This window comes from Coloeus monedula (assembly GCF_965178545.1).
Source record: "Coloeus monedula genome assembly, chromosome: 22".
NCBI classification, from domain to species: Eukaryota; Metazoa; Chordata; class Aves; order Passeriformes; family Corvidae; genus Coloeus; species Coloeus monedula.
The window spans coordinates 6,944,151-7,083,902 of NC_138802.1; the positions used below are offsets into that span (position 1 = coordinate 6,944,151).

Sequence of the window (139,752 nt, forward strand, 5' to 3'; positions counted from 1 at the left end):
AACAGATTCAACTGCTGCAGGAGCTGGTGAAGTCTCTAGCAGGCAAATCACTGGGTTTCTACCCCTCCAGCTGGGTCAGCAGATCCTGAGCTCCCGGGAGCAGAACGTGGTCACTTTGTTCAACATTAATGACTGAGGAGAGGGCATTTTAGAGGGAGATTTTAAGCTGTTCTTACAAACACCCTTGCAATGAGCCCTGAGGAGGGGACATCACACCCGGAGCGCCCAGCAGGGACAGCGGGACCCCTGAGGGGGGACATCACACCCACTCTCAGCGTTCCCGTCCCGGACCCCGGGGATGCCCGTGGTGGCCACACGAGCCCGCCGTGAGTCACGGAGCCGAAGCTTTGGAGCTCCTGCCTTTCCCAGCTCCCCGCGCTGCTCCTGAGGGAGAAGCGCTCGGGTGGAGCCCCCGCAGTTCCAGCGCTGCTGCAGCCGCTGGGTTACAGAAAACTGCTGAGAGCAGCAAAACCCGGCTGCAGGGAAGAGAAATGGGAATGAGCCGGCGCTCCGGAGATGCGCCTTTGGTGCCTGATGTCATCCTTCGGGAATCAGCTTGTTGCCATCAAACGTTAGGAATAATTAAAGGGTGCTGCCGGCTTCGCAGCGCAGCCCTGCTTGCTCGTTAAATGAGATTAAAAACAGCGGCCTGGGAGAAGCTGCAGGGATTAAACCCCCGGCAAGGGCCCAGGGGTGTCCCAAACACGGATTCTGGGGTGGGGTGGCCACCTCCAGCATGGGACACCAGAGACAACACCCCAGACACACCAGGGCTGAACACGGGATTCACTCGGGGCTGTCCCCGCCACCCAGGGCTGTCATTTGTGCCCGAGCCCCGGAGGATTTCAGTCTCCACAGGAACATCCCGAGCCCTTTCCCATCTCAGTCTCCCATCTGGGGCTGAGGACAGCACTGGCTCTCCCCGGGGCATGTGCTGAGGGTGACTGAGGTCCTACTGGCACAACACTTGGGAAAGAACAAGCGGGATTATGATTAATGACAGTAATTATTGGGTTATCATCGTTAGGGCAGAGATCTCTCCATCTGAGGCACTCGAGCCCGACAGCCCAGGGTGTCCCTGGCTGCCCTGCCCTGCCCTCCACCTCCTTCCCCAGATTAAAACATCTCCTTTATCCCTTCTCCAACCCCTGCCCTGTCCCCACGGCAGGGAAAGATGGGAAAGATGGGAAAGATGGGAAAGGTGTCAGACCCAACATCCCTGGCAAGACTAAACATGGTGTTCATGACATTCCTGGGTTTTTTAAAGCTCAGCCTCTCTCCACAGTCAAAGCTGAACTTAAACCACAAAACACCTGAATTTTTCCGATTTCTGCTCCACATTTGCCCTTTTTCATATCACACCTTCCCCACTGGAGAAAGGCTGTAGGGCAGGTGTTATCCTGCCTCTCCAGTGGCAAAAAACCCCCAAAACATTCCCCCCGTGGGGCAGGCTGGGGCTCATGGCAGCAGCCCCAGGAGCAGAGCTGGGCTCTCTGATCGTTCCCGCTTCTCCTGCGGCTCCAGGGACATTTGTGGATCACCGAGGACCTGGAGGTTGCACCAGGTTTGGTTGGGTTCTCCCACAGCTCCGGCCGTGATTCACCCACAGAGGGTTTGTGTTTCCCAAGGGAAGGGACCTGGCTGAGTCAGGCTGAGGAGTGCCAGGGTGGGGACTTCTTTCCAGAAGAAAAACCTTGATTTTTAGAGCGGGAAATCCATTGTGGGGTGCCTGATGCTCCCGGGGGGAAGGGAAGGGGCAGGAGAGCTCTGCAGCATCCAGGTGTGCGGATCAGGGAGCCGGGAACGCGTCTGATCCCTCCTGGTTCTGTGGCAACAGCAGGATGAGGCAGAAAATCCCTGTGGGACAGGAGAGAGGCTGTAATTCCCACTCCAAACCTGGGACCTGCAGGACCAGCACCGAGCACGGGGAGATCCCGCTCAGCAAAGGCTTAATAAGCACCAGGAAAATTAAATCTTTCCAGAGGCACATCCAGACCTCCTCACACACCCTAAAACCTCCCCATCCCAGCAGGATGGTGCCTTCTGAGCGTCTGAAGACCCCAAACCTGCCTGGGGTTAGAACACAGCACGAGGGCTTCCCCTCCACACGTCCTTTGTGCCGTTTTATTGGTAATTTTACCCAAAAGCATCTTCCCTCACTGACACCTTCCCCTTTGGGAGGGGAGTGGGATCCCTGCTGATCTCCAGGGCTGGGATAAAGGGGCTGGAGCTGGTTCCTGCCCCAGCTGTCAATGTGAACGGATGGGATCAATCCTGCAGAAAAGTCTGCAAACAGGGGTTTAATCATTAAATTTTTTCCCTCTTGGGAACAAGGGAGTAACCATTCCCAGAGGTTCACATGGCTGCCCCAGCAGCTTGGTGTGCCGGGGGGGCATCCCTGAAGTGATTTTGTCCTTAATCCACCTGACACCCTCTCCCAGCCCTCCTGGCGAGCTCACAGCGTGTTTTTCCCGGTATCCTTGATCCCTCACACGTGAGCTGTGAATCATCCCCACCTGGAACGGGAACGTGGCCGTGCAGCCAACGAGTCAAGGCCAGTCCCCGTTTTGTTATCGGGTCGGGCAGGGAACAGAAACGTGACCCAAGGGTGGCTCCTAAAAAAGCCACCCGGACCACGGGAGGTCTCTGGGATGTTTTGGGAGCCTCCTTGGGCTGCAGGGTGGCCTCTCCCCAGAGCAGCTCCAAACCCACCTGGTGACACTCGGGAGTTCATTTGGGAGCCTGGACTTGGTGGTTTTGAGCTCGTTTCTGTCACTCTCCTGCCTGGAGAACGTTTGATCCTCGAGCTCCATGGGGCATGAACTGATCAGGAGTAAGCCCTGAGCTGGAACTGGGCTGTCCCAAAGGCCAGCAGGGAATCCCGTGGGATATGGGCTTGGCTGTGTGCACCCAGGGGCTGGAGGCTCCTGCCCACGGCGTGGCCGGAGGGTCATTCCCTGGTGTGACATTCCCGCAGGAAAATGTGGGATTCCATCCGGGCCTGGGGGGCTGCAGCCCCAAGGTGCCCCCACCACGTCCCCGGAGGCTCCACCATGGTCTTGCTGAAGGATCCACGCGTCCTGAAAGGTGCCGCAGACGCGTGTCCAGGGAGAAAAATCACTTTTCCTCCACTGGAAAAGTCCAGGGAATCTTTTGCGGCCCTGGAACATCGCAGCTCGCTGCGTTTATGCTCAGCAGCTCCAGCCCGCTGCTGGTTTGAAAACACTTCCAGGCAGGGGCAGAGAGAGCCAAAACACGGGAGAGCCCGGCTGGGGCTGGTCGGAAGTCGGGAACGGGCAGAGAGGAGCGGGGAAGGTTCCCGTCCCGGCGGGAAGGGGATGGCACTTCCAGAGGGCACTGCCCGCCTTGGGACAGGGATGGCACTTCCAGAGGGCACTGCCCGCCCTGGGACAGGGGATGGCACTTCCAGAGGGCACTGCCCGCCCTGGGACAGGGGATGGCACTTCCAGAGGGCACTGCCCGCCTTGGGACAGGGGATGGCACTTCCAGAGGGCACTGCCCAGCCTGGGACAGGGGATGGCACTTCCAGAGGGCACTGCCCGCCCTGGGACAGGGGATGGCACTTCCAGAGGGCACTGCCCGCCTTGGGACAGGGATGGCACGGGGAGGAGGCAGCAGGACAAGGAGCCATCCGGAGAACCGGGGAAGGTCGGGTTTCCGTGTCGCCTGCAGCAGGGGGAGCCCGGCAGGTCCCTGCTCTCCCGGGGGTGTCATTCCCACATCCATTAAACCCTGGAGCCCGACCCAGCACCGGGATGTCAGAAACTCGGGGAGCTCCTGCCCACAGTCAGGTTCACAGCTCACTCAGGCTCTCCTGCATCACAAAGGACTTTCCCCCCCAAATAATGTCTTTGGCAAATAAATTTTTTTTTTTTTTTTTTTTTTGGAGAGGGGTTGACTCTCTGTTGTTCAGCTCATGGTTCAGTTCATCACTTTGAGTGATTTCATCCATTTTGAGGCATTTTCCCTCAGTCTTCTCATTCCTAATTTAAGTAACAAACTCCCCAAAGTCTCTGCTGACTTCCCAGCCCCAGTGCAGGGGATTTTGCAGCCTGGAGCTCTCTGTGCACCACTGAAAACATTGGAGCCTCTCTGTGTGGCCTGGAGCAGCTGAAACTCTCCAAAACACTTTCCTTTTGTTCTTGCCCCTCTCTGTGTCTTTTGGGGTTGTTATTGTCACCTTCAGTCCCTCCCAGGCCAATCTGCTCTCCATGAAGCACCGTCAGGATGTTCCCACCTTTTCAGCTCTGCCTTGTCCATAAATCCCAGCCCTGCTGTGCTCTGGGCAGGGAGGCACCGCAGGCACCACCTTTATTTTCCAAAAGACATCTCTGGGCCTCTGCAAAGCCACCCTCTGTCCCTGCTGGGTGCTCCGGGTGCGATGTCCCCTCCTCAGGGCAGGTCCTGCTGTCCCTGCTGGAGCAGACGAGGGGAGGTGGGAGATGCCGGCGCAGGGACCGGGGTGCTCGGGGCAAGCCCAGCCCCACATTCCCGATCCACGGCTCCCACCAGAACGATTTCCTTCCTGTGTCCTGTAAAAAACCTGCCAGGCTAAAAACCCACGGTGCAAGCGAGGAAAAGAATCAGCTAATGGCTTCTGGAAGAGAGATTTAGACAGGGAGCTGAAAATAAAGCCCAGTTCAACTTAACCCTCCTCAGGGCTCGGAGCTTGGGGTGCTGCTCAACCCAGCAAACTTTGGGGCAGCGACGAGAAAGAAATAATTTATTTTGTTAATTTAAAAGTCATCCTGCATTTCAATTAATCAGGCCAGGGTCCGCCTGCTGCCTTCAAACCGAAAAGCGTGACCATTTGGGGATCGAAACGGAGCACGTGGACCTGCCCGGATCCCCGGCGCAGCATCCTGAGATCATCCCGGGGAAGCTGCCGGAGCAATCGCCGCCCCTGGGCCACACCTGGGCAGCCTGTCCGGGCCCATCGCTGCATATTTGCCGCTCTACTCAATGCGGATGCAAATGTTTGGTTCCTAAGGAAGCAGAGAGCTCCGCCGCCGTCTCCACGGAAATACCGGCGTGTCCCGACCGCGGATGCTCCGCTCAGCATCTTTATCTCCTCCTGAGCTCAGCCGCCTCTCGGGGCTGCACCTGGGGCAGAAGGTTTTGTTTGCAAAATATTTACACCTCTCCACGGAGGAGATCAGCCCCGGCCGGGCTGGGAGGGATATCCGGTGGGGATATGAATCCAACCCTTCCCTTGCATCCCGAAATCTCTGCTGCTGGGCTCGTGCAGCTCTTTGGCTGTGCTGGAGCATCCTCTCTCTTTGCGGCTGGATCTGTTTCGTGCTGCTGACCCCCATAAACCCCCAAATGCGGGCAAACGAGGCTTTTGTGACCGCGGGAATAAACCTGCGGCGGGAGAAGGTGCTGTGCTTCAGCAGCGGCTCCTCTCTCCCCTGAGCTGATAGAACAGGGAGGGGACAAACGGGGGGACCAAGTGGGAGACCGAGCAGCGTTCTGGGAGGAGAAACCTCCTTTAAAGGCAGTGAAGGTGCAGGGAGGAGCAGCTGCTGCTCTGTCGCTGCCGGTGTCACTCATCCCTCCCACGAGCACTTTCTGTTCCCGCAGCGTGCCCGGGTGACGATTCCCGGCACGATCCAAAGGCTTCCCCTAAGCGGCAGGGAACCAGCCCGGTGACTGACCCGGCCCTTTCTCCGGGCTGGGCACAGCTCCGGTGCCTCCGCGGGTGTTTCGGTGCGGCTGAGTCACCGTGGAGTCACCGGGGCCGTCCCCAAGTCCTGCCCATCCTCCGGGCGGGCAGGGCTGCTCCTGCCCCCATTTCCCAAGAAAAAATCCCGCTGGCGGTGCAGAAAAGGCGCTGCTGGGGGGGGAAAGGCTTTGCTGGCCAAAAATGCATCCGGGATGAGGCTGATGCCACCCCCCTGATGATGCTCATGCACCATCACAGGGGGCTGGGGTAAAAACCAACCATTTTGGACGTGGAACTGCCGGAGATTCTGCTGCTTTCAGCAGCCGGGTTTGCCCAACCACCCTCACCCAGGAAACTGTGGGAGGGTGAGAGCCCCAAGGGAGCGACACCAACCCCGTGGTGATGCCCTTCAGCCCAGGGAGCAGCGCCTACGGCACTGGACGGGAGCCCTGGGGCTCGGTTTGGGTCGGTTTGCCTGGAAAATGGTCACCGCACCAAGGAAACAAGAATTTTCTGTCAGTACCAGACTAACAGAGCCTCCAGGGATACAACCGGCCCCAGGAAAATTAATATTAAAAATCTGAGCAGATCTAGAGAGCAGCCCTGGGAACCGAGGTTTGGGAACGCAGGATGCTGCCCAAGCGAAGGGAAAATTCCCCAGATTCCCCAGTCCCTGCTCCAGCCCGAGTTTGGGGGAAGCAACTGGGAGCAAAGCCACCCCCAAAGCGTTGTTATTATCGTCGGCATCAGCGGCGTCGCCGCGCTCAGAAATAGCCCCATTTCCCAGCCCTTTTCCTCCCAGTCCAAATCGGAAAGGGCTCATCCGCGCTCCATTATTTATATCTGCAACTGGCAGGCGGCGGGGAGCTTTCCTGGGCAGGAATCGCAGGAATTCCCTGCAGGAATGTCCCCGGCCTGGCACGGGGCTGGTGGCAGCGGTCAGGCCGGGGCTGCAGGGCCCTCCCGGAGCGGGGATTCCCATCTCTCCCAGCCCAAGATTAATTAATTACTGCGATTAATGCAGGGCGATTCCCTTCCAGGGGCCGGGATGGAGCCGCAGCGGGATCCTGGAGGTGACCGCGGCCATCCCAGGGAGGGGATGGGGCTCATTAGGGAAAGGACTCATTTGAGTTAACGACCTTGGGACGAGGCGCCGGTGGACCCGGGGCGCTGCAAGATCACGGGGCAGGTACCAAACCCGTCATTGTCCGGTTTATCACCCCCTCGGGTGCTTTCCTTCTTCCCTACGGGAGAAAATAAAACCCAGCTGGATTTCCCCACCTGCTGACCACGGGGTTCTGAAATCACCCGGCTCCTTCCAGCACCACCAGCGAGGGTGCCCAAAACCGGGGAAATCCGTAAAATCCACAAAATCCCAGCACGGTTTGGGTTGGAAGGGACCTTAAAGCTCATCCCATTCCATCCCCTGCCACGGGCAGGGACACCTCCCACTGTCCCAGGTGGTTCCAAGCTTTGGAATTACCCAGATCTGGGCCAAACCCGCTCCTGGCTGGCTGCTGCCCCCAGGAATGTCCTCAGTAGGGGCAGTTTTAGTGAATTCCTGCATTTCCCGAGTATTTCTGTGGATCTGCGCGGTGGCACAAGCCACGAACACATTTCCTAGGCAGCTGCAAGGGGTTTTTCATTGGAACCCGGCTCTGTTTGCTGACACCCAGCAGCAGCCACAGCCCTGCCCTGCCCCGCAGCCGGGCACCGAAGGGGGTTCTGCAGCCTCAGCCCCGAACACAACTGAGCTGAAGAGGTTTTGTGCTCGGGGAGAGACAATCTCTCAGGTGTTTCTTTGAGTCACCCTTTTAATGAAGCACCTCCACCCAGCACATTTATGGTTTTTTTTCCAGGAGGTGCTGGGAAAACACAGGTTTGTAACCCATTAACAGAGCCCTTTGAAGAGCCCTGGCTTTGGTGCTGAGCGTGGCTGGAGGTGCTGGTGGAGTTTCAGCGAGTGGGGACAAAAAAATATAAATATAAATAAATATAAATATAGCCTGGCAAGCCCTATGGTTTTATTTCAGAAAGGATGTTTGAGTAAACAGGGCTCCTGCAGCTTCACACCAGCCCAGCTGAGGGTTTTCCCTGTGTTTCCCTTGCATCATTCCCTGCCCAGCAGAGCAATGTGGCAATCACATCATTCAATTAAACAATATCCTTTGATTGCCCAGAGGTCCGGGAGCAGCAGTTGGGAAACGCTCATTTAATAACTTAATTATTATAATATCAACATTGTTTAGCACTTAGGCAGGGCCCTGCTTTGGGATAACAAAATCCAAGGTTTATAATTTAGTGTGATCTGACCTAATCGTGCAATCATGGGATCATGCAGTGTTGAAGGATTGGAATGGCCCTTAAAGATCATCCAGTCCCAACCCTGCCATGGACAGGGACAATTCCCACTATCCCAGGTTGCTCAAGGCCTTATCCAACCTGGCTTTGAATGCTGCCAGAGATGTGGCATCCACAGCTTCTCTGCGCACCCTGTGCCAGGGCCTCCCCACCCTCACAGGGAACAATTCCTGCCCAACATCCGACCAAAATTTCCCCTCCTTCACTTTGCACCCAATTCCCCTTGTCCCGTCACTCCAGCTGCTGATGCAGAGCCTTTCCTGCAGCCCCTTCATCCCCTGGAAGGCGCTACGGTGTCCCCACAGCCCCTTCTCCTCTCCAGGCTGAACATTCCCAACTCTCCCAGCCAGGCACCACAGGGGTTAGCAGGGGATTAATAATTCCGTGGCGTCCCCGAGAGCCGGCAGCGGGCATGTAAGGCCTGTATCTCATTTCCTGTACGGTTGCCCGTTAATGCGGGGGCTCCCTGCGGGCTCTGGAGCGCCTTTGGGCGCCGGGGCCCCCCAAAAATCACCGCCCCCCCCGCATCCCGAACCCCGCGTTGGGGACACGTGGAGGGACCGGCGGCTCCTGCGGCACCGCGGGGCGGGGCCATGCAAATGAGCCGCGTTGCCGTGGAAACGAGGGGGCGTGGCTATGGAAACGAGAGCCCGGGTATGGAAATAGGGGGCGGGGCTATGGAAATAGCGGGCAGTGGGCGGAGCCTCGGCCCCGGCGCGGGGAGGATGAGGCGGGGCCGGGCCCGCCCCGCGCTCCCGCCCAGAGCCCTCAGAGCGCGGCGCGGCGGCGGCGGCCGCAGAGACAGCGCCAGCCCCGGCACGGCCGCTCCGCACCGCCGGTACCGCCGGCCCTCCATCACCGCCGGCCCTCCATCACCGCCCCCTCCGCCATGAACTCGCTGCTGTTCGGGGAGATGGCCCGCGCCTTCTCCCCCGCCGCCGCTGCCGCCGCCTCCTCCTGCCCGCTGGGCCCCGGCGGCGGCGGCCCCGCGGCGGCCGGGGGGGGCCCGCCGGTGACGGCGGCGCTGCGGAACGACCTGGGCTCCAACATCCATCTGCTCAAGGGGCTGAACGTGCGGTTCCGCTGCTTCCTGGCCAAGGTGCACGAGCTGGAGCGGCGGAACCGGCTGCTGGAGAAGCAGCTGGCGGCCCAGCAGAGCGAGCGCGACCGCCGGCTGCGCTACAAGACCTTCTCCCGGGACCAGGCGGTGCAGACGGACGGCGGGACCCCGCCGCTGGTGCCGCCGCCGGGCCCCGGGCACGGGGCGCTGCCGTCGCCGCCGCACTACGGGCGCCTGCCCGGCACCATCTGGAGCTACACCCAGGTGCGGCGCACCGGCGGCGGCGGCCTGGAGACCGTGCAGGGCCCCGGCGTGTCCTGGGTGCACCCGGACGGCGTCGGGGTGCAGATCGACACCATCACCCCCGAGATCCGCGCCCTCTACAACGTGCTGGCCAAAGTCAAGCGGGAGCGCGACGAGTACAAGAGGAAGTGAGTGATGGGGGATGCGGGCGGTCCGCGCTGCACTGCGGGGAAACGGGGCCAGCCCTCCCCGGGAGCGCTCGGGGACAGCGCTGGGGACGCGGGCACCGGGCTCCCCCTCCCCGGCCGTCTCTGCGGGCGGGGGATGCGCCCCGGGGATGGTGGGGGGCTTTTCCTCGGGGTGGGTGTTGAACCTCATCTCGGTACCCAGAAAATTGTGGGATCCGTTCCTGGGGGGATGGAGAGCCTGGATCTTGTAAGGAGCATTGTCAGCTTAACTTAAAAAAAAAAAAAAAAAAAAAATATATATATATATATGCCATTTATATATATATATATATATATTTTTTTTTTTTTTTAGAAGGGAAATAATCAGTTATTAATATTGCATTGCATAGTTACTCCTAAATTTAGCTCGCCTTCATTTTTTTGGTCTGATTACTCCAGTAGTCGGTTCTGTGTGCCAGCTGCCCGAAATTAGCTCAGTGCTGCAATATTTGGGTTGCAAATACTGCAGGGCAGGGTTTGTACTCCGAGATGTTCCTCGGAATTAGCCAAAACAAAAGCTTTTGTAAGCCCTGCTGGTCTGGAGGTCTCGCCTGGCCTGTGGCAAGCCCTGGGGTTGGAATGGTGATGGATAGCGTTCCCTTGGATTGCTGTGGCAGAGATGGAGGCCAGAGAGGGAAAAAAATGTAGTTGGGCTTCTGCAGGGAGATTCCTGCATTGTCTGAGGAGCTGCTGTCCTTCGGGGCTGGCGTGGGCTCTCCCGGCTGGACTTCGGGATTATTTAGCCTTAAAATGCATTTCCTGCTCGCCCAGCCGGGGTTTTTCCCTGCAGAACGCACTGAATCCCTTCTCATTTTCTGCGTTTCCCGGCTCTGTGGCCTGTGGAGCGTGGCTGGGTCCCTTCTGCCCAGGTTTACACACCGCAGTGAGCTCTTTGCACACCTCAGGTCAGCAGCAGCTTTTCTAACAACCTCCCCTGCTGAAATCACCCGGCTCAGAGGCATTTTTGGGGCAGGTTTGGCTGCTCCAGTAGGAATTTGTGGCCTGTTCCTTGGCCAAGGCTCCGTCTGCTTCCAGTGCATCTCCTTGGAGCTCGTGTGCCTCGGTTGCTCTGTCCCTCATAGCTGGAGCCACTGGTGTGGGTGGAAAAAAGGAGCTGGTCTCTGTTTTCCAGCCTGGAGTAGTGGCTGCCATGGTGGCACGGGGTGGTTTTTGTTTCTGTGGCTGGTCCCAAGGAATGGCAGGAGCAGGGAGCAGAGGAAGTGGTGCTGGATGGTGCCTTGGGTGAAGGGGGATCCGTGTGGGGTGTGGGTTGTGTCACCAAAACTTGGGGCTGCTTCTGCTTTTCCATGGATATGTGATTTATTTCCGCTTCTGGGGGAAGAGGAGACTTGTGGGCCCTCAGGTTCAGCCTTTCTGCTGATACAAAGTTGATTTTTCTGCTTTTACTCCCTTGTGTAAAGCACGTTTTCCCTCTAAGTCTGTGTTCTTGCACACTCAGAGATTGCATAAACCAGATAAATTCAGTGGAGCAAAGGGGAACCTCAGATCTTATTCTTGCCCTTGAAAGAGATTTTCCTTCTGGATAAAACAATGTGATTAACGCATATCAACACGTCCCACGTTGGTGATGTTGCATCTGCAGTGTGGGTTTTATGGATGCTCATTACTGTGGAGCTGGAATTGGTCACTGATCCGTGACCTTCAGTCCCACATGGACAGCACACACTCGTTTTTGGGGAATTGGCTTTTTCCTCTGGGGCCTTGAGCTGCCTTGGGCAAGCTCAGGGAGCAAGGCCGTGCTGTTTGAAGTCGCTCCTGGCAGTCCGATGAAGCAGCTGGGTTTAGCTCTGGGTGGTGCAGTGTTTGTCAGCCTTCCTGCAGGGCTTGGGACGGTGTTTGTTTGTGCAGGGCTGGGGGTCCCTGTCCTGGCACCTCTCCGTGTCTGCACTAAATGCACTCTTTGGGGTTCTCTTACCTTGCCGTGATCCCTTTGAGGCTCCAGGTTTATTTAGGGAGCTGAGCTCCAGGTGGAGCAGGAGCCTTGTGCCCGTCTCCTGATGGGCTGTTGGGGCTTGTGGGAAGTTGGGCACGAGCTCAAGCTCCCAGCCCAGGTGTGTGACCAGGAGAAGAACCTTTGATTGCTCAGTGGGAGAGCCAGCAGAACCTTTGGGGAGCAGCCGGGCCCTGTAACCTCACCGAGGAGCCACCAGCCCATAGCCAAGCATCCTCAAGCAGATAACGATAATTCCATTTATTTCCTGGGGCAAGGGAGGCTGTTCCCCCTTTCCTGGGTGACCACTTGGTTAAGGAGGTTGTGGCTACCAAATGTTTCTGGTTTGGTTTGGCTACGAGGGAAAGCCAGGCAGGTGGTGACGTGGGGCACGGGAATGCTGCTCAGGGAAGTGCTGGGTGTCCAGCACTCACCTCGGATGTCTCTGTTGTTGTTGTGGAAGGCAAACTCCCCGATGTCACACCTGGGAACTGGAAAATGCAGGGGTAGAACTCGGAGGGGAAATAATCCCTTTGGTTTCCTTTCTTTTAAAGGAAAAGTAGCCTTGCTGCTGTAAAATAACAGTGGGACAGCATCCGGGATGCTCTTTCCAAAGAAATTCTGCCTGTGCAATTTCTGGGATTAGCAATGGCTCCATCTGGGGAAATATGTTTAATTTCTTTGTTCCATTCCCTAAAATAATTTTCCTAGGACGTTGTAACACAACAAACTGGAGCTCTGGAGTCAGTTGAGCACACAGATCATTTTTTACCCAGGTTTTTGTTTCTGTCTGAAGTAAAATGTTCCCTCTGAGGAGCCCAGCAGATATTTCAGACCAGAACTGCTTTTTCTTTTTCCCCCCAGGTGATGATATTTTACCCAAATAATGTATAAATTTGAATATTTTCTACTTATTGTGCTGTCTTAATCTCATATTTTTTTAGCAGTGGTCATGATTTTATACGAGATTATGACTTCAGTGAGGGAGTTAACAACTGGAGGAGTTTTAGAGGGAAAATGAAGTTAAATTAATTTTCTTCATTTTTTTTTTTCCAGCTATGCTTGCATTTAGAAGAGCTTTTGACCACAGATCTGACTCCAAATCAGATCATTTATTGTTTATCTGTCAGATCTTTAGTAATTTTTATCTACTGTTGCCCTTTTAGCCAGAAAAGGCAGAACTGTCTTTCTGCAAAATTGCACTTTTGCAGTCAAAGCAGCTCAATAAAAAAAATACTTTAAGGGACAGTTAATTGAAAACGGAGCAAAGTCACGATTTTTAATTTAAAACACGCAGGTGAAGTGATTTTTTTTTTTTTTTCCTGGACAGAATAAAAACAATAATCAGCCGTAGTGCTTCGTCTGCTTTAGGTGAGAGTGAGCAGCTGCGGGTTCCTCCAGGAGCAGGGCTGGAATCTGGGATTCTGCATCCCTGGGGGGATGGATGCACAGGTTTGGCTCCTCCCTGGCACGGATTTGGGGTTGATCCCTCCAGGTTATTCAGGAGAAAAATCTGCTTTTGGAGGAGCAGCTGGGGGGTGAGCCCAGCCCTGGCCCTGTTGTTTGGGGATCTTTGTCCCGTTTCTGGGAAGCTCCGGAGCCTCAACCCCTCCAGTGGCACCGCTGGGGAGGGTCCAGCTGGGAGGGAACTGGAGAGAACCAAGGGGATTGTCCCCCCACAATTAGTTCAAGCCTGTTAATCGCTAACCAGGGCTGCGTGGCACGTGGAAGGCGTGGGGGCGATGCCCGGCTCCCCGGGCCGAGGTGTCACCTTCCCGAGATCCCTGGAGAGCCGCCCCATCCCTGGGCTCCGCGACAGTGGCAGCGCTGCTGCGTGTGGCCAGCCCAGGCTGCTGACTCGGTGAAATCCTCCTGCAGTCACTCCCTGCCCTCCGTCCCTGCCTCTCCTCGAGCTGTGAGAGCGCAGCTCCAGCCCCAGCACTTGGGTAGATTTGTATATTTATGGTTCCACGATTACTCTTAATTGCTGCAGATATTGAGTCTGCCAGATGTTGGTTGTCTTTTCCAGCACTGGCTTAACTGGTACTAAGAGTTGAACTGGAAATAATTGTTTTACCTCAGGATGGTATTTCACTGGGAAGATTAATAAAGTCCACTTGGAAAAGAGATTATCTTAAATTTGCTGCAGCTGGGAAGGACAAAGATTATCATTGTCAAAGGCAGCGCGCGTCAAAACTCACTGGAGCTTGTTTTTTTTAGAGAAGGGAACTTAATAAAAATGTGCTTAGGATAAGCCCTGGAGGAATGTCTGAGAACTTTTAAAGCTAAAATATCAGCAGTAACAAGATGCAAATGTTCTGCATAGACCCAATCAAAAACAAATAATTTTTTCATCCCCCTGGAGGAATGTAACCAGCGTGGCAGACCTGTCCCTGCCTCGATTGGTCACAGGGCTGGCAGGAACAATCTCTGTGGAAAGCCACCTCTTTAACTCTGCTATTCCTGCTTTTCTTTTTCTCTTTTAGAGGGATAATTATTTTTCAATGTGGCTTTTCACAGAAATTCCGGATTTTCCACCGCTTCCAGAGCAGCCTGGTCTGGGGGATTTTTGGCTGCCCCTTACAAGATGTGAAGTTTGATATGAAATGCTGGCTCTGGTGAAACCTGAGACTCAGGCTTGAAAAGCCCCTTTTTCCCTGGGCTGGGAGAACGTCAGTTTTTTGCAGTGGAGAAGGGATAAAATTGCCTGATGTGAAAAAATCTTGGCTGTGTGGCACAAATACCCAGTTGTAATTGCTGGGTGGAAAGTGGCACTGCTCGGAGCTGTGCAAGTGAAGCACCGTAAGAGTAAAGTTCCCCTAAATAATTCCATTTTTCCCTCTAGACTGCTGCTGCAGACACACACAGTTAGGATACACACGGGCTAGCTGGAGCACTCTCACAGATCACAGGTTTATTTTCCCCCCCCCCATGATACAGCTGGAAACTGGGACTTCTGGGTTGTAGGGATGTAGGAGAAGGTTTGGAAGGAGGAGAGGGTGTTTCCCTTTGATCCTGCTTTCTAGCAGTGCTCCACGGTGGGGTTGGGGCTGTGCTTGAAGTATTTAATAGGCAGAGAAATCTCTGTGTGTGCCCTAGATGGTTTGTAATGGGAGGGCTGAGTGTGTTATGACTGACTTGAAGAAGTTGTCATTCTGAACTTTAAATTAGAATTGAAACAATGCATTTGTAAGTGGGGAGAAAAATGCCCTCCTCACGCTGTGGTTGGAGTTTCAGAGAAACTGGGGCCACGTTCCTCAAGGAGGAGCTTCCCCTGCTGCGAGAGAACCACAGGCCTTTGGGTGGGTGTGTGTTTTGAATTTACCTTTTGATTTCTCCTGTGACTCACTCTGGGGGGCTCCGGGCTTTCTGAAGGCAATAAACCCCCAGATTTTCAGAGCACAGAGTAGGTTTGGGAGCAAACCCCTCAAACAGCTCAGATCTTAAACCCAAATAATCACCCCAGCCCTTGCTGTGTGGGGCTGAGGTGGAAGCAAACTCAAGAACAAGTGATTTCCAGCTCTTCTCGTGGATAACCAGGGGCTCTGGAGCAGAGGTGCCTCTGGAGTGCTGGACATGGAACTAAAGAAAGCTCTGCACCCACCTCCAGCTCAGCAGCTGCTTTTTTTTGTGGCTCAGGGCTTGTGGTGCTGCTGTGCCAGGTCTCGGGCTGGTTTCCTGCATCTGCTTTTCTCTGACCAAGTTTACTTTTTTTCTGTGCTAGAAATACTCACAGGATGTTGGTTTTTTTGCTCCTCAAGGGGCCCTTTTCCAACTCAGGATATTCTGATTCTAAATCTCCATCTTGGTGTTTAAAACCAGCTTTTAAAGGAAGAGATTTCTTCCAGGTTTTTTTAAGTTAAAAACCTTAAAAAGTGTCTGTGTATGCATTGGTCGGTGGGACTGAAACTCCTGCGTAGCCTTGTGACCTCTTCCTATAAAAAATTACCTTGTTCCAAGAGCCCTGAAGGGATTAGTGAGAAGTGATAATAAAAGGCAGTAAATGATAAGAAATGGAACAAGACTGATACGGCTTGGGAAACAAGGCACAGGGAAATCATGGAATCACAGGGTGGTTCGGGTGGGAAGGGCCCTTAAAGGTCCAATTCCACCCCCCTGCCATGGGCAGGGACACTTCCACTGTCCCAGGGTGCTCCAAGCCCCGTCCAGCCTGGCCTTGGGCACTGCCAGGGATCCAGGGGCAGCCACAGCTGAGTGTTTCCTCAGGTTTCTAACCTTGAACCTCCCATTCTTGCATCTGAAGGGAAGGAATTTGCCTCCACGATAAATTTGGAAGAAGGGGCAAAAATAAGATGATTGTAGTATGGCAACAGCCTGGGCACACCCAGAGCCTCCTGAATTTCAAATATATCCTTAAAATGCCTTGGGTTGGCCTCTTCTCCCAGGGAACAGAGACAGGACGAGAGGAAACGGCCTCGTGTTGCACCAGAGAAGCTTTAGATTGGATAGAGGGAAAATTTCTTTGTGGAAAGGCTCACAGAGCCCCGGCACAGACTGCCCAGGGCAGTGGTGGAGTCACCATCCTTGGGAATGTTGAAAAACTGTGTGGATGTGGTACCTGGGGATGTGTTTTGGATGCCTGTTGATGCTGGAGGAGTCGTGTGGGAGGGCGAGATCTGGTTTTGATGCCAGAGAAATAAAGAACTCGTCTGGTGTTTCCTAATCCCCGGTGTCGCCTCGCCCAGAAACAGTTCTTATCAGATTATTACCAGATCATCCTGCTTCAAATTAAACCTGCAACAAGCTCAGCTGATTTACCAGAGGTGCTTTCACCTCAGGCGATGACTTCAGGAAATTTGGGAAAGATTCCCTGACTTTTTCTGGTGCTGTGGCAGGAAGTGGCAGCTGGGGGACGCACACATTTTTACCACCACTGGGTTACCGAGATGCTTTGTTTCAAAAACCTTTTAAAAATTAAATTCTCAGCCGTGCATTAAAAGGCCTGGAGCGTGTGGGAGCCTCTCCCGTGTCGTTCTCTGCGAGTGCCGCTGGTCCATGTGCAGGAATGACATCAGCTGTGGCTCTGGGTCTCCTTCAGGAAGGGAGGGCTGGCAGAGAATGGAGCTCTGTGCCCGCTAACGAAGTGTCCTGCTCGTTAGGGACCCAGGCCAGCGGCCAGCACCGCGTCACCGGCTGAAATCACAGGCGGAGAGTCCCTGCAGCCCTTTGTTCCTGCGTCCATCCGCTCCTCTCCATGTGACTCTCTGGCTCCACTGTGTTTTGCTGGGCTCCCTGTGTCCCACTTCCCCAAAACCTTGGTAATTTGGATCCCTTTCCAAGTGGAGTTTGGGATTGCACCGAGTCACGTCGGCTCTTTGTGCCCATGCTGCTCCTTCTCGCTGGGGACGGGTTCGGGTGTCCCTTTTTTGGCTTTTTCTGCCTGGAAAGCAGCACCATTCCTTGCTTTGGAGATGGAATTTCCCTGTGTGTGATCAGAGCCTTGCACTGCTGCTGGGTTTAGTCTTCAATCTGATGCTCATTTCAGGGGGTTTGTTCTGAATTTGCGCTGAAATCCAGTCAAAACCAAGGCTTGGTGTTACAGCCTGCACCTCAGTTCCATGTAACTCCCCAAATCTCTTGGTTCTGTGGATAAACCATTTAAAATTTCCCAAACCTAAGGGTTTGGGAGCAGGTAAACTTCACCCAAAGCTCTGTATTTTATGGTTGTGGGCACTCAGGGGTGCCTGGGTTTATTTGCTGGGAAAGGTTTGGGGGCCCTGTGTGTGTGCACAGACACCAGCACTTGGAAAAGGGCTGGAAAACGCGACAGCTCCGAGATCCTGGAATAAAGAGAGGAGGAATTAACTGTCTCCTCTTCATGTGGGCAAGGGAAGTTGTTAATTTGCAGTGGCTCATCCAGCCAGGGAATGATGAAGGAAGTGATGATTTACAGCAGGACTGGATCCCCCTTTCCCTTAAATGCAGTGATTCATGCTGGAATCTGAGATCAAAGGGATCCTGCCTCAGGATTGATTCCAAATTGGTCATTCTGCTGGAAAATGTCTCTCTGCCTGTGGATTCTCACAGGTAGAATTTGTCTCTGAGGGGAGGAAATACAACTCTGCCATTTTTATTTTTTATTTTTTTTAATGAAGCTCCCTCTGATACAGAGAACAGAATTTAAATTGAACAGGCCCATGTCAGTTCAGTCACAGAATTTGACCCTGACGAGTCAAATCTGGTTAAAGAAAAAGCCAGGCACTGGTGTGAATTTACAGAATTCCATGAATTGGCAGGGGGTGCATTAATATTGAATCTCAATGGGGACATTTCAATATCAATATTTAATACTTCAAACAGCTGTTGTCATTAAAACTGCTATAAGAAAATCCCCCTCTCGCAGGCAGAAAAGAAATCTTTATTTCCCTCTCTAAATTCTTCCATAAGGCATTGGCCATATGCTGAAGCATTGGGCAGTCTGGAATCTTTTCCCAACTCTTCTATTAAATTTCCCCCCAAACGACTATGCCAGAATCACCTCAACTTTGGTTCTTTCTGCAATTTTTAAAACACTTTCTTTTTTTTTTTTATTTTTTCCCCTCTCTTTTTTATCATTTTGTCTCAAGAAAAGGAGAAACGGGGAGCGCAGAGCAGTTAAAAATTCCTTGAAGCCCTGGAAAATGTGTTCCCACTAATCTGTATTCTCCACCCGGCACAGAGCTGCTGGCTGTCAGTGGGAGAGCAGCTTTCCTTGTTCCAGGGACAAAGTGACCCTGGGAATGTTGTCCCACGTGCAGAGAGGCTGCACGGGGCTGGGTCCCCTCGGGAAGGGCTCCTGTGGGGAGCCTGCCCCGGAGCACAGATGGATCTGCAAATAAACCCCTTCTCCTTCCTTCTCCTCTCCCTTTGAGGCAGGGGATTCTTCTCTCTGTTGGTCTGCGATGCGGGCGGGCTCTTCCCTGCTCAGTTTTGGTGGCTGGGAGGAATTCTATATTTTTTCACCTATTATTTAAGGTAGGAGAGGGTGGGAGCCTCATGTGGGGCTGTGGGTGTGGAGGCACCGAGCTGCTCTGGATTTGTTTCAGCCCTAAAAGAGGTGTCCCCCTGTTTCCAAATGCGGAGCCTTTTCCCAGCCTTCAGTGGAGCATTAATTACTGTTTGATCTTTCTCCTATAAAATTCCCAATGAGATACAGCTCCGGGCCCGTGGGCAGGGATTTATTCCCTGTGGTGAGCTGTGGGTTAGGGGGGGTTTGGGTCCATGACTCAGCTCCATTCTCCTGAAATTGTGGGGCACTGGAAGGCGGGGGAATGAGGTCAGTGCCTCAGTCACTCCGGCCCTTTGCCCTGGCCTTCTGCAGTGGGGAAAGGCTGGGAGAATTGGGATTGTTCATCCTGGAGAATGAAGCTCTGGAGTGACCTGGTTGTGGCCTTCCCATGCCTGAAGGAGCTGCAGGAAAGATGGAGAGGGATTATTTACAGGGATCAGGACAAGGGGGAACGGCTTTAAACTAAAAGAGGGACAGTTTAGATGCGATTTTGAGAAGGAATTCTCGACCATGAGGGTGGGGAGGCCCTGGCACAGGGTGCCCAGAGAAGCTGTGGCTGCCCCTGGATCCCTGGAAGTGTCCAAGGCCAGGCTGGAACAGCCTGGGACAGTGGGAGGTGTCCCTGCCCATGGCAAAGGGATTTGAACTGGATCAACTTTAAGGTCCCTCCCAACCCAAACCATTCTGGGATTCCATGAAAACCAAGTCTGTGCTGGAGCTCTCCTGCTGTCCATCCCTTCCCCTCCACAAATACCCCAGGGCTGCCCCTGCCCTGGCTGTTTGTGTCCCCCGCTACTAAAAATTCAAGTACTAAACCCAATTCTTGGAAGTTTATACAACTGAGGCAGAAAAGCAACTGTTTCATTTGTGTGAATAGAAGACTCTGCCTTTATATAAATATTTAAAAATGCCTCCCCTTGAATTTGATGTCCCAGCTGCCACCTTTATTAATTTACTTCCCTCTCAATGGCAGAGTGCTGTGGTTTAATGGTAATTAACCACAATTAACTGGGAACCCTAAACTTTATCAATCTGCCCATTGTACCAGAGGTGATAAAAGCAGCCCGAACAGGGGGCACGTTCTTCTGTTCCTTGTGTGTTCAAGTGTCCCTGGAGCCCCTGAAGAACAGTTTATTTCTTGCCCTCCGTTAACATCTGTGTTTGTTACAGTTGTGACACTGCACGTTAAATATGTTTACCTTTGTGAAGGTAATAGAGCTCCTCAAATGCAGATAAGGGAATGGATCTGCAGGAGCCCTCCAGGGGTGCTGTGTGTTCCTCAGGTGCCTTCGGAGCCCTTGAAGAGCAGTTTATTTCTTACCCTTTGTTAACATTTTTGTTACAGTCTTGGCACTGCACATTAAATATATTTACCCTTTCAAAGGCAATCAGACTCTTCAAATGCAGATAAGGGAATGGATCCATAGGAGCACTCCTGGGGGTGCTGTGTGTTCCTCAGGTGCCATCGGAGCCCTTGAAGAGCAGTTTATTTCTTGCCCTTGTGTTCTTACAACCCTGACACTGCACATGAAAGCTACACTTCGATATATTTACATTTTCAAAGGTAATAAAACTCTGGAAATGTAGATAATGGATCTATAGGAGCACTGTGGGAGTTCTGTGCATTCCCACCAGTGGCCTCGGAGCCCTTGAAGAAAAGTTGATTTCTTTTGAGGTCCCAATCTCAACACTGCACATAAAAGCTGCACTTAAATATATTTACTTTTACAAAAGTCATAAAGCTCTTAAAACAGAGATAATGGATGTGTAGGACACTGCTGGGAGGCTTTGCTGTGCCCTAGGTGTGTATTCCACCTGTTTTCCTGACTCCTGGGAGCAGATAAGCTTTATCTCACTTCTTTGATCTTTAGTAGGTTCAGTAAACGTGTTTAGTGTTGGGACAGAGATTAGGGTGACCCGAGCTCTCAGTTTTGAGTTTGGGTGACTTTGGCTCTCGGTTTTGAGCCTGGTTCTGAAAGGATGTGTGGTGGGAGAGGAAGATAAACCCAAAGACAAGGTGAGGAGGGCATGGGCACTCCATTATTTTTGCTGCTTCAGGCTGGAGAGCTGCACAAGGGAATGAAAATCGTGCGGTAATGAATTCCAGCGGGCTCCTTTCCACAGGAGGGTAATCCTGAGCTATTATCACTTGGTCTTATCAGGGCCTTTTCCAATGACTGAGGTGATAACAGCAGTTACGTCGTGGCTGGGCAGGGAGGGCTATTTATAGACAGCATTTACTCATGGAATCAGAAAGTAAATAAAGGCCTTTTATGAGAGAGGATGTTCAGCAGCAGTGTTTTGAGCCTTGTGCAGGTTCCATTCTAAGAGCTGAGCTCAGCCAGTGCACACTGAATTGCATAGTTCAGTGCTGCTTTACAGGATGGAGCAGTTTGTCCCAAAAACGGGTGATTTGCCCGAATGCTGGAGTGAGAGGAGATGGGAATATCCTGGTGGGGTTCATGTGTTGGTATTTGGCAGCAGGTGATGGAAGTGGTGCTGTCCCGGGTGGGTTTGTGCCATCCCAGGGATTTATTTCCTTTTTTTTTTCAGCCTGGCATGTCCCTGAGAGCAATCCTTCAGGAAGGCTGTCAGCCTAACTGGGATGGATTTCCAGCTCTGGGAATCAGGGAGACAGCCCTGGGTTGCTGCCAGGGTCACACTGAGCCCTGTCCTGGCTCACCCTCCCCACCAGAGACCTCGCTGGGACCCTTGGTGGGGCTCCCCTTGAAGCCCAGGGTGCAGTTCCAGTGCCAGGAGACCCACGGCACCACTCCAAACATCCACATTTCCCTCTCCACAAGATTGCCCTGAAGTCACAAGGCAGTTGTGAAACAAAATAATCCTCACCCTACATGGGAAAACTTTCCTGCAGTCACAGGCCTGGTGGACAGTTCCTGGGAGCTGTGAGGAAGGAATCTTCCCCGGAGTCATGTGCAGCCGCTGAGATAATGCCCTGTTTTCACTTGGCAGCCTCCAGGAGGACATTCAGGAGAGCTTTCATGAGGTGTTTATAGGGAAGAGAAAGGAAAAACATGCCACAGAAGTTTGCCTGGACTTTCCGACAGCTTAGATCTTATTATGGCCTCAAATCCCTCCTGGAACTCCTTGTCTGAGCTGCCAGAACTTTGGCAGAGTCTCTGCCTGGTGCTGAGAGGCCTCGGTAGCAGTAGGAGGTGAGAAATGACAAAGGAAACATCCTGAGCACCATAAAAACACAAATGTATTTTTAAAAGGGTGATGGTGTGTATTAGGGCATGCTCTTATGTCACCTTCTCAGAGCGGCTGCCAGGCCAGAGCTATGGGGAATTATTCTGCTTTGTTACAGCATGTTCTTGATTGGGATTCCAAATCTGGTTTATTTGTGGGCTTTGTTTTTCTTACTCTTTTCCCTCCTGCCTGAGATCCCTCCTCCATATTAATGTTCTTATCAGCTCTGGAAGTGTCTCCTGCGTTCGGGGGATAAAAAAAAAAAACCAACCAGAATAAAGAACTGAGAATTCAGAAGGAAAGGTTGAGAGAAAGGGAAAATACAGGTATATGTGGAAAAATATGGGTTCTTCTCATGCTACTTAAAGACCTGAGGGAGAGTCTTGAAAATCAACTCAAGTCTCGTGTGCTGGATTTTATTTTGAATCTCTTGGGGTGCTTGGCCTCAGAAGTGAGTCCTGCCAAAGCCTGCTGGGTGCTGGCAGTGCCCTTCAGGACCTGTGGGGTTTATCAGTGGGTGCTTTAGGTTACCCTAAGATCCATGTGCTGGAGGGGAGGCGAAGGAATTAGAGTTTGAGATGGGGAGAGGAGAAACAGGGTGGGACCCCTGCTTTGGAAACCTCGGGAGGCCGGTCATGTTTTTAGTGGGGAGGGTGGGAGTGCCAGGTCATGTTTGGTGGGTGGCAGCTTGCAAAGAGCTTTTATTTATTACAAATATTTGCTTAACACTACCTGGGGTGCAGGTTACAGGGCACGGAGGATTTTTCCTAAAGTCCTCATGTGGGTCAATCCTGCATCTTAGCAACTTCTTAAAACTTTATTGAAGGCTGGGATAATAAGATTTTTTGGTAATATTTTTATTTAATTTTTTTAAGTATTTTTTTTTTTTTTTCTATTAAACTTGGGCCAGGCATGCCGGTGCCTATCTCCCGCTGGTTTATTACATTTGATGAACTGAGGAGCATGAGGCAATTTCCAAGTTTCCCTAAACAATGGCTGGATTTTGCGGTGATTATCCCGTGACTCAGCCATAATCACCCCTTCCCATGGCGCAGCTTCGCTGCTGCACTCCAGTTTTGTGGGGAACTCCCTTGTAAACAACCCAACTCCAATTTGCAGGAGCTGCTCCTGGCTCTGGCCTGTCCTGTATTCCTGTCGGTAATGATGTGGCTGCGGGGCTGAGCTGTCCAAAGGAATCACATGGCTTTACTGGGACACGGGATAATGACACGCTGTGTCCCCGCCGCAGCCTCCCCTTTGTCTGCTCGGGGTCTCTGAAGCTTCTTTTGACCTTCCCACTGCAATCCTACAAGTTTCTCACATTAGCACTCGCACCAGAAGAATTGGAGATGATGAATAGTCCGGGCCAGGGGTGAAATGGGATTTAAAAGCACTGGATGGGCTCCTTCTTCCTGCCCTGCTATTGCAGGGTCAGCAAAAAAAACTCCTTCAAGATGTCCAACCTCTGCTTCTCATTTGTTCGGGGCTGCCTGGGCCTGGCTGCCAGACCCTCATAATGAAATTTAACCCCCCTGCATCCCATAGGTGGGGAGATAAACATAGAGCACTTTCTCAGGAGCAGAGGATAACTGGGTTTGGGACTTTTGCAGGAAGTTTAGAAAAAATACTGACTTAAATCAGTGCTTTCTTCGGGCTCAACATCTCTGTTCTCTGCCCTTTGCTGAAGTTTTATCTTCAGGATCTTTTGGATTCCAGGATCTTTTGCAGCCTCAATGATTCTAAAGCATCTGCTGCTGTGTTCTGGTAGTGTTTTCTTCAAAGAGAGTGGGCAGCAGTGAGTTTATTCAGCTGAATTTCGCAGCAGTTTTTTATATTCGCCTGTGCCACAGTGTTGGGACAAAACACCTGAATGCACAACGCGCTAAATCCCATAAAACTGCAGCTTGTCAACAGGCGGGGCTGTAAAAGAAATGTAAATAAATGTCTGTGCGTGAGGGGCTGTCGTTAATGCAGGAGGTTTGTAGTGCTTCTGTTTGCTGGAGATTCCCTTCCCCGGGAATTCAGGATTTGATAATTAACTCGTAGCCAGCAGCACTCCCAGCAATGTAATCCTGTGCTTTTCAGATTACCTGTTTCCAAAGGAGTCGCAGTAATTACTTTATCTGCGGCTGTGACAACAGTTGTACAGGAGTGTGATGTTCCGTGGGGCTGTTCCCTGAGCTCTGCCCGCAGTTGTCTTCTCAGGCCTGGAGAACATTCCCTGGATCCCTCAGTGGCAGAGGAGATAAGGATTTGGTAATGTGCGGAGAGGAGCGTGGAGCTGCTTGTTTGGGAGAAAACAGTTTGATCAGAGTGGAGCTAAAAACGAGAGTGCGGTACAGAGACTGCTGGAGCTCTGGAAAAACGGGATTTCTCCCCAGTTTTAGCTGAGTTCTGTGGAACTTCCCCTCTCCCTACCATGGCAGGGGTTGGAATAAATCGGTCTTTAAAGCCCCATCCAACCCAAACCATTCTCCTTTCCCTCTTTGTTCTTCAGTTGTGCCAGTCCCCGAGTTCCCAGCAGCACCCTGAGACCCCTCAGAGGTAAAATAAGAACAGCAGCACGGGAAAAAGCCTTGGAAATGTGATGCCATCCTCCCAAATTGAAACCGGGATGTGCCCGTCTTAAAATCTCTTTTCATTGCTAATAAAAGTAGATAAACAAATGGAAAAAATAAGCAGATACACAATGCAAACTGGGGGAGATGGCTTGGATTTGATGGATAGAGGAGCAGGAGAACTGGGAATCTGAGCCTTTTCCCGGGAAGGAAGGTGGCGTAGCCTCCTAGGCCACAGCCATATTTACAGGGATGACTTAGTTCTGCCCAGCTGAGCTCGAGAGAAGCCCGGCCTGCAGCGTCCTGGTTCTGATCCTGCCCCAGGTGCCACGGGCTGTGCCAGAGGGGTGTGTCTGGCGTAAATCTCCTCAGATCAAACCACATTCCCTGTGCCATGTGGGCACGTCCCTGGGATCGGAGCTGCCTTGTCGAGCAGTGTGTGCCATCCCCTCCAAGAGTGAAATGTCCCCGCGGGTGTCCCTGGGAGGCTCCGTGTCCCTGCAGGCGGCTGAATTGGGACTGGCTCTAGGGACTGAGGCCCTGTGGGCACAGGGAGGGCAGTGGCCTGTCCCAGTGGCACACAGCAGCTTGCTAGAACTTGGTGTTTTGGCTAATTCCGTTCTTTGGCAGCTCATGTGTCCCTGGTGTTGTGTCTCTGGTGGCTCCAAGTCTGTCTCAAAGAAACGAGGGGCAGTCTCAGAAATCGGAAGTTCGAAGTTCATCATCATATTTCCCTTTTTTATTACTTCCTAGAGCTATCTGGCTTTGGAGAGGTTCCTCTTCTCTGTGCTGCACATTTTCCCCCTCCCCACTGACGTTTTCACCCCGTGTTATCATTGATGTTTTTCTGATTGCAGACTTGTTTGTGCTTGTTCTCTTGGCTGCTTTTCCATGATTTCCAGAGTAAATCTCTCCCCCACTCAGCGAAGGCCCAGGCCAGCCCTGCAGACCTTTGCCCAGGCTGCTGTTTCCCACAAGGCTCTTTTGTTGGTTGCAGTTCTGGGTTGCTGCAGTCCCGGGCAGCTGGCTGGGAATGGGAGGCAGGCAGTGCTGAACAAATCCCTCTCCCCTTCCCTGGGGGCTGCTCTGCCTCCCCAAAATCTGCATTTCAGCTGTCAGAAACTGCAGCAGATCCCCACTGCAGAATTATTTGTTCATGCTTAAGAGCTGTGCATTTGTTCAGGGCTTGTAAACACTGTCAGCAAGGTTTTGACAGGAGTGAAAAATGAATTTAAGTTGCTTGTGTGGAGGGAAATGAAACCAGCTTTGGCTCTGCCTGCAGCCTGCCAGGGGTAAAACAGAGGGAAGAAATCATTCCCTGTGAGGCCCTGGCATAGGTTCCCAGAGAAGCTGTGGATTCCTGATCCCTGGAAGTGTCCAAGGCCAGGTTGGATGGGGCTTGGAACACCCTGGGATAGTGGGAGGTGTCCCTGCCCATGGCAAAGGGATTGGAACGGGATCAACTTTAAGGTCCCTCCCATCCCAAACCATCCTGGGATTCTGTGAAATCCAGTTCTGTGAAATCCAGCTTGGTCTGTTATTTCTTGTGGTTTCAGTGCTGGGGCAGGTTGGGTACAAATTTGCAGAGGAAGATACAGAAAGCAGAGTTTAGTTCACATTCTGTTATCAAAACACAAATTACGTCCCAAGCCTTTCTCCACACCTGGTGGTACCTTATCAGCCAGAGCAGTTTATGACTAACCCCAAATCCTTCTCTGCAGGAAACGCTGTGTTCCTGCGACGGCACAACGGTGGGAGGTGTGATAAAATGTACTTTTAATTACACTCCAGTTTCTTGAGTGTGGATACTTCATTTATAAAGACTGCACAGGCAGAGGCCTTTTGTGGTTTTGCTCCTTGGGATGTAACAGCTCTGCTGCTCTGAGGCAGCTCTGATTTCCTGAGATCAGGAGCAGCACACGGGCCAGGTTGCAATGGACAGATGCTGTGAGCTTCCATGAAACTCTGGGAAGGAATTAACTAAGGAATTAATTTCCATGACCAGGTTCTCCTCAGGAGTGTGTACTCTTGGCCATCGTGGGTGGGAGATGTGGCTTTGGACACCTCTCATGGTTTAACCTGGTAAACAGTGTTTAAAATAATTTATCACTGTGGGATAGGCATATCAGTGATAGGCAGGTTGGGCTTCTGTCGCCTTCAGCCTGATCTTTTTCTCCAGAAGAATAAGAAATGGGATTAGGGAAGGGAAGAGTGGGCCGCAGAAAGAAGAAGCTGTACAAAAGTTTTCTGTCCAGGCTTTTCCTACTTGCAGAAGTTCTGGATTCTCCTGTGGAATGGCTTAGGACAGTGATTAGATTTTTCCTTCACTTTGTTGGGTGTGAGGCTGAAAAAACCTCAAGTTCACCATCAGCAGGTCTGTGCAAGGCCGGGAGATGTTGTAGGCGCTTCCTCTGTTGTATCAGCCTCACCTGCCGTGCCGGGCCTGTTTTGAAGGAGTTTCTCATGTCCTTGTGAAGGGATTTCTGTGCAAGGGGCTGGGCAGGGACAACAAGAGGGATCCTGAGCTTATCCAAGATTCAAAAGGCAGCTTCAGCAGTGCCCTTTGTGGTAGCAGGAATAAGTCACACAGGAGCGGTGACTCGGAGCTCTGCAGCTTCCAGGGTGGCTGAAGCTGCACGGTTCCCTGTGGATTCTCCTGCTCTATTGGGAGCCCCATAATTTTCCTTCTGAAGGAATGCAGGCTCGGCTGCTGCTTTTACTTGATGTTGTTGACCTGTGGTGTCATTAAACCTGGGTTTTGTTTGAACAGCCCGTGTGGGCAGCGAGGAGACACAAAGGAACCTGCAGATGATTTTTTATTGTGGTTCCAGTAACAGGCTGGAGCATCTTCCTCGCTGGGTGTAATCTGGGGGTGTAATTAGGCAATGTTTTCCTGTAGAGTAACTCCTTTTAGCAATTTTCTTCACAAGGAATTGCTGTTCAAAGGTCTGCTTGCTGCTTTAAGTAGAGCCCAGGCCTAGAGTAAGACTTCAATATGAAACCTCTCCTTTATGGTGAAACACCCATCCCGAGCGGTGCAAAGGGGGCAGGTTCTGCTCTGCAGAGGTTTGATGTCTCACAGTAGAGGCTCAGGGATAAACTCCCCCGTGCCTCTGATGTTTGGGAATTTTGATGCTGGAGTGATCCTGGCAAAGAGCTTCTGTGGAGAGGGTGTTGCAACAGGCAGGAACACAACTTCACTCAAGTGCTGCATCCTCTGTTCCAGCCAGGCTTTAATGGAATCAGCCCTTCCCATTAAATTAATATGCTTTCCACAGGGCCCATCAACTAACATTTAATTTGCTTCAATGAGGCTGGGCATGTTGGATCAACATGATCAACACTTGGGATAATCAGGAAGAATCCCTGTATTTTACAGCATCTTAAAAATGCTCATTTAGACAGAGGTAGCAATTGTGAAGAATCTATTTGGTTGATGCAGCTTTATGTCTAATTTAGTGCAAAACCAAGATTGGAAGGAAAATGATCTCTTAGGCAAGGATTCCAAAATCAGAGAGAATGGTGAATTGTTTGTTTGTTTGGGGGGGTTTTTTTTGTTTGTCTCTTTTGTTTTGTTTAACAAAACCTGGGAGGTTGTGGTTGCCCCGTGCCTGGCAGTGTCCAAGGCCAGGCTGGATGGGGCTTGGAGCAGCCTGGGACAGTGGGAGGTGTCCCTGCCCATGGCAGGGGGTGGAATGGGATGAGCTTTAAGATCTTTCCAATCCAAACCACTGTGGGATTCCATGAAAGTAAAGAAGGCTTCATAGAGTTCTTTTTTTAAAATTAAATCCAGCTTGCCTGGTTCAGATCTTTTGAGCCAATGGAGCTGTTTGAGGTTACAATCCCAAACTCCCTTCCAGCCTCAGGAATGGTTTGGGGTGGGGGCAGATGGGGCTTTTCCCACAGCTGACAAAATGGTTAAATGGACCCTGGTGCTGCAGCAGAAGTTGGGCGTCATGAGAGCTTCCCTGAATCTGTTCAGAAGATCTGGAACACGATCCTTTCCCATCCCAAACAGCAACAACCCTGCCCAAACAGCAACAACCCTGCCCAGAGTCTGCCGTGGCCGAGGGCAGGGTTAAAGCGCCGATCCTTTTGTGTGGGCAGCCAGGTTGGTACATCTGAGGGGCCCTCGAGAGCAGTGCAGGGAAATCAGCGTGCAGAGCTGCACCCTGTGCTGCAGCTGGGTGCCGTGTGCCTGTTCAGGGGGCATTACTGGGCACGTCCTGCAGCCCCGGGCAAGGGCTGAGTGACTCCCCAGCGCGTGAGCGCCGCGAGTGGCGCGCCCAGCGCAGCGAGGGGCCACCAGCAGTGCCAGTGTGGGCACGGCCCTGTGCTCAGGGCTCCTGTGAGTGCCATGGTGCCAGCGTGGGCACATCTCGTGCTCAGGGCTCCTGTGAGTGCCATGGTGCCAGTGTGGGCACAGCCCTGTGCTGAGGGCTCCTGTGAGTGCCATGGTGCCAGCGTGGGCACATCTCATGCTCAGGGCTCCTGTGAATGCCATGGTGCCAGTGTGGGCACAGCCCTGTGCTCAGGGCTCCTGTGAGTGCCATGGTGCCAGTGTGGGCACGGCCCCGTGCTCAGGGCTCCTGTGAATGCCATGGTGCCAGTGTGGGCACGGCCCTGTGCTCAGGGCTCCTGTGAGTGCCATGGTGCCAGCGTGGGCACATCTCGTGCTCAGGGCTCCTGTGAGTGCCATGGTGCCAGTGTGGGCACAGCCCTGTGCTGAGGGCTCCTGTGAGTGCCATGGTGCCAGCGTGGGCACATCTCATGCTCAGGGCTCCTGTGAGTGCCATGGTGCCAGCGTGGGCACGGCCCTGTGCTGAGGGCTCCTGTGAGTGCCATGGTGCCAGCGTGGGCACGGCCCTGTGCTGAGGGCTCCTGTGAGTGCCATGGTGCCAGCGTGGGCACGGCCCTGTGCTGAGGGCTCCTGTGAGTGCCACGGTGCCAGTGTGGGCACATCTCGTGCTCAGGGCTCCTGTGAGTGCCATGGTGCCAGTGTGGGCACGGCCCTGTGCTCAGGGCTCCTGTGAGTGCCATGGTGCCAGTGTGAGCACATCTCCTGCTCAGGGCTCCTGTGAGTGACACGGTGCCAGTGTGGGCACAGCCCTGTGCTGAGGGCTCCTGTGAGTGCCACGGTGCCAGCGTGGGCACGGCCCTGTGCTGAGGGCTCCTGTGAGTGCCATGGTGCCAGCGTGGGCACATCTCGTGCTCAGGGCTCCTGTGAGTGCCACGGTGCCAGCGTGGGCACGGCCCTGTGCTGAGGGCTCCTGTGAATGCCATGGTGCCAGTGTGGGCACGGCCCCGTGCTCAGGGCTCCTGTGAGTGCCATGGTGCCAGTGTGGGCACGGCCCCGTGCTCAGGGCTCCTGTGAGTGCCATGGTGCCAGTGTGGGCACATCTCGTGCTCAGGGCTCCTGTGAGTGCCATGGTGCCAGTGTGGGCACATCTCGTGCTCAGGGCTCCTGTGAGTGCCATGGTGCCAGTGTGAGCACATCCTCGTGCTCAGGGCTCCTGTGAGTGCCATGGTGCCAGTGTGGGCACGGCCCCGTGCTCAGGGCTCCTGTGAATGCCATGGTGCCAGCATGGGCACATCTCATGCTCAGGGCTCCTGTGAGTGCCATGGTGCCAGTGTGGACACGGCCCTGTGCTCAGGGCTCCTGTGAATGCCATGGTGCCAGCATGGGCACATCTCATGCTCAGGGCTCCTGTGAGTGCCATGGTGCCAGTGTGGGCACATCTCGTGCTCAGGGCTCCTGTGAGTGCCATGGTGCCAGTGTGGGCACATCTCGTGCTCAGGGCTCCTGTGAGTGCCATGGTGCCAGCGTGGACACATCTCATGCTCAGGGCTCCTGTGAGTGCCATGGTGCCAGCGTGGGCACATCTCGTGCTCAGGGCTCCTGTGAGTGCCATGGTGCCAGCGTGGGCACATCTCGTGCTCAGGGCTCCTGTGAGTGCCATGGTGCCAGCGTGGGCACATCTCGTGCTCAGGGCTCCTGTGAGTGCCATGGTGCCAGTGCGGGCACATCTCATGCTCAGGGCTCCTGTGAGTGCCATGGTGCCAGTGTGGGCACGGCCCTGTGCTGAGGGCTCCTGTGAGTGCCACGGTGCCAGTGTGAGCACAGCCCTGTGCTCAGGGCTCCTGTGAGTGCCATGGTGCCAGTGTGAGCACATCCTCGTGCTCAGGGCTCCTGTGAGTGCCATGGTGCCAGCATGGGCACATCTCGTGCTCAGGACTCCTACCCAGCTCCGCGGGGAGCACAAAGCCGGCCCTGGGACAGGGGCTCGGCCTCGGGGTGCCCTGATGTGTTGGTACCCGGCCTCGGGGCTGGGCTGCAGCCCGTGGCAGCTGTGGTGTGCCAGGGAATGTGTTCCTATCCCCCAGGAGAGCAGGGCTGGGAGCAGCTGGTGCCAGCCCTGGCACGGTGGGCAGGGAACTCTGGCTCTGCTCCCTGGGTGCTGCAGGTTCAGGGTGTTTGTGTGTTCGGGAATTGCCAGCTCACGTCTCCACGAGTGTTTTATGGTTACTGCCCAAACCAACGCTTCCGTTTCCCTTTGTGGACTTCACCCTTCCCATCCTGCTGCTGCTCTGCTCCCTGGAAACTGATGGGAAGACGCTGCAATAAATGAGTGAAAGCCTCAGCTGGCACCTCAGAGTGGCAGGGGAGGTGCTCAGAGCACGGGCGAAGCTTCTCTTGTTCTGTTTGGAAGTTTTCTTCCCTCCACAACCCTCCATTAGAGGGTCTTCCTAAAGAATTTTGCTTTTGGAATAAGTATTTTGTCATTAAGTGTGACCTGATGAATGTTTCATTGCTTGAGGGAGGGATATTTTTAATGAAAGAATAATCCAGTTGATACCATCAGGCACCATTAATGATCAGCTGCTCTGTTTGTGCCTTCCTGCCTTGAGCAAAAACATTCTTAACCCAGCATGTTTGTACCTGGTGTCTTCTGTGAGCTCGTTGTTCACTGGTTAAATCAAACCAGACATCTAAAACCCCCCTAAAAGGCAGTTATTGAACAGCTTTGGGCAAGGCAAACTTGTCTAAAGCTGACTTTCTGTTCCAAAGGGGGTTTTGTGAATCTGCTGCCCTTCCTGGTCCGTATTCCCGAGCTGGACTTGAAACTGGGACAGGAGAAAGGAAAGAGGATCCGGCTCCTTGACACTGGTTTTAAGGCAGTGGCAAAGAGGTTTGGGGCTTGTGTCAGCACAGAGCTTGGTGTAATTCCATGAACACTAAGGCTGGAAAACCTAGAGAAGCTTTTAAGGGCTGTTATCCTGAGGTGTCTCCATCTCTTTCTTGGGAGCTGGTGGCTGCTCTTCCAATTTCCGAGGGAACTCGAGTTCTCGGTGTGACTCAGCTTTACAAGAACACCGCTTTAAGCGATGCTAATCCTGACTGCTCCACTGTTTTGTTTGCCCAGTATCCTTCCCAGAGAGCCGGGCGTCCTTTGTTCTCTCAGACGTGAGGCAGGGCTGAAGGAATGACGGAATGCCCCTGGAATGTGATGTGTCACATCTGGTAAAAAAAGGGCTTCCAAAAAGTCAGACTTGCCCTTTATTTGCGGGTGGATGGAACTGACGCGTCCTTGGAAGGTGGGAAAGAAGGGGAAAGAAAAAAAAAAAAAGCCTGGCTCGTGTTGAAATTCATGTTGCTGACCTTTTTTTAGAAGGAATAACTGAAAATGTAATAAAAAGCCCCAAAGTCTGGGAGCTTTGGACAGCAACGCTTCTGAGTCAGAAGGAGGATTTTTGGATGCAGCTGGAAATCATTGCAATAGCTGCATGCGAGCCAAGAAATAAAGTGTGTTTGGGAGCAGCTGGAGAGTTCATGTCCTGCTGCAAGCATGGGAAGGCTGCTGGTTTTCCAGCCATTTCCCATTTGGGTATTGCAGAACTGTAGAATCGTGGAACACCTTGGGCTGGAAGGGACCCACAGGGATCAGGGAGCGCAGCTCCCGCTCCCCTCCCGTGGCTTTCCCGCTGTGGAGTTCCCTGGCTGGGCAGAGCTGCTTCTTCAGGAGGTGCTTCCCTCTCCCTCAGGATGAAGGGAGCACCCGGAGCTGCTGGGCCCTTCCATGGATGTTTTGGGCTGCACCCCACGGCTTTGAGTGCCAAGGAGCAGAGGGGCATCCACAGCCTGCTGGGATTGCCACTTGTGGGAGACTCTTCTGACTTTAGATGGTAACTGAGGAGAAAAATATTGATTAATATGAATGACTGGGAGAATAATTGAGTGTGTTGAATAATAAAGGCAGCAGAGCCATAATTAGCATCCTCTCAGTGCCCTGCCTCCTGGATTTTGGGAATGTGCAGCAGCACGGCTGCCAAGGTCCCTTTAAAGTCGGGTGTGTTGCAGCAAACACGGGATGATCACAGGAATGAGCAATCTTCCCATTGTCTCAACTCCCTGGAAGTTGAAATGGAGAATTAATCCTCTGCTCCATTGTCATCCCCTACCTTCCTGCCGGGCTCCTTCCTCTCCTCACTGCAAATATCCTCCCGGGGTTTAAGTGCGAGGGGAGAGTAAGACTGGCATTTTGAGCTGTTAAATGAGGTTAATCAGCTTGGTGGTGGGTGGGAGAAACGTGCTCTGGGGTTAATGATTTTATGTCAATGGTTAGCAGGACCTTTCTTGCCAGACCTGTGAAAATTCCCTTCAGTCAGGCAGGAACTTTTTGGTTAAAGATCACCTGATGGTTTTATTGCTGCTGTAATTAAGAGAAACACAGGGATTGCGGGAGGGTGTGTGGAAGGTGGCATCTTCTCCCCTGCTCCTGAAGACCCTGGTTTGGGTTTGCCAGGAGGGAATTAGGACTGGAAATTGCCGCTCTGCAAAAGGCACAAAGCAAAGCAGTGGAGCTCCTGGAATCTCTGCAGGACGAGGAAGGCTGGGCTGAGCAGACCTGGGGATGTGGAATTTGGGGTGGCTGACCTGCCAGGGAGGAACGCTGATCCTTTTCCCTGGCTTTTGGCAGAGTCAGGAAAAACACGCAGGTGACGTTTGCCAGAAATACATCCGTCCCTCTGCAGAAGGCACGGAGCACGGGGAGGATGCAATAATTCAGCAGGAGGGCTGGATGCAGCCAGGATCCCTCCTTCCAAGAGTTAAAACCTTGAGAAAGCAGCAGATCAATTTTTGCAGTGTCTGCTCGACTCCCATCCACAACTGGCGGCAGGAGCAGGAGGGATGATTGTCCTGTAACAGGAGAAGCAGCTCACAGATTGCCAATATAATTGCCTGCTTTAATTAATTTCACCTTCTTGCCTCTGATATTAGAATGTGAAAGGCAAACTTGCTATTTTTATAGCAGTGCACATGTAATTAGTCCAAAACCCACCCAGGGCATGGAAATCCAAGCTGAAACGTTTGGTGACAAATGCGAATTCCAGCCTAAATATTTCCCCCTGCTTGGCAGTGAATGGATGCTGGTAAAAAGATGCCCAGCAAGTCCTCCTGCACAAATCCAACTCTCACATGCTGCTGTGCTGGATATTCCCACCCCACAGCAGCAGGGAAGAGAGGATGGAGCGGGAATGTCCTCGGAGCTGCAGCCTGCCCAGCTGCCTCTGGCTCCTGGGAAGAGCCAAGTGCAGCAGCACCGTGTCCCTCCCTGCCCAGACATTCCCTGTGGCTGCCGTGCCAGCTGGGATTAACCCTGCCCTCTGAAGGCAGAGCTGTGTCCAGGGGCACCGTGCTGGTGAGTGCAGCAAATCGGCCTCCATGGGGGCATCCTGCACTCCAGCCACCACCAGCGTGCTGTGTGTGTTGGAAAACGGGATGAATCCATGAATTTTGGTGGATTTAACTGCTGCGTTTTGTTTGATTCCGTGGATTTCTGGCCTCACAGCTGCAGCTGAACTCTAAGAAGTGTTGAAGTAGCAACAGAAATGGTTGTGATGGCACTCAGGGAGGCTGTTCACAGGATTCTTTTTGATCTGTTGTATCCAAAGTTTCTTTTCCAGGAGTGTAATTCCTGTTGTCCCAATAGACCAGGCAAGTCTGGGCTGGCATTGGTGCCTGTTCAAAGAGGGGCACACACTTGGCGTTCCCTCTCCCCCCAAACTCAAACCACATCCATGTGTATCATCATTTTTCCAGAATCTTTCCAGTTAATAGTGTCAGATTCTGGGTTTGCTGAAAAGGGTTTCAGTGCTTAAAAAACTGGATTTTTTTTTTTTTTTAACACTTAATCCAATAATTGTAGAATCCCAGAATTATTTGGGTTGGGAGCAACCATAAAATCATCTCATTCCAGCCCCGTGCCATGGGCAGGGACACCTTCCCCAGACCAGGCTGCTCTGAGCCCCACTAATGACCTCGAGCATGGTGTGAGGTTTAATTAAACAATTCATAGCTCTGTCTCCTTCGCTGCCACCCTCAGCACTGAGTGTGTGTGCCCAGCACTCAGGGACTTGTCCCAGCGCTCCCCTGGCAATTGGAGTGCTGGGAAGTGACTGGGGCATGGAGCTTATTGAGGAATTGGATACAGAGGGCACAGAAACATGGATTGCTTGGAGTGAACTGGGAAATGGTGAGATTTTTGATTGACGTGACTTCCCTACACCCGATTCTTTTCAAACTGGGAACTTCCCACCGTATTTGCAGCCAAATATCAAATGAACTGAAAGAGGGGAAATTTAGGTTAGAAATGAGGGAGGAATTCTTCCCTGTGAGGGTGCCCAGAGGAGCTGAGGCTGCCCCTGGATCCCTGGAAGTGTCCGAGGCCAGGCTGGAACAACCTGGGATAGTGGAAGGTGTCGCTGGCCATGGCAGGGGCTGGAGTGGGATCAGCTTTGAATTCCCTCGCGGCCCAAACCTCTGGGATCCCATGGTTCTGTCGAGTGTGAGAGCAGGAGGAATGCTGATCCCGCTAAAAGTGGAGACAGCTTTTCTTCCCTTTCAGACTCGCTGTTCCTGCTTTGAGGGAGACCATCTGCTCTGCATTTCCAATAGCTGTCATCCTCCCACAGCTATCAGAACACTTGTGATTTTGAGGGGCAAAACCCGCTTTTCTCTATAATTACCACTTTGCACATCTTGCCTTGCAGATGGGAAGAGGAGCTGACGAGGAGGATGAGCCTGGAATCTATGGTGGAAACCTTGCGAGAGGTGAGGTTTGAGGAGTTTGGAGTGAAAGGTGCCGGGGTTTTCTGCACCTTTTGTCATGCTGGTCATCATTTTATTTGTCTTTTAATTAAAAATCTGACTTCTGGCTAGAGCAGCTGTGCTGCTGTAGAGGACAGCGTTAATGTTGGGAAGCTGGGATGAAATCTGTGACAAAGTTTGTGACAAAGTGGGAGGAGGGAGTGGAAGTTACAATGGAGGATAACAAATTTCACTAAAGAATTCAGTTCCATTCTAAAGCCCTTTCTCCCCAGTGCCTTCTCAGCCTGCTCAGGCTGAGTGAGGAGCTTTGCTGAGCTCTCCCCTCTCACCTCTGGTGTGTTTTCCCTTGCAGGAGGCACAGGAAGCAGAAGCTCTCCAGGAGGAGTTGAACGAGAAGATTGAGAGGCTGAAAGCAGAGCTTGTGGTCTTTAAGGGTCTGATGAGTGATGTAAGTACAGAGGGCCCTCTGTGGGTGTTGTGTCCTGCAAATGGCTTCACCCATGGCCAGGTGAATAGTGAGTGCTGCTGTGTAATTAATTAGTGAGTGCTGCTGTGTAATTAGCCATGGCTGCTGGGATCTAATGCATCAGACAGATCCCCCTTCCCCGCTTCCTGTCTGGTCTGTGTGGAGATGCATTAACTGCTGCTTAGCCCATAACCAGGACTCTGCCCTCCCCTCCCCTTCCCCACAGCTGGCGGGGCCAGCACTCGGATCTGGGAAAGAGGGGATGGAGAACTCCCAGACTGGGCTGCAGGTTCACCACTGTGCAGCACCAGGAGCTGCTGGCACGGGGGCTCTGCCTCGAGTTATGCGGGAAAATCACATTCCTAAAGGAACACGTTGTATGGAATCATGGAATGGTTCGGGTTGGAAGGAGCTTAAAGATCATCCAGTGCCACCCCCTGCTCCAGGCAGGGACACCTCCCACTGTGCCAGGCTGCTCCAAGCCCCAATGTCCAGCCTGGCCCTGGACACTGCCACGGATCCAGGGGCAGCTTCTCTGGGCACCCTGTGCCAGGGCCTGTCCACCCTCACGGGTGTTTCCCATCTCCCTTAATGAAGCTCTGAAAAGATGAATCCAGTAGTCCTGGTTCAGGTATTGGCTTTGCTTCCAGGGCTGGTTCAACCTCGTGGCTTAAAAAGAAAAGAAAGAAGAAAAGAGTTTTTCTCAGGAATTTGCTCATGTCTCCTTAGATACTGAGTTCTCTTCAAAGCCAGAGGATCTTCTAGGATAAAATGCTTTTGTTTAAACAGTGAGAGCATGCAGATATCTGGGAAGATAAGCCAGGTGGACATTGAGGTGCCTTTCTCAGTAAGCCTGAGGTAGTGCTGAAGCCACTTGTGTAAGGAACAAACCCTGTTATGCTGATTTATTGTGTAATTTTTGCACGCCACAGCCTTCTCCTGACTTCACACAAACCTGCAGAACCCGCTCCCAGCTGTCAAATCCATTCTTTCGGGGCCACTAGATCTGCTCATGGGAAATTTGGCAATTAGCTGGGTGTCCTTCTGGTGGTTAATCGAGGATGGCCATGCCTGGCTAGAGGCAGCCTGGAAGGGAGAGGCTGCTGGGGCCATGGCTGTGACTTCATTTCACTGAGGAACTCAGTGCTCCGTGTGTACAAAAAGGGAGGTGGTGGTGAAAGCAAACATCCTCCTGGGCTCAGGGAAAGTGCTCTGGGCTCTGCACACTTCAAGGGATAAGGGAGCCCAAGGAAAGCACCGGCAGTGCTTGTTTTGAACCTCACTGGGTAAATATTTAGAAGAGAGAACTGCAAAACGTGGGCACGTGGCTCTTTCCTTCCTGCAGATAAGGATCACCAGTTCAATGGATAGGATTGTGTCGAGTGTGTCAGTGTTGAGAGATTTGTTTTCCTCAGTGTGTCTGGAAAACAGAAATCTCCAAAGGTGGTTCACGGGGGCTGGAGAAGACTCTGTGTAATAATTTAAAACAAAAACAAAGGTGGGAAAAAGCAAAGCAAACCAACAAAATGCCAAAGCTTTCCTCTTAGAAAGGGGATTTGGTGTTTAAGAATGGTCTGCAAAGGGTTTTTCCACTTTGGTGTCCCAAGTGGAAGCGTTGCTTAGGAGTGGGACTGTCCAACAGAGCAAGTCTCGCCTAGGATGGAGAATGTGCTTTGGGGATTTTTTAGTGTTTCTTCCTTCATAAGGAGCCAGATGTTCTGTCTGAGTGGGAGTATCTCTCAGAAATTAGAACCACTACCAGGCAGTATTTTTCCTGCAGAATTTTTCCTGCAGAATTTTTGCTGGGCTGGAAGCCAGGTTAGTGCCAGCAAGGAGTGTTCTCTGTGCCAAGGTTTTAATGGATCTCTTTAGATCCAGTCAGGGTTTGGTGGTTCCATGCTCTGTGTGCAGTTGCTGCGTGGCCTGGGTTCTGGTTTAGCAGCAGCTTCTCCGTGCAGGCACAGCTTTTGTGTCTGAAAGAGGGGAAGTCTTGCATCCTCACCAGGTTTTAGGTGTCATTCTGCTCTGCACACGCTGCACAGGGGGGGGTTTCTCCATTTTTCAAGTGTTATTTATGGAATCCCAGAATGGTTTGGGATGGAAGGGACCTTCAGGACAATCCAGTGCCACCCCCTGCCATGGGCAGGGACACCTTCCACTGTCCCAGGTGGCTCCAAGCCCCATCCAGCCTGGCCTGGGACACTTCCAGGGATCCAGGGGCAGCCACAGCTTCTCTGGGCATCCCATTGTCCCACCCTGTTCCTGACCCATCAAGGTTCCCCCTTGCCACACTGAGCAGTTGTTTTGGGGTGGGTGCAGGTTTTTTTTCGGTGGCAAATCCCTGAGAGTTGAAACTTTGGTTTAGAATCAGGGGTGAGCGCTCCCTGTGAGCTGTGGAGTCCTGAGAGTGCCCGTGCTCTGCCTGCCCGCAGAGCAGGGTGTGATGCTGTTAAACACTGGTGTGGCCTGGGGTTCCAGAGATACTGTGGGGTATCTCTTCTTGCCTGAACTGTCTAATAATAGAAGATAATCCCTGCTGTCCTTCCTGCAGCCCATGACAGACCTGGACACAAAGATCCAAGAAAAGGCCATGAAGGTGGACATGGACATCTGCCGCCGAATCGATATCACGGCCAAGCTGTGCGATGTCGCGCAGCAGCGCAACTCGGAAGACGTTTCCAAGATTTTCCAGGTGATTAGGCCCTGAATTTTCCATAGGGTAGGGCAGGAGGGAGCAGCGCTGAGCAGCGTGGTCCAGGTCGTTTGCCTTTTCTTGAACTCTCTCTCTGGCCGTATTTGCCTCTGTCTGTCAGTGTAGCTCTGCTGCAGGAGCTGCTGCAGCACCAGGAGCACAGAGTGCAGAGGGTTTAAAAAAAAACCACAAGGCCCAGGATGATCTTTAAGCTGTGCTGTGAGTCTGATGTTAGTCTGCACTGAATGCAGGGAGAAAAGCAATGTTACAGGGCCTAGGTTTGTATAATTCCTCCCTCCCATTTGTTCCCTTCACAAGTGAGAGGTTTTAAGCTCGTGGAACTGTCATCTGAATGTTCTTATTTCTGGCTCGAGCTCCATGGCCAGAAATAACATTTCTGTGATGGTGAGCTCTGGCTGCTCTGTGAGACACAAGCTCCAGTTGCTTTCCTTGGTGCTAGAAGGAAAGTCCTTTAATTTGCTCCGAAAGCTCTGCCTGCAGCAGAGCTGTCACTCCCAGTGCAGCTGGTCTGGTCACAACTGCAGTTTCAGCCCTGATTAACCCACCTTCCTTCTGCTTCCATCTGAACGTGTCTTGTTCAGGCTCTCAGTGAATCTGATGCTTTTCTGTGTGCAGTGATAGCACACAGTGTGCTAAATGCTGTCCAAAAGCGCTGGAAAGGATCCTTGTGGGCTCTGCTGGTGAAGTTGCCTAAATGTTTGATGGTTTTTTTCCCCTTATGTTCCCCAAAAGACTCAAACCTCCTCAGAGGAGAATTATTTCTCTGGCAAGTTGAGCCACTGCGTGGTGCCAGTGCTTCCTTCTTGTCTCTGAGAAGAATTGCTGAGTCTTTCTGCTCAGAGGTGACTGTAGAGCACACTTCTGGTCAGGCCTGCAGGGGTTAAAATGACCAGGAGAGTGAAACCTTGGAGAACGATGCCAACAAGGGATGGTTTGTGTGCCAAGCAGAGGGAAGACTGCTGTAGGCTGGGAGTGGACCGTGTGTTTGTGGCTCTGGCACCAGCTGGGAGCATCTCTGGGATCCTCTGGCATCTGGGAGCATCCTGGGTGTTCCCATCCCTCTGGGATCCTCTGGGATCTGGGAGTATCCTGTGTGTTCCCAGCCCTCTGGGATCCTCTGGGATCTGGGAGTATCCTGTGTGTTCCCAGCCCTCTGGGATCCTCTGGCATCTGGGAGCATCCTGGGTGTTCCCAGCCCTCTGGGATCCTCTGGGATCTGGGAGTATCCTGTGTGTTCCCAGCCCTCTGGGATCCTCTGGGATCTGGGAGTATCCTGTGTGTTCCCAGCCCTCTGGGATCCTCTGGGATCCTCTGGGATCCTCTGGGATCTGGGAGTATCCTGTGTGTTCCCAGCCCTCTGGGGTCCTCTGGGATCCTCTGGGATCTGGGACCATCCTGGCTGTTCCCAGCCCTCTGGGATCCTCTGGGATCTGGGACCATCCTGGGTGTTTCCAGCCCTCTGGGATCCTCTGGAATCTGGGACCATCCTGGCTGTTCCCAGCCCTGTGTGCCCCTTGCAGGGGTGTCCCTTGAGTTCCCTGAAGTTCGTTTCTTGGGGCTGTCCGGGCTTTTCCACGGCTCAGCCAACCCTTCTGTGTCCGCCTGAGGATCCTCAATCCGCTGCCGCTGCTGGGGTGGGGATGGCCCTGGAATAAAGGCTCTCTGGAAAGGTTTCCTGTCTGTTCCTTGCTGGGGGTTCCGTGCTGGAGGCCACACCTGTGGTGGTGGCAGGAGAGGGAGAGTTCTGTCACTGCTCTCTGCCCGGGCACCGCTGCCCGCTTCCGCTTTTCCCTGGCTCATTCCAGCCTCTGCATGGCCTCTGGCAGGTCCCAGGCCGGGCTCAGTGAGCAGACAAACGTCCCCAGAGCGCTGGCAGCCTGCAGCTTGCTTTGCTCTTCCCAGCTGCTTCCCTGTGCTCCGTGTCCACCACTCCTTACAGGGGCGATGCCCGCCACGAGTCCGGGCAGGGAATCCGTGCATTTCCCGGGAGCTGCTCAGACCTAACGCTGTCCTCTCCTTCCACCCCGAGTTGCCACTCCCCCTCAGTTGAGCCCTGTAGTCACTGCTGCTCTCTCCACCCAAGGTGGCTTCCAAGAAGAAGGAGCGGAAGCTCACGTCTGACGAGGAGCTGTCGGAGCAGGACGCGGACAACGGGAGGTTCTCGGACGACGAGGTCAGCTGCTCCCTCAACATCACGGATGAGATGAAGAGGATGTTCAACCAGCTGTGAGTATCCCGGGAAAACTGCTCCTGTTCCAGGCAGCCTTAGCCTGGAAGCCCTGAGCTGGCAGCGTGGCTCAGGCCAGGAGGCTTTGGGGAAGTTCAAATAAAGTGAACGGATTCCTGCTCCTCTCTCAGGTGGGAGGAACTACAGAGGATAGAAAAAATACAGACTGGTTTTGCTACTGTGTTGTTGTGAAAGAGGAAAAATGCAACAGAAAAGGGTCAAAACCAGGAATCTGTTCTGCATGTTTGCCTGAGTACTTGATTCCTAGAGTTTGCTTGGCTGGATAGAATTTGAACTGAAAGCCCAGTTTGGAGTGGATACAAACCTCTCAGGTGTTTCGGGGTGGTTTTCAGTTGGGCTGTAGGCAAGTGGGAGTGGTGGATCTGTCGGGAAGATCAGGGGACAACAGTTTCTAGATGTCAGGAATGTTGGTGTTGTCAGCTGTGCTGCAAAGCCCAGTCTCACCAATGATGAGAATTGGAGTTTATCTTGCCTAAAGCTTTACCCCCAAACCAAATCTTTTTGCCTAAAGCTTTACCCCAAACCAAACTCCTCCCACGAAGGAAGTTTGTAGCAGCTGAGGAAGCACGTGGTGCTGCACTGAGCAGGTCAGGGGGGTGGCTGGAGATGTGCCCTGTGTCCCCTTGTCCCATCAGGGACAGGATGGGGGTAGCCACAGCCAGGTGAGGCTTTCGGGGTCTCTGCTGTTCTCTTTTGGCAGAGAGAAGCCCCGGGAAGCACCGTGGGTCTGACTGCTGGCCCAGGGGGGGTGTGGGGTGTCTCCTGGCAGCTCCCAGAGCTTTCCCACGCGGGGCAGGACAGGATCTGTGTGGAGGAGCACACAAGGGATGGTCTAAGAACCACCAACTTCTCTTCTGTTGTCGGCAGTGCCCAGAGCTCCGGGTCCAGGGGGAGTGTTCCCTCCTCTCTGCCTGAATTCCCTGTGTGGGAGGGGTGTTTTTTGCAAAAAGCTGTGGATGATTCTCCTTGTTAGGGTTCCTTTCAGATGTCTTTAGGCCCATAGTAATAATCAGTGGGATAAACACAGATTTTTGGCTTCCCCACGGCCTAAATTCGCTGTGAGGGCAGGCAGTGTGTGGATTGTTTTAAAAAGCAAGAAGTTAAGATGTACCTACTAGGTTGGTCCTGTGTTTGGGTTTTAATTTCATTTCCAAACCTGCCCTGTGAGACCCAGCTGTTACTGGTGCTGCTAATGAGGGTAATTCTTATCTCCTGGTCCTATTACACGTGGCACAAAGTGCTACAGGAACCTTGTTCTGTCAAGCTGGGGTGATGTGGGGAAGGGGTGGTGGCTCATCAGGGACGGGCTTGGGGTCTCTGTGAAGTAGAAATTAATAGTTTAGAAATAGATTGAGGAGCTGATATCGTTAACAGAAACAAAACAACTTGCATTTTAGCCGTAATGAACTCAGTTTTTAAGGATTAAGTAGTAAAAAATTCAAACTGCCGTGGATTTTGAGCAGTGTGTGAGGTCAGCTCAGGAGCCTTTGTGCTCTCTGGCCAGGGCAGATCTTGCAAAAAGAAAACAATTTGAAGAAGTGGAATTGCAAAAGGCACAATCATGAATGCCCAAGTTTTGTAAATGACATTTTTTACAGCGCTGCTGATCCAGACAAACCTCCTGTCCCTTGCCAAGCTCTGCAGCCTCCTGGGACAGCATCAGGCTGCTTCCTGAGATGTTATCAGCTCAGAGGAAGTGAGCTAAAGCCATAAAAATGCATCAGCCTGGAATGCAGGCTGCTTAGGGAGCAATTCCAGCTCTTTGTCAGGGCTCCTGAACCAGGATGAGAAGCAGCTACTGCTCTGTGCTCTGCCCCCCTGAAACTTCCCTTTATTGCACAAGTTTGAGCAGATCATGGTGGGAAAGGCCCCTCCTGCCTGTTTGCTCTGCCCTCGGTGGCTGCAGGAGTGTTTGCCTCCTCCACACATCGCTTTGGGGCTCAGCCTTGCTGTCCTTGCTCCTTTCAGAGCCCCTGTTCCAAGGGCTGCAGGGCACCCGCTGGCTGAACCCCGCCGTGAAATCAGCGCGGGTTCCGTGCCTTGTAACATCCCCGTGCTGCCTTTGGGCTCCTTTGCCCACGGAGCAAAGGAACAGCTCCAAACATTTTTGTGGTTTTGCAAACAGGGGAAGCTTCTGTGCAGCTCCATCTGGAGGGCAGAGCCAGGCCTGGTGCTTGGAGCAGGAGCTCCAACAAGGATCTTTTATTCTGCTGTGGGGTGGCAGAGAGCCCGGGAAAGAGGGACTTGGACAGTGGCACAGGCTGCTTGTAAAAGCTGTGAGGATTTCCAGCCGCTGCATTGTCCCCTCATTCAGCTCTCATAGCCCATTTTTCTAGACAATTAATTAAAGGACTGAGGGAGTGGGGCTGGAGTGGTTTCGTTAATGCCTGTTCTGTTCTCTCAGTCGGGAGACGTTTGATTTTGATGACGACTGTGACAGTTTAACATGGGAGGAGAACGAGGAAACGCTGCTGCTTTGGGAAGACTTCACCAACTGCAATCCCTCAATTGACCTCCAAGGAGAGGTGAGTTCACTGCCCTTATTTTCTCCAGCTCTTCTCTGCAGATACTCTCCCTCAGCTACTCTTTCAGCCATTTGAGCCTGTGGGTGTTTGACTGGTGATCCAGCCTGCCACACAAACCTACTTCGGTTTTAAAATCCTCTTAGTGCTTCATCTCTGTGGTTGATGTTTGGTCTGTGCAATCACTCTATTGGCCAAACTTTATTTCCTTGGCTCCTTCAAACTGAGTATTTAAAAGTACCAAGTGAGAGGTAAAAGATCCAAGGTGTCTGTTCCAGGAGCCCTTGCTCTGGGCTGACAGGAAGTGGTTTAGATGGGTTTTAGGAAAAAATCCTTCCCTGTGAGGGTGGGCAGGCCCTGGCACAGGGTGCCCAGAGCAGCTGTGGCTGCCCCTGGATCCCTGGCAGTGCCCAAGGCCAGGTTGGACATTGGGGCTGGGAGCAGCCTGGGACAGTGGAAGGTGTCCCTGCCATGGCAGGGGTGGCACTGGGTGATCTTTAGGGTCCCTTCCAACCCAAACCAGTCTGGGATTCCATGATCTTCACCACAGCACCTCCTTTCTCTGTGCATTGTCATTCACACTTTAATTATGATCATCTGTGGAGTGCAGGGCACGGGGTTGCACAGTTGTTCCTGTGGGGAGCAAAGCAGCCTCGGCGCAGTCTGTGGAAGGTGTCAAAGGACCTAAATCCCACCCCAAACAAAGAACCTGTGGTTGCAGGACCACACGAAGGCCCAGGGATCCTCTGAAGCCGTGAATCTCCCTCTCCCCATCAGAGGGGATCTGCTGGCAGTGGTGGATAATGAGCAGCTTCCTTTTAATCCCTAAGATCCCGGGGAAAGGCAGCTAATGGCAGCGTGCTGCCTCGTGCAGCCACTCCGCAGCCTTCTTAAACCGGCCTGGAGAGGGCTGGGAAGGGCTGGGAATGGCTCAGAATGGGGCTGAGAATGGGCTGGGAACAGGCTGGAAATGGGTTGAGAAGGACTGGGAATGACTGGGAAAAAGGCTGGAAATGGACTGAGAAGGGCTGGGAATGGCTCAGAATGGGCTGAGAAGGGCTGGGAATGGCTCAGAATGACTGGGAATGGGCTGGGAATGGGCTGAGAAGGGCTGGGAATGGCTCAGAATGACTGGGAATGGGTTGAGAAGGGCTGGGAACAGGCTAGAAATGGGTTGAGAAAGACTGGGAATGACTGGGAATGGGCTGAGAAGGACTGGGAATGGCTGGGAATGGGCTGGGAATGGGTTGAGAAGGACTGAGAATGGCTGGGAATGGGCTGGGAATGGGTTGAGAAGGGCTGGGAACGGGCTGGAAATGGGTTGAGAAAGGCTGGGAATGACTGGGAATGGGCTGGGAATGACTGGGAATGGGCTGAGAAGGGCTGGGAATGGTTCGGAATGACTGGGATTGGGCTGGGAATGGGTTGAGAAGGGCTGGGAACAGGCTGGAAATGGGTTGAGAAGGACTGGGAATGGGCTGGGAAAAAGGCTGGAAATGGGCTGAGAAGGGCTGAGAATGGGCTGGGAACGGGCTGGGAATGGACTGAGAAGGGCCGGGAATGTCTCAGAATGGGGCTGAGAAGGACTGGGAATGGCTGGGAATGGGTTGAGAAGGACTGGGAATGGCTGGGAATGGGCTGGGAACGGGCTGGAAATGGGTTGAGAAGGACTGGGAAGGGCTGGGAATGGCTGGGAGTGGCTGTGTTACTGCATCGCTGAGCAGCACAGCGGCGGGAGGTGGGAAATCATCCCGCTGCCTCCCGGACAGGGAAGATGCTGAGGCAGCAGCCTCGGGAATATTGTCTGGTGCTGGCTGCCAGGGCGTGTCCGTGTTCCACCTCCCTGCTCGTGGATCATCCCTCCGGAGCACTGGGAGGCTGCGGGGATTACTGGGAAGTGCTGGAGCTGCAGAAACCGCGCTGAGCGGGAGAGTGGCAGAGGGATAACGAGGAGCGGGAGAGTGGCAGGGTGATAACGAGGAGCGGGAGAGTGGCAGGGTGATAACGAGGAGCCTTGAGCAGGAATTAATGACAGGCTGATTTGCATAGGCCGGGCGTGCCTGCCTGAGCAGAGCCTTCACAGCAATAGCGCCGAGCCCAGGCCCCGCGCGCGGAAACTCTAAAGATTTTAAGAAGCTTAAATCCTTCTAAATGAAAATTATACAAGGAAAGGGTAGATTTGGCTTGTAGATGGAGGTTCAGAATAAAGACTGCTCCGGCTGTGCCTGCTCTTTAACATGTGCTTTACATGCCTGAATCTTCCTTCCGTGGGTTTTATTCAGGTTCTTACACGCTGCCCTCGCCACCTTCTTTTATGACCTTCCTCCTTAAAGCTCTTCTGCATATAAAAGGATCAGTGGGATGATTCTTGTAACTCCAGGCTGGATAGCCTGGTGTGGGTACCAGCAATGAGCCCTGTAAATCTGCCACGGATGCGGCCACAGCGCAGCAAGGCCGTTAGCACTCATCGGTGCAGTCGTGTTAAGTCCAGGATGATTTTGTAATGGAAAGCAGAGCTGCTTGAAGACGTGCAAGAGGGAGCAGTGACACTGTGGTGCCTTTTTGTGCAGCACGAAGTAGCTCTGTGTGTTTGGGAGCCCAGGCTGTACTGTCACTCCAGAGCAGGACAGCACTTGTTCAGCTGCTTTCTCCAGCAGTGCCCTGAGGAATTCCAGAGGGGATCCGTGCGTGCACGGGGGGGTGCTGGAGGGTAACGATGTGTAACTGGAAAGTGACAATTCCAGGATAAAGCTGTGAGTAGCAGTGTGGTCAGCGCAGGGAAAATGAAAAGTTTCATGGCTGGAGAGCAATTCCAGTCTGTGCAAGTGTGATGAGGCTGTGAAAGGCTCGGGAAAATGCAGGGGTTTGGTGCTTTGGAATGCATCAGGTGCATGGGTTTAGTTGCTGGAGCCTTGATCAGCCCTCACCTTTGTGCGTCCAAAGCTCTGCTCGTGGCACAGAAATGTGTTCTGGTATTCCAGTTTGAAGAACAATATTCCTTGCCTGTGTTAAAAAAAAAAAAAATCAGTGCATGAAGGAACACAACCACCTGCATTTCCAGGGGAGGCTGAATAAAATCCTCCGTTCGCTCCTGAGTTCTTTTAGTTCCTTGCTCATTCTTTGTGTTCTCCTTTCCCCTGCAGGAAGAAAACCTGGGAAACTTGATCCACGAAACAGAGTCTTTCTTCAAAACGAGAGACAAGGAATACCAGGAGACAATAGGGCAGATAGAGGTGAGGAAGGGGAATCGTTCCTAATGGAGGGACACGGGCACGCACCGGGGAGTCCCAGAGGGAAGGAGGAATGTCCATATATCCAAGAATGCAAAGGCATTTCCCTCTGACATGCCCTGGGGATTTTCCTAAATGCCATTCTCTGTGCTATTATTGCTCCATACTTCAGCACTGAGCATAAATCTGGAGCTGCTGGAGACAGAAAACCTGCAGAACAAAAGGAATAAAACACGCTATTATTCTTTTTTATTATTCTGTTTTCCCTCCCTTTGTTCTGCATATCCACCCTCACCCTGGGAAATGCTTCCCAAGATGTGGCCTCACAGGTTGCCAGAAACAGCAGCTGGAGCTTCTCAAAATCTCTGCCCTGCCTCCAACAGGCTTTCATTAATTCCTGCCTGTTGACAAACAAGGTGCCAAGAGCAGGAAAACCCCTCCAGGGCTGCTCAGAACCAGCGTGAAGCTCTGATTGCCCTTCCTGAGCTGGTGAATGCGTTGGCAGTGAGGAGCAGGGAGGATGAGCGTGCACTGCGGGCGGTTTGGGTGGGCTCTGGGCAGCTGAGGCATCCCCACCAGGGTGGGAAGCGCAGGGAAACTGGGATTGCACCTCACCTGAGGCTGATTCTTTCCCCTTCTTTCCCCCAGCTGGAACTGGCCACGGCCAAGAGTGACATGAATCGGCACCTGCACGAGTACATGGAAATGTGCAGCATGAAGCGGGGCCTGGACGTGCAGATGGAAACCTGCAGGAGGCTCATCAAGGGCTCAGCTGACAGGTACTGGGGTCCTCTGCTGCTCCACGAGCTCCCTCCCTGCTGCCTCCTGCCAGCTGGGGCTAAGGGCAGCACTGGCACTTCATGGCTTTATCCCTGGGAGAATCCTGTGTCCCAGGATCAGCCGGGAAAGGGGGCCTGGAGCAGAGTGTGGGGTCCTACACCCTGTGACAGCTCCAAGGATTCAGCAGCTGCTCCTAAGCACAGGGAGCTGCAGCTCGGGTGGACTTCCAGTCTTGAACATCTCAGATTTAGAACTCTTAAAACCCCAAATTAAATCTCGACTCTGGACTTACGGGAAGAACTTGTTTTTTAATCTTCTCATGTGTTAAGAACCTTACACTATGAGGGATTTCTCTTATCTCTTGCTCAACCCCAGTAGAACAAGATGATAAACTTTCAATTTTCAGGGCTCTGGGTATTAGGGATGCTGAGAGTCTCTGGAGGAGACTTTGCTCTCCATTTCCCCATCAGTAAACCTGGGACAGCCCCTGTGTTTGTGTAGGGGGTGGGTGGGGTGGCAGCTTAATTTTACTGCTGCTATTTACTGTAAACCCAATGTTTGATGTTATTAAAGGGGTTTTAAAATATATTATCTATATTTAAATATAGATATTTAAATAGCTTTGGGGAGTGCCAATGTTTCATGTTAATAAAGGGGTTTTTCAATAGTATTGTGGAGGGAAAGTGACTGTTTTCTTTAAAGATTCTTTTTTTTTCCCTTCCTCCTTCTGTCACTGATATTAAATTTTTTGGCTGCACCTTTCCCTGCAGGAATTCTCCATCCCCCAGCTCCGTAGCCAGCAGCGACTCAGGAAACACAGACGAAATTCAGGATGATTTGGACAGAGAGACGGACGTGGAGCCCATGGTCAGCTGATAGAAAGCGGGAGCATTGCGGTGAAGGGGAGGATGGAGAGCAAAGATTCCAAACCAATTGCTGGGGGAAAGGTGAAAGACTCGAGAGCCCTCGCAGAGGGACTCTGAGGACTCATTCCTACACGCATCCCCTCCCACCCAAGGATTGGTGCTGTACATTTCTACTGTTCTACAAACCATAAATGCGGAGTCCTGTAGGAAAACACGGTGTTCTAATTGTGCCTTTGCCCCAAGCTGAGCCACTTTGAGCTCCAGTGGAATATTAATAGCAGGTGTTTTTATAAAATATGTTCTTTAAAAAAAAAAAAAAAGCCAACCAAAGCTGGTAGCAGCAGAGGATGGTGCTGCAGAGGCTCTGGGTACTTCAGTAAGCTGCTGTTTTTATTGAGCTGCTGCACCGATTGGCAAAAGCAACACTGGCAAAAAGAGCAGCAGAACCAAGACAATTATGGTGCAATTACCAATGTCTGGCACAAAAGAAAAAAAAAAGGAATTGCCTCCAAATTGAACTGCAAACGTTTAAAAATCACAGCGGGTTTGGAGACAGCTCGTAGGGGGAAGCAGTTCTCCAGTACTCAAAGGGTTTTCTTCATCCCACCTTTCGGGGTGAGGGAGCCTTTGGGATGTGTACAAGGTTTCTGCTGGACTCCAGGACCTGGAGGAGCAGGACTCAGCTCGGTGGCAAAGCAGGTGGGCACAGGAGGGGTCACTGGGGGGGGACTATCACTGATTAACTACTATGCAAAAACAAAAAAAAAAGCTCGCCTTATTTATGTGGAATGTTTGGTCCCTGCTGGGCTACAGTTATCCCTTGGGAAAAGGAAAGCTAAACCCACATTTGCACACTTAGATGTCTGTAGAGCTGCTTTTGAGGTGGAATGTCATATCACAATGCCTTTGTTTCCAGTGATGGGATTAGGAGGGGAATCAGCCCTTCAGGTCCATGTTGATTTGTGTCTTTTTTCAGGGTTTTGTTGGGTTTTTTTTTAGTGTTTGCAGAATTTCCTTTGCTGACAGGGAGATAACTCCATTTTATGCTGCTTCCGTGATGTGTAGAGTGGGGTAGGTGAAGTATCAGGATGCACTGACGTAGATGTAGGCTGGAGACAGGACTTTGGGAGAGATCCAGGCCACTGTTCTTCGGGAAAGCTGAACACTGGGAAATGCTGTAATCCTTTTTAGGGCGTAGTAAACTGAATCCCAAACTGCTGCTGCCCTAGAACTGGGGAGGAACAGCCATGTGCTTTCTCTGTGAGAAAGTGGCAAGACCTTGGCTTTGCCCATCTTTCTGTATTTTTACCCAGGAGAAGCAGCATCAGAAGTCGGATCACTCGGTGGTGGCTGAGGGAACTCCGGCATCACCGAGCTCCTCACGGTTAGAATGGGAATTGTAGCACCTCAGCCAGGTAAAAACAGGGTATAAACCTCAGCCAATAATTTTTTGTTTGTTTTTAGACCAAGATTGAGAGCGTGGTTGATACTGCCCAAAGCCAGCTGTGGAGTTAAGTAGTGGTTGGAAGACTGGGAGTAAATACCAAATGTGTTTGTTTTTCCTGCCAGGAAGCTTGGAAGGTGCTGTGCAGGAGCAGTGCTAGGGCTGGACAGGGAAAATCCCCATCTCAGCACCCTCTCAGTGTTCCGGAAAGGCAAAGTGGCCAATCCTGTGAGCTTCCTGCCTGGTGTTTGCAAGGCTCTGCTGTGTTGGTCCGGGATCTCTGGAGCTGCTCTGCAAGCAGCCGGTGTCGGTCCGTGTCACTCCATTCCCTAAAGAGCACGGGTGTCTTGGAAAATGGCTCATTCCTGGGTGGAAATTCCTCAGTCTGGCACGGCCACGGAGAGGGGCAGGACCTCAGGGGGTTCCTGGTGGAGCTGTGGGCACAGGAATGTTTTCCCCTCGGAGTCTCCCGTGTTGCTGCCTGGCTGTCAGCTCCATCTCCTGCTTCGAGGCCGCGTGGGCTCCCTGCGTTTTCCAGGCTGGGAAGGAGGGCCCAGGCTGATCCATCGGGATCCACAGTGGGGAGGGCACAATCCACAGCTGATGGCTTCAGTCCAAGCCAGTGCATCCAAGGATATTCCCGTGGTGTCCTTACTGATGGCAGTGCTCGGTGCAGAGCGGGTGACAACTCCTTGGATCCTGGGCGTGGGCGAGGGGCTTTCTGAAGCCTGCTCTGTCCTGTAAATGTAGATAACTTTTCTCTGGAAGAGAAACCTTATTCCAAAGTGCTCATTCCTGTTATTTCTTAGGTGGCCAAAGTGGTAAATGTGATGTTCACGAGGGCTGCAAGCTGGGGGGTGGCTGGGGGGGTGTTTGGGGTATTTTTTGGAGGGGGCTGGGACTGCATGTTTGAAATCTGTAATTTTGAAGGGTTTCGAGCCCGTTTGAACTTCAGCTGCTCCCAAGGAGCCTCTCCCGAGGCTGAGGAAGCATCTGCCAAGGCTGGATGTCTGTGATGCTTCAGTGGCCGGGGCAGGTGCTGCTGAGTGTGGTGAATCAGCTCCTGGAGCCGGCCCCTGGCTCTCCTCCGCCCGGGAACGCTCCTGGCGCTGCCGGGGCCGCGCTGCCGCCTCGCTGCGGGTTTGTTGGTTTTCCTTAAAAATCAGCGTCCCAGCAGGAAAAAGGCTGAGTGTTCCCAAACGCAGGAGCTGTTGTGCTGAGGGCAGGGAATTCCCGAGGCAGGAATTTGGGTGTGGGGTGAGGAGGAGCACCTGTAGTGGGGGGGAGTGAGGGATGTGGGGGTGTAGAACTCACGTGCTCGGTGGTGATGTGTAGGACAGTAGATTCCCATGGGTGTTGGTGTCTTTCTTATAACCACATGTAATCCCTTTTTAAGGAAGGAAAGGTGTTTTCATACTCGGGGTCGAGGGTTTATTTTCATTTAGGCTGGACCAACCTTTTGGGGGCAGCTGGGGTTGGTCCTTGGGGGTTTCCCTGGGAGGTCGTTGGTTCGAGGTCCTGCTCTGTGTGTGTGGCACCACTCCAGAAACCAGATCAAAGCTCGCCAGAGAAACAACAAAAAAGGAATTTAATTGTAAAAATGCTGGAAATGATTTTGATGACCTCTTCCTTTTTTCCTTTGTAAAGCTGTAAATACTTTATTTTTGTTTTCTATTCTTAATGCGGTGTCATATTGACACTTTTTTAGATTTACAATCAGAAAATCCTCCTCATCCTTTCTCATTTTTTAAAAGGGGATTTCAAGGAAGCAAATTTTTTTGCTCGTTAGCAGTGTAATAATAGATCAAATTCCTAAACTGGGTTTGTACAAAAATGTTTTCAGTAAACAAATGGCAGTTTGTGGATGCATGTTGTTCAAAAACGTCCAAAGAATAATGTGGTACAAATGTTTTAAAGAACAATGTGGTACAAACATGTTTTTCAAAGACTTAGTGACGGTCGTCTTAGTTCACACAACGAAAAAAAGCAAAATTCTTTAAAAAAAAAAAAAGTGTTTGGGGGGGAATGTAATGAAGCTCATCTAAGCTAAATGTGTAATCTATTTATAAAAACACAGTATATATTCTATTTTTATTAGAGGTTTTTAAAGTGCAAACAGATTTCTGTTGCAGATGCAATCGTTCCCTTGTAAAGTCTCTTCTGCTCTGACGGGACCCCCAAATTCTCTGATGGTTCCAAGAGTCAGCGTGGAAATAATCGGGACAGGTTTGGCTGTGGAGCACTCACAGGTCGCTTCCTCCAGGGGAGGCCAACAGGCTCAGCAGCTTTTCTGCCTCTGCAGAATTGCTGCCTCCTCCCTGTGATTTTATTCCCTGATCCTGGAAAGGGTCGGGACCTCCTGAGTCCCGGGAGCGCAGCAGGACAGGGGTTAAAATCTGCCTCAGCCTGGAAGATAAATTATGGTTGTCTGTACCTGTAGAAATTGGGATTAACTCAACCAAACAAAACAACAGATGGGAATCAGGCCTGAGTCTGCATCTAAAGCTGCTTCTAAAGCGAGATTGTATTAATTTTCCTTTTCCATAATCGTTCCTGCCAGCAAAAACACGAGCTGGCTCCCGGGCCGGGCTTGGCTGAGGAAAAGCCGTGGCGGCCGTGGGTGCTCCCGGAGCTCCTTCCCGGTGTTTCCCTTGGCTCTGGGAGCACGGGGAAGGATGTTTGTGTTGGAAGAGCTGCAGTGCTGGGAGGTCTCTGTTTCACGTTCGAGTGCTTCATTTTAGAGCTGAATGTTTCAGGAGTGATTTATCCCGGCTGAATTGAGACATCCCCACGCTTCCATGAGGCAGGAGCACCCCAGTGAGGATTTTCCACCTTTGGTTTCGGGACTTTTGGGTTTTTTATCCTTTTGCACGGGTCCAGGACTCGGCTGCAGGGGAACACGCAGGTTTTTTAAAGCTCTTTGCCTTCGCTGTTGTCACCCCAACACTTGATTTTGAGCTTTGTAGTGGAACGTAACTTGTGTCCCTTTGAGTTTTAACCGAGAAACAAAATTACCAATGGAGGCAGCACGCGGTGTCCCGGTGGGAATGAGCGGGGTGCAGCTGAGCTGGAAGCACTGCCTGCCGAATTCTCTCCGTGGGAATGGGGTCCCAGCCCCTCTCCCCGCAGAGGGAACGCTGAGGGCTCGCCCAGGCCCTTGGCAGAGGAGTGAGGAAACACCTGACCCTGTCCTTTGTCTGTTTTTGTGCGAGTTCCGTGCCCTCAGACCCTTCTGCGTTCGCAGGAGCCTTGCAAAGCTTCTCTTTTGAAGGAGCAACAAATCGTGTTTAAGTGTGGGTATTTGGGTGTAGAAATCGCCGTTCCCTCCTAATTTGAGGCACTCCAACAGTGAAGCACTTGGGAAGGGGGTGCTTGTGGGTCTGGCCAGCTCCCTTTTTTTGGGAAATTACGATGTTAATGCATAAAACAACCCTTGGGGTGGCTTCAAACCTGTGGCATTTCTGTGGCAGAACAGCCCAGGACCACGGTGCCACAAACCCGGCGGGGCTGCCCAGACTGCCACCCCTGAAACCCGAAATTTCTGTTTGACTGGGGAGGGTTTGAGGGCGGTTAAACCTCGGTCACTGAACAAACACACTCCTTGTGTAACGTGGTTTCACCAAAAGGCTCACGTTTCAGCCCCTAAAACACCTTCCTGTGGTTAAAGCAAATGTAGCTACCTTCTGCCAAAAAGGATTATTTATTATTTATCGTGTTCAAGTGGAGGGTATCGATGGCTCTTCCCTCCTGCTGTGTCACTTCTTGTCGGTTCCTCTTTAGGTCACGTAAGAGTTTCTTTTATCCCCAACGAGCTACTGATGGTGTGGGAACGCCCCTGGTTACCGTCCCCGTGTAAATATTGTGCTTTATATTCTGTATATTAGCTAATTTTAATGACAAAGACTGGACTGACGATGCTGTTGGAGCCCTGGTGGGGAAAGGCCGGAGGATGACCCAGCTCCCGTGCTCTGGAGCGGGGAAGGGGCTGGAATGCTGTGCTGGGAACCCGCAGCAGCTGGAATGGGACACCGCCAGTGGATTTCGGACCATGAGATGCTTCAAGAATCCAATCCACGTCAGGAGGAGCCCCGAACACTCCCTCAGCCAGAGCCAGAACCACCCGCTCTCCTCTGAGCTTGGCAGATTTGCTCCATTTTCCTTTTTTTAGTGCCAAAACCGACCCCACCTCCCCCGTCCGGGTCTGCTGGCGGCTCTCCGTGTGCTGCTCCGGTGTCCAGCCAGTGTCCGTCCGGTGTCCATCCCGCTCCATCCCTCCGTCCTGCCCGGGCCGGGGCTCAGCCCGCGGTGCCGGACCCCAGGGGCTCCTCTGTGGGAACAGGGGGCGGGAGCTGTCCATGAAACGCGTCCCAGTCGGTCTCTGGTGACGAGGAAAACCACAAAAAACTATAAAATAAAAACCGAACTCCTGGTTGAACGGCTCTGCGTGTTAATTCTTGGGGTGGAAAACGCCTCTAAAGCAAAAGGATTTGGGGCTGAGGAGGGAGGGACCGTCCTCATTTCCTAAAATCCAGGTGATTTGGGGTCCTAAAATAGCCCAAACTCCCCTCAAAATTAGGGTCTTTCAGCTGCTGCTCTTCAAACATGACTCTCCTTGGAAATTAAAATACTCGCTACACACCTCAGCCTTCTCCTGGCCCCGCGCCCCAGCCAGGCCTCCCTTTTGGGTTAACCCCCCCCCTTTTTTGGTAATTCTCAGTTCCCAAAGGGGCTCTCCGTTGCTTTTCTCTTTCTCTCTACTCACATCCGCTCCCACGACCGGGACCATGCGGGCTCCGCGCCCAGCCCCAGCCGCTCCCTCGCCTCGGGGGGGGGTTTTTGCTGTTGTTTTTCCCGAATTTCCCTTTTTTAAATCACTTTTGGCTCCTTCCCGCGCCCCGCCCCCTCCCACGTGCCGCGCGCGCCGCCGCCCTCCGCTCGGGGCGCAACCATCGCCGCGCGGGGGGGGGGGGACGCCCCTGTGGGGACACCCCACAGCCACCCGGCGGGCGGGGGGGACACGGCCCAGCGAGCGGCGGGCTCGGAGCCACTCCTCCGGAACGCCGCCCCCCGGGGTTCATTAATTAGTAATTAATTAAAGGTTGTGTCTCCTCCCTGTCCCCCCGCTCCCCCCCCCCCCCGCACGGTGGGTGGTGGCGGCCGCGGGCCGGGAGCGCGGCGGGGCCGGGATGTGGCGGCGGCTGCGGGCGCTGCGGGACGGCGGGTGAGTGTGGGGTTCTTCCCTTCCCTTCCCTTCCCTTCCCTTCCCTTCCCTTCCCTTCCCTTCCCTTCCCTTCCCTTCCCTTCCCTTGCCCCCTTTCCGCTCGGGGTCCCCGCGATCCGCGCTGCTGCTCCTGCCATCCCCGCTCCCACCGGGAACCGTCCCGCTGCCAACCGCAGGCACTGCCAGCCCTTGTTTCCCCACTGTTTCCCCACTGTTTCCCTACTGTTTTCCCACTGTTTTCCCCTTTTCCCGCCTTGTTCCCCTCGTTTTTCCCTTTGTTTTCCCCTTTCCCCCCGTTTTTAGCTGTTTTCCACAGCTTACCTCTTGTTTTCCCTTTTACCCTCGTTTTTACCTGTTTTCCACTGCTTCCTCCTGGTTTTCCTCCTTTACCCCCTTGCTTTCCCCGTTGTCTTCTCCTTTTCTCCTTGTTTTCTTTTTTCTCCCCCTTTTTCCCTGCCTCCACCTTTTCCCCTTGTTTTCACCCTTTTCCCTTCGTTTTCACCCTTCCCCCCTCCTTTTTCTCCCATTTCCCTCCTTTTTTCGGGCGTTATCGCTGAGGTGGACAGCGGAACGCCCACGTAGGGTTGGAAAGCTGCCAAGGTCGAGCTGTTCCCGGGGCAGGTTCAGAGGTGCCAGGCCGGCTTTTGCCCGCTGGACTTTGCCGGGAGCCAGCGGAGCGTGGGGATGTTGGAGCAGCCCGGATCGATCCGGAGCTCAGCCTGTGCCTCGTCCCTTAAAAATGCCTTTCCCAGCACTTTTTCCCGAGCGAGGAGGAGGGATGGTGGGCTGGGGGCGAGGTCCGGGCTCTGTTCCCGGTTCTGGCATCCGCATCCAGCGGAAGGGATGGAGCGGGGCTGCTTTGGCCGGGATTGAGGTGTCCCTGGGGTGCTGGGGAGCGGAGGGAAGGAGGGAACGGAGGGATTGCAGCGCCTGTCCTGCCCCAGGCGGAGATGGCAGCACCGCCCGGCCATCCAGGTGACCAACGAGCCCATCCTGGAGTTCAAGCCGGGGAGCCCCGAGCGAGCGGCGCTCCAGAAGGTACCAGTGCCGGGATTTGGGGATCTTTGGGGCTGGAGGGGCCCGGGCTGTGCTGCACGTGCTGCACGGCAGCCCCAGGCTCTCCCTGGTGTGACAGCCCCGTCCTGCCCAGCTCCTGCTCCTTCCCCTTGGGGACAGCCGTGCCTCCCGTGGGCACCCCATGCCCAGAGCCTGTTCCCGGGTTCCCTTTGCACGTGGGAAGGAGGGATGGAGGGCAGCTGGGGGGGGGTGAGAGCTGCTCCCACCGTGTTCTCCTCTCTGCCAGGCCCTCGCTGACCTGAAGGGCAAAACCGAGGACATCCCGTGCGTCATCGGGGGGGAGGAGGTGTGGACACCCACAGTGAGGTACCAGCTCTCGGTGAGTTGGGGGGTTCTTATTTAATGGGGGAGAACGGAGCAGGGGTGTCCCTGCAGGAGGGTCTCTGGGACTGGTTCCTACAGAGCCTTTTCTTCTCCTTGCAGCCCTTTAACCATGCACACAAGGTGGCCAAGTACTGCTACGCCAGCAAGGTGAGTGGCCCTCTCTGTCCCCCCTCTTCCACGCTGTTTTGGGGGGAAGCAGCAGTACTTTGCCTGGGTTTAGCAAGTGAAACGCATTTTGTGAGCAGGGAGGCTCCAGGAGCCTTTCCAAGCCCCAGGGATCCCGGAACAAATCCACACCAGGAGCTGCAGATTCGGGGTTGCGATGGCACCAGTGTTTTGTGCCTGGGGGTGGGTGACCCCTCGCTTTTCCCTGTGACTTGGTGGTGGAGAGGAACCTGGAGAGGCTCCTCCTTGCTGCCTTTCCACCTTTCCTTCCACAGGAGCTCATTAACAAAGCCATTAACGCTGCCTTGGCAGCCAGGAAGGAATGGGACCTGAAACCTGTGCAGGACCGGGCCCAGATCTTCCTGAAGGCGGCTGACATGCTGAGTGGGCCCCGGCGAGCAGAAGTGCTGGCCAAGACCATGGTCGGGCAGGTAGGGGATGCAGGGGGGAAGCTGGGCTGAGCTGGAGGGAGCTGGGGGAGCAGGGCAGCGGGTGTGGCTGGGGTGGTTTTTGGCAGTGGGAGTGGCTGTCGGTGTCCTGTGAGGGGATACAGGGGGATCCCCACTCCTTGCTGAGAAAGGAGGGAAGTGGGGCTGGGAGCTCCTGGGAGCAGGGGCCTTGCAGGAGGCCCCATCTTCGAGAACAGAGCTTGGGAGAGGCACCCCACAGACAGCACTGCACCGCTGCAGCTCTGGCTGCTGCATTCCCCCTTCCCGTCACGGCCCGGGGCCTCTCCCTGCAGGGCAAGACCGTGATCCAGGCGGAGATCGATGCCGCTGCCGAGCTCATCGACTTCTTCCGCTTCAACGCCAAGTACGCGCTGGAGCTGGAGCAGAGCCAGCCCCTCAGCGTGGACATCAGCACCAACTCCATGGTGTACCGGGGGCTGGAGGTGAGCTGAGCCCCTCTGTGCCCACACCGGCTCACCCCGCGGGGACCGGCGGCACTGTGCTCCCCGTGCTCCCTTCTCCCTGTCCCTCTGCAGGGGTTCGTGGCTGCTGTGTCCCCCTTCAACTTCACGGCCATCGGGGGGAACCTGGCGGGGGCTCCGGCGCTGATGGTGAGTCCTGGGGGTCTGGGGGGGACAGGGGGGACGGGACAGTCCAGGGAAAGGCTGGGAGAGGGACCCTGGCCCCCGGGTTCAGCTGGGCTGGGATGGGCAAGGAGTGAGCGGAGCCTCCCTCGGGCTGTTCCACGCCTGGGGCCTGTTGGTCCCCTTGGCTGAATCAGCAATTTGCCTTTAATTAAGAGAAAACATCCCGGTGTCTGGATTTCCAGGGTGATGGGGGAAGTGTTGGAAAAGCACAAACTGCCCAAACCTTCCCTTCTGGGGTTTTTGTTCTGAAGCAAAATGTCTTTTCCTTCCCAGGCTGGGTTTGGGATCTGGGGAATAAACACAGCTGGGGTTTGATTCCCTACCTGGGCTCAGGGGTGCTGTCAGGACATGAGAGTGTAACCAGTTTGTAGCTGCTCAAATTCCTCTGGGATGACGCTTTTTGGGTGCTGTGGGTTTGGCAAAGGAAGGCAAGGGCAGGTTGTGGCTCTGCCATTTAGCAGCGAACTGGGAGACAGGAGAGCCCAGCAGGTGTGAAAAAATAACCAAAAAAGTCAAAGTATTGATAAAAAGCATTTCTGTACATCCCCATTTCTGTGTCCCACCCCATGGAGCACAGGAGCTCCTGCCTTTGCAGCGTGGATTTTGGGGAGAGACTGGAATAACCTGGTGGATTTGGGCCAGGAATAATTAATTTATTGTTGCACTGGGGAAAAAAAAAAACAAACCACAAATTGTCCTCAGCTCTTTGCTAATTAGGCTCAGATTTCTTCCTGGCCCCAAAGAGGGGCCCTCCAGCAGAGCTGGAGCTGGAAGAGGCTGGACAACAGAGCTTTAAATTTGGGAAGGTCACATTTAAAGCCATATTTGAGGAGAAGCATTTGAACCCGTCACTTGTGTAGGGCACGAATGGGGGGACAAGGAAGAGGGTGAGGCCAACACGGAGCTGGGAAGATTTCTGGGGAGAGAGGTCCCTTCCTCGCACGCCAGGATCCGAGGGAGGCCCTTGGCTTTGGGAAAGCTGGAGATGAGCTCATCCCAGAGCAGATGAGCCCTGCTGGGACGGGGCAGACCCGAGCTGGCAGCTCGGAGTGAAATCTGGGGCATCCCGTGGCTCATCCAGCTCCCCCTCCTCGCGTGTGACAATGAATTCCCCCCGGGATGCTGCAGGGTGCTGGAATCCCCCGCCTTGCCCTGGGCCAGCAGCAGAAGGGAGCAGGACATCAGCGGGTGCCTTGAAAAGCTCAGCAGCAGGGGGCACCTGGAATTAAAGTTAGGAGAAAGCGGTGCTTAATAGGGGGATATTAATTAGAGCCCGGTGTTTCAGCCACCACAGCGCACTTCCCGGGGGATTAGACACTGCTCGTGCCTAAAGAGCTGGAGAAATCCGTGCAGTCAATCCTGGGAATGGGATTTCCTTGGGATTGGAGCAGTTGCTGCACTGGCCCGGAATCCAGGCTGCTGGGAATGCTGTGTCCAGCCGTGGCTGGATTGGATTGCCCAGCAGGCTGGAGGGTTTTGCAGGGTGTGGTTTGTTTCTCTCGATGTTTGGAGTGGAAGGATTAGAGGGGACCAGGAAGGAGCTGTTCCCTTCCTGTGGCGTGCGAGGAAGGGATCTCTCTCCCCAGAAATCTTGCCAGCTCCGTGTTGGCCTCACCCTCTTCCTTGTCCCCCCCATTCGTGCCCTACACAAGTGACAGGTTCAAATGCTTCTCCTCAAATATGGCTTTAAATGTGACATTCCCAAACTAAAAGCTGTGCTCAGGGAAGGAGCTGTGCCCGGGAAGGATTAGAGGGGCCCGGGAAGGAGCTGTGCCCAGGACAGAGCTGTGCCCAGGAAGGAGCTTTTCCTGCACAGCAAGTCCCTGGAAAGCAGGAGACAGAATCCAGAAGTCCCTGTCCAGCCCCCCCAGGGCTGTGAGCCCGTGCAGGGGAGGCCAAGGGACACGGGGCGGTCACTGGGAGCCGGAGGGAGGCCGTGGCACGGGGCCAAGGGGGTGGGGTGTCACCAGCGTGCTTTTCCAGCCCCTCGTGCTGTTTGTGCCCGGCTGATCGGGGCAGGAGGTTTGGTTTCACTGCCCTGCCTGGCACAAACACCTGCTGGGCCCTGCCCAAAGCTGCTGGCGGCACTGGTGACATCGGGAGCACGTTCCTTGGCTGTGTCCTGAGACAGACACCAGGGCCGTGTTTCCAGCTCCTCTTAGGGAAGGCAGAGCTCATCCTGGGGAAGGGAGGGTGCAGAAGGCTGGCACAGTGACCTGGTGAGAGAAAAGGGGGGGGGGGTTTGTGCCTTCAGCTGAGCAGGGCAGTCCCAGCCCTTCCCAAACCAGTGCTGGGGGAAGGTGGCTGCGAGTCACCGCTCTGGGACGGTTTTCCAGGGAATTCAGCTATCCCTCATGGAGCTGCTCTCCTCTCCTCTCCCCAGGGGAACGTGGTGCTGTGGAAGCCCAGTGACACGGCCCTGCTGTCCAGCTACGCCATCTACAAGATCCTGCTGGAGGCCGGGCTGCCCCCCAACGTGGTGCAGTTCGTGCCCTCGGATGGCCCCGAGTTCGGGGACACCGTCACCAGCTCCGAGCACTTCTGCGGCCTCAACTTCACCGGCAGCGTGCCGTAGGTTGGGGACAGGGCTTGCCGGGCAGGGAAGGGGCTGGGGGCTCCCCTGCTGCCCCCTGGAATGCCAGACCAGCATTGGGAAGGGCTGCTAGAGCCGGCAGGACGTGGTTGCGCAGTTATATGAAAATAGGGGTTAAAGCTGGTGACAAAAAGTGTCTGAGCAGGGTTTTCGTGCTGTGGGGGGAGTGCTTTTAGCTCTGGGGCTAAACTCGGGGCACAGGGACAGCCAGAGTGGCAGTGACACTTCAGGGGTGCTCTGAGGGTGCTGCTCCGGGTAGATTTGTACCCCAGGTGGATTTGTACCCCAGGTGGGTTTGAGCTCGGGCTGTGTGGCGGATCCGCACGGGCTGTCAAAGCCTGGGACCCCTCTCCAGGGCCAGGCCACGCTCGGGTGAGCATGGGCTGGGAAGGTGGGGAGCTCATAACTTGGTGTTTGTGGCTGAGCCTCCCGCTGCGAGGCCATTACCATTTTTATTGTTTTCCAGCCGAGGGGTTTGTCACAGTGAGGCCTGAAAGGAAGGGGGGAAAGGGGAGGAACAGAAACTTCTGGATGCTCACTCCATGCTCTTCCCTGGGACTGCAGCAGTTTATTTTTAAAACCGTGGGGTTGCTGTGTGGAGCCTTTGCTTTGATACCTATGCTCCCATTCCCACTTCCCTGTGCAGGGCATCCCTTTTTTGGGGGGTTTCCCATCAGGGCACATCCTTTCCCTGTGTGCAGAGACAGGAGTGCCCTGACCAGCTCCTCGCTCCTCTTCCAGGACTTTCAAGCGGCTCTGGAAGCAGGTCTCGGAAAACCTGGATCGCTACCGCAATTTCCCGCGCCTGGCTGGAGGTACCGGTGTCTCCTCCCACCTTTTTGGGGTGATGCAGGGCTGAGGGCGCAGCTTCTCCTCTGCTCGGGCAGGAGAGGGTCAGGATTGCTGTCCCTGCGGGCAGAGGAAATCACTGGATATTCAGAGTTGTGGGAGTGGCGCGGGATGGGATTTTGGGGTGGGGAGGTGGCACTTGGGTGGGAGTTGATGGTTGGAGTCCCAAGGTTTGGAGTCCCAAAGTTTGGGAATTCAGGTTGGTCCCTTTCCATGAGTTTTATCAGCCTGCTCTTCCATGGGTTTTATCAGCCTGCTCTTCCATGAGTTTTATCCACCTGCTCTTCATGAGTTTTTTCAGCCTGTTTTTCATGAGTTTTATCCACCTGCTCGTTCGTGGTTTTTTTTCAGCCTGTTTTTCCATGAGTTTTTTCAGCCTGTTCTCCCATGAGTTCTATCCGCATGCTCCAGGGCTGTGCCCCCGGGCTCATGCCTCTCCCCACTCATTCCCCTCAGAACCCCACCCAGGCAGGGCGAGCCCGAGGCCGCTTTCCGGAGCTGCCACACCCTGACAGCTCCTCCCCTGTCCCTTTTCCCTCCCATCCACGCCCAGAGTGCGGAGGGAAGAACTTCCACGTGGTGCACAGCTCGGCCGACGTGGGCAGCGCCGTGAACGCGACCCTGCGCTCGGCCTTCGAGTTCGGCGGCCAGAAATGCTCCGCCTGCTCCCGGCTCTACGCCCCGGCCTCGCTGTGGCCCCACATCAAAGAGAAGCTGCTGGAGGAGCACGGGAAGATCAAAGTGGGAGATGTGAGCGGAGCTGCCGGGCTGCTGAAGGGCTTTGCGGCTCAGCGGGAGGCTGATGGGATTAGGGGCTGCGGTAACTGGCTGCTAATTCCCATTGAACCGAGCTTTTCATCCCCGGCTGCTCCCCCCCACCGCCCCTCCGAGCCTTCCTCCCCAGCTTCTGGCCGTGATTAGAAATTAACTTGTAGCCACAGTCTGCAGGGAGGGCTGGGCTAGCTCTTCCATGAGAAGGGGAGCTCCTCGGACACGGGAAAGAATTTTTGGGGGAATTGCAGCTCCCCCTGGATCCTGAGGGAGCTCTGAGGCTCAGGGTGTGCTCACGTCCCCTCCTTTCTGCCTCCCCGCAGCCTGCCCAGGACTTTGGGACATTCTTCTCGGCGGTGATCGATGACAAGGTGAGCTCAGAACAGCACCAGGCTCCCCCAGGGTGGGGTTTGCTGCTGACAGCGAAGGGGGGACATCAGGGATCAGCTAAAAGCTATCAGCTGAGCACTGCATGCCCTCCTCTTGAAAAGTGGGGAATTTCCCTCAGAAAAAACTGTGGAAAAAAATCACTTTTTGCATGGCATGCTCTTGAGAAGTGGCGGTTTTCCCTCAGAAATGACCCTGGACATGAGGTTTTTTGCATGGCCTACTCTTGAAGTTTTTCCCTCAGAAATTACCCTGGATATTAATTTTTTGCATGGCCTGCTCTTGAAAAGTTAGGTTTTTCCCTCAGAAATTATCCTGGACATGAGTTCTTTGCATGGCCTGCTCTTGAAAAGTGGTTTTTTTCCCTCAGAAATTTTCCCGGACATGAGTTTTCTGCATGGCCTGCTATTGAGAAGTGTGGTATTTTCTTCAGAAATGACTCTGGATATGAGTTTTTTGCATGGCCTGCTCTTGAAAAGTGAGGTTTTTCCCTCAGAAATGAACCTGGACACGAGTTCTTTGCATGGCTTGCTCTTGAAAAGTGAGGTTTTTCCCTCAGAAATTACTCTGGACATGAGTTTTCCGCATGGCCTGCTCTTGAGAAGTGAGGTTTTTCCCTCAGAAATTATCCTGGACACGAGTTCTTTGCATGGCTTGCTCTTGAAAAGTGAGGTTTTTCCCTCAGAAATTACCCTGCACATGAGTTTTTTGCATGGCCTGCTCTTGAAGAGTGGGATATTTCCCTCAGAAATTATCCTGGATATGAAGTTTTTGTGTTCCTTGCTCTTGAAAAGTGAGGTTTTTCCCTCAGAAATGACCCTGGACATGAGTTTTTTGCATGGCCTGCTCTTGAGAAGTGGGGTATTCCCCTCAGAAAAAACTCTGGAAATCACATTTTTGCATGGCCTGCTCTTGAAAAGTGAGGTTTTTCTCTCAGAAATTTTCTCCGACATGAGTTTTCTGCATGGCCTGCTCTTGAGAAGTGGGGTATTTTCTTCAGAAATTACTCTGGACATGAGTTTTTTGCATGGCCTGCTCTTAAAAAGTGAGGTTTTTCCCTCAGAAATTATCCTGGACACGAGTTCTTCGCATGGCCTCCTCTTGAGAAGTGAGGTTTTTTCCCTCAGAAATTACCCTGGACATGAGTTTTTTGCATGGCCTGCTTTTGAAAAGTGAAGTTTTTCCCTCAGAAATTACCCTGGACATGAGTTTTTTGCATGGCTTGCTCCTGAAAAGTGAGGTTTTCCCCATAGAAATTACCCTGGAAATGAGGTTTTTTGCATGGCCTGCTCTTGAAAAGTGGGGCATTTCCCTCAGAAACTTTCTCGGACATGAGTTCTTTGCATGGCCTGCTCTTGAGAAGTGGGGTATTTCCCTCAGAGATTATCCTGGATATGAGGTTTTTGCATTCCCTGCTCTTGAAAAGTGAGGTTTTTCCCTCAGAAATGAACCTGGATGTTAATTTTTTGCATGGCCTGCTCTTGAGAAGTGGGTTTTTTCCCTCAGAAATGACCCTGGACAGGAGGTTTTTTTGTGTGCATTCCCAGCTCCCAATCCCCCTCCTGAGCCGGGACAGCACCAAGAGCGCCGTGCCCCTGAGAGGAATTACCCAAACCCCCTTTCAGCCCCCCCAACCCCCTTTCAGCCCCCCAAAATCGCTCTTTTCCTGTCTCCCCCTTTTCCCCAAGTCCTTCGCACGGATCAAGAAGTGGCTGGAGCACGCCCGGAGCTCGCCCAACCTGACCATCCTGGCGGGCGGCGGCTGCGACGACAGCGTGGGGTACTTCGTGGAGCCCTGCATCGTGGAGAGCAAGGACCCCCAGGACCCCATCATGAAAGAGGTGGGAGCAGCTGTGGAGGAGGGATCCCCATCCCAAAATCCCTGCGGGGCACAGGGGGAGCTGCTGCATCCTGCAGGGATGGATCTGTTCATGATGGAGCTGATTGGGGCAGGGCGAGCACCCACTGCTCCTTCCTGGGGCTGATCCCAGGGTTTGGGCTGAACGGGAGAGTTTTGGGCTGGTCTGGGAGATGTTGGGGCTAATCCTCATGGGGTGTGTAGTTATTTGGGTTGCACAGGAGATTTTGGGGCCAGTCCTCACAGGGTCTGTTGATTTTTGGGCGATCCTCATGGGGTTTGTTATTTTCTGGGGGCAATCCTCATGGTTTGTGGCGTTCTTTGGGCTGCACAGGAGATTTTTGGGCTCATCCTCATGGGTTTTGTTATTTTTTGGGGCCAATCCTCATGATTTTTGGGTTTTTTTGGGCCAATCCTGATGGGGTGTGTGGTTTTTTTGGGCCAATCCTCATGGTCTGTGGGTTTTTTTGGGCCAGTCCTGATGGGGTGTGTGGTATTTTTGGGCTGATCCTCACGGTTTGTGTCATTCTTTGTACTCCCAGGAGATTTTGGGGCTGATGCTCATGGGGTGTGTAGCTGTTTGGGCTGCACAGGAGATTTTTGGCCTGATCCTCATTGTTCTTTGGGCTCACAGAAGATTTTTGGGGCCGATCCTGATGGTGTGTGATGTTATTTGGGTTGCACAGGACATTTTTGGGCCTATCCTTGTGGGTTTTGTTATTTTTTGGGGCCAATCCTCATGGTTTGTGGTGTTCTTTGGGCTGCACAGGAGATTTTTGGGCCAATCCTCATGGTCTGTGGTTAGTTTTGGGCCAATCCTGATGGGGTGTGTGGTTGTTTTGGGCCAATCCTCATGGTTTGTGGGTTTTTTTGGGCCAATCCTGATGGGGTGTGTGGTTTTTTTGGGCCAATCCTGATGGTTTGTGTCATTCTTTGTACTCCCAGGAGATTTTGGGGCCAATCCTCACCACGTGTGTAGTTATTTGGGTTACACAGGAGATTTTTGGCCTGGTCCTCAGTGGATTTTTGGGCCAATCCTCATGATTTGTGTCGTTTTTCAGGCCCATCCTCACAGTTTGTGTTGTTTTTTGGGCTGCACAGGAGATTTTGGGGCTGATCCTGACAGTGTGTGTTGTTTTTCAGGCCAGTTCTCACAGTGTGTGATGTTATTTGGGTTGCACAGGAGATTTTTGGGCTGATCTGGGAGATTTTGGGGCTGATGCTCATGGGGTGTGTAGCTATTTGGGCTGCACAGGAGATTTTTGGCCTGATCCTCATTGTTCTTTGGGCTCACAGAAGATTTTTGGGACCGATCCTGACGGTGTGTGATGTTATTTGGGTTGCACAGGACATTTTTGGGGCCATCCTCGTGGGTTTTGTTATTTTTTGGGGCCAATCCTCATGGTTTGTGGTATTCTTTGGGCTGCACTGGAGATTTTTGGGCCAATCCTCATGGTTTGTGGGTTTTTTTGGGCCAATCCTGATGGGGTGTGTGGTTTTTTTGGGCCAATCCTCATGGTTTGTGGGTTTTTTTGGGCCAATCGTCATGGTTTGTGGGTTTTTTTGGGCCAATCCTGATGGGGTTTGTGGTTTTTTTGGGCTGATCCTGGTGGTTTGTGTCATTCTTTGGGCTCCCAGGAGATTTTGGGCCTGATCCTCATGGATTTTGGGTTTTTTTGGGGCTGATCCTGATGGTCTGTGTCATTCTTTGGCTCCCAGGAGATTTTTGGGCCGATCCTGACGGTTTTTGTGTATCCCGAGAATCGCTACAGGGAGGTGCTGGAGCTCATCGACACCACCACCCCCTACGGCCTCACGGGGGCGGTCTTTGCCCAGGAGAAGTGAGTCCCAAAATTCCCCAAATTCCCCTGAAAAGCAACCGGGGATGCTTTCCCTGTCTGAAGTGAGCCCCGGATCTTCCTCCTCTCCAGAGGAGGAAAGAGCATTTCCCACAAAGCTCGTGCTGCTTTTAGTGCTCCTCCTGCAAGGAGGGAAGGGGACGGTTTGAAAGTGGTTTCTTAGCCCAAAAAAAAGCTTTTTTTCAGGAAGGAATTATCCCAAAGGAATGTTTGGAGCCATGTGAGGGGTGAACCCACGGCCCAGGGGGAGGGCAAAGAGCAGTGTAACCTCAGAGAGAATCACCCAAAAGTTATCACAGAATCCTGGGATGGTTTGGGGTGGAAGGGACCTTAAAGTTGATCCAGTGCTGTGGGTAGGGACACCTTCCACTGTCCCAGGCTGCTCCAAGCCCCATCCAGCCTGGCCTGGGACACTTCCAGGGATCCAGGGGCAGCCACAGCTTCCCTGGACAATGAGAGATAACGACCTTCATTTTATCTCCACAAAACTTAAATAGAGAAAGAAACTGATAAAAACCCCAAGGCTGGGATAATGAAGGAGCTGTGTGTGTGTGAAACCCCCGAGGTTTTGGGAATTGTGCACGAGGAAACACAAACTCATCTCGAAGACACCCAAACTCCTTTTTGCCCAGTTTTAGTGGCTCTGAGGGAGCCGCAGATCCTGGGGGGTGCTCAGGGCTGTGCCTGTCCTTGCCCAGGAAAGTCATCGAGGAGTCGCGGAGGCTGCTGCGCAACGCCGCCGGCAACTTCTACATCAACGACAAATCCACGGGCGCCGTGGTGGCCCAGCAGCCCTTCGGGGGCTCCCGCATCTCAGGTGCCACCAGCGCTCCCGGCCGGGCCCTTCCCAGCTCGGCTCTGTGTCCCTCTGCGTCCCTCCCATTCTCCTTGTCCTTCCATGTCCCTCCAATCTCTCCATGTCCCTCTGTGTCCCCTTCTGTCCTCCGTGTCCTTCCCTGTCCCTCCATGTCCCTCCCATTCTCCATATCCCTTGTCCTCTGTGTCCCTCCCACCCTCCATGTCATTCCCATCCCTCTGTGTCTCTCCCGTCCTCCTTGTCCTTCCATGTCCCTCCTGTGCTCAGTGTCCCTCCCATCCCTCTATGTCCCTCCTGTCTTTCCACGTCCCTCCTTGTCCCCATCCCTGCATGTCCCTCCCATCCCTCCCATCCCTTGTGTCCCGTGTCCTTCCCATCCTCTGTGTCCCTCCCATCTCTTTGCATCCCTCCTGTGCTCTGTGTCCCTCCATGTCCCCATCCTCCGTGTCCCTCCCATCCCTTGTGTCCCTCCTGTGCTCTGTGTCCCTCCATGTACCCATCCTCTGTGTCCCTCTGTGTCCCTCCATGTCCCTCTGTGTCCTTCCCATCCCTCTGTGTCCTTCCTATCCTCTGTGTCCCTCCATGTCCCCATCCTCCGTGTCCCTCCTGTCTCTTGTGTCCCTCTGTGTCCCTCCTGTGCTCTGTGTCCCTCCTGTGCTCTGTGTCCCTCCATGTCTCTCTGTGTCCATCCATCCCACCGTGTCCGTCCTGTGCTCCGTGTCCCTCCTGTCCTTCCACGTCCCTCCTTGTCCCTATTCCTGCATGTCCCTCCTGTCCCTCCCATCCCTTGTGTCCCCTGTGTCCTTTCTATCCTCCGTGTCCCTCCTGTCTCATGTCCCTCCGTGTCCCTCCCATCCTTCCATGTCCCTCCCATCCTTCTGTGTCCCTTCTGTGCTCCGTGTCCCTCCATGTCCCCATCCTCCGTGTCCCTCCCATCCCTCTGTGTCCCTCCTGTGCTCTGTGTCCCTCCATGTCCTTCCCATCCCTCTATGTCCCTCCTGTCCCTAGCGTCCCTCTGTGTCCCTGCCACCTTCAGTGGTGTCACCAGCCCTTTCTGCCGTCCCCTCACAGGCACCAATGACAAACCTGGGGGTCCCCACTACATCCTGCGCTGGACGTCCCCTCAGGCCATCAAGGAGACTCACGTGCCCCTGCGGGACTGGCGCTATGCCTACATGCAGTGACATTGGGGACACCGAGCCCTGGGGTGACAGCTGCCACTCCACACAGCACTTAAACTACTGATCCCTAACCCTCCCCGCTTAGGAGTTATTTAAAAAAAAGGAAAAAAAAAAAAAAAGTGTTATTAAATTGTAAGCTTGGAAGTGCTCATGGTTTCCTCAGGCATGTGGCACTTGGGGACGCAATGGTGAATGTGGCAGTGGTTGGATATGATGATCCTAAAGGTCTTTTCCAACCTCAGTGATTCTGTGTGAGCATGTTTCGTTAGGTCAGTCATTAATTAAGGGGTGGCTGCAGAGGCACAGCTGGACCCCAGCTCCCTTTTCCTCCCGGTTTTCCCATCCCCAGCAGCCCAGAGTGGTTCCCTCCCCCCAGGGCTGAGCAGGAATCAAAGCAGGAGATGAGGGTTAGGAGGCCCCGTCCCTGTCACTGAGCAATGTCCCTTCCTGTGTCCCCACCAGCCCCAATCCCTGCCTGCGACAGGGGGAGCCGGGCTGGTTCCACACCCTGAGCTGGGTTTGCTCCCCAGCCCTGAGCCAGAGCAAAGCCTCACACCCCACCAAGTCTGGGAAGGGAGCTCGGCAGCAGGAACCTCGTGCCAGGAGAGGGCAGCTGTGGTGCTGCTCGGAAATGAGCTCTAGTGCCTTACTCCAGCCTCATTCCAGCCTCATTCCGTCCCTCAAAGCCCTCGGCCGGGGTTGCCTGCACGAGACCTCCCAGCGGGGCTCAGCTCTGGGGCAGAGCAGCAGCAGCACCCCCTTGGTCCCCTGGTTTCGTTCCTTGGGGACAAGGCTGGGCTGCCTCTGCTGTTCCCATCAGCTCTTGGCTGCTTCCCCTGCTCTGATCCCTGTGTGGGCACTGGAAGGAATGGGAGAGGCGTTGAGATGTTTCAGGAATGTTCTTGCATGAGCAGCCCGGGTGGGTGAACCGTCCCTCACCCCCCCTGCGAGGAGCAGGAGCTCCAGGACCCCTCTCCCATTCTGGGAAGCTCCTGTCCCACCTGACCCCATCCCCAGGGCTCTGCCAGCTGTCGAGTTCAGGCCTTAAACCAGGACTTAAATCAGGCCAGATCCTGGGGTCTCCCTCAGCCAGGGCTCGGTGGTGGGACCTGCAGTGCACACGGGAAAAGGGATCTGGAACACGAGGCCCTGCCTCCTCCAGGCTCAGCTCTAATTCACAAACGTGTTTGTTTCTAACCCGTAGAATTAATTACTGCTAATTAACAGGACTTGTGAGTAGATGGAACCCTGGCACGGAGTGTTGGGGTCAGTGGCGACCCCAGTCTGTGTGTGGGGCAGGGGGGAGTGGCTGGAATTCCTGTGAATCCTGGCTCAGCTAGAAAAATGTGCAATAAAATCATTTTCAAGCCTCTTTGTGTTGCTTCTGTGAATTATTTCTCCAGATTGCTGTCAGATAAAGAGCGAGAGCGAGTCGGCATTGGGGACCTTTAAATAAAACCAACCCATCTTTACATTTTCTGCTGAAACAAAGATTCAGGGAGAGAGAGGCAGGAATGACAAGGGGCCTCATTCAGAATCCCAGGATGGTTTTGGTAGGAAGGGACCTTAGAGCCCATCCAGTGCCACCCCTGCCATGGGCAGGGACACCTCCCACCGTCCAGGCCCCATCCAACCTGGCCTTGGGCACTGCCAGGGATCCAGGGGCAGCCCCAGCTGCTCTGGGCACCCTGTGCCAGGGCCTGCCCACCCTCACAGCCAGGAATTCCTTCCCAGTGTCCCACCCAACCCTGCTGTCTGGCAGTGGGAAGCCATTCCCCCTTGTCCTCATCGGTGTTACTCCAAAGCATCCCGGTGCTGCACGCTGGGAGGGCACGAGGGAGCCCCGCTCTGCCCCAAACCGACCCCAAACCCCCGGCAGGGGGAGAACCCCAAAGACCCCCAAACCCCCAGCAGGTAGGGGAATACCCCAAACCCCGGGCAGGGAGGAGAGAACCCCAAAGAACCCCAAAGCCCGGGCAGGGAGGAGAGAACCCCAAAGACCCCCAAAGCCCAGCAGGGAGGGGGATACCCCAAAGCCACAGAAGGGAGGAGAGAACCCCAAAGCCCCAGAAGGGAGGCGAGAACCATGCGCTGACCACCGGGATGGGCCCCAGGTGTGACCACAGTGCTGTCCCCTCCAGCCCAGTCACCTCCGGCCACCCAGCTTGGGATCAGCCCCTCCAAAGCTCCCCCAAACGCCATCCCCGACCCTTCCAGCCTGGCCACAGCTCATCTCAGTCTCGTTAAGGGCTCGGCCTCGCCCCTCTGGCCGGGCAGCGCCGGCTCCGAGCTCCTGGCCCAGCCCCTGCCCCCGGCTCGCTCCTTTCACGCCTCAAGGCCGGAATGTCAAGTGGATTTTTGAGCCTTAACTCTGAATTTCATGGCTTTTGTGGCTCCAAATCAGGCCCCTAATGCCATTTAAACGTTGGCTTTTTGAAGCTGATAAGCGCCTGGGAAGGCGTGGGGAGAGACGGGAGCTTCCTGCTCCAGCATCCCCGCTTGGATGCTCCTGGAATGGGAAAAGGGGCCTGGGGAGGGCTCGGGGGGGTCTGCACGATCCCAATAATGAGCGGCAACAGGTCTGGAGTGCCCTGGTAGTGCTCCGATCCCATTCCCCGGCTCTCGGCATTCCCTGGCACATCCCGGAGCAGGGTGGGAAGCTGAGCCAGGTTCCGGCTGGGAAGTGGCAGATTTTCCCTGGATAACCCCCGGCTCCATCTGCTTCCCGTTAGGGGACAATTGGCCGATCAAACCCCGCCTCGGGAGCGGCCGGGCCGATCCTGGATGGATCCCAAACCCTTCCCCCCACCCCGGGCGGGCAGGGGCGATAACGGGAACCCGCCGGAGCAGCGAGAGCTGCAGCCCTGAGTGGAAGGAAAGCGGGAACGAGGCAGGGTGGAGCTGGGCATCCCTGTGGGATGAGCTGGAAGAGGGATGGGAAGAGGCTCTGCCCGGGGAGAGAGGCGCAGGAACAGCCCCCCTGCTGTTCTGGCACTGAGCAGGGAAGCTTCTGCTTCCTGGGAGATTTAAAAACTAAAAAAACCTGTAAAAATAAACAAACAAACAAACCCAAACCAAAAAAAACATAAAAACCACAAACAAAAATCCCACCAAAAAAACCCCAAACCAAACCAAACAAACGAACAAACAAACTTTAAAAATTGCATTTAAATTTTAATTTCAAATTGCCCAGATTGCCCAAAAGGGACAAGGACCACCACAACTTCTGCCTGAATGCTGTTCGAAACAGCGTTCACCAATTCAGCTTTGCTTGTTTGTTTAAAGGAAAGGTTTAACTTTGAGGGGAATGCCTCCAATTCCCCCCACTGGGAATGGCTCCAACTCCGGACAGGCCATGGGGCTGGAAAACCCAAGGATGAAGGGATCACCTTGAGCACAGGACATAAAAACCGAACCACGGGGGGGTCTCGATGGCTCTGGGGGGGTCAGAGGAGACCCCTGAGGGGTCAATAAATGAGCTCTGAACCCCTGCCCTGGGCAGCAGGAGCAGCCAGTGGGATTATGGCACCAAATTTCCTTTATTTCCAGAGCCTCTCCGTGTTCTGGGACACGCTGGGGTCCCTGCAAGGCCGCCGGGGAGGGGACAGGGTGACATTGGGGTGGTGCTTCACCGCACACATCCCTGGAAGGGCTCGATCTCCATCTCCCTCCTGCTCTGCCAGCTCCCATTGCCACTTCATGGAGTCATGGAATGTCCTGAGCTGGAAGGGACCCGCGGGGATCACCCAGTCCAAGCCCTGGATCCCAACAATCCCACCCTGCGTGTCCCTGGGAGCTCTGTCGGGTTCCCAGCTGCTGCATCTTTTCCTGCCACCCTCCAGGAAACCCCAGGAGCCGAATTTGCCAGCAGATCCCCACGGAGGGTGGATCCCTGCCCGACCTCACGGGATCCAAACCCTGCAAAGGCAGATCCTGCAGTCCCAGCCCTGCTCCAGAGGGGCACAGCTCCAGCCCCACACTCACCTTTGCTTCCCCCTCCCAGGATTTTGGGCTCCTCTTGGTGCCGGCAGCACCTTCCTGCAGGATCCCGGAGCCCCTTCACAGCTGCAGCCTGCTGAAACCCCCCTTTCCCACAAACTGCTTCGGGCGAGACAATTAGGGCTCCGTTTTTTCCCAGCCTGCCTGATTTCCTCCTAACAATCCTAAATCCGGTGTCCCAGGGGTGCATTCCCAGTGTTCCCCACCACCCGCAGGGCTGGTTCTGCCCTGTGCTGGTGCCATGGGGTGCTGAGGGCGAGTTCCCGGCTCTGTGCGTGGGAGTTTCCCCTCACTTCCCAAGCAGAGGCTGCAGAAACTCCCGACACAGGTGGTGGAGGGCTGTGTGGGATGAAGGGGAGGGCCAAACTGCGGGATAAAGGCAATATCCCACAGGATACAGCTCCCACAGCCAGGAGCAGGGAGCAGGTCACGACCAGGGGTCACAGCCCCAAAAACATCTCCCTTCCCGGTCCTGGGGCTGCCCCTCCGGGCAGGGATTTTTGGGAACAGCCCGTGCCTTCCTGTTTTCCCATCCCCTGAATAAAAGGATGGTGAGGAGAAAAGAGCCGCGGGAGGGAGGGTGGGGACAGGAGAGAGGAAAACGCGGCGCGGGGAGAGCCAGGAACCCCGAGCATCATCCCGGGGGTTTTCCAGGGAAACAGAATCCCCTCAGGCCTGGTTTTCCTCTGTTTCTGCCTTATTTTATTTCTCCCTTTCACCGTTGCTGCCCGAGGCCTCTTCTCCCCGCTCCCTGGGGTGGCTTTGGGAGAGCGGCGAATTCCCGGGGGGCTGCGGGCAGCAGGGGTTTGCAGTACAAGGAGTTAGCGGCAGATGGAGATCTTTATCCCGCTCTCCGCAGGAAAACCGGGAAAACCAGCGGCTCCCACCGGGCTGCGAGGCCGGGGTGGCTCATCCAGGGGGGCTTGGGCTGGGAACTGATGGGCACCAGGGCCGGGAGGAGGAGGTGCCATGGGGCCGGGGGGGAAGAAAGAGAAGAGCCGCAGGGTTCAGCTCCGGAGCCGGATTTTCCCACAGGGAGGAAGCGAGGAAAGAAACACCGACAGCAAGAGAGGGGAGAGGGTTTGAGAGCGTCATCCCTGCTCCACAAACAAACCGCGGGTTCAAGAGCAAGTGCCTGCACTCCCCGTCCCCTCCAAAAATGCTGCAAAATCACGGAGAGGCTTCTAATATTTAACATTTTTGTTAAAGCCCCAGGTCCTGGAGTCATGAGAATGCAGCAGGATGTCAGCTTCCAGCTAAAATAAATAAAGAGGGGGTTCACATCCCTCAGGCTGACACGGTGAAGCGGGAAGGAGACGTGACCCCCACCTCAGCGCAGGGAAAAACCCCTGGAAAATCAAGGGGCTGGGAGGCAGAGAGCCCCTCAAGCACCCGCCGACTCCTTCACACAACCACGCCGCTCACGATGCACTGAAAAGCTCCGGGTGCGTCCCTGGGGAGAGAGAGCGCGCGCCCACCTTCCCACCTGGAAGGACGCCTGGATCCCTTCCTGCCGGGCCCGGGGTCTCTTCCCAGCCCCTCGGAGCTGGGGATGCTCTGGCAGCGGGTGAGGAGCAGATCTGTGCCAGCGGCTCCCCCCTTCCCCGGGGAGCGCTTGTCTGGGAGCTGAATTCCTTCGGAGCCAGGCTGCCTGAGAAGGGGAACAGGTGAAGGCGGCCCCGGCCCCCCCCGGCTCTGCGGGGAAGCCCCCCCAGGACATGAATCGCTCCCCGCTGGCTGCCGGGCCCGGCCTGGCTCGGCAGGAGGAGCAGGAGGCTCCTGGCAGCAGCAGCAGCCGCGGCAGGGCTGGCCCGGGGTGCTTTGGGATTAAGGGGCAACTTCGCCTCTGCCAGCGGCTCCTCCGCAGCCTCTGCCCCTTCCAGCTGCGGCCCCGCCGCCTCCAGCCCCACCCGCGGCCACCTCAGCCCCAGGGACGGGGAGGGGCTGGCGCTGGAGGGGGCACGGAACCACCTCAGGTGGCCCCATCCCATGGGATGGGAGCTTGGAGGGTCGGAGCTGATCTGCTCCGTGCAGAGCCATCAAAAGGGAGGGATCCTGGTCTATCCAAAGGGAGGGATCCTGGTCTATCAAAGGGATGGATCCTGGTCTATCCAAAGGGATGGATCCTGCTCTATCCAAAGGGGTGGATCCTGGTCTATCCAAAGGGATGGATCCTGGTCTATCCAAAGGGATGTATCCTGGTCTCTCCAAAGGCTGGATCCTGCTCCATCCGAAGGGATGGATCCTGGTCTATCCAAAGAGATGGATCCTGGTCTATCCAAATGGATGCACCCTGGTCTATCCAAAGGGAGGGATCCTGGTCTATCCAAAGGGATGGATCCTGCTCCATCCAAAGGCTGGATCCTGCTCCATCCAAAGGGATGGATCCTGGTCTATCCAAAGGGATGGATCCTGGTCTATCCAAAGGGATGGATCCTGCTCCATCCAAAGGCTGGATCCTGGTCTATCCAAAGGGATGGATCCTGCTCTATCCAAAGGCTGGATCCTGGTCTATCCAAAGGGATGCACCCTGGTCTATCCAAAGGGATGGATCCTGGTCTATCCAAAGGGAGGGATCCTGGTCTATCCAAAGGGATGGATCCTGCTCCATCCAAAGGCTGGATCCTGGTCTATCCAAAGGGATGCACCCTGGTCTATCCAAAGGGATGCACCCTGGTCTATCCAAAGGGATGGATCCTGGTCTATCCAAAGGGAGGGATCCTGGTCTATCCAAAGGCTGGATCCTGGTCTATCCAAAGGGATGTATCCTGCTCCATCCAAAGGGATGGATCCTGGTCTATCCAAAGGCTGGATCCTGGTCCAGGGTGGACAGGGGAGCTCCAGCCCTTTGCCCTCGGGGCCAAGTGCCCTCCTGCAAACAGCAACACCCCCAAATGCCACATCCTCATCCTCACACAGCTCCAGGCCTGCAGCACAAACCTCATCCCTGTGGATGCTTTTCCCTGGAAGCACCATTTCCTCACACCGGGGGCTCTGTGCACCCAGAGTCCCTCTCCTGGGGGGAGGTTAGCCCCTAAATCTCCTCCTGTCCCTACAACCCAACCCCCTCCAGGCTCAGCACCAGCGCAGAGACCCCCCCCCCCCCCCCCGCACACCCCAGCTCCTCACTCCGCACCCCCCTCCCCAGCCCCGGCTCGGGTGTTTAAAATGTATCAGCGGTTCCATCTCAGCTGCTGTTTTCCATCCCTCAGCGATAAGGGATCTGCGTGTACACAGCACCCAGGGAACGCTGGAACCGCCGCTCCTTCCCGTGGATGCTCCCCCCACCCCCGGGGCCAATTATTCACATTCTCCCAGCGGCAGCCCCGCTCTGCCCTTGTTTTTGTGGCGGATCCCCCCCCCCCACGCCACCCTTTGGTTCTTTGCCCCCACCCCGAGTCGTGCTGGCAGATTTGAGATCACAAACCTGACATTTGGGAGGCTGTGCCGCAGTGCCAGGCGGGCAGAGCTGCCGGGGACAATCGATTCTCCCCGCTCCGGCTCCCGGTGCCATCCTAAACATTCAATCCACGTGAGATCAGCCCTTCCCGCAGCTCCCTGAGCGCTTTTCCCCACAGCTCGGGAGAAATCTGGCACCCCAAAAACCGGGAGGCCCCCGGAGCTGGGCAGGAGCGGAAGGGAAGGGAAGGGAAGGGAAGGGAAGGGAAGGGAAGGGAAGGGAAGGGAAGGGAAGGGAAGGGAAGGGAAGGGAAGGGAAGGGAAGGGAAGGTGCGGGAAGGGAAGGTGCGGGAAGGGAAGGTGCGGGAAGGGAAGGTGCGGGAAGGGAAGGTGCGGGAAGGGAAGGTGCGGGAAGGGAAGGTGCGGGAAGGGAAGGGAAGGTGCGGGAAGGGAAGGGAAGGGAAGGGAAGCTGTGCCCTCTGCATGGACAAACTGGGCTGTGCTGGGATGGCAAACTGGGACCAGTCTGCTGCTCCTCCATTGTCACAGCCACAGCCCAGAGAGGTCAACAACGCAGGGAGAGGGGATTCCAGCCTGGTGCCTGGGGAAAAGAACACGGTGGAACCTGGGGGCTTGTAGGGAACAGCGACAATTGGATTTGGGGCTCCCACAGAGATTCTCTGGGTCCCAAATCCCCCTGAGCTCCAGAGGGTGCAGCTCAGTCCTCAGGGGCCGGGCTGGGGCCTCACGCGGGGCTCGGGGTAAGTGCAGTGGGTGCATCCAGAGGTGCTCCCAGAGGGATGCCAAACCCCTTCCCGTAGGAATCCCTCCCCAAGCAGGGCGGTGTTGGATCCCTGCGTGGGTGGGGAAGTTGAGGCAGAGCCCCGGGAGCGAGCCTGGGAAGGGGCTGAAGGCTCTGATACCAACAAGGAGACAACAGGGATTCCCATTGCTGTGGGAAGCGGTGGGATGGGAGCTCTGGGAACTCTGGGAAGGGGGTCAGAGCTGGAAAGAGGGGGGTGACATCTCCACGCGCTGGTGGCACCTCCGTCCCTGCCTTGCTCCGCACCCGGACAAACCCTCGGGGTGCCGCGGGGAGCAGCGGCGGGAGCCGAGGTGACGGAGCGGGGTCAAACCCCCAGCCTGGCTCCGCGGGGACGGCGGTGACGCCCGTGTCCCAGGAATGCGGCCCCCTCGCAGCCCGGCTGGCCCTAATCCCGCCTGGCAGCGGGATGTGCGGGGACAGCTGTGCCTGCGCCCGCCTGACATCACCCCCGGCTGGGAAGCGCTGCCGCGGCCAAGGGCTCCTTCTCCGGGGGGAAAGGGGGGTGGAAAGGAGCCCGTGCTGCCCTTAACCCTCCGCTTGCCGGCAGGTCCAGGCAGCGCTGGCTCCCGAGGGGGAGAACGGGGCGATTCCTGCGCACAAATCCCGGTGCTGGGACAAAGGTGCGACCCCGCTCCGCCCGTACGGGCAGAGAGAACGCCCGAGCCGAGCTGGATCAGGGAATCACCGCGGTGTTCCCCCCTCCAGCTGCCCAAAATCCAGCTGCGGGCTCTTTTCTCAGCCCCAGGTCTGTGCTGCTGGTGCCTCCAGGCAGGGGATGCCAAGAGGCGGAGGGAGGGAAGGAGGGGAGGCAGCTCCAGCTGGATGCAGGCGGAGGGAGGCTCGGAGCTGCTCCTGCTGCCCTCGGCTCCTCCTGCTCCGCAGCTCTGCCCTCCGTGGCTGCTGCTGCTGCTCGGGGGTTACGCACCAACGATGGGCAAAACCCGGGCCCAGGCTGTGCCTAGAGAAGGATGTTGGTGGCCAGGAGCTGTGCCGGCACCTTCTGCTTCGTCCAGCAGCCAATTCCCCGCTCCCGGCGCCTCCCCGGGGGTTGCACATTTGCAGCTCTGTAGGGCTTTGTTAGGCTCCACACCACGGAGCTGCTGCCCACACGGGCACTGGGATGCCACTGGGAGAGCCCTGGGGTGGAATGGGAGGGCAGCTGACGGGCACCCCAAATTTGCTGCCGTGTGCGATGAGAAGGGTTCATAAATCACAGAACCACGGAAAGGTTTGGGTGGGAAGGGACATCAAAGCCCGCCCAGTCCCACCCCTGCCACGGGCAGGGACACCTTCCACTGTCCCAGGTTGCTCCCAGCCCCATCCAGCCTGGCCTTGGACACTTCCAGGGATCCAGGGGCAGCCACAGCTCCTTTTTCAGTGTTTCCCGCAACCCCAAACCTCCCTCTGAGCTGCTGCTTCCCAGAAATGACCCACCCGGGAGTGATGCCCAGGCCCCCAAATGACTCTGCTCCCCCCTGCTCCCCTTTCCCCCTCCATCCCTGGCTGGTGACGAGTGGGACGGGCACAACTGGGCCCAGCTTGGCTGCTGGGCTGGCGAGGGGAGATCAGATCAGGTGGGACGGGATGGGATGGGATGGGATGGGATGGGATGGGATGGGATGGGATGGGATGGGATGGGATGGGATGGGATGGGATGTCAGCCCTCGAGAACGTGATCCCCCCCGGGGCCGCTCTGCCCGATGTTTCCCCTGGAAGCATCAATCAGGGCAGAGCCACGATCAGATTTTACAGCCAGAGCTGCCTGTGAAACCCAAGCCCGGCGTGGCAGCCCCTGCTCGGCTCCCTGGCAGGGCAAGGGGAGCCTGGGCGGGGGTTTAACCCCTTGGGAGGGTCCCTGGAGCCTCAGCTCCCCCTGTTCCAGGGATTTAACCCCTTGGGAGGGTCCCTGGAGCCTCAGCCCCCCCCGTTCCTGGGGTTTAACCCCTTGGGAGGGTCCCTGGAGCTGCAGCGGCCTCACCCCCCCCCCCCCCCCCCCCGTTCCAGCGATTGTGAGGGTCCCTGGAGCCTCAGCCCCCCCTGTTCCAGGGATTTAACCCCTTGGGAGGGTCGCTGGAGCCTCAGCCCCCCCCTGCTCCTGGGCTTTCCCCTCCTCCGCCCTGCACAGGTGACACTCAGAGATGCTCCTTCTCCATTCCCAGCCCACATCCCCCAAAATCTGCTGGCAAAATCCCAAACCAGCAGATCTGCTGCTTCTGCCCAGTTCCCACCCAGCTGCAGGGCCCAGGATAATCCCCAATCCTGAAGACTCGAAGCTAAAACAGACACGGCAAACACGGGGAAATCTGTGCCTGGAAAAGGAAATTCCTGTGAAACACGGGGAAATCTGTGCCTGGAAAAGGGAAATTCCTGTGGAAACACAGGGAAATCTGTGTCTGGAAAAGGGAAATTCCTGTGGAAACACACGGAAATCTGTGCCTGGAAAAGGGAAATTCCTGTGGAAACACGGGGAAATCTGTGCCTGGAAAAGGGAAATTCCTGTGGAAACACAGGGAAATCTGTGCCTGGAAAAGGGAAATTTGTGTGACACACGGGGAAATCTGTGCCTGGAAAAGGGAAATTTGTGTGACACACGGGGAAATCTGTGCCTGGGGAGGGGAAATTCCTGTGAAACACATGGAAATCTGTGTCTGGAAAAGGGAAATTTGTGTGAAACACATGGAAATCTGTGTCTGGAAAAGGGAAATTCCTGTGAAACACGAGGAAATCTGTGCCTGGAAAAGGGAAATCCCCGCCCGCGGAGCTGCTGCGGCTGAACCCCGAGGGGAGCGGCGCTCCCAGAGCTCCGCGCTGCCCTCGGGAAGCTCCTGCCGCTGTCCCGGGGCCTTTGTTCCCCCTCTCCTCGGGGAGCTTGTTCCTGGCCATGGTCCCACTGCGCAGAGCTGTTCTCCGGGAATTGCGTGCCCGGGAACAAAGCGGCTTTCCCGAGGGCCGGCATCCTCCCCGCGGGGCAGAGCCCGGCGATTGAAGCGCGGGGATTCGGGGAGGCTTTCACAGCCCGGCCGTGGCACGCTGATGGATTGCTGGCCGGGGGTGACATTCCCCGAGCTGGGAGCGCTCATAAATGTCGGGGAAAGCGACAGCGAGCGACGGGAGGAGGTGGCTGATGTGGAGAGGAGCTCCTGGGAAGGATTTGGGACGGCATCTTTTGGGATGTGGCACGGGGGTTCTGCATCCCAGAGATGCCGCTGGCAGGGGCAGAGTAGAAATCACAGGCTCAGGGAATGTCCTGAGCTGGAAGGGACCCGCTGGGATCACTGATCCAACCCCTGGCCCTGCACACGATCCCAACAATCCCACCCTGGACATCCCTGGGAGCGGTGTCCGAGTGCTCCCTGAGCTCTGGCAGCCTTGGGAATGTCACCATTCCCTGGGGAGCCTGGGCAGTGCCCAGCACGCTCTGGTCGGGTTCCTGATCTCCGTCCCAAACCTCCTGACACAGCTCCCGCCGCTCCCTCCGCTTCGTTTTTCCACGACAATGAATAAATCCGTCTCGGGAAGGAGCTGAGCCCTCAGCGAGCGGTTCCACGCTATCAAAAATAGGAACTGGCTGATTAAACCAGGCTGATTTCCAGCGCCTGACTCCAGGACGGAGCAGCCTCGTGCCCGAATGCAGCAGGGAGCTGCAAAGTCACGGGTTTGGGGAGCTGAGGGGCGAAGTGATGATGGGAGGAACCAGCAAAAATCCCGATCCTGACCCATTCCCGCCTCGGAGGAGCCGGAACGGAGGAAATTGAAGGGTTGTCCATGACCCGGCTGCTGCTCCCGGCCCTGTCCCACCCCTTTGGACACCGTCCCGCTCCTCACCTCGCCCAGGGCTGGGGAGGAGGGAGCAGCTTCGAGCAGAAACGCGGCTCCTGGAGCCGGGATTCCGTTCCATGCTGAGGGGCAGAGGTCGAGCAGGGAAGGAGGAAAGAAGGAGGTGAAATCCTCACCTCTCCTGCTGCTTTGGGCCCTAAAACGGGACCCGCCTGGGTTCTTTTCCCAGCTGGGGCGTTTCGAGCCCCTTGGAGGGCACGGGGCACCCACCCAGGTTGTGATCCTGCCCCTTGGGATCTGCTCCCTCACCCATTCCCGGACCCGACCCCTGTCCCTGCCGGCTCCCAGCGCCCCTCGGTCCCTCCCTGTCCCCTGAGGATGAGGAGGGGCTGATTCAGAGCGGTTCGGGCTGCGGGGAAGGCGATAATTCGCCGCTAACACCTGCATTTGCAGCCTCCCCCCGCTGTCAGCTCCTTTGAGCGGCGATGACAGCTCGCCAGAGGCTCCCGCCGCTGTTTTCCCGGAGCTGGGCAATGTGGGGAGCAGCTGCTGGCGGGGAGGTCTCATCTTTCTGCTCCAGCCACGGAGAGCCCGCCTGGAGCCTTCCCCAGCACCCGATTTCATCGGGAACACCGAGGTTTGGCACGGCTTCAACCCCTGCCTGAGTCCCGGCTGGGGGGAACCAGCTGCGGCTCCTCCTCACGGCCTGGGAAAATAGTTCAGGGCTCCGCTTTTCCCTGAGAGAACTGAAATCCAAGCGGCCGCAGCTCCGGCTGCCCCTCCACCCTTCTCCCGTTCCTTTTCCACCCCCCTTTTCTCACCCCAACCTCGCAGCCCTCGTGGAGAACCCAGAGTTTTTCCCTGCTTTCCTTAGGGAGAGCACATCACCCATCCCATCCCATCCCACCCCATCCCATCCCATCCCATCCCATCCCATCCCACCCCATCCCATCCCATCCCATCCCATCCCATCCCATCCCATCCCATCCCATCCCATCCCATCCCATCCCTGCCGGGAGCCCTATGGATCCCACACCCCCTTTCCCTAAAAACATTAACCCGTTCCCTCCCCACCCGGTTGTTTTGGGCACGGTAATTCCAACCATCCCCAGTTATTCCTGAAGTTACACCCCGGTTTTCCAACCTCATCTGTTCGCTGAGGGAGTATTTTCCTGAACTTTTCCAGCTCCCAGGCACAGAACCTGCAGGAGGAACCTCCCAGTGAATGAGGAGCTCCATCCATGCGGTGTCATCCCTCTGCTCCCCCTGGACCGCCGGGAATGCTGCTGATCCCTGTTTTATAGAGGATTTGACATCCAAAGGGGTTCCCCAGATTCCCAGCCCAGCAGAGCGGTGCCCAGGGACAAGGACACAATTCCCACAGTGCCCCAGCATGGCTGTTTCGGGAAGTTTATCCCGGTTTTTCCAGGAGGAGCTCCCCAGCGGCTTTTCCTGCAAAAAGCCACTGCTGTCCCCAGCAGGGAGCCGAGGCACAGCCAGAGCCGGATGCCCCAGTTTTGTGGGCAATATTTGGCCCCAGAGCCAGGTAAGGGGTGCAAATGGGTCATGCAAATGGCTGAACCAGCAGAGAGCCTCTGGAAATTCCTGTCGGCGCCTCAGGCCAGGCCCTGCTTGTGCAAAATCCGACTTTGGTGGGAATCAGCCCAGTGGGGAAAGGAGCCAGCTCTGTCCCAGCGCTGTTGAAACTCCCACAAAATGTCCCAGAATCGGAGCGGTGACGTTTCACTCCCGGTTTGAGCTGGAGAAGGAAAGGAGCACGGCTGCACCCCACAGGCGCTGAGAGCCGGGCAGAGTCCGGCTGGAACGGTTTGGGAATCACCGAATCCTGGAATGTTTTGGGTTGGAAGGAACCTCAGAGCCCATCCCATTCCACCTCCTGCCATGGCAGGGACACCTCCCACTGTCCCAGGCTGCTCCCAGCCCCAGTGTCCAACCTGGCCTTGGGCACTGCCAGGGATCCAGGGGCAGCCCCAGCTGCTCTGGGCACCCTGTGCCAGGGCCTGCCCACCCTCCCAGGGAACAATTTCTGCCCAACATCCCATCCATCCCTGCCTTCTGGCAGTGGGAAACCGAGATTTAAAAACTTTTTAAGCTAAAACTAAAGAAACTGAACATTTTCTCCCTTTTTTTTGGGAGAGTTTCACATTTCAAAACACCCAGCTGCCCAGTTTGGGCTGACCTCACTGACCCAGAGGGACATGAAGAGCTCACAGGGAGACACCAAGAACTTCAGGCACGTTGGCTCCTTGCAGTGTGGGAATGTGGACTCAGGATCCCATATTCCCTTTCTTTTACACCAATGACACCGCTCAGGGCCACCCCAGCAGCTGAAGGTGGGGATCGGCCCCACCAAACAGCCCCATCCCGGGGTTTGGGTGCAGCTCGGTGTCCCCATCCCTGTCCCGGGGGTTTGGGCACACCTTGGTGTCCCCATCCCAGGGTTTGGGTGCAGCTCGGTGTCCCCATCCCCGTCCCCATCCTGAGGGGTTTGAGTGCAGCTCTGTGTCCCCATCCCCACCCCATCCCCATCCCGGGATTTGGGTGCACCTTGGTGTCCCCATCCCCATCCCCATCCTGATCCCAGGGGTTTGTGTGCAGCTCGGTGCCCCTGCCCCCATCCTGGGGATTGGGTGCAGCTTGGTGTCCCCATTCTGGGGGGTTTGGGTGTAGCTCGGTGCTCCCATCCCCATCCCCATCCCCATCCCGATCCCAGGGGTTTGGGTGCTGCTCGGTATCCCCATCCCCATCCCAGAGATTGGGTGCAGCTCGGTGTCCCCATTCCAGGGGCTTTGGGTGCAGCTTGGTGCCACTGCCCCCATCCCCATCCCCATCTCGATCCCAAGGGATTGGGTGCTGCTTGGTGTCCCCATCCCCATCCCCATCCTGGGGATTGGGTGCAGCTTGGTGTCCCCATTCCGGGGGGGTCTGGGTGCAGCTCGGTGCTCCCATCCCCATCCCCATCTCGATCCCAGGGGATTGGGTGCAGCTCAGTGCCCCCGCCCCCATCCCGGGGTTTGGGTGCAGCTCGGTGTCCCCATCTCCATCCCTATCCCTGAGGGTTTTTGGTGTCCCTGTCCCGATCCCAGGGGATTGGGTGCAGCTTGGTGTTCCCATCCCCATCCCAGGGGATTGGGTGCAGCTTGGTATTCCCATCCCGGGGCTTTGGGTGCAGCTCGGTGTTCCCATCCCCATCCCGGGGGTTTGGGTGCAGCTCAGTGTCTCCATCCCGGGGGTTTGGGTGCAGCTCGGTGCCCCCATCCCCATCCCCATCCCCGTCCCGATCCCAGGGGATTGGGTGCAGCTTGGTGTTCCCATCCCGGGGGTTTGGGTGCAGCTCAGTGTCTCCATCCTCGGGATTTGGGTGCAGCTTGGTGTCCCCATTCCCATCCCGTCCCGGGGGTTTTTGGTGTCCCCATCCCCATCCCGAGCGTTTTCCAGGCCCGGCGCACCTGGAGCGCGGGAACGGAGCAGGGCACGATGGCAGCAGTGACAAACAAGGCAGAACAGCGCATGTGACGCCCCGTGAATTAATCAGGGAGCGGGGCCGGCGTGCTGGGCAAACAAGCCCTGGAACTGCGTCTTCAGCTTGATTAAATTAGAAAGCTCTCCACTAACACAAACAGCCTCGGGAAACAGGGAGACGGCGCTAATCGAGTGGATGAGCAGCTACCCGACAGGGGCCGGGGCTGGGAGGGATGGGAGGCAGGGAAGGGATTTGGGAAGCAGGAAAGGGAGAGGGAGGCACGGCCGGGCAGGAACGGGGAGAAGAAACCCCTTCTCCTCCCGTTTTGGGAGCACTCCCCCCTCACACCGCCATGAAATGAATCATTTCTGAGAGCCTGGTCCCTCTCCACAACTTCCCAGAGCCCAGCCCGAACAAGGATCTCCCAAAGAGGAGGGAATCTTGGAACAAGGGGAGGGCGATTTCCGCCCCAAACGTTCCCCTGAAAAGCCAAGGCGCAAAGGAAGGGTTTCCTGTGAACGAGGTGCGAACGGCGAAGGGTCGAAAGTCACCGGTGAGGGCTCCGGGGCAGGGCGGTGTGAGCGCTTTTCCTGCCTGAGGAAGGTGCGGGAACCGCCGAGGCTGCGATGGATCCAAATCGGCTCCAGGAAAAGCCCCGGGAACAGCTCCAGGAACAGCTCCAGGAACAGCTCCTGAACAGCTCCAGGACAGCTCCTGAACAGCTCCAGGAACAGCTCCTGAACAGCTCCAGGCACAACTCCAGGAGCAGCTCCAGAACAGCTCCTGAACAGCTCCAGACACAGCTCCAGGAACAGCTCCTGAACAGCTCCTGGAACAGCTCCTGGAACAGCTCCTGAACAGCTCCAGACACAGCTCCAGGAACAGCTCCTGAACAGCTCCTGAACAGCTCCTGGAACAGCTCCTGAACAGCTCCAGAACAGCTCCAGGCACAACTCCAGGAACAGCTCCAGACACAGCTCCAGGAACAGCTCCTGGAACAGCTCCTGAACAGCTCCAGAACAGCTCCAGGCACAGCTCCTGAACAGCTCCAGAACAGCTCCAGGAACAGCTCCAGAACAGCTCCAGGAACAGCTCCAGGCACAGCTCCTGAACAGCTCCAGAACAGCTCCAGGCACAGCTCCTGAACAGCTCCTGAACAGCTCCAGGAACAGCTCCAGAACAGCTCCAGGAACAGCTCCAGGCACAGCTCCTGAACAGCTCCAGAACAGCTCCTGAACAGCTCCTGAACAGCTCCTGAAACAGCTCCTGAACAGCTCCTGAACAGCTCCTGAAACAGCTCCTGAACAGCTCCTGAAACAGCTCCTGAACAGCTCCAGGCACAGCTCCAGGAACAGCTCCAGAACAGCTCCAGGAGCAGCTCCAAGCACAGCTCCAGAACAGCTCCTGAACAGCTCCAGGAACAGCTCCAGGAGCAGCTCCAGGCACAGCTCCAGGCACAGCTCCAGGAACAGCTCCAGAAACAGGGCCAGACACAGCTCCAGCACAGCTTCTGAACAGCTCCAAGAACAGTTCCAGGAACAGCTCCTGAACAGCTCCAGAACAGCTCCAGACACAGCTTCTGGAACAGCTCCAGGAACAGCTCCAGGAACAGCTCCAGGCACAACTCCAGGAGCAGCTCCAGGAACAGCTCCAGGCACAACTCCAGGCACAACTCCAGGCACAGCTCCAGAACAGCTCCAAGAACAGCTCCAGGAACAGCTTCTGAACAGCTCCAGAACATCTCCGGGCACAGCTCCAGGCACAGCTCCAGAACAGCTCCAAGAACAGCTCCAGGAACAGCTTCTGAACAGCTCCAGGCACAACTCCAGGAGCAGCTCCAGGCACAGCTCCAGGCACAGCTCCAGGCACAGCTCCAGAACAGCTCCAAGAACAGCTCCAGGAACAGCTTCTGAACAGCTCCAGAACAGCTCCCGGCACAGCTCCAGAACATCTCCGGGCACAGCTCCAGGCACAGCTCCAGGCACAGCTCCTGAACAGCTCCAGGCACAGCTCCTGAACAGCTCCAGGAGCAGCTCCAGCCTGGCTGAGTTCTGGAGGGGCCACACCCGGCCCTGGCAGGGGCACCTGGCCGAGGTTTCGGTGCAAACTGAGGAGCTGGGATTTGGCACCAGGCTGGCTTTGCTCCCCTGCCGGTGCCAGGCTCCCTCCTCACACCCCACCCCGTCCCTCGTGGGCAGCCCCTCCTCAGTGTCTCATTTAGCACACTGGGATGAAAATTACGGGATAAGTCAGGGATGACCCGGCTGAGGGTGCTGGAGGTGCATCAGCGTTGAGGGATGTGAGAGCAGAACCCACCAAGCCCCTTCTCCTCCCGTTTTGGGAGCACTCCTCCCTCACACCGCGATGAAATGAATCATTTCTTCTCTCCCAGTCCTTCTCCACAACTTCCCAGAGCCCAGCCCGAATCCCATCCGAACAAGGATCCCCCAAAGACGAGGGAATCTTGGAGAAAACCTCCAACAACGGCCCGGGTACAGCTGGGAGCGGGGAAAGGGACTGGGAGAGAAGAAATGAAGCGGTTTGGGATTGGCCTGGGGTGAGCCCGTCCCATTGCGGGAGTGTGGGAGAGGTCCCCGGAGGGGATGAGGGGTTTTCCATAGGAAACGTGGCTGTGGGAGGGACACGCCGAGGCACCGCCAACACCTGACCTGCCCCAGGGCACAGAGCTAAAGAGCCATCCCCGAAACTGCCCCGGGGCTGGGAATGGGATTTGGGATGAGATAAAGGAGTTTCTTTGCAATCGGCTCGTGGAGCATCGGAAGGGCTGAAGCAAAGCCCGGTGAGGGCTGTGAGATGGTGCAGGACTGAGCCCACTCCCAGTAATCCCTTTATCCCTGTCCCGCACCCCTCATCCCGCACCCCTCATCCCTCACACATCCTCCGCCTTTTCCTGCCGAGAACTTCAAGAGAGTTAAGGCTTTCTCTCCTTTCTTTCTTTTCTTTCTTCCTTTCTTCCTTTTCTTTCTTCCTTTCTTCCTTTTCTTTCTTTCTTTCTTTCTTTCTTTCTTTCTTTCTTTCTTTCTTTCTTTCTTTCTTTCTTTCTTTCTTTCTTTCTTTCTTTCTTTCTTTCTTCCTTTCTTCCTTCCTTTCTTCCTTTCTTCCTTTCTTCCTTTCTTCCTTTCTTCCTTTCTTCCTTTCTTCCTTTCTCTTTTTCTTGCTTTCTCTCTTTCTCGCTTTCTTTCTTTCTTTCCTCCCTCCCCTTTCTCCATCCCTTTCTCTTTCCCTTTCTTTTTCTCCCTCCTTTTCTCTCTCCTTTTCTCTCTCTCCCTCTCTTTCTCTCTCCATCCCTTTCTCTCTTTTTCTCTCCCTTTCTCCCTCTCTTTTCCTCCCTGCTTTTCTCTCTTTTTCTCTCCCTTTCTCCCTCTCTCCTCTTTTCTCTCTCTCCCCAGCCCATGGAAAGCCGGAGCCGGTCCCTTCCCACCCTTCCCAGCCCGGCTGCGGCAGCGAATTTCCAATTTTCAGCTCATCTCAAGGTCGTGCCAAGAGGCGCAGAGGCCCTGGTAGGACATAATGGCAGAAGAATTGTAAATGTGGCTTTTAGTGAATGCGGAATGAGGCCGGGCCAAGGAGGGGAAATTTTCCATTCGGCCCCGGCCCCGGAGAAGGGAATGCATTTTCTCCTGCCCGCGCCGCATTAGATTTCCAGAGGTGCTCGGCACCAGGTACATGTCATTAGTAACACTTTGCGTGGTAATGAATCCTTTTATTTCCCCTCCACACAGCTCATGAATACATAAAGAGCCCGCTCTGAGCCGCATCTGCTTCAGCTGCGGGAGCCTCTCATAACTTAATTCCGCATCCTCTCCAGCCGGGTGCTGATCCCAGCTGGGGCCAGCCTTAAAGGCGCAGGGAGCTCGGAAAAACCTCCCCGAATCCCGGCCCGGATCCTTGGGTTCGCCCCATTCCCCGCCGGCCTCCCCAGGCATGGAGATTCCTTTGTTTTTCCTGCTCGAGCTCCATTTTGGCCAAAATCAGCTCGGGGCAGCAGCGGGTGCGACTTTGGGTGACCTGGAACGGGGCCGGTCCCATTTCCATGGGGAAAACCCCTCCGGCCTTGCCCTGGGAGAGAGGAGGTGATGCCGGGTCCTTCGTGGGGTTCTGGACGGGCAGGAATTCCGGTAGGAATTCCAGCTGCGCGGATCTGCGGGGAAGGGGCTGAGCCAGCACCGCTGGGCTTCCCTTCGGAGGCTTCGGATTTCCTGGTGACAGGGAATTGATGGGAAGTAGTAATAATAATAATAATAGTAATAATAATAATAATAAACAACAACCTCTGGTGCTTCTGGCTCTCCGCACGCCCCCTCCGGGGTGCGGCCTCTGTGCAGGAGCTGTCAGAGGTGGCTCCGAGGGAAGGAGAATTCCTCGGACAAACCCGGGCACCTGTTGAGCGTGGCTGGAGGTGAAATTCAGCCCCGAGCCCCCCAGGACCCCTGGCCAAGGCCGGGGTCGGTCACAGGGACCCTCCTGAGCTCCCTCTGGCCATTCCTTGGGAGCTCCGGAGCATCCCAAGGCAGCCTGGGGGCATTCCCAGCGGGAAAGGCGAGGCTGGGAAGGTGTTAGGAGCTTCCCAGGTGCGGTGGAGCCACAGGAGATGGGAGGAAATGGGAGGTTTGGGAAGGAGCCGGCTCTGGGCAGCCCCGGGCTCTTCCCAGCGGGATCACTGTCCGCCTGGAAAACGAACTGAAACCCAGCATTCCCGGTGTTCCCAGAGGCCGCGGGCTCAGCAGGGAGGGGAGGGATCCTCCCAGCAGTGGGAATCCCCTTGGGAAGCGTCCAGAGGGTCCCGAGCAGGGCTGGAGCCGCGGGTGGCTCCGAGCTCCGGAGCTTTGGGAAGCGGCTCTGGAACGGGAGCGGAGCTGGGCCCAGCTGGCCCCGAGCTGCGACAGGCGGGGCTCGGGGCAGGGACAGCGTGGCTGGGCACAGGGATAGCCCAGCTGGGCACAGTTCTGGGGCTCAGGGCACAGGGATAGCCCAGCTGGGCACAGTTCTGGGCACAGGGACAGCCCGGCTGGGCACAGCTCTGGGGCTCAGGGCACAGGGATAGCCCGGCTGGGCACAGGGACAGCCCGGCTGGGCACAGCTCAGGGCAGGGACAGCCCGGCTGGTGGCACTTCTGGGGCTGGCAGGGGCAGCCCTGGGGCTGTCAGGGAGGAACGGCTCTGTCCCAACACCAGGAGAGGACACGGATCCGCTTTTCCCGCATCCCATCCCGAGGGGACTCTGGCTCCCGGGAGATGGAGACACATCGGGGTTTCTTTGGGTTAAAATCCGGTGGGAATGGGGATGGAGATGGGGATGGGAAATGTTCCTGGTGAGGCCGGGACTGCGCGGACCCTTTGTCTGCAGTTTGGGTTAAAGGAACGAACTCCGGGCAAATAAAACCACCAAAAACCCAACAAAAACCACCAAAACCCAACAAAAACCACCAAAACCCAGCCAAAGCTGAGCCCCAGCCCCGCCCACGGCCCCAGGGACGGCTGCTCTGAGGCCAGAGCGATCCCGGGAATGCTCTCGGTGTGCTGGAGCCTCTCCTGGAACTCATTCCCGAATTCCCATCATGGATAAGGAAGTGTCCAGCCATCCCCATCCCCATCCCACTGCCCTGCCCTGTCCTCCTTTCCCTCCCGGACTCCTCCTCTCCTCTCCTCCTCCTTTTCAAGAAAAAAACCTCACAGTTTTTTTTTAAATTTATTTTATTATTTTATTTTATTTTATTTTATTTTACTTTATTTTACTTTATTCTTTTCTATTCGATTCCATTTCTATTCCATTTGTATTCTATTCTATTCTATTCTATTCTATTCTATTTCTATTCTATTCTATTCCATTCCATTTAAATTTCTCGAGTGCAGAACAAGCAGCTCCAGCTGCCCCTAAAAAGCTTTTTTTCCTCCTGAATTAGGAATAATTTCTCAGCTGAAATTATCGATCGCCTCAAAAACGCTGCTCAGCACTTTTCTGCCCCGGCGCAGCTCTCCAGCCTAAAATCAATATCAGTTATTAGATATCAAGAGCTGCGAGATCTTCGAGATGAAAGTTAAAGGAATATGTTAATAAAAAATAAAATTATTTATAGCTGGGGCTGATTCCAAGGTTGCTCCAATGCTCCCCTCCCAGGGCTGCAGGAATCCACATGAAATCACTCCCAGCTCCTTCTCCGAGAGCATCCAAGCACTGAGCTCCAGGATTTCCTCAAGGAAAACTCACAAGAATTCCAGGTTTTGGCTAAAAATCCCCTTTGGGAGCGGTGCTGGCCCAGCAGCCCCCAGGGCCGCTCACCTCCACCAAAACCCCGATTTTTTGCCACAAAACTCCTCTGAATTTCCAAACTGAGATGGAATTCATCCTCCCCCTCCCCTTCCTGATGTGCTGCTGAGCTGGACACGGATCCCAGAGTGGGAATTCGGAGCGAAAGCTCCAAATTTTGGGAGTAAAAGCTCAGAAATGGGAATGGAGGTCAAGAAACCTCCGCTGAGGAGGAGGGATCCCCAATCCCTGTGGGGACGCCAGGTTTGGAGAGAGGCAGGGATGGAAACCGCGGGGGAAAAGGGATTTTATTCCACGGAAAACAGGGATTGGGAGCTGCTGCTGTTCGGGAGAAACGTGCCTGACCCCGAGCTCGGGTTCCTGGACGAGGATGGGACCCAGCGGGGAGCAAAAGGGACAAACCCCGCCCCAGGTTTCCCAAAATCCTGCGGGTGTTGGACCTGGGCGAGCCGGAGGTGCCCACTAGGAGCCCAAAATCCAGGATTTTCCCACCCCACTCCACATCTGCAGGAAAACGGATTGAGATGGAGGAGAGTTTCAAACCCAGGCCGCACCCCAGAGGGAAGAGGGAACTTCCAGCCCCTCCTGGAATCCCGAGGGCCGCGGGGAAAATGCAGAAAATCCTGGAATGGGTTGGGCTGGAAGGACTTTAAAGCCATCCAGTGCCACCCATGGGCAGGGCCACCTCCCGCTGTCCCAACCCGCCCGGCCTGGCCTTGGGCACCTCCAGGGATCCAGGGGCAGCCACACTTCACTGGGAATTCCGGCCCAGCCAAGAATTCCTACCCCAAATCCCATCCAAACCCCCTCCACCGATGGTTTTTGACCCATTTTGGGGAGGAATTTAGAAAGGACGAGTCTGGCCCAGCTGCCCAAGTGTGGGGCAGCACCGGGCCCTGTCCCTTCTCCTGATCCAGGTTTATTTTAAGGATTCCCTAAAAACCAGGGAGGGACGGGCAGGAGCACAAAGGCACAGAGCCATCCTGGCATGTGCAACCTCCTGGCGCCTTCAGAAACCGGGATGGGCTGGGAAAAACTCACTGAAAATGATATTTCAGCCCCAAAATTCCCCCTCTCCATCGTTCCCGAGCCGAGTGTCCAGCGCTGCTCCCAGGGGATTTTCCTGGATAGCGCTGAGGGGTGAAGGAAAGACCCCCCCACCCCCGCCCTGCCCTGCTCTGCCCCCCAAATTCCAGCTCCTCCCGCGAACTTCCCGGCTCTCACTGCCGAGCCTCTCCCTCCCCCTGCGCGGGGTCAGCGCCCCTCTGATCGCCCCTTGTAGCTGCGGCTCGGCTCGGGGAGCGTAATGGAAAAATAATTAAAAAATAAAAGGGAGGAATCAAACCCCGGCGCGGCGAGGGAGAGCGGGGAGGGGGCGCGGGCGGCGCGCGGAGCCGGCAGATAACGGGCAGATGTGATTTTTGCAGATAAGCGTAGTAATTTAGATAAATCTCGAGGCTTTCGAGCCTTTCGCCTGCGTCCCTTTTCTTTCTGTCTGATTTTTTTTTTCAATTTTATCTCGCGAGTCAAGAGGAGGGGGGAGCGGGGCGGGGGGGAGGGAGGCGGAGGGGGGGAGGTTTAATCTTTGGGTAGTTTTTCTTTTCTTTTTAATGTGTTTTTCCCCAGAAGGTGGGATAATGGGAGCCGCGCTCCCCCCGCGCACACTCCCACGCTCACACACTCACACGAGAGCCCGGGCTGTGTTTTTTAAAAGCAGCGGACAAAAATCAAAATATTTGAAAATGTATTTCATGGTAATTATGTCATATTTCATGGGCTGATGCCACTACTGAAAGAGAGCCTGAATGCCTTAATTTGTATAGAAATTGTAATCATTTGTTCATTTCAAGGTGAAAATTGCATTTTTTAATTTAAATTGTATCCTGCGTGATAGTCTATTATCTAGTAAAATTGTCTCCATGTCTGAATGCCTTATATGCAGCTGCAATGCTTGTTACAAATCCAGTTATATTCATAAAAGCTTTGGCCATGTCTCGGGAAATGTGAACAGTTTCTTCTGAGTTTTCTTCTCTCCCTTTTTTCCTTTTTTCCCCTCCTTTTCCCCCCCTCTTCCCTCCCTCCCTCGTCCTCCTCGGATTAAATTTTTTTTTTTTTTGGTCTTTTCTTTATTTTTCTTCTCCCCGGGTTGAAATAAACCCGTATCTGGCCATTAATAACAATTAGCCTGGCTCTGCACAAAAGACAATCCTGGGTGGAATTTGGGGTGAGGGACGTGCAGGGATCAGCCAGGATTCCTGGATATTTGGTTTATTTATTTATTTAATCCCATTTATTTATTTATATTTTATTTTATTTTATTTACATTTTATTTTATTTTTTATTTATTTTATTTTATTTTTATTTTTATTTTATTTGATTTTTTATTTATTTCATTTTATTTTTTTATTTTTATATTTTATTTATATTTTATCATTTTATTTTATTTTATTTATATTGTATTTTACTTTCTTTCATTTCATTTCATTTCATTTCATTTTTATTTTATTTTATTTCATTTCATTTCATTTCATTTCATTTCATTTATATTTTATTTTAATTTATTTTATTATTTCTATTCTATTCTATTCTATATTTCTTTATTTCCTTTATTTCCTTTATTTCCTTTATTTCCTTTATTTTCTTTATTTTCTTTATTTTATTCATTTAATTTATTTTATTAATTTCATTTATTTCACTTATTTTATTTCTTTCTTTCTTCATTCACTTATTTCTTTATTTCCCAGCCACCTCCAGCTCAGGGATTGTTGGGAGGGAGATAAAAAAGAAAAGGGATGAGAAGAGAGGAAGGAGAAGGAAAGGTGGGAATGAGGGGAAGGGTCGGTGCGGCAGCTCCGGGGGAGAAAATCCCTTCCCGGAGGACGGCGGGGAGAGGCGGCAGCGGGGAAAGCCCCGCGCTGGAGCTGCGAGAGGGCTCGGGGTCACCTTTTGGGGTTCTGCGCATTTGGGGCGCGGGGAGAAGGGCGCTTTGCTCCCGGCTCCGGGGTTTAGGAAAACATTCCGGGTGTTTTCCATCAGGAGAGGCCCCACCCCACAGCGCTGCCTCCCCCGGAACCCGGCCTGTTCCCTGTGGGATTTGGGGATGCCCAGGGGGTGCTGGAAGAGGGAATTGGGGTGTCCAGGATCCCCCCAGCAGCGGGGAAATCCAGGGCTCCTCCCATCCCGGGGTCCGCCCTGCTCCCGGGGAATTCCAGCTCCCTTGGCGTCTGGAGGAGGGAATTGGGATGGAGGCAATCGCAGACACCCCAGACCGGCTCTGGCGCACCCCAAAGCCCTCCCGGGGGGGGGGGGAGGGGGCAATTCCTGCTCCCCCAGGCTGCGTTTCCCTGGGAATGTGGATATGGGAATGCCGGCACCTCACCCTGCTCCCCTTCCCCTCCCGCCCCATCCCCAGCGCCCCTTTCCCGGGAAAACTGCCCCAGAAAGAGTCGGCCTGGAGCAGAAATTCTGGGAATGCCGGCACGAGGGAGAGGGGAGGGCTGGCAGGGGGTTCCGGGGGTGCAGGGTGAGCTCCGCGCACCGCTTAAAATTCCGGGCGGCTCCGCACAGGGGAGGAGGAGGCCTGGCCGGGACGGGATCTTAATTAATTAAACATTAATCCCGAAAAGAGAAATCCTTCCTCGGGGATTTAATTCCCGCCCGTGCCCCCGGCCCTGCTGGGAACTCCCTGATTTTATGCAGGGCCACAGCCCGGTTTAATCAGCTCCAGGAGCTGCAATCGCCCGGGAAGCGCCGAGAGCTCTGGCTCGGGGTGAGCTGTGTCCGCTGGGATGGCAACGGGGCCTGGATATGGGGCAGGAGCTGGGAATGACCCTAAAACATCCCCTGGGACCAGCAACGGGGCCTGGATATGGGGCAGGATGGCCCTAAAACATCCCTTGGGATCAGCAACAGGGCCTGGATATGGGGCAGGATGGCCCTAAAACATCCCTTGGGATCAGCAATGGGGACCTGGATATGGGGCAGGATGGCCCTAAAACATCCCTTGGGATCAGCAGCAGGGACCTGGATATGGGGCTGGAGCTGGGAATGACCCTAAAACATCCCTTAGGATCAGGAACAGGGATCTGGATATGGGGCAGGAGCTGGGAATGACCCTAAAACATCCCCTGGGACCAGCAACGAGGCCTGGTTATGGGGCAGGAGCTGGGAATGACCCTAAAACATCCCTCAGGATCAGCAATGGGGACCTGGATATGGAGCAGGAGGTGGGAATGACCCTAAAACATCCCTTGGGATCAGCAATGGGGACCTGGATATAGGGCAAGATGGCCCTAAAATATCCCAGGATCAGCAACAGGGACCTGGGATATAGGGCAGGAGCTGGGGATGACCCTAAAACATCCCCTGGGACCAGCAACGGGGCCTGGATATGGGGCAGGATGGCCCTAAAACATCCCTTGGGATCAGCAATGGGGACCTGGATATGGGGCTGGAGCTGGGAATGACCCTAAAACATCCCTCAGGATCAGCAATGGGGACCTGGATATAGGGCAGGAGCTGGGAATGACCCTAAAACATCCCTTGGGATCAGCAATGGGGACCCGGATATAGGGCAAGATGGCCCTAAAATATCCCAGGATCAGCAACAGGGACCTGGGATATAGGGCAGGAGCTGGGAATGACCCTAAAACATCCTTGGGATCACGAACAGGAACTGAGATATGGGGCAGGAGCTGGGAATGATCCTAAAACATCCCTCGGGATCAGGAACAGGGCCTGGATACGGAACTGGAGCTGGGAATGACCCTAAAACATCCCTTGGGATCAGGAACAGGGATCTGGATATGGGGCAGGAGCTGGGAATGACCCTAAAACATCTCCCAGGATCAGCAACGGGGTCTGGATATGGGGCAGGATGTCCCTAAAACATCCTTCGGGATCAGGAACAGGGACCTGGATATGGGGCAGGAGCTGGGAATGACCCTAAAACATCCCTTGGGATCAGCAATGGGGACCTGGGTATGGGGCAGGAGGTGGGAATGACCCTAAAACATCCCCTGGGACCAGCAACGGGGTCTGGATATGGGGCAGGAGCTGGGAATGACCCTAAAACATCCCTTGGGATCAGCAACGGGGCCTGGATATGGGGCAGGATGACCCTAAAACATCCCTTGGGATCAGCAATGGGGACCTGGATATGGGGCTGGAGCTGGGAATGACCCTAAAACATCCCTTAGGATCAGGAACAGGGCCTGGATATGGGGCAGGAGCTGGGAATGACCCTAAAACATCCCTTGGGATCAGCAATGGGGACCTGGATATGGGGCAGGAGCTGGGAATGACCCTAAAACATCCCCTGGGACCAGCAATGGGGCTTGGATATGGGGCAGGATGACCGTAAAACATCCCTTGGGATCAGCAATGGGGACCTGGATATGGGGCAGGAGCTGGGAATGACCCTGGAGATGCCATAAAACACCCCAGGATCACGGACTGGGACCGGGAAGTGCCGAAATGCGGGATCGTGGCCCGGGCTGGGCGCGTTCCCTGTGGGATTTGCTGGGAATGGGGCTCCACTCGAGCGAGCAGAGGTTTGGGAGGTGGAAATGTCCGGGTTAGGGGTTATTGACCTAAAATATTTACCTAAAACCCCCTAAAATAATCCCTAAATAAACTATCTAAATAACAGACCTATATAAAATACCTAAATAACACCTAAATAAAATACCCACAATGATACCTAGATAAAATACTTTCATAGAATTCCTAGATAAGTACCTAAACCTCCCTAAAAATGCCTAAAATAACACCTAAATAAAATACCCAAAATGATACCCAAATAAAATCCTAAATAAAATACCCAAAGAAGCACCTAAATACTACCTAAATAAATGCCTAAAAAGCCTAAATAACACCTAAAATAAACTCCTAAAAGAATACCTAAAATAAAATCCTACAATAATACCTAAAGAAAATTCCTAAAGAAAATTCCGAAAGAAAATTCCTAAAGAAAGTTTCTAAAGAACATTCCTAAAGAAAATACCTAAAGAAAATTCCCCAAAGAAAATTCCTAAAGAAAATACCTTAAAAAATCCCTAAAAAAATCCCGAAAATACCTAAAAAAATCCCGAAAATACCTAAAAAAATCCTGAAAACCCCCAAAATAATTCCTAAATAAAATACCTGAATAAAATACCTAAACCCCACCCCAAAATGAGTGTTTGCTCCTCCTTCACCCCACGTGGCTGAAGCCCCAGGTGGGCCTCGCATGCCAGGAATGCAGGAAAAGCACCAGGAGCAGGAGGATCCGAGGATTGCGATCCCAAAAAGGGCGGCCCAGGCATTCCCGCTGTCCCCGATCCACACGGAACATTGGGATTCGTTCTGAGCCAGAGGGAGAAGGATTTTCCCGGTGTTTCGGATTCCTGCTGTAAGGAGGGCCCTGTTGGGGATGGGCGGCTGCGCTTCCCAAAAAATTCCAGCGGGAATTCCGGAGCAGCTTCCCAAAGTCTGGCTTTGAAAGTGAGGTTGGAGAGGGAGGTGGTTCTGGGCACGTCTTCCCATGGGAATTCCCAAAATCAGGCACCACTTCCAGGGTTCTGGGGCGCGCTTTGGGATGTGTTTCCTGCATCCATAAAAATCAGGATCGTAAACCCACCCCAAATCCGCTTCCCGGAGCAGCCACACCCAGCAAGGTCGGGCTTTGCTGCCTCCCTTTCCCACAAATCTTTGGGATTTGGGGATTGGGCAGCCGGGGGGTGGGCGAGGTTCAGGCCCTTAAACCACCGCGAAATTCCAGGTGCAAAACACCCCTGGGAATCCCCGGCAACGGGAAAAAGGGAAATGCCGGGAGCCGTTTGAACCCTTTTCCCTAAAACATTTCCTTTTTACAACGAGAACCTTCTAGAGATGATTGAATTGTTTCGTTTGGAACAAAAAGGGGGAAATCCTCGTTTTCTTTAGGCTGAGCTTCCAAGAGGGTTCAAAGCTCGGCTTAGGAAGGAAAACTGCTCTGGATCCCTGCCCGGTGCTTCTTCCCATTCCCGGCCCGCCCTCGAAAGGATGAGGAAAAGGAGTGAGAAACAGGAAAGAGATTCCTCTGCTCCTCGAGTTTCCCCTGAGAGCGGAATCGTGGAATTGTAGGATCACAGAACCATGGAATCGTGGAATTGTAGGATCAGAGAACCATGGAACTGCGGGATTCTGTAAAACCACAGAATCATGGAATCGTGGAATTGTAGAATCATGGAATCATGGAATTGTAGGACCATGGGATCATGGAATTGAAGGACCATGGGATCATGGAATTGTAGAATCATGGGATCATGGAATTGTAGGATCATAGAACCATGGAAATGCAGGATTGTAAAATCACAGAATCATGGAATCATGGAATCATAGGATCAGAGAATCATGGAATTGTGGGATCGTAGAATCACAGAATTATAGGATTATAGAATCATAGAGTTGCAGGATTATGGAATCATGGAATTCCGGGATCATGGAATCATAGAACCGTGGGATCATGGAATTGTAGGATCAGAGAACCATGGAATTGCGGGATTATAGAATCATGGAATCATGGAATTGTAGGATCATGGGATTATGGAATTGTAGGATCAGAGAACCACGGAATTGTGGGATTATAGAACCATGGAATCATGGAATTGTAGGATCAGAGAATCATGGAATTGCGGGATTGTAAAATCACAGAATTATAGGATTATAGAATCATAGAGTTGCAGGATTATGGAATCATGGAATTGCGGGATCATGGAATCATAGAACCGTGGGATCATGGAATTGTAGGATCAGAGAACCATGGGATCATGGAATTGTAGGATCAGAGAACCATGGAATCGCAGGATTATAAAATCACAAAACCATGGAATTGTAGGATTATAGAACCATGGAATTAGAGATTATAGAATCATGGAATTGCAGGATCAGAGAACCATGGAATTGTAGGATTATAAAATCATGGAATTGTAGGATTATTAAATCATGGAATCATGGAATTGTAGGATCAGAGAACCATGGAATTGCGGGATTATAGAACCATGGAATCATGGAATTGTAGGATTATAAAATCATGGAATTCTAGTATTATAGAACCATGGAATTAGAGGATTATAGAATCATGGAATTGTAGGATTATAAAGTCATGGAATTCTAGGATTATAGAACCATGGAATTAGAGGATTATAGAATCACAGAATCATGGAATTGCAGGATCAGAGAACCATGGAATTGTAGGATTATAAAATCATGGAATTGTAGGATTATTAAATCATGGAGTCATGGAATTGTAGGATCAGAGAATCATGGAATTGTAGGATTTTACAGAACCATGGAATTGTAGGATTATAAAATCATGGAATCATGGAATTGTAGGATCAGAGAACCATGGAATTGTAGGATTATAAAATCCTGGAATTGTGGGATTATAAAATCATGGAATCATGGAATATGCTGCGTTGGAAGGGATCACTGAGATCAGGATCACCGAGCCCAACCATAATTGTGAGAACATCCAGGAAAATAATGGAAATATTCAACGTTTCTTGGTGGGAAGTCGGAAAGGAAAGGGGGAGTTCCCCCTCCGAGGGCTCCCGCCCTACAAAGCCACCGAGCGAGGATGGAATTGTTGATATTTGGGATTTCCCTGCGCTCCGGGGCTCTGCCTGCCTGGAATCCCTCCGGAAGCAAAGCTCGGAATTCCAGGGGAACGTCCAGTGCGGGGCTGGAGGAGGCTGCAGGGGGTGCAGAGGTCTGGGGGCCAGAGGGAAGAGTTGTGACTCCCGGATCATCGTAAATAATAAATAATAAATAAAAATAGAAATGATGAATAAAAATTAAAATGAAAATAATATTTTTTTAAAAAAGAAAAATAAAAAATAATATAAAAATAAAAATAGAAATAAAAATGAAAATGAAAATGAAAATGAAAATGAAAATGAAAATGAAAATGAAAATGAAAATAAAAATAAAAGTAAAAATAAAATAAATAAAAAAATAAAAATAAAAATGAAAATAAATAAAAAAATAAAGTAAAAATAAAAATAATGTAAAAGTAAAAAATAAACAAAAAATAAAAATGAACATTTTTTAAAGTAAAAAAGAAAAGTATAAACAAAAAAATAAAAGAAAAAATAAACAAAAAATAAAAATAAAAATAAACATTTTTAAAGTAAAAAAAGAAAAAATAAACAAAAATAAAAATAAAAATAAAAAGTTAAAAAATAAACAAAAACAAAAATAAACATAAAAGTTAAAAATAAGCAAAAAAAAAATCGAAATTTTTAAAAAAGAAAAAAAAAGAAAAAATATAAACTAAAACTAAAACTAATCATAAAAATAAAAACAATAAATAAAAATGAAATATAACCAATAAATAATAAAGAAAAATAATTTTAAAATAAATAAAAATAATCAATGACCAATAATCGATAGTCGATAACCGATAATCGATAATCGATAATCAATAACCGGCAGGAAAGGAGCAGCGTTTGTCCCCCGGGGCACAGGAACCGCCCCTGCCGTGGCCTCGGGTCGCTCGCAGGGGCGCGGGGAGCGGGGCCGGGCTGTGACAGAGCCAGGAGCTGCTGGCCCACGGGCTCGGAGCTGCCTTATCAGCGCCTTATCAGCGCCTTATCAGCTCCTTATCAGCGTCTTATCAGCTCCTTATCCGCTCCTTATCAGCGCCTTATCAGCGCCTTATCAATGCCTTATCCGCGCCTTTTCCGCGCCTTATCAGCGCCTTATCAGTGCCTTATCAACGCCTTATCAGCTCCTTAACCGCGCCTTATCAGCAGATTACCGCCGCCGGCAGCTCCGAGCCATAATCGCCCGCCCCGGGGCTCCCTCGTGCCCTCGGTGCCCTCGGAGGGCACCGGGAAGGGCCGGGATGGGGCCGGGACCCGGCAGCGGCGAGGGCCGGGAGTGGCGGCACCGCGCTTTAGGGTCACCGCGGTTTAGGGTCACCACGGTTTAGGGTCACAGCGCTTTAGGGTCACAGCGGTTTAGGGTCACCGCGGTTTAGGGTCACCGCGGTTTAGGGTCACAGTGGTTTACGGTCACAGCGGTTTAGGGTCACAGCGGTTTAGGGTCACCGCGGTTTAGGGTCACCGCGGTTTAGGGTCACAGAGCTTTAGGGTCACCGCGGTTTAGGGTCACCACGGTTTAGGGTCACAGCGCTTTAGGGTCACGGCGGTTTAGGGTCACCGCGGTTTAGGGTCACAGCGCTTTAGGGTCACCGCGGTTTAGGGTCACCACGGTTTAGGGTCACAGCGCTTTAGGGTCACAGCGGTTTAGGGTCACCGCGGTTTAGGGTCACCGCGGTTTAGGGTTACAGTGGTTTACGGTCACAGCGGTTTAGGGTCACAGCGGTTTAGGGTCACCGCGGTTTAGGGTCACCGCGGTTTAGGGTCACAGAGCTTTAGGGTCACCGCGGTTTAGGGTCACCGCGGTTTAGGGTCACCACGGTTTAGGGTCACAGCGGTTTAGGGTCACCGCGGTTTAGGGTCACAGCATTTTTAATGACACCTGGTTGATGGTGTCACCATGTTTTAGGGTCCCAGCGTTTTTAATGACACCTGGTTGATAGTCTCACTGCGTTTTAGGGTCACAGCATTTTAGGGTCACAGGGTTTTTAATGACACCTGGTTGATGGTGTCACCACGTTTTAGGGTCACAGCATTTTAGGGTCACTGTGTTTTTAATGACACCTGGTTGATGGTGTCCCCGCATTTGGGGGCTCCTGGACGGACAGGATCCCTCCCCCTGCATCCCCCAGGTGTGAAGGGCTCAGAGCTGCCCTCAGCAGCACCCCCTGATTTCCCCACTGGCCAAACCCAGCAGGTTCTGTGGGGTCTGAGCTGGGAAGGGGCTCATGGGTAGATCCCAAACGCAATTCCCGCAGGATGTGGGGAGGGGCTGGGCTGGGGTTGGTGACAGTTCCCTGAGCCTCTCTGGGCTGTAATTCCCACGACTTTAGGGTTTGGGAACTGTGGGTTCCAGCTTTTTCCTGCTGGATTTCCCAGGGATCCCCATGGAGCCCCCCAGAGCCCCCCAAAGCTCCGGCCTAGAGGTTCCCCAGCCCCGGGCCAGGCTCCCTCCAGCCCTCAGCCTCATCTGGGGTGGGCACTCCTGGGCTCAGAGGTCCCCGAGTTTCCCGTGTTCCTCAGAAATGTGGATTATCCCGGCACTGGGAGCAGGTGGGGGAGTTCAGGGGTTTCAGGGAGGGGCTGATAAGGGGCTGGCTGATAAGGGGTGAGCAGGGTGTGCAATCCCAAAGCCCTGAGCCGGTGGCGGACCCCAGGCTGGCAATTCCTGCCCTTTCTGGTCCCCAAACCCAAGCATGGGCAGTACCCCACCCTACAGTTGGTGTTTCCCACCCCACAGTTGGTGCTTCCCACCCCAGAATTGGTGTTTACCACCCCAAAGTTGGGATTTTCCATCCCAAAGTTGGTGTTTCCCACCCCACAGTCGATATTTCCCATCCCAGAGTTGGCGTTTCCCATCCCAAAAGTGTTGTTTCCAATCCCACAGTTGATGTTTCGTACCCCAAAGATGGCGTTTCCCATCCCAAAGTTCATGTTTCCCATCCCAAAGTTGGTGTTTCCCACCCCACAGTTGGTGTTTCTCACCCCAAAATTGGCTTTTCCAACCCTACAGTTGATGTTTCCCATCCCAAAGTTGGTGTTTCCCATCCCAAAGTTGGTGTTTCTCACCCCAAAGTTGGCGTTTCCCACCCCAAAGTTCATGTTTCCTACCCCAAAGTTGGTGTTTCCCATCCCAAAGTTGCTGTTTCCCACCCCACAGTTGGTGTTTCTCACCCCAAAATTGGCTTTTCCCATCCCAAAGTTGGTGTTTCTCACCCCAAAATTGGCTTTTCCCACCCCACAGTTGATGTTTCCCATCCCAGAGTTGGCGTTTCCCATCCCAAAGTTGCTGTTTCCCACCCCACAGTTGGTGTTTCTCACCCCAAAATTGGCGTTTCCCATCCCAAAGTTGGTGTTTCTCACCCCAAAATTGGCTTTTCCCACCCCACAGTTGATGTTTCCCATCCCAGAGTTGGCGTTTCCCATCCCAAAGTTGATGTTTCCCATCCCAAAGTTGGCTTTTCCCACCCCACAGTTGGCGTTTCCCACCAGGGGTGACCTCCCCTGCTCTTGCGGGGCCGCGCAGCTCCCGGACGGACCCCTCCGAGGAGGGACAGCCCCAAACACCCCCCGGGCCCGCTCGGGCTCCGCTCCGCACGCGGATCTCGGCCCAGCGTGGCTTAGCCAGAGACCAACGCCTTTCCCGGGGAGCCAAACCCTCTCCAGACGGGCCCGGCTCCTGAATCCGGGGCTTTGTTCCCAAGGCTTTATTCCCTCTGCGGAGCCCCCAGCCGTGCGTCCCCCATGGTTTGGGAATATTTTTCCGCTCGGCGGTGCCGGACTCTGGCGTTTAACGAGAGCCAGGTGCCCGCGGAGCCGGGAGCAGCCGGGGCCCGGCCCAGCTCGGCGCTGCCCGGCCCGGGGCTGCTTTATCCCGATCAATGGATAAAGGCTCGGTTGTGCTGCAAACAGGCCGGGAACGGTCCCCGCCCCGCGCAGAGCCGCGGCCGAGTTCAAGGCTTTATTTATTCGTGCCGCTTTTCCACCTTGCCGCCAACCAGTTTTTGAGGGAAAACAGCTGGAATTGGCCTCTGTGTGTTGGATATCCCCGAGGTTCTCCCCCCTCTTTCCTGGCGTGTCGCGCAAACAACCCAAAGGCACTCGGAATAATTTTTTTTCCTTTTTTTTTTTTCTTTTTTTTTTTTTTTCCTTTTTTTTCTTTCCCTTTTAATGTATAACAGTTACGCCTGAGTTACAGAAAGACACCTACAGGCAGCAGGTAGTTAAAGCAAAACCAGTTTCTCTTCCTACTAAAATCTACTCCATATAGCTGAATAAATTATGGTGCGGTTCCGTATTTACACAGCCGGCGCACGCGGGCGCGCCCACGGCCCGGAGCAAATGGCGATGAGGCAAACACAGAAGCGACAATCCCGCAGGACTCGGGGGACAGGGAATGCCCTACAGTGCTAGGAGGGACCCGCACGGGGCCGCGGGGGTGTGGAGGGAGGGCGGGTTAGAAGCGTTAAATACACGAAGGAGCCGATCTGCGGCGGCGGGGCCGAGTCCGGCTGTGCCGTGGTGGGGAGGGGGCTGGGGGGGCCACAGGAACCCCCTCGGGGTCACTGCTGTCCCCCAGGGGTGGCAGGTCCCACCCACAGCACGGGAGAGATGTGGGGCTGGGAGAGTGTCCTTGGCTGTGTCCATCTCCGACATGTCCATCTCTGACATGTCCATCTCCGGTGTGTCCATCTCTGACATGACCATCTCCAATATGTCCATCTCTGGCTGTGTCCACTTCTGGCTGTGGCCATCTCTGACATGTCCATCTCTGCCGTGTCCATCTCTGGCAGTGTCCCTTGGTCGCTGTTGCTCTGGATGAGGCTATGGGCAATTTTTGGTCGCTCAGGGTCAGCAGCAGCTGAGGATCTGCTTGGTCCCCATTGGTGGCTCCAGGTGGCCACAGCCAGGTTCCTGCTGTCCGGCTGTCAAGGCTTGGTCCCCATTGGTGGCCCCAGGTGGCCACAGCCAGGTTCCCACTGTCTGGCTGTCCACGCTTGGTCCCAACTGGTGGCCGCAGGTGGCCACAGCCAGGTTCCCACTGTCCAGCTGTCCAGGCTCCAGGTGGCCACAGCCGCACTTTCCCGCTGTCCAGCTCTCCAGACTCAGTCCCTGTTGGTGGCCCCAGGTGGACGCAGCCAGGTCCCCGCTGTCCACACTCCGTCCTATCCCCACTCCGGCCCCTCCCTCCGCCGTGTCCCTGCTCCCGTCCCCTCCCACCCCCCGAGTTTGTCTCTCGTCAGCAGAGCTGAGGTTGGCAACCCATGAAACAAAATTGAACCAACGAAACGAACCCAAGAATTCCTTCTGGCTTTCATACGTGAACAAAAGGAAGAAACAAAACAAAACAAAATAAAAAAACAACGAAAAAAGAAGCCCAAAATCAACCCCATCCCACCCCGAAGATTCTGGAATGTCTCTTGAAAACACACGATAGGCAAATTTCTACAGTTCATCCCCCCCATCCCCTTTTAGTTTCTTCCTCTCCTTTTTTTTTCTTCTTTTTTTTCTAAGTTTTCTCTTTTTTCTTTTTTTTTTTCTTTTTTTTTTTTTAACTAGCATGGCACTCACTGCGATGGGGGGGGGGATTTTTTATCTTTTTTTTTTTTAAGTATAAAAACCCCAAAAATGGCAACTTTCTATAAACATACAGCACATGACCAAAATTTTCCAACTAATGTACAAAGTGCGACCACGAGGGGAAGGTCAGAGAAGAGCTATTTCGTTCCTCTAGGAATTCTATTTACAGCAGTACCCGGCTGCCCACGGACTTTCCGGGGAAGGTGATCGCCAGAGGGGTTTCTGCAGTGCTCCCTCCTTTTTGTTTTGGGGTTTTTTTGGGGGGTCCTGCCCTCGGGTGAGGCGGCCAGGCCCGGCTGTCCACTGGTGAGGGGTCCCTGGGGGACGCACGCGGAGGGGAGGGGAGATAAGAGAGGAGATAAGACGAAAGCAGGAGCAGCAGCCAAGAGGTTCCGTGGGATTGAGCCTTTCCTTCTGGTCGAGGAGGAGGGCGTTTGGTTGGGAATTCCAGTGGGAAGGAGGAGGGATTGGCACGGGGTGGAATTCCGGCGGCAGGGAAGGTGCTCCCAGCTGGGGATCGTCAGCGTTTGGCCTCCGAAACGTTGTTAAATACCAGCAAATCTCTCGTTTCAGCAGTTGCTGTGAACGGCGCTGAGAGAAATCCCAGCAGGTGCTTCCGTCACTGCCCCCACTCGTGTCCAGCATGGAGCCACCGTCGATCCCTTTGGGCTTCCTGTTGGGAATGAGTTTCAGGCAGGACTGGAATCCCGCAGGAGCTCTGGGATCGGCTCTGGAGCACAAACACCAAAAGCAGCAGAGGTTCTGCTGCTCTCCAGGATCTCCGGAGCAGCGCAGGGAGAGGCCTCGGGATCACCCGGGCAGCGCAGGGCCTTGGGGCTCCTCTGTCCCCTCCGGGAACCGCATCCCTTTGGCCTCACCGGCCACGCCCTGCCCCGGGAGAGGATGTGGGAATGGAAGCGCTCCCAGCGCTCTGTGATCCAGGGAATGTTTGGGCTCTGCCTCACGAGCAGAGCTGGGATTTCTGGAGCACTGAGCCTCGGGATTCAGGAGTCACCCCCGCCCGCAGCTCCTGTACGGGAGAGGTGCAGGAAAATCCTCCTGGGAATGTCAAGCCGGCTCTGCCGGAGCTGGGAAGCGAAGCTGATGGGAGCTGATGTGGCTCTGGTGGGACGCTGGAATCCAGGACAGGTGAACGTGTCCAGACGGCTGCAGGGACAGTGGCCTGGTGGCTCGCGGTCAGTGGTGTGGGGGCGAGGCAGGGGAAGAACGCGGGGAAATGTCCCAGCTGCACAAACAGGCTCAGGTGGATTGGGAAGGGTGGAAGGGGCAGAAGGGAGAAGGAGGGAATGTCTCCTTTAGGAATTCCTCCCACCACGGGGTGCCCCAGTGCACAAAAGCAGGAATTTGCTGTCCTAAAGGGGTTCAGGGCATTCCAAAGCCTGACAGCTCATGGGGGCCAGTGAACTCTGCCCGTGGCCACTGCACCTCTCACACCTCAGCTCCTCCAAATCTCCCGAACCAGCGCAGTGAGGTGAGGGGGAAACCTCTGCCCTGTTGGGGTCTGCTCAGGCATCGGGATCTTCACCACAGCCAGAAGGAAAATATTCCACCCCCAAGTGGTGTCGGCTGCGTTTGTCCGGGTGGGGACGGGAGAGCAGAAAAGCGGGGGGATAAATCCAGGGAATCTGGCTTAGAGGGGCAGGGAGATCGAGAGAGGCTCCAGCAGCAGAGGGAAGGGCAGAGACTGGGCTGCGGTGGGAGCTGGGGGTGAGTGGACGGGGCAAAGCTTCCTCCTGGCAGCGAGAGACGAGGGGACGCCTCGGGAAGGTGAATCCCGGCCCTGCAGCGCGGAGAGAGGCGGCTGCGAGCCCCTTCCCGTCCTGGCTGCTGCAAAACCCCCTCAGCTCGTGTCCCCCGGCCCCACGTCCATCCCCGGGCGGGGCAGCACCTCCAGACACGGCTGCGGTCCCTTCCCGGTGACTCCCGTGGCAGAACCCGGCTCTGCGCAGTGGCCCTGCCCTCTCGTCCTTGCTGCCGTGGCCAGCTCAGGGACAGCGGGGCCACCCGGAGCCGTGCCGCGTTTCCCCAGCGTGTCCGGGTGTGTCCGCAGCCCCTCCTCGTGCCCGGCCGGCGCTGCCCGCTCTGCAGCCGTGCTGGCGGTGACAATCAGGTGACAATTGGGTGACAATCGGGTGATAATCGGGTGACAATCGGGTGACAATCCGAATTGGTCCCTCCGAGGAGAAGTGAGCGTCGCTCGTGGCCGTGCCCTCGGTCCCCGCTCCTCCTGAAGCCATTCGCGTTTTTCCAAAGGTCCCAGGCTGGCTGGAATTCCAATCCTGCCCCTGCTTAGCAGCAATCCGGCCCGTCCGGCCGTGCTTTGGGAAGCCACCAGTGAGAAGAGAGGCTGGGCTGGGGAAATTTGCTGTCCTTGAATAAATGTTTTTCTGCTTTCGTCCGTCCTTGTGGTTTTTTGTTTGTTTGTCCGTTTGTTTTTTTAAACAAGTCCTTATATTTGGTCCATAGGTCTTCCGTGGTCCCGATTTACATCACCCTTAATGCTCAGCTGGGTTATTCCTTCCTATACAACATTCACCAAATTTACAGCGATGGAAAGAAAAGGAAACAAAATGAAACATTCCTTTTTTTTTTTCCCCCTCCTTTACAAGGGGGGGGGAAAAAAAAGAAAGTAAAAAAAAAAGCTCAATTTGGCTTTGACTGTGCCAGCTACCTAGGGAATGGAAAGTTGGAAAGTCCTGGAGTGTGGGGGAATGCCGTGGCCAGGGGGGCTCGGAGGGAGGGCTGGGACTGGGGTTAATAAATGCACCCAAGCCGTTGTCTCTGGCCACAGGAGGAGTCAGGCCGCAGAGGCCGGACTTGCCTCTGGAATGCTCTGGATTCTTGGAGAGCTGCCCCCTCTTTCCGCAGCGGGGTGGGAGGGGGCCGGGAAGGATCCCTGGGAGGGTGGGTGCTCTCTCCAGAGGCCTCTCCGGGTCCCGCTGCCGGGGCTCTCAGTAGGCCTGGCCCGTCTCCACCGGCAGCAGCCCCAGCACGGCCGAGTGCTCGCCCAGCTTCATGCGGCGCTGCGTGGACAGGCTCACGTTCTTGGCCAGGTAATCCACGGCGGCTGCAGGAGGAGGGAAAAGGGACAGTGAGGACACGGGGGACCTTCGGTGACCAAGACTTTCAGCCCCGCAGAGCAGCAGGGACAGCCCAGGGACTGTCACACACCCTGGGGACATCCCGGGAAGGGGGCTCGGAGCTGGGATGGGGCTGCCAGGAGAGGGACAGGCCCTACTGGGACTCAGCACAACCCAGGGACTGTCACCCACACCCTGGGGACATCCCGGGAAGGGGGCTCGGAGCTGGGATGGGGCTGCCAGGAGAGGGACAGATGCTGATGGGACTCAGCAGAGACCAGGGACTGTCACCCACACCCCAGGGACATCCCGGGAAGGGGCTTGGAGCTGGGATGGGGCTGCCAGGAGAGGGACAGACCCTGATGGGACTCAGCAGAGCCCAAGGGAAAGAAGGCTCTCGAATCTCCATAAACACCCAAAAAGAGCTAAAATTCCACCATGGAAAAAGGGGGTTCCGAGGGAGCTGCCTGGAGCTGAGCATGAGCCGAAGGTTTGGGATAAACCTTCCAGGCTCCTGCTGCCGGTGATGCTGCTGGAAGCGACTCCAGAGATTCCAGCGGAAGCTCCCCAGGCCTGGGCTTGGATCTGCCTCGCCCGCTGCTGACTCACGGCTGAGCTCTGCCTCCCTTCATCCCACAGAAAACCTCTTCCCTTGCCTCCGTCTGGGAAGGGGGAGCAGCCCCAGCTCTAGAGGGGATGGGAGGTCCCAGCTCCTCCGGCTGCCCCGGGGTGAGGGGACAGGGCTGGGACAGGCCGGTGACACTGCTCATTAGCCGGCCTTCAGTCAAAGTCCCTCTCCCCGCCTCTAATGGCCCCAATTAGATTAATCAGGAGCTGGCAGGAGCTGCCCGATCGGTGCCAATGAGTAAACAAATTTCAGCCATCAACGTCCTGTCACCGGCGGGCCCCAGAGGAGCCCCTTCCACGCACCAATCCTGATTAGACTTGGCAGATCCATTAGAATTCCCTTCACGCTCCCGCGTTCCATCACCGGCATCATTAACGCGGCCCCGGCCTCTGGGAGCGGCCGGCACCGCCCGGATCCACCATTCCCGCTCCCCTCCGGTGGCGCGGAGCGGCTCTGGAAGCGGCAAGGATCCGGTGGAGCTGCCAGGATGCTGGGATAACCCAACTGGAGCAGCACCAGCGTTGGTTGCGGTGCCTCCGCCTTCCACAGGGTTCCACGCCCAGCTCCCGCTCTCATCCAGAACTTTCCCGCTCGGTCTCCTGATGTTTCAGGGAACCTCGTGGAGCGCTGGCTCTGGGAGGCCGTGGGGAAAGGGGGATTTCACTGCTGGGACAGCGCTGGTGGGGGGTGGTGGTGGCCCTGTCCCCGGTGTCACCCGCGCTGAGTGCTGCTGCGGGAAGGACGGGGGTGAGCTGTTGGAGCCCACAAAATCGTGGAATGGTCGCTGAGGTTGGAAAAGCCCTCTGAGATCACCGAGTCCAGCCCTTAAGCCAGCGCTGCCCAGCCCAGCCCCAAACGCTGTCTCCGAGCATCCAATACCCATTTTTGGGAGCAGTCCCAGGGATGGCGTCTCCCTGTGCCGGTGCCTGACCACCCTTTCCATGCAGAAATTTCCCCTAAAATCCAACCCGACCCTCCCTCGGGGCTATCTGAGGTCGTTTCCTTTTGTCCTGTCCCTCGTTCCCTGGGAGCAGAGCCCGTCGTGCCCCAGGGAGGAGTTGGGAATTCGATGGCAATCCCATCCTCCTGAAAAACCCCAAAATATTCCCTTCTGGGCCAGTGGGGACAGTCCAGAGGCACCGGGGTATCCCAGGCCAGAAGTCAGGGATGAGGTTTGTTGGTTTAATGGGGTGGAAGCCAAAATAAACCCAGAAATTTACAGAAGGGGCTCTGGGTATTTGTTTGTTTCTTTAAGCGAGAGGGAAAGTGAGGCTGGGTTTGTTTTTGTAAAGCTGGGAATGAGGAGGAGTGGGGGGAGAGGGATTCTCTGCCAGGTCCAGAGGCCGCCAGAGCCACAGAGCTGCGATCCCCAAATCCTGGGATTTGGGAAATCCCGAATGTCCCCTGTCACACAGAGCCTGCCCCAACACCATAACCCCCATTTATATTATATTATATTATTTACACTTATAAAATGATCCTATTTATACAATAAAATATTAGTTATTATTATTTACACTTATAAAATGATCCTATTTATATAATATAATATTAATTATTAATATTTACACATAAATGATATTATTTATATAATATAATATAATATTTATAATGTAATATAATGTAATATAATGCAATATAAATAGTCTATATAACCACTACATTATATATAATCCAAATAATACCTTGCATTAGCTCATTAATATATTCTCTCACCTAAAAAACAACCCCAAAAAAAGAGTTTTGATGCTTTTTATGCCGCATCAGGGCGGGAAGAAACACCTGATCTGAATAAATGACCCCCGCGGGGGTCACCTCACACTGAGGGGCGTTTAAACGGAATCCGAAAGGAAGTGAAGAACCCCGAAAGGAGGAGGGATTGGAATTCCCTGCAAAGGACTGGGAGAAGCGGGGGGGAAATGTTATTCCAAGGTCAACAGCGCGTGAGGGGCTGCTCTTAGCAGGACGAACGTCACCAAGGGGGTGACAGAAACCGGGACAGGGGGGCCCGGGAAACAACACAGCCGGGGCCGTGCGAGCAGCTCGGCTGAAAATTCCTGCAGCAAAGCGAGACAAACCCTCCTTTCTCCTTCCCTCTCAGCCGCAGCTCGGCCCCCCCGCCGCCCCCACCCCGTGTTTTATTTTTTACACACGTGGGTGTGACTAACGCCTCGCCCAAGGGAATCTTTATTGGAAATACATGGTATCGGAATTTGTTTAAGATTTTTATCAATAGCACGTGTGTCCAGCCCCGCATCCAGAAGCGAGGGGAAGGTCAGGGGGTCACAGATCAAACTCCCGACAAACAAAAAGAGGAGGGGCGGGGGGGCCGCTATTGATCCCGTCTGCCGCCACAGCCGGTTCTCATTGAGCCCGCGGAGTTCAGGACATTAAAGGGCTCTGACGGGAGCGGGGCAAAGCGCCGCGGCCGAGGGGAGGGAAGGTCAGCGAGGACGGGTCAGCGAGGACGGGTCAGCGAGGACGGGCAGCGGGCAGCGGCAGCGCTCCCGCAGGAAGAGGATGCACCTTTAACCCTCGCCGGGGCAGCGGCGCTCGGAGCGCGCTCGCGGCCGGGCTAACGCGGCAGGTGAGAGGCGGCCGGGTGTCCCTGTCACCCGAACTGGCTGTCCCTGTCACCCAGCAGGGACAGCACCCGCGGCCGAGTGTCCCTGTCACCCGAACTGGCTGTTCCTGTCACCCAGCTGGGCTGTCCCTATCACCCAGTGGGGACAACACCCCTGGCCAGGTGTCCCTGTCACCCAGCTGGGCTGTCCCTATCACCCAGTGGGGACAACACCCGCGGCTGGGTGTCCCTGTCACCCGAACTGGCTGTTCCTGTCACCCAGTGGGGACAACACCCCCGGCTGGGCTGTCCCTGTGACCCGAACTGGCTGTCTCTGTCACCCAGCGGGGACAGTACCCCCGGCCAGGTGTCCCTGTCACCCAGCTGGGCTGTCCCTGTCACCTGGATGGGCTGTTCCCGTCACCCAGACAGGACAGCACCCCGGGCCGGGCTGTCCCTGTCACCCCCGGCCAGAATGACACCCCTGACTGGGCTGTGCCTGTTACCTGGATGGGCTGTCCCTGTCACCCAGCCGGGATAACACCTCCAGCTGGACGGTCCCTGTCACCCAACTGGGCTGCCCCTGTCACCCAGCGAGGACACCATCCCCAGCTGGGCTGTCCCTGTCACCCCCGACCAGCCTGTCCTTGTCACCCAGCCGGGACAGCACCTTGAGCCAGGCTGTGCCCATCACCCAGCGGGGACAACACTCCTGGCCAGGCTGTCCCTGTCACCTGAAGGGTCTGTCCCTGTCACCCAGCAGGAATAACAACCCCGGCTGGGTGTCCCTGTCACCTGAACTGTCTGTCCCCGTCACCCAACAGGAATAACAACCCCTGCTGGGTGTTCCTGTCACCTGAACTGTCTGTCCCTGTCACCCAACAGGAATAACAACCCCTGCTGGGTGTCCCTGTCACCTGAACTGTCTGTCCCCGTCACCCAACAGGAATAACAACCCCGGCCGGGCTGTCCCTGTCACCCAACTGAGTGTCCCTGTCACCTGAACTGTCTGTCCCCGTCACCCAACAGGAATAACAACCCCGGCTGGGTGTTCCTGTCACCTGAAGGGTCTGTCCCCGTCACCCAGCAGGAATAACAACCCCGGCCGGGCTGTCCCTGTCCCCCCCTGCCCGGCTCCCGCAGCCTCCCAGCTCCCAGCGGCAGGCTCAGGATCCCAATCCCAGCTCTCCCAGAGCCCGGGGGGAACTGGGGAACGAGAAGGGGGCCGGGGTTTGCCCTTTGCTGACAGAAAGGTTTCCCCTCAAACATTTCATTGAGGGTTTCACATCGAGCCACAAGGGGAGGAGCAGATCCCCTTTTCACCTCCAGACGGACAAACTTCCACGGGCACCCCACCCAACAGACGGAATTTGGATAAATCGGGGCATCCACACCTTCCCCCGCTCCCCGGGAAGGGGCAGGCCCAGCCTGGCACTCACTCTGGCCGTACTGGCCGTACTGGTAGCCGGCCACGGGGTCCACGCTGTAGCTGGTGGTGCTGTAGGTGGGGGGACAGTAGGACTGCGAGGTCGGGAGGCTCTCCACGGACTTGATGGAATCGCTGCGCTGGCTGCAGCTGGCCGAGATGGAGTTGGTGGTGTCCAGGCCGCCGTGGAGGGGAGAGATGGAGAAATCGGCCTGGGGCTGCGGCGGGACCCCGCTGGGGTTGCTCAGGATGCTCATCACCTGCAGAGAGACACCGGAGAGAGCGTCAGGGGCCGGGGGGGAGGAAAACAGCCCCGAAATGGTGCTTTTTAATGGGAAAACAGCCCAAAAATGGTGCTTTTTAATAGGAGAACAGCCCAAAAATGGTGCTTTTTAATAGGAAAACAGCCACGAAAATTGGTGCTTTTTCATAGGAAAAGAGCTACTAAAATGGTGTTTTGTAATAGGAAAACAGCCATAAATTTGGTGCTTTTTAATGGGAAAACAGCCCCAAAATGGTGCTTTTTAATAGGAAAACAGCCATGAAAATTGGTGCTTTTTCATAGGAAAAGAGCTACTAAAATAGTGCTTTTTAATGGGATAACAGCCCCAAAAATGGTGTTTTGTGATAGGAAAACAGCCCCAAATGGTGCTTTTTAATGGGAAAACAGCCCAAAAATGGTGTTTTGTGATAGGAAAACAGCCCCAAATGGTGCTTTTTAATGGGAAAACAGCCCAAAAATGGTGTTTTGTGATAGGAAAACAGCCATAAATTTGGTGCTTTTTAATAGGAAAACAGCCCAAAATGGTGTTTTTTCATGGGAAAACAGCCCAAAATGGTGTTTTGTGATGGACAACGTCCAAACGGATCTGGCCGGGTGGGAGAGCCGAGCTCTGCTCCCCCCAACCTCCCCAGGCAGCCCCCACAGCCTCAGGGCTCTCCTTGGAAGTCCTGAACGGGGAGAACGAGAAGTTCCTCCTCAGCCCCCTCAGGCTTCGGGGATATTTTGCCGCCCTGCCAGGGACGAGCACGGGAGCCACGGAAAACAGGGAGAAAAATCCCGATTTTCCTAAAGAAACGATGAGAGGACAGCGCCTTTTTTGGGAAGTCAGAGCAGGGCTTGCTCTGCAGAGCTCCCCAGCCGAAGCAGATCAAACCCTCGCTGGCTTTGATGCAGCTTTAGGGGCTGAAATGTCCAAGTTCTCTTTGCCCCCAAATGTTAAAGGGTAACAGGTCCTGGTCCGGCTCGTTTCAGTGCTTGGTTGGAAAATGTAATTAAATTTGCACACAAGAAACCTTCCTGCTTGGAGACCTGAACCAGATGAGCTAATTAGGGTTTTGTTGGTTTTGGGGGCTTTTTTTTTCTCCCCCTTTTTTTTTTTTCAGAAAAAAAAAAATGCCAGATTTGTTCCCGGGGCTGAGCTCAGGGTGAGGCTCTGCCCTTCACACGGGGACCCTGATCCCGGCAGGGATCAGCAGGATTTCCCCGGGGTAATTCCGAGTTCAGGGTGGAAAGGGTTTTGCAGGAGCCAGGGAAGGGCCGAGGGTTCCTGAAGCCTCTCGGGCTGCGGAGGGGGGAGAGGGGACAGGGGACGGTCACCTCGGGGGGCCCGGCCGGCGCTCAGATGCTGAGCGGCTCCAAATCTCCGAATTTAGCATAACCTTATTGACATCAATTAAAGTGGCAAATTGGAAATATTTGGAGCCTGGCAAGTGGTAAAATGAGCCCTTTATCCCCCGGCAGCGGCCTGGTGAGCTTTTGTGCCGGGGCTGCATTCTCGGCAGGGACACGGGGGGGGTGGATGGGGCCGAGGTTCCCCTTCCTGCTCACCCCGACACCTTCCCCGGCCCCTCCTCCCTCACCTTCGGGATGAATGCCCAGCCACGAGCTGGCCTCTGCTTTCTAAAGCATCTCCTCCTCCCCCCGGAAGGGCTCGGGAGAGCTGCAAAGATGCTTTGCCATGATGGAAAATCCCCTCCCGCCTCAGCTCCTCCGCGGGCGTTGGTCCGCGAGGGGAATTCGGGAGCGGGGGTTGCTTAAAATCCTGGAAAATCCATCTAACCCCGAGCGCGGGGCTCGTCTGGGGTGTGGGATTTGGGGCACGGGAATGAGGTTGGAGCGAGGGACGGGCTCGTTGCCCCCAGCCAGGGCTCACTGAGCCCCAGCCCGGACTCACTGACCCCGATCCTGGGCTCACTGACCCCCCCAGAGAGAGATCACTGATCCCCAGCGCGGGCTCGCTGACCACCCCCCTCCTCCTCCTCCTCCTCCAGCCTTTCCACCCCTCACCGAGCTCAGATATTGCTGCCGCTCCCCAAAAGTTAAGCCAGGCTCGGCTGTCCCCACACCGAGGCTTAGCCAGAGCCTAAAACAACTCTCCAGAGCCTCCAGGCTCAGCTCATCGCAGGGCTGAAGGCCCAAGGTGCCTCGATGAAGATGTTCAGCCCGAACTCGGAGCCAGAATGTGCCCATGGAGCTCCCTGGCCCGCGGCAGCCCAAGGCCTGGGGGGGTGAGGAGGGGAATTTAAATATTCAGGGGAGCGGATTAATCCAGGACTGGGGCTGCCGTGCTGCCCTGGGGGGTGGAACACAGACCCCTCTGCCCCCAGGCTCCTGCGGGAGTGGGGAAATCACGGAAGGGCAGCCTGGAGTGGCTTTTCCAGCTGCAGAGTTATTTGTGGGCTCCCCCTAAAGCAGGGTCACGAACTCTGATCCGGCTCATCCCCCAATCCCCTCGGTGCAGGGAGAGCTCCGGCCTGGAGCATCCCCCGGGCTGAAGGTGCCGGATCTCTGTCCTGAGGGACTCCAAGGACCCTCCCCCGGCGGCGCCCGGAGGTGGCTGGGGTGAATTCACGAGCGGAACCGGGCTTTTAGAACAATAAACATGCACGGAAAACACAGACGAGTGGATGGTGAGTTGTTTTTGGGAAGCTCTGCCCTTTCTCCTGAGCTGTCCAGGCCTGGAAGTGCTGCCTGGCTGGGGGTGTGAGCCAAGCCCTGCAGGTGCAGAGGAGATTTCGTGCGCTGGGCAGCGAAAGGCGACTGGAAACACTCAGGGAGTAGCGGGGTTTGTGTGCTCTCCCTCCTGGCCATGTCCCCAAGGGTCCCTCAGCTGCTTTTTATTACCCCGAGGAAAGGCAAGGCCCCCCCAAGCCAGCAAGAGCCGCGTTAACCCTTCCTTTCAGAAAAACAGGGGGTGGAAAGCAACGCTGGCAAATGAAAGCCAGATTCACACTCCGGATCCAGGGAGCGGAGCGATGCTTCCACAAATCCTGCTGAGAAAATGGGGTTGGCTTCAAGCAGTGGGAATCGGGAGCGGTTCCTAATCCCAGCTCTGCCCCTGGGGAAGTCACTCCAGGCCGGCCTCAGCTCCGGCAGCCCCGGTCCCGGGGAGTTCCTGGTGCCTGTTCCCCCCTGGAATCCCTGCAGGGAGGACAGCTCAGCCCAGCCCAAGGCCCCTCTCTGGGAAGGACCGGCTGAATTTCCCTCTGGGAATCCCTAGTGGGAACATCAGGATCTGGGATTCCCTCTCAGCCCTGCCTGGGTGGGGAACGGGTTCGTGGTTGGGCAGAGGCTGGGGCCGGGGATCCATCCCAGTGCAATGCTCCCACAGTTTTGGGGTGGGGATCCATCCCAGCCCAATGCTCCCACAGTTTTGGGGTGGGGATCCATCCCAGATAGATGCTCCCACAGTTTTGGGGTGGGGATCTTTCCCAGATCGATGCTCCCATGGATTTGGGGTTAGGATCCATCCCAGCCCAATGCTCCCATGGATGTGCGGTGAGGATCCATCCCAGCCCAATGCTCCCATGGATGTGCGGTGAGGATCCATCCCAGCCCAATGCTCCCATGGATTTGGGGTGGGGATGCCCATCCCAGATCGATGTTCCCATGGATTTGGGGTGGGGATCCATCCCAGATAGATGCTCCCACAGTTTTGGGGTGAGGATCCTTCCCAGATTGATGCTCCCATGGATTTGTGGTGGGGGATCCATTCCAGTGGGATGCTCCCACGGTTTTGGGGTTGGGATGCCCATCCCAGCCCAATGCTCCCATGGATTTGGGGTGGGGGATCCATCCCAGTGCAATGCTCCCATGGATTTGGGATGAGGATCCATCCCAGATCGATGCTCCAATGGATTTGGGGTGGGGGATCCATCCCAGATCGATGCTCCCATGGATATGGGGTGGGGATCCATCCCAGCCCAATGCTCCCATGGATATGGGGTGGGGATGCCCATCCCAGCTGGATGCTCCCATGGATTTGGGGTTAGGATCCATCCCAGCCCAATGCTCCCATGGATATGGGGTGGGGATGCCCATCCCAGCTGGATGCTCCCATGGATTTGGAGTTGGGGATCCATCCCAGCCCAATGCTCCCATGGATTTGGAGTTGGGGATCCATCCCAGCCCAATGCTCCCATGGATTTGGGGTGGCTGAGGGGACCCTGACAGCTCAGCTGAGCCCCCAGACTCTCTAGTCCCTCTCCAAGAACGCTGCCCACGGGAAGCCCCTGCCCTTCCCAGACAGGCTGGGAAGGATTTGGGGCCGAGCCCCCCGAGCCCTGCACGGTTTCAGCCGAGGGCAGCTCCGATTTCCCCCACGCAGGACACAAAGGTGTTTGGATAACGAGAGAGAAGCGGAGATTCCTGTTCTCTCCTTGCCACCCAGCACAGAAAACCTGCGGGCCTGTGTTCCCTGACTTCTCCTTCCAGCTGGAGAAACTCATTTTCCAGGCAACTTTTGAACTCTGGATCCCCTCCTCAAGAATGCAAAGTCCTTCTGCCTTTCCTTTCTGACCTTGCTGGCTTCTAATTTATGACTTCTTGGTGCATTATCATGACTAACCAAAAATCAATACCCACTCCACATCTGCAAGGTTTTATCTGCGGGGAGATCTGCTCCCTGTCCATCACCGGGACTGACAGCCGTCCCTTTCCCTCCCTCTCATCCCCGTCCTCTCCCTTTCCCCGTGCCTTTTCCTGTCCCAAATCCATCCCGTGGGCTCACACTTGGCGCCAGGAGCTTTCAGCTCCCTCTCCCGAGGTCACCTTTGTGGCAGGGAGCAGCAGGGAGAGGTCCCGAGGCGTTGGGGAGCCCAAGGTTGATGCACAAAGACCCTCCTGGATGAAAGCAGCAGCTCCCCCCTCACCTCCTGCTGCTGCCTCCCTCCCCACCCTCCTCGGCAGCTCCCCCCCGTTCCCCCCCGGGACGTTTCATCACTCTCTCCCCTACTTTAAAAGAAGGGGAGTTAAAAAAATGTAATTAATTCCCTCCGTTTCTGAGCTGGCCCTCAGGGCCTCTGGCCGTGGAAGCTGCGGCAGGGGAAATGTGCACCCTTTATGATAAACGGAGGCGGCTTTGGGGAGGGAAGCGCAATTAGGACCTTCCAGCTGGGCAATCAGGATCCGGGTTTTAGGGCGGGGGGGTCAGGAGGGGCTGGAGGGGCACCCGAGTGATGGGGAGAGATAAGGGATGGAGAAGGGGAGGGCAGCGCCCAGGTTCGGTGGCCAGGCCTTGGCCAGCTGCTGCTCCTCGGTGGCTTCCGAGATCCACGGGACATCCTCGGAGTGGCCATGGCTCCTTCCCTGCCTTGGCAACTTCCCAAGGCCACCGGGTGACCCCCATTGACTCCTGGACATGGCAGGGACACATCTGGGGACACAGCCAGGGACACATCTGGGGACACATCACACTCAAGGACACACATGGGGACACGGTGGGGACACATCCAGGGACACAGCCAGGGACAATCCTGGGACACATCCAGTGACAGACCCGGGGACACATCCAGGGACACGGAGGGGACACGTCCAGGGACACACTGAAGACACAGCCAGGGACACATCTGGGGACACATCACACTCAAGGACACACATGGGGACACGGTGGGGACACATCCAGGGACACATCTGGGGACATGTCAAGGGACACACTCAAGGACATCCGGGGACACATCCCGGGACACAGTGAGGACACACGCGGGGACACGGTGGGGACACACTCAGAGACACAGTAGGGACACATCCTGGGACACAGCCATGCCCAGGGTGCTTCAGTGCTCCACAAACGCGAGCCGGGGGACACCAGGGCTCTGAGGAGACCAAACCCCAGCAGACGCGGGGCTGGGGCGGGGCAGGAATTGCCTGGGATGTGCCTGGGATGTCCCCGGGCTGTCCCTGGGATGTGCCCGGGATGTCCCTGGGATGTGCCCGGGATGTGCCTGGGATGTTTCTCGGGAATGGGGAGAAATCCTCCCTCTCTGGGAAAAAAGGCTGGGAATGGGATCAGTTGGACCCTTTGGAGCTACACCAGGCAAGAAGGAACGGGGAGAAATCCTCCCTGTCTGGAAAAAAGCTGGGAATGGGATCAGGGCTGGGACTTTTCAATGCCACACCAGACAAGAAGCACCGGGAAATTCTCGGCCGGGGAGGCTGAAATCTCTCCGGGCTTCAGCTTCTGCACTGCTCCCACTTCCCAGGGCACGGAAAATCCACCTGCTGGGAAACCCGCTGGATCTCCGGGATTTACTGAGGACAAGGACCAAGCTCTCCCGCTTCCTCCAGGAGGGAACTCAGCCCCTGCCACCCGTGGCTGCTCCAGGTCGTGCCCTGCCCTCCCAGACAGTTTTTGGGGTGAACCCAGCTCAACCTTTCCCATCGTTCTTTCCTATCCCGCTCCGTTCATCTGCTCCTGCTCCCCGGCAGAGGGAGAACCCTTCCCCACATTAAAGCTTTTTGATCTCCGTGGATTCATTTCCACTTGGCGGGAAGAGGAAGAGTCGATTATTCCGTACATACATTAAACGGGAACAAAATGAAGAGGTGACTGCAGGACGACTGAAAGCCGAAGAAAGAGTTCGGAGGAGATAAATACACTTTCCCCAAAGATCTCCACTTGAAAGGAGGATAAATATATGCAAATATGCCCCTAGGTAGGACTAGAATGGCTCGTGTGGCAATCGCTAGCGCTGCACTCACAAAACCAAGCAATTAATTTCGAATAGCTTCTAAATCACCAGAGCCAGCCGAGCTGGATCCCAACGCTCCCAACCAAGCACCCACTAAATTCTCTTTGCAGTCGAGGATTCACACCTGCTGCACCTGGGAAAATGCCTGAGCCAGGGTCGGGATGCAGCTCCTCACATCCCAGACAGATTTTGGAGCAAACTGGAGCTCTGTGATGGGGGTTGGTGGGCGTGGGGGTGTTCCCGAGGCTCCTGGAGGTGTTTTCCAAGCCCAGCGATCCCCTCAGCCTCCCTCCAGGGTGACCTCGGTGACCTCGAGCACAGCCCTGGCCCTCCCGGGTGTAACCGAGGCTGTGGTTGGAGTCTCCACTTGGATTTTGGGAGGATTCAGGGATAACAAACCCGGGCTGCTCCTGGGGTGTTCATCCCCCTCCACGAGCCGAGAGGAGCAGCAGAGGAGCTCCCACAACCCCACAGCTCTTCCAGCTACCAGGCTGCTGTTGGGGAGCTGTGACATCCCCATTTCCTGCCCCAAACCTCCACTGGGAAACGTGTGGAGAGCTGGGAACGGGACGCGACGTGCCCGAATCCTTCATTCCCTACATCCCCCTGGGACAGGGCACACCGGACCCCTCCGAAGTGGTCCCAAACAGCAACCAACCAACCCAGGAATGCCATCGGCGCCTTCCCGCCATTTTAAACATCCCAGGGATGTTCCAGCGCCGGGGAAAAAGGGGTCTGGGATACGGCAGGTGACATGGAGATGAGTCTGTGCCCTACGATGGCCCTGCTCCGCTGGATGGATGGGAAGCTGCCACACACTGATGATGGAGAGGGCTCAGGGAGGTGCCGGGGGTGGGATGGAGCCGGGAATGCGATGGCAAAGCGGAGCCACAGGGGCTGCCCGAGGGAGCAGGAGGAGGAGGAGGAGGAGCGGGGGAAAGGTGGTGGGAAGTTGTTACCTGATTGTTCAGGGCTATGGTGAGGTTCCAGCGGGAGCACTGCATCTTGTTTTGGGCACCCTGCTTCTGTAGGGATGTACAAATTACAGACAAGGTCTGAGGAAAAGGTTCTAAGCTACACAGAAAGAATGGGAAGGTCTCGGCTGGAGGGGGAAGAGGAACGGCTTTGGAGCGGGTGCTCTGGGAAGGAGCAGCGGGAATCCCACACGGGAATCGGAAGCACCACGGGGTCAAACGTCCCCTAAGGGCTCTTAGAAATCCCTCGGGAGAAGCGACGTTCGGAGGGGAAGAGTGGGAATTAGTTAAAAACTGCTTGGTCCGGAAATGTGAGCCACGTCCCGGGCTTTGGGACACCCAGCTGGGCTTTGGGACACCCAAGTGGGCTTTGGGACACCAAATTCAGCTTTGGGATACCAAACTGGGCTTTGGGACACCCAAGTGGGCTTTGGGACACCAAATTCAGCTTTGGAACACCCAAGTGGGCTTTGGGACACCAAACTGGGCTTTGGGACACCAAATTCGGCTTTGGGACACCAAATTCAGCTTTGGGATACCAAACTGGGCTTTGGGACACCAAACTGGGCTTTGGGACACCCAACTGGGCTTTGGAACACCCAACTGGGCTTTGGGATACCCAACTGTGCTTTGGAACACCCAACTGGGCTTTGGGATACCAAACTCAGCTTTGGGACACCCAACTGGGCTTTGGGACACCCAACTGGGCTTTGGGACACCAAACTCAGCTTTAGGACACCCAGCTGGGCTTTGGGACACCAAACTCAGCTTTGGGATACCAAACTGGGCTTTGGGACACCCAAGTGGGCTTTGGGACACCAAATTCAGCTTTGGGACACCCAACTGGGCTTTGGGACACCCAAGTGGGCTTTGGGACACCAAATTCAGCTTTGGGACACCCAACTGGGCTTTGGGACACCCAAGTGGGCTTTGGGACACCCAAGTGGGCTTTGGGACACCAAATTCGGCTTTGGGACACCAAACTGGGCTTTGGGACACCCAAGTGGGCTTTGGGACACCAAATTCGGCTTTGGGACACCAAATTCATGTTTGGGACACCAAACTGGGCTTTGGGACACCCAACTGGGCTTTGGAACACCCAAGTGGGCTTTGGGACACCCAACTGGGCTTTGGGACACCCGACTTAGCTTTGGGACACCCAACTCAACTTTGGGACACCCAACTGGGCTTTGGGACACCGACCTCAGCTCAGGAACACAAGCCACGGTCCCTGGCACTGCGACACCAAACTCTGCTGTCCCCCGGAGAAAAGCAGGGGGCAAAGGCCTGGCCAGGCTGGATCAGCAGGGAGGAAACACAGAGAGGCTTTGTGGGGTGGGGTGGGGCTGGGGGAGGCCAGCGGGGTCCCAGGTCTGTGGCCATCGATTTCAGCGACCGGGAAAAGCCAGGAGAGAGCAGCTCCTCCCTGCCAGAACTGGGAGGGACTCGAGCGCCTCGACACCCCAAACTCTCACAGGGCTCCGATGTCGGGCACTGGCGGGCAGCTCCCCTCGGGGAAGGGGCCGTTTGTGCTCTACCACCCACCAGCACCATGGCTTGTCTCGTGGCACAGCAGCACGGAGCGTTTTCCCCCATTTCCTCGGGATTGCCGCGATGTTTTATAGAGGAAAACCAGGATAAGGCCCAGGATTCCCCCATGTGCCGCTCAGCGGACGGAGCTGCCCCGTTAAAATCGTCCCGATTTTTAAGTCACCAAAAGTCACCCAACTCCATCCTGGTGCTGCTTCCGTCCTCCACGGATTGAATCCTACGCTTCTCCGTGAATGTATTGGAAGGGAAAATGTCCACGGGAAAATCCCCCTGGTGAAATGCAAAGTGTCTCCAGGACACTTCACCCCGCGTGTCCGTGGCAGGAATGCGAATCCCTGTTTGTGGAGTTTGGGAACAAAATCACCCGAGATGGGAAAGCAGGAGGGCAGAACCATGGGAAACTGGAATTCCTAAACACTCCCAAACCAATGGAAGGATTTAGGGTTGGAAATGGGCCGGGTTTGTGGCTTCTGGGTCTGTTTTGGGTAAGCTCAGACTGGCTGGGGTCAGGCGGGGAAGGAAAAGCTTTGGGGGCTTGGTGAGGGATACGAAACGCCAAGAAAGACACAAACACAGCCCGAGGTTCCCTAAAATCCTGTCCTAAACCTGTGGCCGTGCAGTGAAAGCGGCACCGAGGGGACCCCATGCAGCCCAGCCGGGTCTCAGCGAATTCCAGCTGCTTTAGGAACCTCTCTCATTCCTCTTGGAGTCCGACAAAGCCAAACCCAAATTTACGCCGAGGTCTCCTGTTCACCTCCTCCCTTTCCTTCCCTCCCTGGTTTCATTCCCATTCCCTTTCCTGCCCCTGCAGCCCCCGCGGTGCTTCCAAACATTTCCTGGGATGCTCTGAACCCTCTTCAGGCCCCTCTGCACCCACTTTTCTCTGAGAGTGTGGGGGAGGCTCTGTCAGTTCTGTCCAACCCTAAGAATGACCAAAAAAGGGCCAAAAGTGCTGCAGATAAAACCGAGGGATCATTAAAATCCCTCCCAAAAACCCCAGCAGGCGCAGGCTCCCAGGAATACCCAGAATTTATGGGATTTACCCCTTCCGTGAACAGCCCCAACCCAACCCTGGCACGCTCACCCACTCCCAAATTCTCCCTCCTGGTCCTTGAACCACGAGTGGGAATGGGCATGAACCACGAGTGGGAATCCTGGAGCGGTGGAGGAGGAGGAGGAAGAGGGTTGATTGTGCATGAAGGATTTGTGAAATGATCCCAATTCCCCTCTCGGCTGAAGGGAAAAGCCAGGCCGGGCTGAGCCGTGCCCGTCACGTCCCCGCTGCCGGGCGGCAAACGAGTCCTGACGCACAATTGGGATTTATTAAATGACATCCAACAACTGTCTGTGAAAGGAGCTGCACCACAAAGAAACCCCCGCGGCACCGCCGGGCCCCGGGCGAGGCTGCTCCGTGCGCTGATAGCCCCGCTCCGTGCGCTGATAGCCCCGTGTGCTGATAGCCCCGCTCCGTGCGCTGATAGCCCCGTGCACTGATAGCCCCGCTCCGTGCACTGATAGCCCCGCTCCGTGTGCTGATAGCCCCGCTCCGTGTGCTGATAGCCCCGCTCCGTGCGCTGATAGCCCCGCTCCGTGCGCTGATAGCCCCGGCCCCGGGCTCCTCTCTGCCTCCCTCCCTCCCTCTCTCTGATCAATCCCGGCTCTAATCAGTTAAGGCCCGGCTTAAGCGCGGTGTAAGGGACACCCGTTCAGCCCAGGCGCTCCCGGCGTCGATCGGGAGAGGTCACGGGGAGAGATTTCCGAAATCCCAGAGCTCGTTCCTGCCCCTCAGACGGGAGAAACCTGGCAGGATTCACTCGCCCCCACCCCAAATTCTGCTCGGTCCTGATCCCAAACTCCTGGTTCCGAACACCACGCGGGGTTTGGATCCAAACACGCCCGTGCCGGCCCCCGTCTGAGTGACAGCGCTGGTGAGTTCAGCAAGTGCAGCGCTGGCCGAGCACCGAGCACCGAATGGTCCGAGCTGGCCAAGGAAAGGGAAAATCCCATCGCGAGCTCCTGGTTTGCTGCTTTCCCCATTCCAGGAGTTTTTTAGGGTGAGGGTTTCTCTTCCCAGCTCGCCCCAAAGACTGAGCAGGATCCCAGGCGATGCTCGGCTCTGGTTGGGTTTTCTGAGGCCGCCACAGTGGGAGGGAATTTTTAAAGTCAGGACCTCTTTTTCCTTCACCCAAAGGAAGATCCCAGCTCCCGAATCCAGGGAAATGCCTTTCCCAGCCCTGCACGGCGCCACGTGCTCTCCCCGTGCTGCTGGGGAGCACTGCGGTGTTTCAGGAGGCAAATACGACCTTCTAAACCCTCCCAGAAAATCGGGAATCAGGGATAACGGAGCTACATCCACCACGGAGCAGAGCCTGGAGTGTAAACAAACAGTGGGAAGGAAATGGGATCCCGGCTGAAAACCGGGATAAAGGAGCACCGCCCCTGGAGTTCGGATGCTCCAGCTCAGCCACCTCTTCCCCTGCTCTGCTCCAGGCTTTTCCTTTCCCTCCAGGAAGGGCCATTCCCAGAGATGGTCCAGGGAAAAAGGAGCCCTTTGTGTTCCCTCTTTGTCATCACCTCCACACTGCTCCTGCCCCGCTGGATCCCAAACAGCCCCAGCTCCCTCCCGAAAAGGAGGCTGCGGACCCCTGGGCGGCCGAGGGCATTTCCGGGCAGGGCAAGCAGTGCCCGAGCCTATTCTGAAACCCCAGAGCTCATTCCTGCCCCTCGGATGGGAGAAACCTGGCAGGATTTACTCCCTTCCCACCCCAGATTCTACCTGGTCCCGATCCCAAACTCCCAGCTCCGACCAGCACGCGGGGTTTGGATCCAACCCTCCCCCCCCGCTCTGGATCCCGTCTGACTGGGCACTGCCCCACCAGGAACTGCGGGCAGTGGGAATAAAACCCTGCAGGATTGATTAAAAACGGTGCAGGCACACAAAGAGCAGAACAAAATCTTTCCCCCGCAGCGATAAGAAAGCCCCGAGGGACCGGGGTTTAGATCCTATCCCTCCCCGAGTCCTCCAGCTCTCCAAAAGCCCTTTGGATGGAGTTTTCCTGCGGAGTCGGAGGTGCTTAATTAAGCAGGGGCTGAGATTAATCCCTCCCCGGGTAGTTCGGCTCTGCCGTACCTGGGGTAGCGGCGCAGACCTCGCTGGATTCCCGGTGATTATTTATTTGTGTGCTCATCACAACCCGGGGAAGCTTTTGAACAGCGAGGGAGGAAAACAGAAGCTCCTGGCTTTAACACCTCACCCTTCCTGCCCGTTCGCCGGCCACAATTCGGGTTTTTGGCCACCTCTGAAGGTGCTCGGAAATGAAATATCTTTTAGAATTACAAAGCCAAGCAGTCTGGAGCATCAGAGCAACGAAACGCCTCTTTTCAAGCCCATCTTTTTTCTCACGGGCACCACCGACGGCCTCGAACGAAGCGATTTTTTGAGGGGAAAAAGATGCCCTGATGGAAGGCGGCTGCCTCGTTGAAATCAAACCTTTCCCGAGGCAAACAGCCCCGCATCCACCGGCCGGGATGGGACTGAGCTCACCCCTCGCTCTCCCGGACCAACGCCAGAACTTTATTCCTTAACCCCGCCACTCCCGGCTGAGCCGCGAGTTTTTAAATGGAAATACCTTGACGCAAAACCTGCCCCCAAAAAATTGGCAAATCCTCCCTCCGTGCCCGTCCAAGGGCAGGAGCGCGGCTGCCACTCCCTCGACGGCTCGAGCAGAGTTTTTGAGGCGTCTCCTGCCGCAGAAGTTTAAAAGCGCACAAGGCACCGCTGATCCCGAGATAAATGGTGGAAAAAGGATTAGAGCTACTTAGCGGAGGAGAGGGAAGACTCAGGAAGGGCTGATCGCCTCCAAGATATGACTATTTAAAGATAATGATTGCATAAATTTAATTAATGCGTTTTCATGCCGCAAATGGCCGTTTTGTAATTAATGTATCTGGCCTCGCTAAGCATGGGAGATCACATCTCCCGCCCCCTCCCCTCGCGAGCCCCCCTCCGCCTCCCGTTTAATGAAAGACAGAGAGCAGATGACAGAAACAATTTGTCAGCCAGCGCGGGTGTCAGATGCCTAATTGGTTGCGCTGAGTTAGCGGGAAGTGAAGGGGGAGAGGGTCGCGCCTGGGAGGGGGGGGCTCTTCCCTCTTTATCCCGAGCTCCGGGGCTCGGTGTCTGCGCTGGGGGCGGGGGGAGCGAGGGGCCGAAGTGTTTCGTGTTAATTGCTGGCGATTAGGACACAGATTGGCTGTGGCAGGCACTGGGCAGTGACAAGCAGGGGACGCAGCGCGCACAGCTGCCACATGTCACCGCGTCCTCGCTGCCGGCAGCGGCGACACCGCCCGCGGTCCTGGCCCGGCTGCCCGGCCCCATCCCCGTCCCATCCCGCTCCGAGCTCGGATCCCAGCTCAGAGTAAGCGCGACCTCGGCACGGAGTTTGGGGCTCTGGGGAAAAGTTAAACTCCCAAAAACCAGAGCCCGGCCTGGGTTTTCCCTGCCCTGAGCACCATCAGGGAAAATCTCCTTGTCCCGTCTGCCCCTGCCTCGGTCCTAAAACCCGCGGGATTAAGGCAAAGAGGGGTTCACGTATGGCCCAGCTGCTGCTGGAGCTTTTCAGGTGCCTTTGCACCAAGTTTGGGGCTCTGGGGAAAAGCTGAACCCCAAAAACCAGAGCCTGGCCTGGGTTTTCTCTGCCCTGAGCCCCATCAGGGAAAATCTCCGTGTCCCGCCTGCTCCAATCCCTGCCTCACTATGATTTTAAAACGGGCGAGATTAGGGAAAAGCGGGGTTCGTGTATGGCCCAGCTGCTGCCGGAGCTTTTCAGGTGCCTTTGCACGGAGTTTGGGGCACTGGGGAAAAGCTGAACCCCAAAAACCAGAGCCCAGCCTGGGTTTTACCTGCCCTGAGCCCCATCAGCTTTGGCACCTGAGAGATGCTGGGAAAATCTCCATGTCCCGCCTGCTCCCGTCCCTGCCTCACGATGAGCCAGTCTTAAACCCGGTGAGATTAAGGCAGAGCGGAGTTAATGTATGGACCAGCTGCTGCCGGGGCTTTGTGGGTGCCCGCGGGTCAGCGGCAGTAAAGCCCCGGCCTGATTAATTCTGCCCTGGTCATTATGAGGAGAAGAAAAACCTCCTGTCCGCACGCACGCACACACGAAGAAAGGGATTCTGGGGCTTCTGGAGTGTGGAGCGACCCCCAAACCCTGGCAGGATCCCGAGCCTCCCGACACCCCCGGGGAGATACAGAGCAGGAATTTGCCTCAGTTCTGCAAGATTCTGCCCTTTTCCAAGGGCTCTGAGCTGATGAAAGCACTCAACACCAGCAGCAGGCGGAGCAGGGCTCAGCTCTCCCCTTCCCCCCAAAAAATGAGCCCAGGAAAGGCCAAAACTCGAGCCTAAGAAAGGCTAAAACTCGAGGCCGAGAAAGGCCAAAACTTTAGCCAAAAAACCCCCTAAAACTCAAGCCCAAAGAAACCTAAAACTCGAGCCTAAGAAAGGTCAAAACTCGAGCCCCACAAAACCTAAAACTTAAGCCCAACAAAGGCCAAAACTCGAGGCCAAGAAAGGCCAAACCTTGGGCCCAAGAAAAGCCAAAACTCAAGGCAAAGAAAGGCCAAAACTCGGGCCCAAAAAGGCTAAAACACAAGCCTGAAAAAAGCTAAAACTTGAGCCCAAGAAAGGTCACAACTTGAGCCCAAGAAAGGCCAAAACTTGAGCCCAGTAAAGGCCAAAACTCGAGCCAAAAAAAGGCCAAAACTTGACCTGGCGCTGGGGTTTATCAGGGAGCAGGAATTTGAGCATCCCAGCCACTGCCGGGCTCATTCCAGCCAGCCTTGGGTTAAGTTAAGCCCAGCAATGAGAATTTCAGAGCACGGGGTGATTTAGGGTCTCTCTAGGCCTATCCCTGGGAAGATCTAAGGGAGTTTGATAAGGTTGGATAAGGTTTTATCAACTTTGTTTCGGTGCCACGCAGAGAAATGGGGTGGGGAGGAGGAGCTGAGAACAGAAAATGTGGGATTTCCACACTGGGCTCTGATTTAAACCCAAACCTGGCAGTCACAAAAGCAGAAGCTCTGGCTTTAAATCCCAGCTTGTCCTAGGAAAGGTTGAGAAAGGGTCAGCAGGTGATGGCGAAACGCTGTGGGAAAGATAAACAACATTTTCTTCTAGAGGGAAAAAACCTTTCTGTTGGCGTCCGTGGAAATGGGAAGGGGTGAGGGACCCAAGCTCAAACATGAAATTCTGAGGGAAAGGCCAAAATGAGACAAAACGCTGCGATTTGCAACAAAAAGCAAAATTAAAGATCCGCTCGTGATAGTTTCTGTCCTTTTGTTTGCAAAGAGGGAAGAACAAACCCACCGGGGAGCGCTGAACGGAACGACCCCGTCTCGCTCTTCCCAAATTTCCCCTTCGTCCCCAGCGATCCCGGTTATCCCTTTTCCTTTGGGATGGGGGTTACAGGTGCACAGCGGGATCCCGGTTATCCCTTTTCCTTCGGGATGGGGGTTACAGGTGCACAGCGGGATCCCGGTTATCCCTTTTCCTTCGGGATGGGGGTTACAGGTGCACAGCGGGATCCCGGTTATCCCTTTTCCTTCGGGATGGAGGTTACAGGTGCACAGCGGGATCCCGGTTATCCCTTTTCCTTCGGGATGGGGGTTACAGGTGCACAGCGGGATCCCGGTTATCCCTTTTCCTTCGGGATGGGGGTTACAGGTGCACAGCGGGATCCCGGTTATCCCTTTTCCTTTGGGATGGGGTTACACGTGCACAGCGGGATCCTGGTTATCCCTTTTCCTTTGGGATGGGGTTACAGGTGCACAGCGGGATCCCGGTTATCCCTTTTCCTTCGGGATGGAGGTTACAGGTGCACAGCGGGATCCCGGTTATCCCTTTTCCTTCGGGATGGGGTTACAGGTGCACAGCAGGACGCGGCCGTGTGTAACGAGGCCGTTCCCGTCGCCGTTTGTTCGTGTCACCTGCACACAAAGAGGAACAAATCCCCCCCAAAAAACACCAGATATTTCACATCTGGGGCCTGACCTTCTCCCCTCGGGCCTGGCTGGATGTCTGTGTCCTTCCCCAGAAAGCAAATCCAGGAGAAAAGGGAAGAGGGGGAAAGCCCCACATTCCTGAATCTTTCTTGCCCTGCAAAGCTCAGAGAGTGGAAGCCGAGCCTGGTCCCACCCTAAGAATGACCAAAAAAGGGCCAAAAGTGCTGCAGATAAAACCGAGGGATCATTGAAATCCCTCCCAAAAACCCCAGCAGGCGCAGGCTCCCAGGAATACCCAGAATTTATGGGATTTACCCCTTCCGTGAACAGCCCCAACCCAACCCTGGCACGCTCACCCACTCCCAAATTCTCCCTCCTGGTCCTTGAACCACGAGTGGGAATGGGCATGAACCACGAGTGGGAATCCTGGAGTGGCAGAGGAGGAGGAGGAAGAGGGTTGATTGTGCATGAAGGATTTGTGAAATGATCCCAATTCCCCTCTCGGCTGAAGGGAAAAGCCAGGCCGGGCTGAGCCGTGCCCGTCACGTCCCCGCTGCCGGGCGGCAAACGAGTCCTGACGCACAATTGGGATTTATTAAATGACATCCAACAACTGTCTCGTTAAATCAGGGCTCCGGCGCTGGCCGGAAGTCTTAATTTAAAGTGTCACCAACCACTGAAATCAGGCAGGGGGAGAGAGAAGGGGGCAAAAACGGGGTGGAAAAAATGGGGCTGAAAAAGTGGGAAGCGGCCGCTGATCCGCACCCACCCCCCCGTCCTGGAGCGCGAGGTGATTTTTATGCTGCTGGACAAAACCATCTTTGTTTGGCGTTCGCTTTCCGAGGGTCCCCGCCATGAACGCTTGGGCACCTTTGGGGTGTTTGAGATGCAGCGAAGGTCGAGGCCGAGATTGCCTCGCGATTGAAAACGCGGCCAGCGGTAAATTCGGTTTGCTCGCGCTGGGAATGCTTCGGCTGCTGCGCACGGGCGGCGGGGGCCGCGCGGGGGCGGGAGGCGCTCCCCCAAAATTAAATTTCAAAGTTTAATGAGTTGCGAAGGGCGCGGGATTAAAGCAGCGCGGTGCCCGCAGCGGAGCGGGGCCGAGAGGAGGGAAGAGGCAAGGAGAGAGGCAGCGAAAAAAAATCCCACCCAGCCCGGAACGTCAGGGGAACAGAGCGAGTGAAAAATGTCAGGGCAAATTGCTCTTGACAGTGTTAATATCTGCACCTCATAGCAATAATTACATGTAAATAAATAGTGAAATAGCTCTCAGCTGGAGGCTGCGCTCCGCGCGCAGATGCCACTCACAGCCAGCTGGGGACCTTTCGCTCCTCCGCGTCCCCCTCCCTCCCTCTCTCCCTCCCTCCCTCCCTCTCCGGTTTCATCTGCGCTGCCGGCAGCAGCTCCGAGCTCAGCCCTTCCCCCGTTCCCAGAGCTCCTTCCCTCCCCACATCCCGGGAAAAGGACGCTGCTCCAGCCGCTCGCCAGGGAAAAGAGGCTTTGCCGCGTCCCCGGCCGCGCTGTGGTGGGGAGAGCTCAGGGATGGCGTGGCCATCCGTCCCTCTCTGCGGGCTCCTGGGAATGCCGGCACGGCTGGAGCCATCCCAGCGCGGGGATTGCGCTCCTCTTATCGCCGAGGCTGGCTCTGTCTCCCAAGGGCACCGGGGAGCGCTCGGGCCGGCAGCGGGATGAGGGAGGACGCCTCATTTCCCCGGGAGACGCATCCCAGAGCATCCAGAGGGATTTATCCACTTGTTCTTGTCCAAGCGCAAAAGCAGCTCCACAGATTCCCCCCGTCCCTGCCGAGGGGTCACTGCGGCACTGCCCGGCCAGGAGGGGACAAAGCCTCGTCCCTGTCAGCGCTGCCGAGATCAGCCGGCCTCATTCCCGGCTCTCCAGGCTGGAAAAAACCAGGAATGACAAGGGAATCGGGGAATATTGGCCGGCTGCTCATCGTCACTGCCAGGAGGAGCCTGGGGATGGAGGAAGGGTGGCACTGGGGGTGAGCAAAGTGATGCCACCACGAGGAAGGTGACATTGGAAGAAGGGTGGCACTGGGGGCGAACAAAGCGATGTCCCCACAAGGAAGGTGACACTTGGAAGGAACAAAGCGATGCCACCACAAAGGTGACACTGGGAGCAAAGTGATGCCCCCACAAGGAAGGTGACACTGGGAGGGAACAAAGCGATGCCACCACGAGGAAGGTGGCACTGGAGGAAGGGTGACACTGAGAGCAAAGTGATGCCCCCACAAGGAAGATGACATTGGAGGAAGGGTGACATTGAGTGTGAACAAAGTGATGCCACCACAGAAAAAGGTGACACTGGGGGTGAATAAAGCGATGTCCCCACAAGGAAGGTGGCACTGGAGGAAGGGTGACACTGAGGACGAACAAAGTGATGCCACCACAGGGAGAGGTGACACTGGGAGGGAAGACAGCGATGCCACCACAAAGAAGGTGGCACTGGGAGCAAAGAGATGCCACCATGAGGAAGGTGACACTTGGGGCAAACAAAGGGATGAAGGAAGGTGGCACTGGGCATGAACAAAGTGATGCCACCACAAAGGTGACACTGAGAGCAAAGTGATGCCCCCACAAGGAAAGGTGACACTGGGGGAAGGGTGACATTGGGTGTGAACAAAGTGATGCCACCACAGAAAAAAGGTGACACTGGGAGGGAAGAAAGCGATGCCACCATGAGGAAGGTGGCACTGGGAGCAAAACGATGTCCCCACAAGGAAGGCGACACTGGAGGAAGGGTGACACTGGGGGCGAACAAAGTGATGCCATTACAGGGAGAGGTGACACTGGGAGGGAACAAAGTGATGCCACCACAAAGGTGACACTGGGAGCAAAGAGATGTCCCCACAAGGAAGGTGACACTGAGATGGAACCAAGCGATGCCACCACGAGGAAGGTGGCACTGGAGGAAGGTGACACCGGGGGTGAATAAAGCGATGCCACCACAAAGGTGACACTGGGAGCAAAGAGATGCCATCACAAGGAAGGTGACACTGAGAGGGAACCAAGCAATGCCACCACGAGGAAGGTGGCACTGGAGGAAGGTGACACTGGGAGCAAACAAAGTGATGCCATTACAGGGAGAGGTGACACTGGGAGTGAGCAAAGCAAAGCCACCACAAGGAAGGTGGCACTGGGAGCAAAGAGATGCCACCACAAGGAAGGTGACACTGGGAGGGAAGAAAGTGATGCCACCACAAATGTGACACTGGGAGCAAAGCGATGTCCCCACAAGGAAGGTGACACTGAGGGCAAACAAAGCGATGCCACCACAGGGCGAGGTGACATTGGGAGGGAAGACAGTGATGCCATCACAAAGAAGGTGACACTGGGAGCAAAGAGATGCTACCATGAGGAAGGTGGCACTTGGGGCAAACAAAGGGATGAAGGAAGGTGGCACTGGGCATGAACAAAGTGATGCCACCACAAGGAAGGTGACACTGGGAGGGAACCAAGCGATTCCATTACAGGGAGAGGTGACACTGGGAGGGAACCAAGTGATGCCACCACGAGGAAAGGTGACACTGGGAGGGAACCAAGCGATGCCACCACAGGGAAAGGTGACACTGGGAGGGAACCAAGTGATGCCACCACGAGGAAAGGTGACACTGGAGGTGAACAAAGCGATGCCACCACAAGGAAGGTGGCACTGGGAGGGAACCAAGCGATGCCACCACAGCCTGTGGAGTCCCTGCCAGGAGAGGCGATGGATGCTGAATCCATGGATGGAAGGGGAGATGGGATAAGGGCTTGGATTGGCAGGAAAGCCCCGGAGCCGGACAGTGCGAGGCCAGGAGCACACCCGGCTCCTGATCCTCGTGAGGGATGGCCACTGTCACTGTCCCGGAGCTCCCGGCAGCTCCAAGGGGAAAATTCCCGTTATTCCCACGGATTTGGCCAACACAGCCAAGGCCTGAGTGGGGAAGGGAATGGGAAGGGTCCAAGGGAAGAATTCCCATTATTCCCATGGATTTGGCCAACACAGCCAAGGCCTGAGTGGGGAACGGGAAGGCTCCAAGGGAAGAACTCCCGTCATTCCCAGGGATTTGGACAACACGGCCAGGGCCTGAGTGGGGAACGGGAAGGCTCCAAGGGGAAAATTCCCGTTATTCCCATGGATTTGGCCAACACGGCCAGGGCCTGAGTGGGGAACGGAACGGGAAGGGTCCAAGGGAAGAATTCCCATTATTCCCATGGATTTGGCCAACACAGCCAGGGCCTGAGTGGGGAACGGGAAGGCTCCAAGGGGAAAATTCCCGTTATTCCCATGGATTTGGCCAACATGGCCAAGGCCTGAGTGGGGAACGGGAACAGGGAGGCTCCAAGGGAAGAATTCCCATTATTCCCATGGATTTGGCCAACACAGCCAGGGCCTGAGTGGGGAATGGGAAGGCTCCAAGGGAAGAATTCCCGTTATTCCCAGGGATTTGGCCAACGTGGCCAAGGCCTGAGTGGGGAAGGGAACGGGAGGGCTCCAAAGGACCAACAGCGAACCCAAACCAGCATAAATACAGAATCGAAGCGCCTCTGCAGACGGGGTTTGGGGCCAGCAAAGGCCCTCGGCAAAGCCTCAGGGTTCCAACCCTACACTGAAATGGGATAAAATCCCTGTGTCCCCATTCCTGGCCTTGGGATAACAACTTTTCCTCGTGGTACCGTGAGGAGAAACATCCCAGGGGGAGGAGATGCAGTGAAAGTCTCCGATAAAGTCAAGGTTTTGTTTTGGCCCCGTTCTCCTCCTTTAGGACAAATTCTGCCTCTGTGCCTCCAGTCCCAGCCCTACGACCCAGGAGTTGTGGGGTTCTGCTGCCGTTCCTCAGAGATGTGGGGTCATTCCCAAATGAATCCGGGCTGTGACTGAAGATGTTGTGCAACCCCAAACCCCAGGGTTGAATCCCGACCTCAAAGGGCTTCAAATAAAAACCCCAAACTCCTCCTTAGCACCAAACCCCGACCCCAGAACTCAGCAAATAAAAACCCCAAACCCCTCCTCAGCACCAAACCCGGACCCCAGAACTCAGTAAATACAAACCCCGACCCCAAAGCACTGCAAATATAAACCCCAACCCCAGAATGCAGCAAATAAAAACCCCAAACCCCTCCTCAGCACCAAACCCCAACCCCAAAACTCAGTAAATAAAAACCCCAAGCCCCTCCTCAGCACCAAACCCCGACCCCAGAACTCAGCAAATAAAAACCCCAACCCCAGAATGCAGCAAATAAAAACCCCAACCCCAGAATGCAGCAAATAAAAACCCCAAGCCCCTCCTCAGCACCAAACCCCGACCCCAGAACTCAGCAAATAAAAACCCCAAACTCCTCCTCAGCACCAAACCCCAACCCCAGAATGCAGCAAATAAAAACCCCGACCCCAAAGCACTTCAAATAAAACCCCCAAACTCCTCCTCAGCACCAAACCCCAACCCCAAAACTCAGTAAATAAAAACCCCAAGCCCCTCCTCAGCACCAAACCCCGACCCCAGAACTCAGCAAATAAAAACCCCGACCCCAAAGCACTTCAAATAAAAACCCCAAACTCCTCCTCAGCACCAAACCCCGACCCCAAAACTCAGTAAATACAAACCCCGACCCCAAAGCGCTGCAAATAAAAACCCCAGAGCCCTGAGAGCAGCGAGAGGCTCCCGCTGTGGCACAGCCCCACCAAGGCAGGGGAGCTCGGCGGTTTTTCCCCCGTTGCGGGCGGTGACGTTCCCCCGCAACGCCCCGCACGGCAGCGAGCAGCGAGCGCGGCGCCATTCTTCGGCAAACAAACGCCTTCTTCGGGGCTTGCTGCTCGTCAAACACCTTTTTGTTTAAGCTCAACAACTAATCCACTTATCGGGGGATAAAGCTGCCGGAGAATCGGCACCACGATAAAAGCGCGCACGAAATTAGCAAGAAACCCGCCCGTGGCTCCCTCGCGTTGAACAAACGGCAGCCCGGAGAAAAAGGATTCCTTTTTTTCCCTTTTTCCCCCTAAATTTTTGTATATATATATTTATTTTAATGGCTCAGATCCCCCGGCAGAGATCCTGTCAGATAGAGGCTTTTATGTCGCTCACAGTTTTGGGTTTTTTCTCTCTTTCCGTCTTTTTTTAACCCAAGCGGCGCGGATGGGAGATGCCGGGAGCCGACAGGGGATCCACGGAAATCGGCGCTGCTGGAACGGAGCGGGAGGGAGAAGTGCTGAGAAGTGGAGTTTTTTTAACCTAAGTTGAGGGTTTTTTGACCTAAGTTGAGGTTTTTTTGACATAAGTTGACTTTCTTTAACCTAAGTTGACTGTTTTTAACATATGTTGAGGTTTTTTTAAGTAAATTGAGGGTTTTTTGACATAAATTGAGGTTTTTTTGATGTAAGTTGAGGGTTTTTTAGCGTAAGTTGAGTTTCTTTAACCTAAGTTGACTTTTTTTGACGTAAGTTGACTTTTTTTTAACATAAGCTGAGTTTTTTGACATAAATTGAGGTTTTTTGAAATAAATTGAGGGGGTTTTTTGACATAAGTTGAGTTTCCTTAACCTAAGTTGACTTTTTTTGACGTAAGTTGACCTTTTTTGAACATAAGTTGAGTTTTTTTAGCGTAAGTTGAATTTTTTTAATGTAAGTTGAGTTTTTTATACATAAATTGAGGGGTTTTTTGACATAAATTGAGTTTTTTTGACAGAAATTGACTTTTTTTGACAGAAGTTGAGGGTTTTTTAGCGTAAGTTGAGTTTTTTGAACGTAAGTTGAGTTTCTTTAACCTGTTGAGTTTTTTTGACATAAGTTGAGTATTTTTAGCGTAAGTTGAGTTTTTTTGACGTAAGTTGAGGTTTTTTTGACATAAGTTGAGTTTCTTTAACCTAAGTTGACTTTTTTTGACGTAAGTTGACCTTTTTTGAACATAAGTTGAGTTTTTTTAGCGTAAGTTGACTTTTTTAATGTAAGTCGAGTTTTTTATACATAAATTGAGGGGTTTTTTGACATAAATTGAGTTTTTTTGACAGAAATTGACTTTTTTGGACAGAAGTTGAGGTTTTTTAGCGTAAGTTGAGTTTTTTGAACGTAAGTTGAGTTTCTTTAACCTAAGTTGAGTTTTTTTGACATAAGTTGAGTATTTTTAGCGTAAGCTGAGTTTTTTTGACGTAAGTTGAGGTTTTTTTGACATAAGTTGAGTTTCTTTAACCTAAGTTGACTTTTTTTGACGTAAGTTGACCTTTTTTTAACATAAGTTGAGCTTTTTTTAGTGTAAGTTGACTTTTTTTAACCTAAATTGAGTTTTTTATACATAAATTGAGGGGGTTTTGACATAAATTGAGGTTTTTTGACAGAAATTGACTTTTTTGGACAGAAGTTGAGGTTTTTTAGCGTAAGTTGAGGTTTTTTGACGTAAGTTGACTTTTTTTTGACGTAAGCTGAGCTTTTGACATAAATTGAGATTTTTGACATAAATTGAAGGGGTTTTTGACGTAAGTTGAGGTTTTTTTAACGTAAGTTGAGTTTTTTTAGCATTAGTTGACTTTTTTAAATGTAAGTTGAGTTTTATTAACAGAAATTGAGGGGGTTTTTTAAGTAAATTGAGTTTTTTTGACAGAAATTTACTTTTTTTGACCTAAGTTGAGGTTTTTTTAGCGTAAGTTGACTTTTTTTGACGTAAGTTGACTTTTTTTTAACATAAGATGAGTTTTTTGACATAAATTGAGGGGTTTTGACATAAATTGAGGGTTTTTTTAACGTAAGTTGAGTTTCTTTAACCTAAGTTGATTGTTTTTAACGTATGTTGAGTTTTTTTAAGTAAATTGAGGTATTTTTGACATAAATTTAGGTTTTTTTGATGTAAGTTGAGGTTTTTTTAGCATAAGTTGAGTTTCTTTAACCTAAGTTGACTTTTTTTGACATAAGTTGACCTTTTCGTAATATAAGCTGAGTTTTTTTAGCGTAAGTTGACTTTTATTTAATGTAAGTTGAGTTTTTTAACATAAAAAGAGGGGGTTTTGACATAAATTGACTTTTTTTGACGTGAGTTGAGGTTTTTTTAGTGTAAGTTGAGTTTCTTTAACCTAAGTTGACTTTTTTTGATGTAAGTTGACTTTTTTTAACATAAGCTGAGTTTTTTGACATAAATTGAGGGGTTTTGACATAAATTGAGGATTTTTGACATAAATTGAGGGGTTTTTGACATAAGTTGAGATTTTTTTGATGGAAATTGAGTTTTTTAACATAAATTGAGGTTTTTTTGATGGAAGTTGAGTTTTTTTGACAGAAATTGACTTTTTTGACATAAGTTGAGTTTTTTTAACGTAAGTTGAGGTTTTTTTACCTAAGTTGAGGTTTCTTTGACGTAAGTTGAGGGTTTTTTGACATAAGTTGAGGGGTTTTTGATGCAACTTGAATTTTTTTTAACATAGGTTGATTTTTTCGACATAAGTTGAGTTTTTTTGACATAAACTGAGTTTTTTTAATGTGGCTTGAGGGTTTTTGACAAAAGTTCAGTTTTTTTAACATAAGTTGAGTTTTTTGGACCTAAGTTGACTTTTTTTTAACATAACTTGAGATTTTTTCACGTAACTTGAGGTTTTATAACAAAAGTTGAGGTTTTTTTAACATAAGTTGAGTTTTTTTAACCTAAGTTGAGTTTTTTTAACCTAAGTTGAGGTTTTTTGACATAAATTGAGGGGTTTTTTAGCATAAGTTGAGGGGTTTTAGAGTAAATTGAGGGGGTTTCTGCATAAGTTTAGGGTTTTTTGACATAAATGGACTTTTTTTTGACATAAGTTGTGTTTTATTAACATAAGTTGAGGTTTCTTCGACATAAGTTTTTTTAACGTAAGTTGAGATTTTTTGTTATAAATTGAGGTTTTTTGACATACGTTGAGGTTTTTTTAATGTAAATTGTGGTGTTTTAACATAACTTGAGTTTTTTTAACATGAGGTTTTTTAACGCAACCTGAGGTTTTTTTAACATGTTGACATTTTTTAACCTACGTTGACTTTTTTTAACCTGAGTTTTTTAACAAAAGTTGAGGTTTTTTGAACATAAGTTGATTTTTTTTTAACCTAAGTTGAGGTTTTTTAAACATAAACTGAGGTTTTTTAACAGAAAAAACAGGAGGGGGCTTTGGGTCTGGGGAGGCCTAGGGGGAAAATTTGGGGGTCTTTGGGGGGGGTCTGGGAGGGATTTTGGGGGGGTCTGACTGGGTTTGGGGGTCCCCAGGTGGTTTTTAGGATCTCTGGGGGGTTCCCAGTTGGGTTTTTGGGGGTCTCCAGGGGGTCCCTGTTGGTTTGGGGGGATCTGTGTTACTTTTTGGGGTTCCCTGGGGGGTCCCTGTTGGTTTTTTGGGGTTCTGTGAGGGGGTCCCTGGGGTATTTTTGGGGGTCCCTGTTGGGTTTTGGGGATCCCTCTTCATTTTTGGGGGTTCCCTGCAGTTCACTGGGTGGTTTTTGGGGGTCCCTGTTGGGTTTTTGGGGGTCCTTGTTGGTCTTGGGGGTCTCTAGGGGGGTCCCTTTTAGGATTTTGGGGTTCCCTGGGGGTTTTTGGGGGGTAAATGGAATTTACCTGCCCTCCCAAACTCACTCCGCTCCAACAGAAACCTTGGGAATTTCCCTGGAGCTGTTCTGGGGAAGAAAACCGGGATTTTTGGGCAGCATCCCCTGCATCCCAAATCCTGATTTTCCTCAGCTCAGCCGGACACTGGCACCCCCTGCATCCCAAATCCCGATTTTCCTCAGCTCAGACGGACACTGGCATCCCCTGCATCCCAAATCCCAATTTTTCTGGATCTCAGCCAGACACTGGCATCCCCTGCATCCCAAATCCCAATTTTCCTGGATCTCAGCAAGACACTGGCATCCCCTGCATCCCAAATCCCGATTTTCCTGGAGCCCGGATGGACAGAACCCCCCCACATTCCCACAGTTTTTCCCCCCGAATTCCCGGCTTGGAGCGGGGCCGCGTCCCGGGATCCCGGGAGTTTCAGGGGAGCTGGGAATTCATCAAGAGGCGCCCACCTGTCAGGCTGGTATCTGGAACTAAACGGAAACACTCGCCGGGCCTTGACCTCCCGCCCCCGGCCGGGCTTTGGGAAACCTCTCCTGGCTCCTGGATCCCGGTGGAATGACGTGGGGAAGGAGGGAGAGGCTGTCGGAGGGACTGGGACTGGTGGCAGGGCTGGGAGAGCCGGAGTGACCACGTGGAGCGGCCGAGAGGCCGAGGGCAGGCAAGGCCTGGGCTCAGGCCGGGCGGTCAAAGGCGTGGGAGATTTGGGGGCCAAAAACCACCCCAGGAGCTCCTCTGTGCCTGAGGCTGAGCACCAGGAAACCCCAAAACACCAATCCTAAAGGACGGCATCAAGATCTCCATCCTTAACGAGATGTGGGGTGCTGTAAAACCGGTTCTAAGCTCCGGTAGTGCCGAGCTCAGCCTCAGCTGTGGGACCACGGAGATCCCTCCCCAGGAGCTCCTCTGTGCCTGAGGCTGAGCACCAGGAGACCCCAAAACACCAATCCTAAAGGACGGCATCGAGATCTCCATCGTTAACGAGATGTGGGGCACCTTAAAACCGGTTCTAAGCTCTGTTAGCGCCAAGCTCAGCCTCAGCCCTCGGGGTTAATTCAGCCTTTCCTGCAGTCCTGGGAGCCCAAAACTCTGCTGGGGACACAAAGGGTGGAACCAGGACACTGCCAGCTCTGCCTGAGCACCAGGAGACCCCAAAACACCAATCCTAAAGGACGGCATCGAGATCTCCATCGTTAACGGGATGTGGGGTGCTTTAAAACCGGTTCTAAGCTCCGGTAGCGCCGAGCTCAGCCCTGGCTTTGGGACCACGGAGATCCGTCCTCAGGAGCTCCTCTGTGCCTGAGCCTGAGCACCAGGAGACCCCAAAACACCAATCCTAAAGGACGGCATCGAGATCTCCATTGTTAACGGGATGTGGGGCGCCTTAAAACCGGTTCTAAGCTCTGGTAGTGCTGAGCTCAGCCTCGGCTGTGGGACCACGGAGATCCCTCCTCAGGAGCTCCTCTGTGCCTGAGCCTGAGGGCCAGGAAACCCCAAAACACCAATCCTGAACAATGGCATCGAGATCTCCATCCTTAATGAGATGTGGGGCACCTTAAAACCAGTTCTAAGCTCTGGTAGTGCCGAGCTCAGCCCCAGCCCTCGGGGTTAATTCAGCCTTTCCTGCAGTCCTGGGAGCCCAAAACTCTGCTGGGGACACAAAGGGTGGAACCAAGGCACTGCCAGCTCTGCCTGAGCACCAGGAGACCCCAAAACACCAATCCTAAAGGACGGCATCGAGATCTCCATTGTTAACGGGATGTGGGGTGCTTTAAAACCGGTTCTAAGCTCCGGTAGCGCCGAGCTCAGCCCTGGCTTTGGGACCACGGAGATCCGTCCTCAGGAGCTCCTCTGTGCCTGAGCCTGAGCACCAGGAAACCCCAAAACACCAATCCTAAAGGACGGCATCGAGATCTCCATTGTTAACGGGATGTGGGGCGCCTTAAAACCGGTTCTAAGCTCCGGTAGTGCTGAGCTCAGCCTCAGCTGTGGGATCACAGAGATCCCTCCTCAGGAGCTCCTCTGTGCCTGAGCCTGAGGGCCAGGAAACCCCAAAACACCAATCCTGAACAATGGCATCGAGATCTCCATCCTTAATGAGATGTGGGGCACCTTAAAACC

General features: G+C 54.4%; 3 protein-coding genes across 5 annotated transcripts in view; 2 read left to right on the plus strand and 1 right to left on the minus strand.

The window, feature by feature from the left end:
• Positions 1-8,936: 8,936 nt before the first annotated feature.
• Positions 8,937-48,250, plus strand: IFFO2 (intermediate filament family orphan 2; the record flags this gene model as incomplete). Its single annotated transcript, XM_082295562.1, has 9 exons — positions 8,937-9,538; positions 35,358-35,418; positions 35,768-35,863; positions 38,433-38,573; positions 40,678-40,820; positions 43,247-43,367; positions 46,508-46,597; positions 47,243-47,373; positions 48,145-48,250. The coding sequence occupies 9 exons, from the start codon at positions 8,937-8,939 to the stop codon at positions 48,248-48,250; spliced, it is 1,491 nt and encodes a 496-aa protein (XP_082151688.1).
• Positions 48,251-54,752: 6,502 nt separating this feature from the next.
• On the plus strand, positions 54,753-69,254 carry ALDH4A1 (aldehyde dehydrogenase 4 family member A1). Its single transcript, XM_082295802.1, has 15 exons — positions 54,753-54,905; positions 55,850-55,943; positions 56,209-56,301; positions 56,406-56,453; positions 56,747-56,902; positions 57,214-57,363; positions 57,457-57,531; positions 59,951-60,138; positions 60,902-60,975; positions 61,563-61,759; positions 62,104-62,151; positions 63,856-64,008; positions 65,745-65,866; positions 66,583-66,701; positions 67,773-69,254. Exons 1-15 carry the CDS (start codon positions 54,871-54,873, stop codon positions 67,883-67,885), a joined length of 1,665 nt encoding a protein of 554 aa, XP_082151928.1. The 5' UTR covers positions 54,753-54,870; the 3' UTR covers positions 67,886-69,254.
• Positions 69,255-106,831: 37,577 nt separating this feature from the next.
• Positions 106,832-139,752, minus strand: part of PAX7 (paired box 7) — a gene marked incomplete at both ends in the record, with an annotated part of 126,562 nt that continues 93,641 nt past the window's right edge. For 2 of the 3 annotated variants that reach the window (XM_082295660.1, XM_082295659.1), the window contains 2 exons: positions 106,832-106,947; positions 111,591-111,837. In XM_082295660.1, coding sequence (XP_082151786.1) covers positions 106,832-106,947; positions 111,591-111,837 — 363 coding nt within the window. Of the gene's footprint in view, positions 106,948-111,590; positions 111,838-119,508; positions 119,575-139,752 lie in introns of all 3 variants that reach the window. The other variant, XM_082295658.1, reaches the window with a different exon arrangement.

Coding starts and splice junctions, on each gene's coding strand:
- ALDH4A1 (XM_082295802.1), top strand. CDS start 54,871: ATGTGGCGGCGGCTGCGGGCGCTGCGGGACGGCGG. Junction 55,944..56,208: donor AGCGAGCGGCGCTCCAGAAG/GTACCAGTGCCG, acceptor CCTCTCTGCCAG/GCCCTCGCTGACCTGAAGGG. Junction 64,009..65,744: donor AGGACCCCATCATGAAAGAG/GTGGGAGCAGCT, acceptor TTTGGCTCCCAG/GAGATTTTTGGGCCGATCCT.